General features: G+C 46.8%; 2 protein-coding genes and 1 pseudogene across 2 annotated transcripts; 1 reads left to right on the top strand and 2 right to left on the bottom strand.

Annotated features, from left to right (window-relative positions):
• The first annotated feature begins 52,165 nt into the window (after window positions 1-52,165).
• LOC119433844 (uncharacterized) lies at window positions 52,166-105,258 on the top strand. Its single transcript, XM_049659063.1, has 9 exons — window positions 52,166-52,258; window positions 55,917-56,046; window positions 73,952-74,200; window positions 102,733-102,808; window positions 103,044-103,177; window positions 103,421-103,480; window positions 103,807-103,911; window positions 104,341-104,671; window positions 105,237-105,258. The coding sequence occupies exons 1-9, from the start codon at window positions 52,166-52,168 to the stop codon at window positions 105,256-105,258; spliced, it is 1,200 nt and encodes a 399-aa protein (XP_049515020.1).
• Window positions 105,259-109,264: 4,006 nt separating this feature from the next.
• Window positions 109,265-111,156, bottom strand: LOC119432989 (uncharacterized protein K02A2.6-like; annotated as a pseudogene).
• A 508-nt stretch (window positions 111,157-111,664) lies between these two features.
• Window positions 111,665-113,255, bottom strand: LOC125941552 (uncharacterized). The gene is made up of 3 exons (XM_049659062.1): window positions 113,156-113,255; window positions 111,906-112,222; window positions 111,665-111,721 (listed from the first exon to the last, which is right to left on the bottom strand). The coding sequence occupies exons 1-3, from the start codon at window positions 113,253-113,255 to the stop codon at window positions 111,665-111,667; spliced, it is 474 nt and encodes a 157-aa protein (XP_049515019.1).
• Between the last annotated feature and the right edge of the window lie 30,924 nt (window positions 113,256-144,179).

The following is a 144,179-nucleotide window of genomic DNA, read 5'->3' as shown; positions in this document are numbered from 1 at the left end:
CACCGGCGTAAGTGAAGCAGAAATGAGTTGCACGCACTACTTAAAATGCGTACACATGCCATATATATGCTGTGCGGTGAAATATTCTGTACAATTCTGAATCTGTTGACGTAAAGGCAAATGACGGCTGCACGCTCGCACACAGAGGAAGAGACAGCGGCCCATGCACTTGCCGCAGGAAATGCAACCCTCTCGTATGAGGGAGCAGGGCGACGAAAGCTTCGAAAAAAAAAAGCCTTACGCGTTTTTGCGCGTATTTAAATTTTCTAGCGCAACGAAGCAGCGAACAAGCTATTGCTATGGGAGTATAGGTATATAGCCTGGTCACACGTGCATTTTCACGCGTATAGCCGTCCTTGACTTGTGAAACGCACTTCGCCCCGACGAGGACGACGCCATCTACGCTCAACGGAAATTAACAATTAATGATGTCTTCTCCGATCGCACGGGTCGTCTCAATGATGTGTTTTCGAAGACGGGTCCATTCAGTGGCGCGATGAGAGACCGTTGCTCCAAACGCCCACTGTACCTGTCGTACTTACTGTATTTACTCAGCTTACTTTACTTTTTACTTAATTGCTGCACAAGCACACGCGAGGGGGGGGGGGGGGGGGGGGTTGGTCTCATGTCTTTGATATACATGTATAGGGTCTGCTTAAACTACCGATATTTATTATCGATCACGTGACCTAGAGGAAAGCGGAAGTTTGCCCCCCCCCCCCCCCCCCCCCCGAAAAAAATTTCTGGCTACGCTCCTGAAGCATACGATGGTTCAGTGAGCTTACACAACGAGTGGGCGTCCGTAGTAATTGAATTTCAAGCTCATTTAGCCACCATCCACGCGTTAGCAATCCCAGATGTTGCATGTGACTTTCTCCTGTCTCGCCCTGACATGAAGAAACTCAAGTTATTGGGACGAAAAAGTGCTCGCTGAAGAAGAATGAACAGTGAAGGCAAATTCTGAGATACCTAGACCACTACGAGTGCGAGGAAGACATGAGATCCTGAGCTGGTTTGTGCGGGAAACTACCCGCCAACGATGAAGTCACATGCGGTTCCATTTCAAATTGCTCATAAAAAGGTGCTACGAAAAGCTCCATACAACATGTCAAGAGAAATATGGCTGAAAAGGGAATTGCAAGCAATGTTAGAGGCTAATATTATTCGACCTTCCGTCTCACCGCTTGCTCTCACCCATAACAAGTGCACCCAAAGAAGATGGAACCTTCCGTCTTTGCACTGATTATAGAGCCCTTAACAAGCTCGCGGAACTGATACTTTTCCCAATCCATTATAGACGAAACAGGTGGATGCCACTGGTTTTCTCGCATCAGCCTTTGTAAGGGTTTTTGGAAAATTCCGCTCACTGAGGACACAAAGAAGTACACTGCATTTGTAACGCCTTTTGACTTATTTGAGTATAATCACTTGCCGTTTGGAAGAACTCTCCGGCTTGGTTTCAAAAGATTATGAATGACATATTGAAACCGTACCTAGGTACTTTTTGTAATGTCTACATAGATGACATCATCGCTTTTTCTTAGACTAAAGAACACCAGAATCATCTCTCAAGTCCTGAGTGCCCTCAGCCACGCCCACCTTTAAAGTCAATTCAAGAAAAGCGCATTTTTTCAAGAGAAAATGGTGTTCCTCGGAAGGGGTATTGACGGGTCAACTAAAAGCACGAAGCACGATTCTGTTGAGAGAATTTCAAAGTTGGTGAAACCGTATTCACTCTCTATGGGTGTTTCTAGGTCTTGCTGGACATTTCAGGTCCTTCATCAAAGACTATTCGGTCAAGACTAGGTGTCTTACACGTTTGATGCAAAAGGACGTGCCTTTCCAATGGGATCCGGATTGTGAAAGGGTCTATAGCGAACTAGTCGAACTGATATCGTCAGATCCCATCCTACGCATACCAGAGTTCTTGCCTTTCGTGCTCAATACTGATGCGTCGCACTACGCAAAGGGCGCAGTTCTAATCAGAAGTCACCACGACAATCTGATCATCAAAAGCACTACGTCGTTGGATATTACAGATATACATTGAAGCCCGCTGAAGTCAGTTATACTACCACTGAAAAAGAAGCGCTGGCAGTTTAAATAGCTGTACAGTATTTTAGAACCTATCTAGGAGGCGCGAAATACACCATTTTTACCGATCATCAAGCTTTGACTCATCTCCTAGGCTTGGCACAACCAATGGGTCGAATCTCTAGATGGGTTAATACCTACAACAGTTCTACTTTGACGTATCACATCGGCCTGGTCCACCACTGACAGATGCGGACGCCATGTCTAGATTACTTGTCCACGAGACAAGCGAACACCCCGAATAAATAACTCAAGTCAAGTTGTGGAAAGACACTGAGGAAATGAAGTTTGTGGATGGTGGGTATCACGTGCTATCGACAATGGTTCCCAAGATAATTCAACTATACCGCGACAGTTCAGAGTCGGGGGGACATGACGGCTTCTGGCGAACTTAGAACAAACTGCTGAAAAGGTATACTTGGCCAAGTATGAAGGACGACATCAGAAACTACATTCGCACGTGTAACCTATGCCAAGTGAACAAAGTGAAATTCAAGCATGCGACAGATGTGACGATAGCCCGAAAACATTCACGCATCCCATTTGAAGTGAATCCACTTAGATTTCGTGGAACCTAAAAAGAAGGGAGAAGGCACAAGGAAAACTCAAGCGTTTTTATTCAGTATCGACGTATGCACAAGAATGAATCACGGCCAAGGCAGGAAAAGAAGACGCCAACAGTGTCATTGCTCTTCTTCAAGCTGAGTGCTTCGAAAACACAAAGACGATAGTGTGTGACAATGACCCGGACTTTCGGAGCAAAACGTTAGCCGACTAGACACGAGATCATGGGATGAAAGTAAAATTTTGCTCACCCTACCATCCTGCAGCAAACAGTCTTGCTGAACGGGGACATCAAGCAATACATGAAGATGTACCCGAAATTCCGAGGTGGCTGGAAGTTCTGACTCGAGGCTGCTACAAGACACCACAACCGTTCTAATACGAGCGTTTGCAGTCCTCTCTCCCTGCGGCTTGCGAACTCGGCATCCTGGAGAAGTCAAGAAAAGCGAGAGAAAAGAAGACGCGCATGAAGAGGAACAACAGGCGAAACTGCGACATACCAGAAGTGGAAGACCGCGTGCTAGTCAGCAAAGGAATTGGAAGTACCAACGCCACGTTTCAGGGACCCTTCCCCGCGGTTAACTTGAACAGCATCGATGCACTCTGTATTGAAGACTATTTGGTACCTGGGAGCCACCGGTCAAACATAGTGCGCCTCAATCGGAAACGTGTTCAAATATTACACCAGGAGCTGTAAACAAAAGAAGGCGGGGAGGGTGAAGCGGACTGCTTCTGGAAGCAGAGAAGGTGGAAGAAGAAGACGGGTAGGCGGAGAATAAATGGCAGATAACATCCATCTTACCGAAGTTATGTCTGGTGGTTAGCTATTTAGCCCGGAGCGCTACAATTGTCACGTTTGCTTGGTGGTCCATTCCATGCCTATGTAATTCCAGTATGGGCCCTAAGGGTGAATGAATGAATAAATGAATGAAGTACATCATTAATTTATTGACACAGTTATGTGGGTTGCGGCGTGTGTACCCTAGTTACTTGAACCGCTGTCTCATAAGGCGTAATGTACGATGAACATAAAACTGCCGGAGTAAGGTTAACACCACAATATTTCTAGCGTGTATTACGCATAACGATGCTGTCGATTCGGTTGTACAAAATGTAGAGACGGTAGGCTTGCTGCTGAAAGAGGATACTTTTCAGTTTGAAACGTTGAGCTTCATTATCTATGTATTACACCAAGTGCAAACGAGTTAAAGATCATTTTGGAACGTTAGATAAAACGGTAGCAGTCAGCAGCAAGCATGCACGCATGTGAATATTTATCGTTGATATTCCTATTATGCTATTATGATTCATTAGCGTTTAACTTTTGTGTAAAGGATGCTGTTCTTGCTAGTACAGATTTATTTATTTATTTATTTATTTATTTATTTATTTATTTATTTATTTATTTATTTATTTATTTATTTATTTATTTATTTATTTATTTGTACAAAATACCCCTAAAGGCCCTCGCAAACGAGGGTATTACATAGGGGGGGGGGGGGGTACAAGCAATATAAGAAAAAAAAAACACAAATACAGCGACAAAAGGAACACATCTGACACTATACTAACAAGCTAGAATTTCCTTATACATTCATAACACTATGCAGCACTATACAAATTAATAACAGCTATACAAACAAATGTATTAAAATAAACAACGAGAATCATCATAGAAGTACAAGGAATAAAACAAAACCCCAATACACATATAGATAACAGTTTACACAAGGATTACGGTGTAGTACTGGCAGACAGTAGAATAAAAAATTTATCATGATCTGTAATAAAATTTAAATATATCATTATTTATAATATTCCGTAATATTTCCATAACAAGGGAACCGGGAGATGGTCTTCTAGATTTTGTTTTCAGCCTGTTATATTGTCAGGCTGTAATAACGGTGAAGAACCAGACTGTAGCAAAACTGTTAGTCACAGATTCGACGCTTTATTGGGCGAACTTTTGCCCAGGAAGACAGGTAAGACTCGAAGCACAACGACAACGGTGAGCACGATTGGCTGTCGTCGAAATCTAGTCTGCGGGTCGTCGACTGTAGTTAAGGAGACTCATCGCACGTTCCAGCGTAATCGTGGCTGCTCGCGTATGATGTATTCGCGCCGTGTAGGGTGCAGCCTGATTACAGACACCTGCCCTGTTTGTTTAGTGGCGTTGGCGTGGCGGCCCGAGGCTGCTGAATCAGATTCCGGCCGCGGCGGCCGCATTTAGATGGGGGCAAATTACCGTGCATGGGGTGCACGTTGAAGAATTCCAGGTGTCTTCATTACTGTAAAGGGGTGTACTGAGCAATTCAGAGGATAGCGTCTGTTCGTAACCGAGCAGGCAGGTGACGTAGAGCAGGAACAGCTGGTTGCCCGAACGGCTCACACTCGTGCTAAGCACTGGTGATCCGGCTGGCCCACTGGTTGCACTGGAGACATTAAACAGTCGATCTGGCTGGCCTTGTACTTGTGCTCTGCTTCTTCATTACAATTACCCCCGGTGCAAGAGCGGAGTCATCCTGGCGACTTACGGTGTGGAGACGAGCAGGTCATAGAATGGTTTCAGGCGGTGAACGTGGACAACATCCCGTCCATGGGGGCGCTTGTCGGATGTCGGTGTAAGCGGCTCTATGACATAGTTGACCGGAGAGGTCCGTTCGACGATGCGGTATGGTCCATCATATTTCGAGAGAAGTTTTGTCGAAAGTCCAGGCGTGGTAGAAGGCACGGATAACAAGACGAGTGTGCCGGGAGCGAAGTTCGGATTCGTAGCATCGCCATCGCGATTGGCTTTTTGTCGTTGCTGGTCGTCGGAGGTGAAATGTCGGGCTAATTGACGGAATTCCTCGGCGTATCGGGCGACGGCTGAAACGGGAGCACACTCTGACGCGTATGGTGTATAAGGCAAAACAGTATCGATTGTAAGGGAAGGATCGCGACCGTAGAGGAGGAAGTACGGGGAAAATCCTGTAGTACTTTGGGTAGCCGTATTGTATGCGTGCGTGACAAATGGGAGGATGATTTCCCTGTTTGTATGCTCCGATGAAACGTACATGGCGAGCATATCACCTAGGGTTCGATTGAAATGCTCCGTAAGCCCGTTAGCTTGAGGATGGTACGCCGTGGTGGTCCGGTGAACTATGCGGCATTGAGCAAGCAGAGCTTCAACCACCTGCGACAAAAACACGCAGCCTCTATCGCTCAGCAGTTCCTGAGGTGGGCCATGACGAAGAATGAAACGATGGAGCAGAAAGGATGCAACGTCACTGGCGGTTGCTGCAGGTAGAGCGGCGGTTTCAGCATAGCGTGTAAGGCGATCAACTGCGACAATAATCCATCGTTTGCCAGCAGGTGTTAGCGGTAGCGGCCCGTACAGGTCGATTCCCACACGGTCGAAGGCACGAGCAGGGCACGGAAGCGGTTGTAATAAACCGTGGGCCGGATGAGGCGGAGATTTGCGGCGTTGGTATTGCGGGCACGAGCGGACAAACTTTTGGACAAAAGTAAACATTCCTCGCCAGTAGTAACGTTGCCGCAAGCGCTCATACGTCTTCAAAACGCCGGCGTGTGCACATTGTGGGTCATTATGGAAAGACGCGCACATGTCGGAATGCAAAGACCTGGGGATAACCAGGAGCCACTTGCGACCATCGGGCTGGTAGTTGCGTCGATACAATAGGTTATCCCGGACAGCAAAACGGGCAGGCTGGCGACGCAGGGAGCGGGAGATGGGAGATGCTGGCGAGCCAGAAAGGAGATCCAAAAGAGAGGTCACCCAAGGATCCTTGCGCTGTTCTGATGCGAAGGTGTCGATGTCGACCGACGACACCGTCTCAAAGGTGGAGAGGAAGGCTGGCAGCGGAGGGCGGGACAGAGCATCAGCGTCAGTGTGCTTGCGGCCTAAGCGGTAGTTGACGTGTATGTCGTATTCTTGAATGCGAAGAGCTCAGCGAGCAAGGCGTCCAGACGGGTCTTTTAAAGCGGATAACCAACAAAGGGCGTGATGGTCAGTAACCACATTGAAAGGTCTGCCGTATAAATAAGGGCGAAACTTCCCGAGTGCCCAAACGATGGCCAGGCATTCTTTTTCTGTGACGCTATAATTGCGTTCGGCTTTGGTCAGCGCACAATACCAGGAATCTGGGCCGAACAGCGCCTCTAGCGGCCGCCTCTGAAAACATGCGCATTTTCTATGGGAGAGCGTCGTTTTTCCCAAATAACTAATCATAGAAGCCATTTTTCAAAATATTACCGTGGAAATAGGCTCTAGGAGCTTAGCCCGACATCTCATGCAAGCGGTATCATTACTTACGACAGAAAACCCGTTCCAAATTGGAACGGGTTATGGAAAAAGCCAAATTTTGGAGGCTTTTTTGGCCAGTAAAAAGCAATTTGCGATGAGCCTATTGCATCGATCGACGTATTATTGGGGATTTATCAACTTCAATGACTCGGCTTTCAGCTAGTTGCAGCAGCAACTCTTGAAATGGCAAAAAAGTCGTTCCAAAATCGCAGTTTTCATAACAAGGTCGCAGAATTTATTGTGGTACGTATTTAAACCTAGTTTTTGCCTCCGGCAGCACTCAAACCGATAGCCGAGCGTTCTGCGCGACCACCGATTAGGATTGGCAGTTCGCAGGTTCGAAGCCAGCGGCGCCGCTATTTTTTTTTTATCACTTTGTCGCTGCTTAGTTTGGCCGTTTCCCGCCAGATGGCATATTCCGAAACGCAGGTCATTTAGTTGCGGTTCTTGTTTCGTTTCTTTCTACTGTACCAACGTCTTCCTAAAAAAAAAAAAAATAGCTGGCTGGTTTCGTGAACATGCGAACGTGCTTCCAAACTTCTTTTGCACTTTAGGTGTAATGTATTTTAGACAATAAACCCAACTTTGTGTTTTCAAAGTTGATTTCTTTCTTAAGGCAAACATTTATGAAGACATTACTAAGAAATATTTTGCCTGTTCAGCTATGTCATGGAAAGGCGTGTTTGTGCGACTTTTGTTCAGCCTGAAACGTACCACAAAAATTAATAGCTTCCCGTGAGTGCAATTAAAAGACGCAGAAGTAGAAAACTTGGCTGCAGCCCCAGACGTAGTATTCTTACAAAGGAATACAGAAGCTATTTGACTGATTATATTTGCATTATATCAAAGCAGAATTTTTGCGTACGGGATCTTCGGTGCAAATGAAGGCTGTCCGAATTATTTAACAAGCTTTCTTGCTTAGTACAAACCAATACCTCGAAACATAAACATTCTATCCTCAATATGCAGCGCACGTGTCTTATCATTTGAACCATTCCCATATACCTTCACGAAATTCCCGAAATACTAAAGGTCTTCATATCCTTTTACCACGACGTACGCAAAGGAGTATTGGAAATAATGCGAAAAGACACCGGGGCGTGTTAATGTAGTTTGTCGTGTAAAAATAGAGAACTATTCCAATCACAGACCACACCCTTTTTGAGTTATGCCCACAAAGCGTTGCAAGAAGACATTTTTTTCGGCTAGAATCACCAAAGTTACTATGGCATTCTGCTGTTCTGTTCTTAACTAACTCTATTGCTGAATCAGATTGCAGCACCATGATATACTTACTGGTACAATTCTTCAGTAATTCTGTAAGAATTTTCTCCTACGCTAAATTTAACGTGTTTGGACAATTGAAGAAACATGAGAAAGGACCGTGAGGGCTTGCAGAAATGTTCCCCTACTAGAATCGTTTATGGCCCATATCGGTACGGTGGTATTGTCATGATCACTACAGCGTCCACGGACACCATTTATCACTTTACTGCCTGTAAAAAAATACAAAAGTGTCGTTCCTTGAGCGTGAGTAGCACAGTCGCAGCTGATCCTTTCATATGGGCCCACTAAGCTACACCTTCCCTTTTCTGCCATGGTGCCACAAGAGATGTCAATTTCACCCTTGAATTTCTCCCTTTCAGTTTGCTAGAAAGTATAGGTACGTACACAAGACGAACAGGCGAAGTTTTGAAGTAGTCCTGAGATTTTAGTAAAATTTCATAGGCAATGTTATTATCCTTTATTTGTTTACATATTTATTACACCTGATTGGTGATAATAATGACGTGCTACATAATAGTTCAGTTCTTCTACTTAATAAATCATGTCTGAGTCTGCTGTCCTGAAAATTAACCAGGTGTAAGCACTGCATGACGTTGGCTGGAAGGCCATTCATTAAAAAAATTGTGTGCAGAATAAAGAAAATGCAGGCGTTCAATCGCACAGTCGCCGCCAAAATTTTACGTGGCCGAGGTTCTGCGAATAAGTTCATTTTCAACGCAGCTATCCCGCAGCCAGTGAAACTATGCAAAACTTTTGTTTTGTTTACTCTAGACCAGTATACGCTGTAAATCCGAATACTACGATGCGTGACTAAGGCGTAGAAATATAAATATTTTTTCACCTTCCGGGGTACGAAAGCTTGTGACGCTGACTATACGTTCTGAAGGCGAGGTTGCTTTTTAGCTTATTCGTGATGACAAGCGCCGAGCTCTTGGTGATGGGATATTGGAGCGTAGAATTGTAGAACTTGTGCAAGCTCAGGCGACTTCACGACGCAAACCTAGCGATTGAAGCTCAGAAGGAGGAATAAACATTTATTGTAGAGCCAGCACTTTATGATGGCCGGGCCTAAGCCTCCCATGAGGGGACGTCGAGGGCTTGCCTCGCCGCCGCCTCACGGGCGTGCTGGGTCGCCCAGGTTTGGTCGTCGAGGGCGGAGCTCCGCAGAGCCTCACACAACCTCGACGAGGGGGTCGTGGTGTTAATGTATGTGTACAGTGCTGGGCACTCCCAGAGCACATGCGGAAGCGTAGCCGGGTGAGTGCCACAGCACCGACAGTTGGGTGTACTGTAGACTTCAGGGAATATAAGGTGGAGGCGGGCGAGTGAAGCGTACGTATTTGTTTGTAGCAGACGCAGGGTGGTAGCCTGCGCCCAGCTGAATTTGGGGTGAGGTGGGGGGAAAGATCGGCACAGCATGCGTTTAGTTTATTAACACTGATCATAGATGAATAGTCAGAGTAAATGAATGTTACTGTCTAATTCTGGACAGACTCGAGTGTAATACATACGTTCTAGATCACTGTAGGTTCCATACTAATTCCATACTACGCATTCCTATTCGAATTTTGGCCTGTCTTAAGCCTACCGAGTCTTAAGTAATCAAAATAGGTAGGAAATTGCTTCTTGGGATGTAGCCGAGGCCATGGTAGATGTGATTAGTAATGCGCTATATGTGAGTAGGCTGACTGGGATTATTACATGAAGTGCGCCAACGTACCTACGTAAAGCCATGGTGGAAATTATGGAGCCCTTTATTGTAAATATATTAAAGTCATGTGAGAGTGTCTCTGGTAAAAAGTTCTAAGTTATATGAGGACTTATTAGCCTTCTGTTAAGCCGTTAGGAAAAATGCCATGTACGAAGTGCTATTGTGGTTAAAATTACAACGTTATCAGCGCTTCCAAAAGAAAATGACTGTACAAGTCCATTTTTCTCGGGCGTTCATGTCACCTAGGTATCACCGCCTGACCCAAGACCTTTATGTTTTAAAATCTGCCCCGATGACGTAAGTTACGTTGCGGAAAAAAATACCCTTTCTAAAGAATGAACCATAACAGCTTCCCGACAAAGCGCAGTACGTTGCTGCAAGTCGTCATTTGTGATAACGATAAGAGCGACAGCCCGTCGTTAAAAAAGACTTGTCACTCCCCGGTTTTTCTTTTTTGCTCAAGGATGCAAATGACCCGCACAAGGGTAATCCCTCCCTTCGCATGATGCTTGCGACCTTTCTGGTTCTGGACAAGCACGTTGTTTGTGTATATTTCAGGCGCTTGGCATCGAAAGGCTTAAAACTTTAAACAGCGAAAGGCTGTCACAGTCGCTTCGGTAGCTGCACGGAAAGCGCGGACAATCAGTCTACTTTCAGCACACGCGCTCTCAACCAAGACATATTTGCGAGAAAGGGGCTCCTATATTACCCATAGCGAGAAATGTATCCACAAATTACACCTCATTATCCCGATGTGTTTATGAGCCGCACTCTGGGCCTGTATTCCGTGTTATGACAAAAAATATAGTTTATGCAGTGTCAGTAGCCTAAACATAAAACAGGAAATTGAAGTCATCACATCAACTATCATATATCATAAATTGAAAGAAATAAAACTGAAACTGTACTTCATAATACTCGCACTGCAAACTTTTATGCATGTGATTCATTTCAATTTCCTATCTGTTCCAGGGTAGAAATATGCTGTTCAGTTGGTAAACACAGATTATTTTGCAAAATTTGCTAAGAATTTTTGCCTCCAACATATGTTCCTATTGGTCATGCACATTTCTATCTATCAAATATAGGGTCGAAACATCACAAAGTTGAATTGTGAATCATTTAAAAGTTAAACTGGCTTCTCCACATAGGGGAAATGCCGTAGGAATTTGAGAATGTAATAATACACAATCATTTGGTTGCATAAACTTCCTAGCTATAGGCATGTAATGAAAAGCTCAAATGTATTACACGGCTTTGTCTTTTCGCAGCAATTTCATTCACTGCATTTATAAAGCAATGTACGTTTTTTTTTTTTTTTTTGGCGCGTGAGTCCAAAAACACATAGCAACTTATTTACCAAAGCGATATAAGTTTCAAAAGCTTGTTAATTAGTTTGTCATTTGAGCAAATAAAACGAGAGACTTTCATGCACAGACAAAATAAGCGGCTAAGAGGAACAACTGACTAGTTATTTCAGAAGAATAACTGAGTTTAGCTACGTAGTGTTAAACTATGTAGCTTTAAATAATGCGCATATTTTATACATCGCCGGATAGGGGTCATTGGAGATCGCTGGGCGAGGCGTTCGTCTTGCCATGGACATAAATATAGTCTGATGATGATGATGAAACATTGCCGGAGGTGACCACCTCTCATCCAATAAATATTTTTTACAGTTTAATAATTTATTTATTTGCGCCGTCAGCACTCGAAGGCATTACGGAAGGAAGTGGATTGAGCAGGCTAAACAAATAATGCAATGATTAAAAAGTAAGTTTATAATCATATAATTTTAGCTGGTGGTACGTGGAAAAAAGTTCAGTGCGCACGACGAAGGCAGCTTTACAATTATACCATATTACCTGACCTTACAAAGAATTTAAAAGGAACATAGAAAGTAATTAACAAATTCAGACTACACAACGTACGGTAGTTGATGTTGCATGAAACTTACGTTTATTTGTACTCTTTTTGATTTATTTGGGGAGGCGATACCATTCAAGGGCTGTGTGAGGCCAGAAAGAGCTGAAGGAAGTTAATGTGACTAAATCTGATACGTATTTTGTACAGCTGATCAATACGATGCCATATATAAAGGTGACGGAGATACAGTCGTAGGCGGATATATCAAGCCAACTTATAACGAATTATTCTGTATATCAAACAGCTGTAAAATCCCCTTGAAAATTCCATGCAAATGTATCGGGCTGGTGCACGTGTATAGAGAACGCTCGTTCACCAGCACATTCGATATATCGAACGCGGCGCCACGCAGAAGACCTCATAGTGCAAGTATTTGTACACTTTGAGGTATTCTGGCACCTGGAGGTGGAGAAGAGATAGTGCAGTCAGTTGAGCCCCGTCAGGCTGTTCAGCTAGCCCTCATGCTACCTCGGACGTCAACATTCCTTCTATCCGATTTTGGAGGCGTCGTAGTGTCGGTTGAGTGCCTATTCACGAGTTTATTTTCCGCAAGCGATGGCCGCTACAAGTGTAAAGAAAGAATCAGCTTGGATTTTTCAATGAAGTTGAAAGTGAACCAGCATTTCTTTTTTTGCGGGTAAATAAAGTGTACTTGCTTTAACCCATGTTGCGTGCAGTAAGTTAGCGGCTCTCAGATGCACTAACCGGTAAGCCACCGCTTACCTGAGGGCCTATTATTTTTTATACCGAATTAGCTATATAACGAACTTCTTGTGATCCCCTTCAGATTCGATATATCCGGGTTCGACTGTATCAGTTTACGGGTTACAAATTCAACTTTAGCTTTATTTGGGGTTAGAGTAGCTATTCGATCATAAGTTGAACATATAAAACGAGTGGAGTAAATTTGAGTTCTAATGAGGTAATAAATACAATGGAATTTCACACAGATGTATACTCAAATTTTGTTCCTATTAGTGTTTTCTATAGTAACATGAGAGAGGATGGTGGCATTATAACTGTACAGGAGCCAATAACCCAACGTTCGATCCGCAGTGTTACTAATGTCGATATGCCAGGTAAGATTAGCGGTACTATGAACACGTGAATACTTTTATGAATATACAGGCTGTAATCATACCCGTGTCACACGGGCGTTTGGAAGGCCTTCCAACCGATAGTCAGTTGACTCAAAGGTCAAGTTCGAGCTGCTACACGTGCGGTTTCGAAGGCCGCCGAGTCAATAGTCTATCGAGTCAACGGAGCACCCTACAACTCTATTGAAATCTGGATGGCCTTTGAGCAACGGAAGCGGAAACAGCGCGAACATGCCGTCTCGTTCACAGTGTGCTCGTACTCACGGTTAGAAAGAACAAATCCAACCAAAATGCTCTAAAAATACTATAAATGAGTGTTATTAATTATTCAATAAACTATTTTCGCCACTTCATATGTGCGAACTGCACATACTCTCGACAACAGCGACGTGCTTGTGTTCATTCCTTCCTCCATGTTGTCTAGTACACTCTCCCTCTACTCCATGTGTTGCCGGATTCCGTCATATCGCCGCCATTTCGCAACATAAAATAAATTATAGCGTTTTTAAGTGGTTTTAATGTTCTTTAACTTTTGGTTAAAGGAAAACGATAATAAAGGTCCGCAGCGCTACACAATTTTGCGAGAAACGCCTGAACCACTCAACGGCCTTTCAAAAGTGCCGTGTAGCAGCGCGACAACTCCTTCGAGTCGATAGAGTTGTGGCGTTTCAAAGGCCGTCGACTGGAAGGCCTTCCAAATGTACCCGTGTGACACAGGTATAAAAGTCGAAGAGTTGTTTTGAATGGGAGTTGCTCAGATGATGTTGCTGCTACGTCTGGTGTGCCGCAAGGCTCCGTGTTGGGGCCGATTGCTTTCCACTTTTTTAATGCGAAAGCATTATTCCATTCCATTCCATTTCATTTTCCTTCGTCAAAAAGGAGGGGACGGGACTAAAAGTCGCAGCAGCGACTTGACAGAGGTCCCGACTACCTATTACATGGCAGTACAGCTGTCGCAGAGAACGAACATCGTTCATAGATAAATACTTTGGACACTGATCACAGGCAATATGCACATTGCATAGACAAATAGAAAAAAAAACCTTCATTCAAATAATGCCGTACGAAAACACAGCTATTCTAGGACAGTTTGTCCCGACAAAAACACTTAATGGCTGTAGTAGAGGCGCACAGAGGATCAAAATCCTCCTTGAATAGTTTATTTATTAGTACAGGCACCATGTAACGCAATGATTGTGTATAACCGTATACTCTGGGGGTGGGCACAGCCCATGGATCTTTAAACCTAGTATTCCTCGTACACGGATTTTCTTGCCCCATATATGCCCCATTACGCGAAAACCCGTAGTTGTAGTCGGCGGCGTGACCGAATGACGCTACCAAAAATGGCCGACGGCAAAGAGTAAAAACGCGTAAAAAATGCTTGAATTGACAAATTTAGCAGGCAGGTTCATGTAAACAAAGTAAACTAATCCCTTTGAAAAGAAAAAATAGGTAAATTTTGATCTGGGCGGGAATCAAAACCGGGCCTGCGGGGCGCGGAGGAGACCCGACTTTGTCCCCTACGACCGGATAAACTCATCCTAGCCAACTCATCCTAGCTCGACTCGCAACTCCCGCTCCACCGCTACTCCAAATTCCGTCGCTGCCGAAAATGTATGCAGCCATCTACGCCTCAAGCTCTGGCGAGGAGCTGGCCCCGGCCACCCCAACTCTCTGGCCTACGCCACCCCAAGCTACCCATTAACGATCATAAAATCATCCTCCTCCCCGTGGCGGCCTCAACCTTCGGACCGTGAACGGCGTTGCGCTTCGCGATGGGATTCTGCAAGCAGCCCGCCTCGGACACCAAGAGGCCAAGCCAGACACTGTAATCATCAACACCCTCCAACACGTCGTCCTCATCAACACTCCCGACCCACAACGCCGACACCACTACCTCGAACAAGACTTTTCGAACAAGACTGGGTGCCCAAGCACATCTACTACTCCTCTGTACTATATAGGTGCTACATCTGAAACAGCCTGAAACCGTAGCCATCTCCTGAAACAGCCCTCCAACCGTACCAAGCCTATGGCCTGATCCCACTCCTGGACCGGACTCAGGCAACCCCCAGTTCCAGTACCCCAAAAACCACCTGCACAGGAACCCGGCCGCCACACCAGTGAGGTGAGCTGGGCAGACGTAGTCTGCCAGGACTCCGCCAACCCCCTCTAGAAAATGTTGCATGTCCGCTCACAGCTCACCTCCCTCCACAACACCAACCAACGCCTTCAGTCGCAGCTGCATGCCTTCCTGCAGGTCCTCACCCCTACCCCGGCGACAATGATCTCGGCCGCTCGTAAACTCCCTCCCCTACTACCTTCTCCTCCTACTCGCGAACAGCCGGCCAAGAAGAGGGCTGCAACTCCCACTACCTCCTCGGCCACACCAACATCGGCCGCGGCAACCCCGGCCCTAACCCCACAATTCGAACCACTCGTGGAGGCCAAAATTCAGGCCGTAGTGCAGACGGCCATCCAAGCCTTCACCCAACAATTCTCCAACTCACTATCCGTCCAGATGAATTTGCTCGCAAAATTGACGAGCGATTTAAGGAGCAAGATGCCCTCCACGCGACAGCCTGTGCTGCCGCGCGGCCTAAAAAGAAGGCCAAGCTCCACACCCTCTCTACTTCTCCGCTGCAAACTAGACCCTTTAGCTGTGGCACCAAATGTGTATTTATATAAAAACGTTGTGAGGCGAGAAGGTGGTAAAGACTTCCGACGCTGCTCGACGAGTTTCCCGTTCTGATCTCGTCGAAAACCTCCGAGCCGCCCCCAGAGGCCCTGGCAACAGTCACCAACGCCGCGCGCGTTCGGTGCGAACGCGGGCAAAACGGCGACGGCGTCGACAACAGTTCTGCGCGTTGCGGGTGCTGCTGCATCTCCAAGTTTATACAGCTGATAAAACTACTATCCTTACTCCGTATAGCTCTCTACTAAGTTGCTATCGCCATTGGTGCTTCGCCTTTCGGATGTCTCCTTGCCTGACCCCTTGTATTTATGTTCAATTGAACGCCGCGGAGCGCTCCTTCGAGTTACGAACTCGCGCCGTTAGAACGCAGGGGTGAACTTGCACTGAGGCGGAGCGTGCGGAAAAAACATTTCACCGAAGCAGCGTTGTACACGTTCCTCTAAAATAGGAACGAAAGCTCGTTCCTCGTTCCTTCCCAATCTTGGAACGAGTTCCCGTTACAAGATACTTTAAGGCGAATGGAACGCGTTCCAGTTACATTTCTAACATTGTAACGTGTCGTTACATTAACGTTACCTTTGATTTTTTGAAATTAAAATGTGGTGTCGGATAATATTGCGACGAAATAAAGTGTGCAATTTAAATCTCACATCAAACTAAGTATATTATAAGAATTTGAACATTGCCGGCGGCACATTATCTGGAGATAAAAAGAATCCAAAGCAACGCTCCTAGACGAATTTTTTTCAAGCAGCACCGGACATACTCCAGACATGTTTAACTGCCACTTTGGTGCTCGTCTATTACAAGTGCAACACATACGGCGCTTTCCACTTCGGTCTTCAAATGCGCAGTCAGGATACTGCGCTTCAGATCTGCAAATAGAAAGTTACTCGCATGCACCAATAGAATTGAATGTCTGCGCAAGAAACCGCATCGAAAGGAACAATACTTAGGCGTTTAATGAATGCTGATCCAATATTGCAGTATGAGCGGAAAAAGAAATGTCCAGAATAGATGTTCTTAATTTAGTAAAGACCCTTGTGTGAACTGGGCAAGAGTTACATCTCGATGTTAGTGTCCGACAGGCCGCCATGGCGGAAAGAAACTACAAAAGGGAACGTCACGTGGCAATCTTGAAGCCTAGTCATTAAAAAAATATAATGCAGAACTCGCGTACAAAAATGCACCATAGTCACGTGACAGTCAAGCGGTAGTTCTTTGCGCCTTGCATGATGTGCTGCATACGTGCGTGCGTCGGTGCGCTTGTTTAATGCCGTGGAACGTTCACAGAAGGAACGCCGTTCCCTCTGCCGTCCCTTTGTAAAAATAACGAGTTAACGTTACAGTTCTACCGATGCTTAAAGGAATTGTGGCATTCCTCCGTTCCTCCCAAAAGGAACTAGTTCCTGGAACGCCGTTCCGTACAAAAATGCACCAAAGGGAATATATCGCTTTCGCATAGCCACACGTAAGCAGTTTGAAATGTCTCTGCCGAATTTCTTTTTTTAACAGCGAAGCTGTTTAAGCCCGCCGTAATTTGTGGTGCGTATCGAGAAACTACCAAAAAAAGAAATTAATAAACTTTCTTGCAGAGGTGGGTTTCGAGGCCGCGTACCTCCGGTCCCAAAGCGAGCGTCGGAACCACTAGGCTATAAAGCCACGCTGCCAGAACATGCATTTATGCTAACCATATGATTGCGTTCGAGCGTCGTCGTATTCCTCCACAGCTGGCGCGTTTGTACGCTCGTGCTCTGCGATGATGATAAGTGGTTCTTGAGGGAAAGGGAAAGGTTGGCGCTATCTTCTGCAGCCCTTGAGGGAGCACGGGACCGCTCAAGGGTCATCACTGCCTACAGACAACAGGGTCTACCTGCTGCGACAGCCAGCGACCTCCTGTTCCCGTCGCCTCCCCACCTCCGAGCTCTCCACAGCCTTTTGGAGTTTGTGGAACTGAACGGAATCTCCGCCCATCGCTAAGCGCTCGTCCCTAGCAGGCCATCGCCTCCATCACCAGCCTCCTCCATGATCGGATGAGACTCTTGCTGCTTCTTCTTCTCTTCCCTTCCTTTCAACATCTTTATCTCCTTTTTCCCCTTCCCCTGACGCTGCGCCGTGCTCCCTATTGGGCAGCAGAAATAAGCGTCACTTTCTTCTTCAGTAAAATCACTACTACTACGGCTCAGCGCCAACGGGGAGGGGTAAGTGGGAGCGAAAGAAGGGAATATGCGAGGTGAAGAGGTTTTGCGTGCTATGAGAGCAAGAGAGAGAGAGAGAGAGAGTGACGCATTCACGGAGCGGGTCTCCTGGAACGCGGTGTCGGTGTTGCAAGCTGCGCTGTGCAACGCGCAGTGTCGGCCGTAAGTCCGAGACGCGCGAAAAGAAATTATCGTCTACATGAATAATAAGATGAAAAGTTCGTGCGCACTTCCGGAAAATGCTGGGCTACGATCACACAGCTTCGCTGTTTCAAGCGTTGCGCGGCCGAGTGCAAGGTTTTTTATTAGCAATATGTGTGATATTATTGAACCGGGATACAATTTTTGTGGATGATTGTGTACTGTGTGCAAGGGCATCTAATGAGTCATTGTTTTTATTGGCGGCCGACTTGAAGCGCGTATAAAAATGGCGTGTCACTAATAGCATGGCCCTAAACATAAATAATTATGTAGACATTAGCTTCACTACAAAAATGTTACAAAATCAGATAAAAGTATTTGTAAAGTGGCCAGTTGAAATAAAAAAATAATTCACCTGTGAAATATTTAGGCCTTATGCTGTCAGAGGATGGCTCTTGGTCATAACATCTCAATACCGGGCATGCCCTTCACTTGCAACAAAGTTTAAAACACATAAGTATTAACGTAAAAGAGCAGCGTGAAAAACAAATTTTACGAATGTTCGTGTAGGCATGCCCTATGTTGAATGCGGTTTGTGATGTGCATATCAATGCAGCATTGGGTGAACGTTAAAGAACCCCAGGTGGACTAAAGTAATCCGGAGTCCCCCACAACGGCGTGCCTCATAATCAGATTGTGGTTTTGGCACGTAAAGCCCAACAATAAATTTTTTGAATATTAATGCTCTAGAAAAAGTCCAATTCGTCGCGACACTGTTCGACCTGGGGATATACAACCACTTTCTAAGTGTAAGAGGAAAAAATAACTGGACTGGATCCTTTTGCTTGAACAGGGAAGCAGGTTACGTCTTAAATTGTTTTACTCAATCTTTCATAATCATATTGACACGTATACATGTTTATCTTTCACCGGTGACCACTTTTCACCGGCTAACGAATGTTAAACGTAATCGCTAGACACAGGACGCACCTGCAGGTATCGGAAGTTTCTGGAACGTTATCGATGCTTCTATCCGTTGTCTCTTGTCACCGACGCTCATGTCATCTGATTGTATGAGGAACGCGAATTATCTAGAACTTTCTGGAAGACACGCGGAAACCACGGATTATTCTGGGACCTTCGATGACTCATGTATAAAAGCCGCCGCGTTGCGCCGCTGATCAGATTTCGACGATCGCCGTCTGTGTTCGCCGCTTTCGTTGTGCTTCGAGTGTAGCTTGATTTTGTGGGCCTGCAATGGTTCGCCGTCAGCGCGCCACGTCCACAGCTTGGCGAGCGGTCACGTGACATCGCCGACTACCTCGCCACAGCCCAGTGGCAATCACGACGACCCTCACGCTCGCCGTCACCAGGCTGCTACATCTCGCCCCGGGTTGGGCCGGGTAAGGGCTGTATACGGGCCCAACCCTAGCCTACCCGATCTCCTAGCCCTTACCCGGGAAACTAAAGGCAGCAACCGATGGAGGTGCGGTTGCTGTACGACGCAATGCTGAAGATACTCCGCCGCCGACGAACTAAATTCGCGAATCATCATGACGAGCTATCAGCATAGCGCCTGGCAAGAGCCTTGACGACAACACTTCGCCGCCGAAAGTAGACCTACCAACGCGACGTAGCAGCAGCGCAGCAAGCTGACGCAGCCGTGATCCGACACCACGACTTAACCGTAACGCCAGACGATGGTCTACCGATCTAAACGTGCTATTCGATGGTCATAACGTCACCGCTCTCGTCGACACTGAAGTCGACTATTCCGTCTGCAGTGGCGAGTTCGCCGCCAAGTTGAAGAAGGTGAAAACGGCCTGGCAAGGACCCGATATCCGGAGAGCGGGAGGCCACCTAATAACGCCGGCTGGAATCTGCACAGCGCGAGTCACGGTAAACAACCGCACTTACCCGGCGAGCTTCGTAATCCTGCAGCACGGCTCCAGGGATGTTATCCTAGGCATGGACTTTCTAAACCAACACGGTGCAGTCATCGACTTAAGACGCGTCCAAGTCGATAACGCTTTCAACGCACAACGCGACACCACCGGATCCAAACACCAGTTACATTGCCTTGATTGTGCTAGAAGAACAAGTCACCGTTCCGCCTCGCTCCAGCGTAATGATTTCCGTCGGTACCGAAGTGCCTACAGACATGGAGGGTGTCATCGAGGGCGATCATCACTTACTGCACGACCGTGAAATTTGCGTCGCTAGAGGCATAGATGAGCTACATGAAGGCAAAGCAAGCGTGATGCTTACGAGCTTCAGCCACGAATACAAGCACATTAACAAAGGCACCACGGTCGCCTACATCGACGAAATAGTAAAATCCAGCGGTGCTTTCACCTTCACGGATTCTAGTGCACCTGCAACGATGACTGTAATACCTGAACCAACTTTCGACGTCAATCAGAACCTTCCCAATAATAAGAAAGAATAGCTAAAAGCCCTGCTCCTGCAATACAAGAACTGCTTCTCGTCGTCGTCAAAAGTTCGACAAACCTCTGTCGCCAAGGACCGCATCATAACCGACGAATATGTCCGCCCACTCCGTCAGAGTCCCTACCGAGTTTCGGCGCGCGAACGCGAGGCCATAAGGCAACAAGTCGACGATATGCTACGCGACGACTTCATCCAGCCATCCAAGAGTCCGTGGGCGTCCCCCGTGGTGTTAGTAAAGAAGAAGGATGGAACGCTACGTTTCTGCGTCGATTATCGTCGCCTCAATAAAATCACGAAGAAGGACGTATACCCTCTCCCACGTATTGACGACGCCTTGGATCGACTCTACAACGCAAAGTACTTTTTGTCAATGGACCTCAACACCGGCTACTGGCAAGTCGAAGTCGACGAGAGGGACCGGGAGAAGACTGCCTTTATAACACCAGACGGACTGTTCGAGTTCAAGGTCATGTCGTTTGGTCTTTGCTGGGCACCTGAGACTTTCCAACGCGTCATGGATAATGTAGTGACAGGCTTGAAGTGGCAGACTTGCCTCGTCTATTTGGACGACGTCGTTTGCCTCAAGCTTCGAGGAACACCTCCGGCGCCTTCAAAAGTTCTTCAAGTTATCAAGACCTCCGGACTCACGTTAAAGCCAGAAAAGTGCCGCTTCGCATACGAGGAGCTCTTGTTTTTGGGCCACGTCATCAACAAGTCTAGGAGTTTGCCCTGACCCACAGAAAACTGCGGCCATCGCTGACTTTCCTCCGCCCGCCGACAAGAAGGCAGTCCGTAGATTTCTTGGACTGCGCGCCTATTACAGGCGCTTCGTGAAGGACTTTTCACGGATCGCTGAGCCACTGACGTACCTCACGAAGGCCGACGTCGAGTTCAAGTGGGAGACGCCGCAAGTCGAAGCATTTGAAGAACTGAAGCGACGCCTGCAATCGCCGCCAATACTTGCACATTTCGACGAAAAAGCCGATACCGAAGTGCACACCGACGCAATCAGTGTAGGACTCAGCGCTGTGCTTTTGCAGAGGACTGACGGACTAGAAAGGGTTGTAAGTAACGCTAGCTGGTCGCTGTCGAAGGCGGAAACAAATTATTCCACAACCGAAAAGGAATGCCTCGCCATCATCTGGGCTACATCAAAGTTTCGTCCCTACCTCTATGGCAGGCCCTTCAAAGTTGTCAGCGACCACCACGCCTTGTGTTGGCTAGCTAACTGGAAGGATCCTTCAGGTCGCCTCGCACAATGGAGTCTGACACTTCAAGCATTCGACATCACCGTCGTTTACAAGTCCGGGCGAAAGCACTCTCACGCCGACTGCTTGTCTCGCGCCCCCGTTGAACCGCCGCCACAGGACGACCGGGATGACGACACTTTGTCGGGACCCATCAGTCCTTGTCTGCTTGTCTGGCGCCCCCGTCGAACCGCCGCCACAGGACGACCAGGATGACGACACTTTCTTGGGACCCAACAACAGCGAGCTGACCCGGAACTAATGAGCCTTGTAGACTGCCTGGAAGGCAAGACCGTCATTGTGCCTAAGGTGTTCAGGCGAGGATTGGCGTCGTTTTTCTTGCAAAACAACATTCTCTTAAAGACGAACTTCTCGACTGTTCGAGCCAACTACCTCCTAGTGGTACCCTCAGCATTGCGTCCAGAGGTTCTGCGAGCTCTCCATAGCGACCCAACGGCTGGACACCTCAGTTTTTCCCGCACGCTCGCGAGGATCCAAGAAAAATACTACTGGCCTCGCCTCTCTGCCGACGTCGCCCATTACGTAAGGACATGCCGAGACTCTCAGCGACGCAAAACACCGCCGACAAGGCCAGCCGGACTTCTACAGCCGATAGAGCCACCTCGCCGACTGTTCCAGATGATCGGGATGGTCATACTGGGGCCTTTCCCGACGTCGACGTCCGGGAATAAATGGATCGTCGTAGCTTACGGACTACCTCACGCGCTACGCCGAAACAAAAGCCTTGCCCAAAGGCAGTGCCGCCGATGTAGCCCGATTTTTCGTTGAGAATACCCTCCTGCGTCACGGCGCCGCAGAAGTCCTCGTCAACGACAGAGGTACAGCCTTTACGGCAGAACTAACTCAAGCCATCCTGCGATACAGCCACACAAGCCATCGCCGAACCACCGCCTACCACCCGCAGACGAATGGCCTCACCGAGCACCTAAATAAGACCATCGGCGACATGCTGGCAATGTACGTCGACGTCGAACACAAGACGTGGGATGCCATCCTTCCGCACGTGACCTTCGCATACAACATGGCCGTGCAAGAAACGACGCACGTGGCGCCGTTCAACCTGGTCTGCGGAAGGAACCCGGCAACGACGCTTGATGCCATGCTACCGGACGTCACCGACGAAGAAAATCTCGACGTTGCCAGCTATTTGCAGCGTGCCGAAGAAGGCCGACAGCTCGCCCGCCTGCGCATCAAGAACCAGCAGAGGACCGACAGCCGACACTACAATCTTCGACGACGCTACGTCGAGTACCAGCCCGGCGACCGTGTTTAGGTCTGGACTCCGATACGCCGACGAGGACTTAGCGAGAAACTGTTACGTCGCTATTTCGGACCATATAAGATCATCCGACGTATTGGAACACTGACTATGAGGCTGTGCCAGACGGCATTTCGTAATCACAGCGGCGCCGGGCACGACGTGAAGTCATAGAGTTTCTCACTATAACACCTAGAGGGTAAACTGGCGCCACCGTCTATGCGATTTTCTTAAAGGGCGCCGTGCCCTCATGGGAATGACGGGATATGTGTCTGCGAGGCTTGTGTTGGCTGGTGTTGTACGAGGCTCCCTCTAAAACGTGTCTATATGGCTATACAAATAACGCATTCTTAAAATAAAATCTACATAAAAGGCTTTCATTCACCCATATTACATCTCTCAATAAAGTTTGCTCACCTGCAATGCAGCATCAAGCGAAGAAAAGCAAGAACAGACGACAAGTTGTTCCAAAGCGAGCGAGAATCTTATCGTCTGCCCTCCAACTTTAGCGGCCAGCTGATACTTATTACGTTCCATAGAATTCTGCATTGAATAGTATGTCGTCAAAATTAAACAAAACATGTTTTTGTGTAATAATAAAGCTAAAGCAGTTTTTTACGTGCTGTTTAGCAGGAAATGAATCATTGTGACCGACGGCAACGGTGCTAGCCAGGCGCGTCTTCAAGGCGTTCTGGCTCTCCAAGAACGATGCCAATCCGAAGTCACAATATACCGGCATTCCCATGGATACCACCGCGCAGCAGCGCCAGTTTTCCCTCTAGGTAATATAGTGAGAAACTCTACGCGTGAAGTCATCCACGTGGTGCGTCTTAGCCCTTTCTACGCCCGCTGACGAACTTCGGTACTTTGTTACTTTGTTATTGTTTGTTGTTGTTTTTATTGCGATAGCAATTATATGGACACTTAAACCGGATTTCTGCCGTCGGCGTCGCCGTCGAGGTTCCGTATAGATTCCAAGGGCGATAAAATCGTCGCCGCGCGCCGTATGCGCGAGCGAAAGCGCGAGGGGGGGGGGGGACGCGCGCGCTATCACGGAGAGCGAACGCACGGCCGAAAGCAAACGCGACCGTCGCGCGAAAGGCCGTGGGGGTATGGGAGGGAGGGAGGCGGGGCGACGCTGTGCTCCAGGCACCAAAGGCGTATCTTGCAATCGGGCGTAAGGAGAACTTGCCACTCTATCTCCCACGCGAAAGCAACAAAGCGGTAAGGCAGCGCGGGGAGGGAGGGGGGGGGGGCGCAGCTTCTACTCTGCCAACAACTCCGTTCGTACTTTGCCCGGCTGTGACCGTCGCCCGCACGGTCTCCTATCTCCACATGGCTCTGACCTTTGTATGCGCTGTGCATCCGCCGCTCAGTTTCCTTTGAAGCGATAGACCCCACGAACCTTGCCCGCTGCGGCGGCTGCGATTGCTGCCAACGTTTTGACAGTCGTTGTATGCGGTCATTCAGTGTGATCTATTCATGTTTGCTTGTGCGCGCTGACACCACGCTTGTTAATTCAGTTAGTAAGCGGATGTGTCCAAGTTTATGCAGCCGATAAAACTACTATCCCTACTCCGAATAGCTCTCTACTAATTTGCTATCGCAATTGATGCTTCGCCTTTCGGGCGAAACTGAGACTTTTTTTTCTCTCTCTGTACGCGTGGTTTTGTTTTCGCTTTCTTGTTTGTATCATCGGGACGATGCTTTTTAAGGGGAGGGTATTGACACGTATATATGTTTATCTTTCACCGGTGACCGCTTTTCACCGGCTAAAAATGTTAAACGTTATCGCTAGGCACAGGACGCGCCTGCATGTATGGGAAGTTTTTCGAACGTTATCGATGCTTCTATCCGTTGTCTTTTGTCACCGACGCTCATGTAATCTGATTGTATGAGAGACGCGAATTATCTAGATTTCTGGAAGACACGCGGGTACCACGGATTATTCTGGGACCTTCGATGACTCATGTATAAAAGCCGACGCGTTTCGCCGCTGATCAGATTTCGACGATCGCCGACTGTGTTCACCGCTTTCGTTGTGCTTTGAGTGTAGCTTGCTTTTGTGGGCACATGTTCGCCCAATAAAGAATCAGTTTCGTCATACACAGTTTTACGACTGTTTACTTCAGCGTCACTACTACATGACAGTATGGGAATCTGCTGATCAGACTATCTGAAGTAGAGCACTGCACGGGCCGGTTTTTCAGGTCCGGGCCTGGCCCGAGCCCGAAAGTACCATTCTTTGGCCGGCCCGGTTCTGTTCCACCCATTAGCCCTTTTGCCTTTACGAAGCTAGCTCGCGTTCTCGATTATTGTGAAGATACTGTCATGTGATCAACGGCCGCCGGGCTGTCTTCCAGCCGCATCATAGCAAGTTTTTGCCCTGCATCCCTTCTTTATGGTTACTTGATAATTTAACTGTGAGAGAAATAAACATTTCATTACTAGCCGAACACCCACAGATTATTATGTGAATATTTGGTATGAAAACAAACCATGCAATGGACAGTTAGGAAAATAGGGAGGGATCAGGCTGGCAACAACCACCGGGAGTGGGAGAACCCCGGCTTACATTTAGGGATGAAGTTGTAAAAAAGCACATCGGTTGATCACCATGCTCGTGCTTTAAAGTGTGCGGCAACATACTATAGCGAAGGCATAGGTGAACACTACCATACACGCCGCCGCCCGCCATTTAATCTCACTTTTTAATCTCATATAGTCATTCAGATGTACCTACAGTGATAGAACTCGAGCCACTAATTTTGGCGCGAATGTAAATTTAGATACGCTGGTTACTGGTTTTCAGAAATACGATAATACACGGCCACTAGAAGCTTTTTTTTTCATTAAACAGAAATTGTTGACCCACAAGGCTAACGCTCATCATATTTTCACGCGGAACATGCCATCTTTATTGCTTTATTCGGCTTCATTATAATGATGTCAATTTTTCAATCGACAATTTAGGCACCCTTGTTTAGAAATATATGCAAATTTAGACTCTGTCTAATTGTGTTTCAGTACAGTGCATCTACAACGTAGGCTTTCCTTGTATTTTTTTCTCCGCCAGATTAAAGTATGATCTGCTTGCTTATTCACGTAAATTCGCAGACAACGTACCTAGTGCTACAAAAACATATACAAGGCTGCGAACACGAGGGTCGCGCCACTTAACGAGTGGAAATAGCATTCAAAATAAAAATTTACGAGGCAATAAAGTGCTTTGCATTTCTATTTTGTTTTTCATATTCCCCTCCCCAATGTTGATAAATTTTGCAGCATCCGCGTAGTCTTAAAGCATTTGTCCAAGAACAATATACACTTCAAAGTCTCAGTTTAATTAGTTGGGCTAATTGTGATATAACCTACGGCAGAATATTCAACTCGCTTGAAAATATAACGAAGAAAATTAATGGAAACCAGTAGTAAGTTGCCCTGTGCCTTAGGACACAAAAAAGTTGCAAATTACCTTTTCAGAATTTGTTTGCTACAATTTTATCAATGTACTCTAAGTACTTCTTGAAAACTTATTTAATTTTTGTTTTTCCGTTAAATGATCATGCCGAAAATCTAGATATTCTTGTGCAGCAACAAAATATTGCCGTCGACTCTGCCTCTAGGCACGTCTTCCGCTCTTGAAAAATGTAACGAGCTCTATCGAAACTCATCTCATTGATTCCCGTTAAGGATAGCTCAGATACCTGAGACAGTCTAATGAATGTTTTTGCAGCGAGTCTCGCACCAATCCAATAGTTTTCAATTTCTTTAGCGCGACTGCAATGCATATATATTTCTAACTCTTTGTCAGGTTGATTCGAATCTGTGATGTCTAGCAACTCATGAAGTGTGCCTTTCGCCGCTATTCCCACCCACCCAAATGTGTTTCTCCTGGTCGATAGGCGGCGCCGCTGTCGAAATTATACCGCTACCTCCATCAAACTTCGGGTCGTCCGTCACATGCCTGAGCACGATCACCTCTAGGAATTCGAGGTGTTAATAGGCTGGGAACAATGTGGACAAGAGTTCGTTAGTGTCGCGAAGACGAAAGAATTCCTGCAGAACCCATGTTAAGATGATTATCGAAGTTAATGCGATTAGCATTTACACAATCTAGCGAACAAGAAGCGACACACCGCGTTAGCTAAGACACCTTTATTTAGAATCCGTAGTGTTTCTCCTGATGTTTCAAGTGATTCGGTTATATGCGGCCATACACTGTCTCCCTGATTGACCCGATTTGTTATGACCATCGCTCGCCAATGTTACCTCACGATGGTAGAACAAGGACCGCAGGCCGACAGCGCATTCAGTGACGACGATGGAATTACGAGGTAGGAATGATGTCGATAGAACGACGAAGGTATATAAGGACGACGGCATGACGACGATGAGAGGATTCTGAAGTGACGGTGATAAAGAATTGCGACGGAATACAATGCCATGACACCGGTGTTCTAATCTCGATTGATTGACAATAATAGCACAATACTATCGGAATGAAATAGAAATTATGCTGATGGAACGGAAGGTGGTATGACGACCAACGCATTTAGTAATTTTTAGCCAACCAGACACGCTTCTGAATAACATACCAGCCTGCTCCCTTTCTTTTCTCCTATTCCTTCCCAAGACGCTTTGCAAACATATCCTCTGCCGTTGAGCTCAGTACGCCAGTGCTCTAGCTCATTAGGCCACGATCACACGTTTACAAACGTATCTTGCCAACAAATATATTATTCAAGCTCGAACTTAGGGGGAACATTGAGCTTGGGGGCTCCTATCGAAATACATGGGAAATCGGAAATAGTTTCTCAGAGCAACCAATGCACCAAATTTGATGAGTTATGTTGAATTTAGAAAAAAAAGTTGAAGTGTAGTGATTGCCGAAAGGGATATTTTATTATATAGCTGGTCTACCTTTCTTACGTCAAATTATAAAGAATTGCCAAATTTCGAAAAAGAAAACTTGGCGTATAGAGCTATGTAGCTCAGCAGCTAAAAATGATATCGGAATTCTATAAACTGCACCTAATAATACATCGAAAGCGGATAGCAATCATATATCATACACCATCCTGAAATATACCACTATGTTGTGAATGTTGCATTTGCAAAACCCTTCCAAACATTATAACAAATTCACGTAAGTTTTAAGTTAAAGCAAAAAAAATTGTTCGCTTTTGATGCTACAACGGGTGCGGTTTATAGAAATGCCATATTTGTTTTTAATGGCTGAGTTTCGGATTTGTAAACTTCATGCTTCTATTTTTTTGAAATTTACGAACATCCTGCAATTCTTTGAAAACATTACACTATCTAAACGAAAATGCTATTTGCTGCAGTCTCTGCAATTTAACTTTCCCTCTTAAATGCAACACATTTCATTCAAATCGGTTCAGCGGTTTTCTTATGAAAGCATTCCTGCATTTTACATGTATTAGATAATCCGGCATCGAAGATAGGCCCGAGCTAAAGCTTCCTCTTAAACAATGGATCACGCCAGTTTTATAGGAAACCCATGAAACAGAACCCTGACGTATACGCAAGACCGTGGCCACAGTGGTGTACAAATAAAAAGCCTGCTCAAGGAAAAAAATATATATTCATCGGAAGCTTCACGGGAGCCGTTATCTCGATCAGACTTCTCTCCAGAATGCGGACGAGCTTTCTGGCGAAGTGTCTAGCAAAACCGTCGATTCATTGTCACTAGAGCAAGTAGCTGGCCGTCTTCGAGATAACGCTGATACACAAGCGCGAACATTTCCAAGCACCGAGGTGAAGCCACAGCTTCAGGGTGTGTTTCTTTTTATTGCGCTTTCTTTAGTTGTGCGTCATAGCATACGTCATAGCGGGAATTTCGAATTCTTTAAGGTCGATACGCCACGTGGTGGCGAAAAAAGGAAACTACGAAATGTCCCTAATTCCTGGTATTGCGACTGGCGTAAGCAACGACGTACTCGGAGTAGCCAGGCTTGCGCTGCGCAAGAACAGCGCCAAGGCCAATACCACTGGCATTCGTATGCACTTCAGTTGGGGCGATGGGGTCGTAGTGTCGCAGTATAGGCGGAGACGTCAGGAGACGGCGCAAGGTCACGAACGCGGTGTCGCATGCAGGAGACCAGGAGGATAGGTCGCTGGCGGCACTTAAGAATTGTGTCAGAGGTGATATAATGGAGGCAAAATTGCGAACAAAGCGTCGGAAGTAAGAACAGAGGCCGATGAAGGCGCGGAGTTCATTGAGTGTCTTAGGTTTAGGAAATTCTGCCATAGCGCGAAGTTTTTATGGGTCGGGGCAAATGCCGTCTTGGGATACGACGTGACCTAGAATCATAAGCTTGCGCGCGGCGAACTGGCACTTTTTCCAAGTTCAGTTACAGGCCTGCGTTGGTCAAGGACGTCAACACTTGCCTAAGGCGGAGAAGATGCGTGCTGAAATCAGGGGCGAACACAACGATGTCGTCGAGGTAGCATAAACACGTGCTCCATTTTAGGCCACGCAAGATATTGTCCATCATTCGCTCAAACGTAGCAGGCGCATTGCATAGGGCAAATGGCATCACATTAAATTAGTATAAACCATCTGGAGTAATAAATGCGGTTTTTGGGCGATCAACTGCTGACATCGGGACCTGCCAGTAGCCCGAGCGTAAATCCAACGAAGAGAAGAATTCAGTGCTTTGCAAGCTGTCCAGAGCATCGTCAATGCGTGGTAGAGGGTACACGTCTTTTCGCGTTATCTTATTAAGACGGTGATAATCGACGCAGAACCGAATGGAACCATCTTTTTTTTGCGACGAGAACCACCGGTGATGCCCACAGGCTATGGGAAGGTCGAATGACGCCGCGCTGAAGCATGTCGTCGACGGGCTCACTGATCACCTGACGCTCCTTGGCTGAGACGCGGTACGGGCGCTGCCGCAATGGCGCGTTGGAGCCGGTGTCGATGTGGTGGCTGACGGTTGACGTGCGGCCCAGAGTAGGCTGAGCGACATCAAAAGAAGAACGGAAATGGGCAAGCAGGTGAAGAAGCTGGGAGCGCGGCTCGGAAGTAAGGTCGTCGGCAATGAAAGGTGTGAATAAGTCAGGTGATGGCAGAGCAGAAGTGGAAAGTGCACAGAAGTCAGTGAGCTCTGCATGCGAAGCATCCGGCACGTCGGTAATAAACATGTCATCAAGAGGCTGAACACAGCCAACTGCTTCGCCGCAAAGAGCCTTCAGGGCTGTAGGAAGGGGATTGCAGACAACGATGGAGCTGAAACCGGTTGAAATGTCAAGCATGGCGAAAGGGAGGGGAACATCTTTGCGGGTTATGAAGAGTTCCGAAGGAGTGAAGAGGACAGCGCCTTCAGAGACAGCGCCACAAAAGACAGGAACAACGGCAGACGAGTACGGCGGTATGGCGATGTCTTCCCGGAGGACTAGCTTAGCGGGAAGAGAAGTGGTGTCGACGAGGGGCACGTCACACAGAGGCGATAATTCGACTTCAGCACGCGCACAGTTGAAGGCGTTATTTCGCGAAAGAAAGTCCCACCCAAGTATCACGTCGTGAGAGCATGACTGCAGAACCACAAACTCCACAATATAGAGAACGCCCTGAATAATAACTCTAGCTGTGCATGCTGCTTAAGGCCGAACTGGCTGGGCGCTTGCTGTGCGAAGAGAAAACCCAGAAAGTGGCGTCGTAACTTTTCGTAAAGCGTGAGAGAGGCGTTCGTTTAGGACAGACACGGATTCTCCAGTATCAATTAGCGCAACGGTAGAGACGCCGTCAACAGTAAGGTCGACAACGTTCGCAGGCGACAATGGAGGACTTGCACAGATCGATGGCGACGCAGTTCCTGCCTCCTGAACTGCGGCGCTTAGTTTTCCTCTTTCGTGGGTGAAGGGCGCCGACGCATCGGGGACAACGAGCGGTGACGCGGGGAAGGTGAACTACGTGTAAGGACGGGGCGCTCGGCTGGTGGCCTGTTCGACTGAAGTGTCGAACAAAACAAAAGAAGTGTCGTGGAAAGGTTTCACGTCGGCGTAGGGAGGCGACTGCGCAAAGCCATCAGAATGCAGCATGCGGCGGTGGCATAGTCGTGCAACATGGCCGGGAATACCGCAGGCATAATATATGGGCCTGTTGTGTAAGTTGCGTGCGCCAAGGATTAGCAAAGGCAGGAGCAGGTCGATGAACGGGATGATGAACGGGTGGTAGCGGCCGTGGATGTAGCGCAACGAGTGGTTGACGAGGAGGCTGCGCGGCGACGGATGCGTAAGTGGTGCGGCGACAGGAGACTCAGCTGATGCTGCAATGGTAGAGCCTCAGCAACTTGGTCTTCAATAACCCGCCGGAGCGTCGGGGCGAGCTGTGTAGGAGGCTGTGGCGGCAGCGGCTGCTCTTGGGGTAGCTCAGCGAAGGGAAGCAGAAAAATCTGACGTGCAACTTCCTCCCGCACGAAAGCTTGGATTTGTGAGAGCAGGGGGGAGCGATCAGAGAAGACTGGTAAGGAAGAGAGGGCCTCGTCTGCCATTGAGGGGCGCCTGGTCAAATCGCGCTGCCTCCTCAACTCGTCGTAGCTTTGGCACAAGTTTATGAGCTCTGCTATGGTGCGTGGGCTCTTGGCGATCAACATTTGGAAAATGTCATCGGCGATGCCCTTCAAAATGTGTTTCAGTTTGTCATTTGCGGGCATAGAAGCATCCACACGTTTGTATAGGTCGAGAACCTCTTTGATATAACAGGTGAATGTTTCACCGGGTTGTTGCGCTCGCTCTCGTAACCACTGCTCGGCGCGCAACTTGTGGACGACGGGGCAACCGAAAAATTCAGCGAAACTGGTCTTGAACGCTGACCAGGACTGAAAGTCGGCTTCGTGATTTTTAAACCACAGGTAAGCCACTCCCGCAAGGTAGAAGATGACGGCGTTTAACTTGGCGGTATCGTTCCATCGATTGTGCACGCTCACCCGTTCGTAGGTAGACAACCAGTCATTGACGTCCTGCTCATCCGTACCGCTGAAAACCGCTGGATGGCGGAGCGGGAGAGCGCCAGAGCAGGCAACGGAGGGTGGCGGCGACGTCGGCTTGGGAGAGGCATGATGGGAGGCAGAGACCGAGACCGGAGTTCCAGGGTGTAGATGTTCTTGAATACGCAGCACCTTCCACAAATTGTAAAGGGGTGTACTGAGCAATTCAGAGGGTAGCGTCTGTTTGTAACCGAGCAGGCAGGTGACGCAGAGCAGGAACAGCTGGTTGCCCAAACGGCTCACACTCGTGCTAAGCACTGGCGATCCGGCTGGCCCACTGGTTGCACTGGAGGCATTAAACAGTCGATCTGGCTGGCCTTGTACTTGTACTCTTCTTCTTCATTAGATTACGAAGAAACAGCGAGGTCAATTCACGTGGTCGCGAAGGCGAGGCTGAAATGCGGTTTCAAACCAACAAGCAGCGACATCAATTATGGTCGTGCGATTGAAACGCAACTACATCTCGCGGGGCAATACACCTGCTGATGAAAATTATGCATTCAATATGTCACCAATGAAAACATTTGAAAAAAGGCAGAACCTTTCCACTGTGTGATTCTTTTGTTTAACGGTTTAGACTCTGAGGCAGAGGCTCTGAGAACCCAATTGAGGACAAAGCCGTTTGTTGGAAAACACACACAAACTTTCAATAAAACTAGAACGAACTGCAACCCATAAAACAACACTCAAGGAAATATCATGGCAAAAAACACATCTACATAGAATGGTATCGATAGCAGGCAAGTTCGGGCAGATCACGCGTGTGAATGCGCACAACAGTTTCGACGCGGAGAAGCGGAGATGAGACGATGCAAGGTTGGTCTCACCAAAGGTCGGTGTATTGGACCGTTGAACAGGCGATCAGAGTGCGGCAGCTCTGGCTTGGAGAGCGAAGGCAGGCGGCTTGGCGGCACGGGCAGATGGCGGCGGCGTTCTAGCCGAACAGCTGGGTGTAGAACTCGGGCCCGTAGCCCGACTGCTCACGGTCTGCCCACGGGCGCAGAAGCTCGCCGGCCTCGGGCAGGAGTTGTTTATCGGGTAGAGCGGCGACGCTCGGGAACGTGTTGGCAGGAGGCCCCGGTCGGGTGAAATCCTGGAGGCTCGGGTCCGGAAACCGACGGCTCGTCTTCAAACCTCGGTTCGGTGCCCGACCTTCTGGCGTCGCTTCCAACCCCCCCCCCCCCCCCCCTTCTGTCAGTGCGCCTCGCTTTTCCGCCGCTCTGGCCAATTCGTCTTTTGCTGATTGGCCGCTGAAAGCTCCGTGTTTTCTTCTGATTGGATGCCTTGTCCTTTTATTTTATTTTCTTGCGCCGCGTCTTCACGTTCCGGACGCTCTTCGACGTTGTCGTCTTTCATCCAGCACGGAATTGGCCTCCGCGCGCGCATTCCTTGTCGTCAGCTTCTTGTCTGTCTCCATTCACCGCACCGTGTCGCGCACTCCACAAATCACACACTACTGAAGATGGAAGCCTGCGCAGCTGTGACTATGGTAAATCTGCTGTAGTGAATATTGCCCCCACGATGAGAATGGGTGTATCGTCGTTGGGCATCACCCAACTGAACATGTCTATTGTGAACCTTCCGGTTGAGAAACTCGTGTTGAAACCTGGCCGTCGCACCGGGCAAGTTGGCGTTAGCGTTGGCGAGGCGTGCACCACCAATGTCGGGTTCCTGGAGGGCAAGACGACACTGACGTTTCTCTTCAATATCGCGCTCCCACAACTCGGGTTCGGCGGCTCTTCATTGACGTTTGGCCTCAACATCGCGCTCCCGCAACTCGAGGTCGGCGGCTCTTCATTGACGTTTGGCCTCAACATCGCGCTCCCGCAACTTGGGTTCGGCGGCTCTTCACTGACGTTTGGCCTAAACATCGCGCTCCCGCAGCTCGGGGTCGGTGGCTCTTCGCTGACGTTTCGCCTGGGCTTCGGAAGCCCTCACGCTAGAATTGGCACATCGACGACGAGCCCTTTCCCGAGCGCGTTCGCGGCGGCGTTGCTCAAATGCGTTAGGACACGTCGTCAGTTGCTCCTGAATGGCACATACCCCCTTAAGCAATGGCTCAAACCCCCGTAAACGCGGCCTCCCCATTAGCCACGACAGAAGAGAAGTTCTACGCTGGAATGATTAGCGGCAACGCAGCCAGCTGTGGAAGTGGACGACGACGACGAACGCGGGAGAAGTGGCTTGAAAGCTACCTTGAAAAGCCTGAGTCCTTACTCAAGGTAATTTTTAAGTATAGTCGGTATATCTATTAATCAACTTGGGAAATCTTATTTTTGATGATATTGTCGTGAATCACTTTAAAGTTACCTCATATTTTTTAAGCACGCGCTCGTGCTCGGCACGGCATCCAACGGCACGATTGCAAACCGAGGGGCGCCAACGAGCCAGCTGCGGAAGAAGACGATGCTCGAGCCAATGCTGATGGTGATAGTTTTTCTATGCGCGGACACGATCCCGGGGAACTGGCCCTTAACGGCTTCGCCGTAAAAATCACCGCCCCTTCCACTCCGCGAAGATGGTCGAACAGGGAAGCTGTGTATAGTGCTGCAAGTCAAAGTTGGCAAGCAGTCTATATATATTGTAAATGTTTTGTTTAACCATTCTTTCACCTCATTTTCGCTTTTGCGTGCTTCGTGGGGTGCCCATGCTTTAAAAAAAGGGAGGACGCTTACGCTTTGCCTTTAAGGCAAAACTTACATTACATGGCCACTACATGGCCTGCCCAGCTCCATTTCTTCCGCTTAATGTCAATTAGAATATCGGCTATCCCCGTTTGTTCTCTGATCCACACCGCTCTCTTCCTGTCTGTTAACGTTAGGCCTAACATTTTTCGTTCCATCGCTCTTTGTGCGGTCCTTAACTTGTTCTCGAGCTTCTTTGTTAACCTCCAAATTTCTGCCCCATATGTCAGCACCTGTAGATTGCAATGATTGTACACTTTTCTTTTCAGCGACAGTGGTAAGCTCCCAGTCAGGATTTGGCAATGCCTACCGTATGCACTCCAACCCAATTTTATTCTTCTGTATATTTCTTTCTCATGATCAGGGTCCCCTGTGAGTAATTGACCTAGATAAACGTACTCCTTTACAGACTGTATAGAAGCTGACTGGCGATCTTGAATTATTGCTCCCTTGCCAGGCTATTGAACATTATTCTACATATTTATCTTCAACCCCACTCTTTCACTTTCTCGGTTAAGGTCCTCAATCATTTGCTGCAATTCGTCCCCGTTATTGCTGTCAATCTGCGAACTGAAGGTTGCTGAGGTATTCGCCATTGATCCTCACTCCTAAGCCTTCCCAGTCTAATAGCTTAAATACTTCTACGCTCCCGCTGCAACTTGTGCCAAAAATGCCCTTTTACAGCGAAGCTGTTTCAGCGGACCCTGCACCGTCGTCGTCAGTTCGCTAAAAACCACGTGACCTAGTGGGAGAGGAGAGGAAAAGAAGAGCTCAAGTGAATTTATTGGTCGCAAAACACACACATATACAGAGTGTCCTACCATGCACCAAGATTTTAAAATATGCAAATGCCACATAGCTGGACAGAGCCAAGGCAACGTTGTTTGCCGTCGATAGATTATTTCTTGCATTCCGCCTCATTACATAATAAGTTTGAATCAATTAATCAACCTCTCAAATATTATTAATTAGATGAAATGTGTCCATGAGAAAATTGTAGACCAACATGAAAAACTCCCGATACAGCTTTCTCTTCAGCTCCGTACTTGCTGCATAAATGCGTTTTTCCGAGCGTTAAAGAAGCCCTCGAATGCAAGTTCTCCGAGCGGCCAGTTGCGCGGCAATGTTGCGCGCATTCGGGGGCACGCTCGGAAACTAGTCGCATCGGTAGGTTGATAAGCCAGCAGTAAAAACTAGAGAAGATTACGGTTCGCATGGGCTCAAAAGCCACTAACGGTTGACGTCGCCACATTTCTTAGTATGCCTCTGAAATTTCCCGCGTTCCCTTATCGTGATCCAGCACACATCCTTCTTCAAAGTGAGGCTGACATTTGCAGTGCAACACTTCCTTCTGTTACGTCATTTTTAACGCGACAGCGTTAAGGGCTTCGTGTCGCAGAAAATCCGGCGTTGGCGACGGCGTGCGGCGTCGGCGTGCGATGTCGGCGTCCCTGGCGGAGAAAATCATCCTGAACCACCCCAACCACGCAGGCCTTCCACAAGGTGCAAGGTTTTTGTGAACAAAAATTGAATTTCTCACAGTGAAATCCGTCAGAAAATTGTAAAGTACAACTTCACCACAACCGGCAGACATGATAGCGTCGGATTTTAATTTGAATGTACGGGAAAGCATAATTCTGTTACGAGGAAACTCAAACACAAACCCCTTTTCCAGCATTTCTGCCAGACCTACAGCTGCGCGCTCGGGTAGTTTACTTGCGAAAATGATATCCAGATGGCACTCGCATCCTCGGCAGGTTGCGAGGGCCAAACACGGCAGCAGGACCCGATGAAATCCCAATACAGCTAATCAAAAACCTCGGTCCAAAAAGCAAGGCACTGCTGACTAATGCCATAGAGCAAGTGATTAGAACAAAGAATATTCCCGTTGGATGGCGTGAAAGCAAGATGAATCTCATCTACAAAGGCAAAGGAGATAAGGATAACACGAGCTCGTACAGGCCAGTTACAGTAACGTCGGTGATATATAGAATGGCAATGCAAGCCATAAAATTAGAACTGTCGAAGTGGGTGGAGGAAAACGGTGTATTGGGGGAACTACAGAATGGGTTCAGGCCAGGCAGACGCTTAGAAGACAATATGTTTGTACTAACTCGGTGCATAGAGATTTCAGTAGCTCAGAAATGACCTTTATGGATAGCATTTCTAGATATTAAAGGAGCTTATGACAACGTAGACAGGGAATTGTTGTGGGATATTCTTCAATACGAAGGCATAGATGACGATTTCGTGGAGCTGCTGAGGGAGATATATCGAGACAACCAAGTACAAGTGGCATGGGAAGGCCGAAAAGGAAATGAAATGGTAGGAATTCACCAAGGATTGAAGCAAGGATGCCCTCTGTCACCATTGTTGTTCACGCTTTACGTCAAGGGCATAGAAAGAGGACTGGAAAACAGCGAATTAGGTTTTGATTTATCCTACATGCGTAATGGACAAATGGTGCAACAGAAGGTCCCTGGACTGATGTACGCAGACGACATTGTGCTACTAGCGGACAATAAAAAAGATTTACAGATACTTGCGAATATCTGTGGGAACGCAGCAACAAATCTAGGCCTTAAATTTAGCACAGAGAAATCAGTGATTATGATCTTTAATGAACATACGAGTAACTTCGTGGTGTCAATTCAACAGCAAGTAATACCCATAGTGAAGCAATATAAGTACCTCGGCGTACACATAAACGAAGGAAAGAATTACTCAATCAACCACCAAGATAATCTGAAAATAAAGGGGAACCGGAATGCAGCATTAATGAAACACAGAGCACTGTGGGGCCACAATGAGTATGAGATGGTGCGTGGAATCTGGAAAGGAGTAATGGTGCCAGCGCTAACATTCGCAAATGCCATTATATGCTTAAAATCGGATATATTGGCGGGTTTGGAAGTTAACCAAAGATCAGTAGGCCGGTTGGCTTAGGGAGCACATGGTAATACGACAAATGAGGCAGTGCAGGGTGACAGGGGTTGGGCCTCTTTTGAAGTCAGAGAAGCACAAAGCAAAATTAGTTTTGAAGAAATGCTCAGGAACTTGGATGAAAATAAATGGGCGGCTAAAGTGCACAAGTCTCTCTACATGAAAAGCGTGGACACAGAATGGAGGAAGAGGTCAAGGAAGTTGGCAACCAAGTACAGGATAATCGAAACTGTAAATAGACAACCAGGGGTCATCAGAAAGAAAGTGAGAGAAATAGAGACCGTGAATTGGATGCAAAGAATGGAAACGAAAAGACAATGGAGATTTACAAGAATGAGAAGAAAGAAATTAGAAGGGAAAATCTGTACGATAACACAAAGGGCAGTGCCTTGCTATTTGAGGCTCGAGCCGGTTGCCTAAGGACGAAAACATATCGGAACAAATATTCGGAACTAGATGAGACATGTGTATGCTGCAGTAAAGATCCAGAGACCACTCAGCACATCCTAATGGAATGCGACGGGATCCATCCAGCGAGAACCGTAGGTAACGTGCAACTCCCAGAAGCGCTTGGGTTTAAAGTGGAAGGAAACATAAACAGATCAGCCGTAGAGATCAGCAAGAGACGATTAGAGTACTGGTGGAAAAAAAGCAGGGAAAAGATGGATACGACCTGATCTCTTAAAATCATAGGCAGTGGTACAAGGTAAAATTTTGAAAAAGAATATTAATGAGAGGTATACAAAAATGCTAGATAAAGAACATGTATAGTGTACCTGATTAAATCAAGCAGGCTAGGTGACTATTTGTCGCCGCCCCGTTTCAAAGGGGATGCCAATAAATCATCATCATCATCATCATCATCATCATCAGGTTTAAAGCCCCTTGATGTTAGAAAGTAGCGACACTTTGATCTACGCCGCAACACCCTCGCCGGCGCGGTCAACCTCCTCTTTTTCTCCCCCTCTTTCGCGGAGGCAGCGCATCCGCCACGCTGAATGGCTGCGGCGCTCGAGACTACCCCGTCAGGTGAACCTGACGTCACGAAAACGGCGCGAAACTTGCTTTCGCGCGCCTTTAGTTTCTCCCGCTCGCCATGAGCAGTCCAAGTGGTGGTCGCCCTGCCGCTCCGAACGTGTGTTTCCTAAGTTTTTCCATCCTTTCGTAGGAATCTGAGATTCGTTCTCCGTGAAAATGCCTTGCTGCTGCGCGTTTCAATGCAGCAGCAGGCCAGAGAAAGGGCAAGCCTTATTTTATATCCCCCGAGGTGAACGGAATGTCGTGCGTCGGAAGCAATGGCTCCATAACATCGGGAGAAGGGATTTCGCCCCTTCTAAGCACGCCGTTCTTTGCGAGGTGAATGTTGCAGCTTTCCTCATATTTGTGGATGAAGTTGCATGGAGATTTTAATTCTCTTCGCATAGCCGGACTCTTCGTTCAGTTTAATACAGAGCACCGATAACTGTGCATGTAGTTTTTTTTTAAAGCGAGTTGGCTGAAATTTTCGTTGACTCTTCGAGCCGTGACAAAGCTTTTTGTGTTTTCGCGCGTGCGTTAGTTTTCAAATGTATGTAATTTGTGAGTTCATGCCTGTAACTAATATTTTGTAGTTGTGTGCGTGTGTTTGTGTATGTGCGTGCTTGCGTGCGTGTATGTGTCTGCATGTATGTGTGTGTGCGTGTGATCTTTGCGCCTAATACTTGTGAAGCCAAGGAACTATTTTACTCTTATTGCGTGCTTATTGTATCTTTGCAAAGTTTTAATACTGCGAGCATTTTTTTTTCTTTATGCACTTTATGTTGCGAAGGCATGAACCGCAATAGATAGGTAGATAAGTGGTATTATGTATTATTAGCGCATGCTCATTAAGTACAAGCCACGCGCTTCTGATAATCTCCCTCAATTCTGATAAACTTGACATCTTGAAGTCTGTAAGTTAATTATCAAGTGCCAGTCTTAGCAGTTTCCGTGTAAGCAATCAGCCTTTTTTTTTTTTTTTGAGAGAGAGAGAGACTTAGGTTACTCCCAGAGGTGATGGAATGTAATTTCTCGTCGTTTCATAGTGACGGAATACAGGCGCGTGTGTAACGTTCTATGTTGGCTGTTTCGCAAACACAGCACGTATTTCGCACAGTGGCATTGGTACAAAGGCTTTTGGCCCACTCATTTTGGCGAATTCACTTTAAGTAAACTATCACATTTCTTCTTGGTTACCTTCTCTGAGCCTTTTAAGAGCGAAGATAGTGAACGAAATTCTCGTTTATACTATACGCTGCTTATATTGTATGCACCCAATACACCTCCGCGTTACGGACAACCCAAGTGGCGACGTAGAGGTAAACAGCTCAGCCACTGCTTGGTACTCATTTTTTCGGGGCGGTTCCGCTTGTATTTATCGAAGCGTCCTCAATAAAAAAAATGTCACGACGTTCTATCGTAAACGTACTTTCGTCATGACAGTTTCACAAGGGATAAATTCCCACACAACGCTTCAAAGGGCCGAATAAACAAGCGCGCGCATTGATTCTAATGCGGCTGCAGCGAGCCACTGGAGGGTTCAGCGCCGCGCCGGCCCGGTGAGGGGGAGAAATCCGAGGAGAATTGAGGAGGAAAGCGCGCGCGCGGGGGAGAGTGTCGCTACTTTCTAACATCAAGGGGTTTTACGGCAGGTTAGGGTGCCTCGATACCCAGCGCCGTTTTCAGGGTGGGGACACCGACATTTTTCGGCGCCATCTTGGTTCTTTCCAATACTTAGGCGCTGGTCGTGCGGCGGTTGCAAATAAACCATCGGGCAGAAAGGGCGGCGGGTGTGCTAAGGGCGATACCGACGCGATTTAAATGCAAATTTTCGGCTCGTTTCAAAAGAGGTCCGGCACTTTTCGCGTGTATCGCAATCTGAAGGTGGCACGATTTGTTTGCGAGGTTACCCTCTTTTTTATTTAAGCATTTCACTAGTAATCGTCCCACAAATATTACAGGAATTGTAGATTTGGATGAAATTTTAAGTTTGAAGCTCTTGTAATAGTAATCTTGCTTCTTATGGTTTTCCCGTCATATTTATGAAACAGACAGACACACAAAGAACTTTAATGAAGGTCCTGAGAAGCTCCGTTGCCCCCTCTCAGGGAGGCGACGAAGCCGCTGGCCACACCCACGTCGGGACGGGGAGACCGAGCTCAGCGCCGCATTGTGAGCTCTTTGGACAGCCCAAAATTGGCGTGACTGGTCGAAGCTCCGAAGAGCAAAGCTCCACTCCTCTGCAGTGCATCGATGCGGGCCCCTCTGTAAAGAGGGGCATCCCCAGAGCAGGGGCGTAGCCAGGGGGGAGGGGGGGGGGGCTGATGGAGCTTCAGCCCCCCCCCCCCCACCCCCCGAATTTTTTTTTTGTGCTGGCATGCACCGCCGACCAAAACAACCACCGGCGCCGGAATCGTTCTGGATTTTGTCTACAATGTCTTTTTCACACTCGAGAAGACATTTTGGCACGAACATTGCCAACTCGGACTGGATTTCGTGGCAACGCCCAAGCAACTGGAGTCACATAACGCAAGGAGCCCCAGCCGAGCACAAATTTTCAAGGGCTTTTCGATAGCGAGCGGGCGCGTTTCAACAACTCGCAGCGGCAGCGGAATCTACGGAGCGTATGGATTTCAATTCCGAAACTTCATGGGTATAAAGTTCTCATAAACTTTTGACGCAAAAGGTGCACTGGCATTTCCAAAGACGTGCTTTAGATTTTTAATTCTGGAACTTATAGGTTTAATGTTCTTATAAACTTGGGCCAACATGCGCGCCCTTGTGTCCAAGCCATTCCAGAAATGGAAGCACGTGCTCGCAATCTTCCACACACACGGAAATGCTGAATATCACCGTGGCTGTCAGCTGGCAGCTGATAATTTTCTCCAAACATTTTCAGGAAGCGCGCCCTATGTGATCGATTAGCTGGACTAGGGCAGGCAAAGTAAAATAAAAGAAAACGGAAGAAAGTTAACGGCCTATTATTGAGGCAGTTCTTTTTTCCGGGCGACAAGGTCTGGCTCTCCGTGGCCATGGGGACAGTGGTCCTACGGATTTAAACAAATCCCCCGCTGAAAATAGAGCGCTTCAGAGCGCTTTTTCGCATGCGAGCCGATTGTGGAGATACCTATCTGAAGAACCATTTGGAAAGTTGCCCCAGTAATGCCTCGTATTTAAGCCCAGATGTACAAAACCAAATTATAGAAATTTGTGATGAAATTATCAAAGAAAGCCTATAGATGCAAAAGTACATGCTGCAGGCTGCTTCGCGATACTTGCTGACGAAACGATGGATATTGCTGCAATCGAACAGCTTACTGTTTGTGCAAAGAGGTGTGTTTTTAGTAGCACCGGAATAGATGCCCTCTCTCATTGCGACGGCAGGTTTTATGTAAATGTGTACAAACTGCTGCAGATTCTAGTCACCCTTCCTGCGACCACTGCCGGCGCAGAGAGAACATTTTCAAACATGAGATTACTAAAAAACTACTTGCGCTCTACAATCTCTGAGGAACGCATGGTTAGGCTGGCGCTTCTATACGCCCACAGTGACGTCGGCATCAACGTGTCCGAAGTCATTGACCGCTTCGCTAAACTTCCCCGCCGAGTGAAGTAATTGTCCTTTAGATAGCGAAGCAGCAAAAATCAATGCAAGCAACAAGCTCTGTTCCTGCAGGTTCATAAACTCGTAATTATGAAAAGCTTTTAAAACTGCAGAAATTTTGGCCGTTTATTCTAACAGTTAGCATCTTCATCAAAATTACGAGGACACCAATAACCAATTTTGACCGACCTTGCTCATTGAAAGCCCGGCCCACGCGGCGTTTCCCAACAAACACACTCGGATATTGGGTAGTTCAACTTGCCGCATCATCTGTGGCTTTCGTTTGCCCTTTTTTTTTTTTTTCCTTTTTACCTACCTGCTTTTATTTCTTTTTTGAACCGAAGCAATACCCTCCTTTAATTTTGGGTGCAGAATATTTGTTGCCGCTCTGCAAGCAGTTAAATTACACATTTTCGTACTGATTTCTGCCTTATTCCTCTATTATTCTGCCCATATGGTGCTGTCGCGACCGCCGCATGGCCCAAGTACATATCACGATTTCTGCGATCATAGTTTTGTTCTTGCCTGGATGGTCTGCCTTTCCATGCGTAAAGTTTACTATCTGTGACTGCGCAACGTGTTTGTTTGTCTTGTTTGACGCATTATATACCGTGACGTTTGCTTAAATACGTAGATTTATTGGAGACTTATACGTATATTTAAACATATACATATACGGTATACAAGCAGTGAACTTTGTTACCAGCGGCACTTTTGTGCCCTTTACTACGTTTTATCTTCGCATTTGTATATTCCCTTCTATCTTCGCATTTCTAATGTATATTTTGCAGATCTCCTGCTTTCTATTTGTACTCACTGTTGCGACTATAATTTCGGTGCAATTACTCACAATACACGACCGGTAACAGCTGCTACTGCGCAATCCATTGCAACGAAGGACAGTGTCATTGAGGTTTTTTTTTTGTTTTCTCTGGCCGTTGCACGTGTAGAAACATGTAAACAAGGTTCTTGAATGACAAAGATTCATCAAAGTAATTGTCCTCAACATTTTCTTTTCATGGCCTTTACGTTTTTCATATCAGCTGCATGCACTGCTTTGCTGGTTTCGAACTGATATAGTTCTAAAGTTCGTGTGATATTTTCTTTACTTAATAAATAGACAAAAAAATGCGGAAGCATTGATATCAATTGTTTCTGCCGCAATTTTTGGGACAAATGAATATATTCTATTATGAAAAAATACATATTTTGCTTGACAGTGCGTTGCGTTTAATAATTAGTTTGCAGCATCTAATATACAATGGCATTGTCAATGCAGTTATTATTCATGTATTTGATCCCTCGACAAATTCGGGGTGGGGGGGGGGAGGAGGCTCACTGCAAGGTGAGCCCCCCCCCCCCCCCCCCCGAACAAAATTTCTGGCTACGCCACTGCCCCAGAGCATGTGGTCTAAAGTACTACGTTGTCCGCAGCTAGGGCAGTCTGGACTAAAGCAGTCTGGATTGATGTAGTGAAATAAATTCAGGTTGGGATATGATCACGTCTGAAGCATGCGTAGTGTGACAGCTTGAGGTCTGGTTAGTGTGCTGTGTGGGGGAGGGTATAGTCTCCTACCGAGGTAGTAGTGTTTTGTAACCTCGTTAAAGGTGGAGAGAGTGTCACGGAACTCGACGAGCCTAGAATCGACGGAGCCTCGACTCGCAGTGGCGTCAGCGCGGAGGGTTAGTTCGCGCGCTCGGACGTGTGCGATGTCATTGAGGTTGGGGAGGGAGTCGAGTTGGGATTCGAGATGTGCCGGGAACTAGGTGATTGTATGTGGCTGGATGACTTTGCCTTCCTCGGCTTCCTCGGCGATGGTACCAGAGGCAAATGCCCGAACCGCCGCCCTCGAGTCAGTAAATATTTCCGCTCTCTCATCGTCGAGAAGTGCCAGAGCGATCGCAGCTTGCTCTGCCCTAGCCGGGGTGCTGTCTCTGATGGAGGCCGCACAAGTCGTGATTAACTGCCGTTGCGACGAAATCCGATGTGTGTCCGTACTGGGCCGCGTCAACGAAAGTGACCGTGTGAGGCGAGGCATTTATCCTCTGGAGCAATGCCACAGCCCTAGCTTTGCGCCTGCTCGCATTGTGTTGTGGATGAACGTTTTTGGGAAAAGGAGCAACCATAATGTTGTCCCGTAGGTGATCCGACATTTCACATGTACGTTCCATCACTACAGTGGAGCCGATTCCTAAGACCGCGATTCTTAAGACCTCCCCGCAGGGGTGCTAGAGAGTCGTGATACTTGAGCAGTTTCCTGAGCTTCGATGATTTCGTTGAGTGTATTATGTACACCTAGTTGAAGAAGGCGGTCCGTGCTGGTGTTTTTTGGTACTCCTATCACTTTTTTGATTCTTTTACGGATAAGCGTGTCCAGCTTGTGCCTTTCAGAAGCGTACCACTTGTGCATTGCAGCCACGTAAACTATGTGTCTCATTAAGAATGCGTGGAATAGCCGTAGGAGATTGTGTTCCTTTAGACCGCTCCTCTTGTTGGAGATTCTATTGATTAATCCAATCATGCACTCCATCTTGGTCGTGATTTTTCTGAGCGTCGTGATGTTGCCTCCAGTAGACTCGATGAACATCCCCAGCACCTTTAGGGTGTCAACCCTAGGAATGCTCGCCCCGCTTTTGGTGTCCAGGGGCTTCCAACCCCTGGGTTTAGGACCTTTGCGGACCGGTCTGTAGAGAAGTAGCTCAGACTTGGTTGTCGAGCATCGTAGGCCTGTGCCATCGAGGAAGGTTTCAATACGGTCGACTGCTTCTTGTAGGCTCGATTCCACTTCCCCTTCGCTGCCGCCGGTGCACCAGATGGTGATGTCATCGGCGTATATCGTGTGGTCAACTCTTTCGATTCCCGACAGGGATACCGACAGTTGTCTGAGGGCTAGGTTGAACAACAAGGGCGATAGCACTGCCCCCTGAGGCGTACCTTTGGGTCCGAGTGAATACCCTTCTGATTTGTGGTCTCCAAGCTTTAACGTGGCTTTGCGGTTCTCCAGGAATGATCTTACGTAACCGTGAAAGGCTTGTCCCTAAGTTAAGATCCGAGATGGATTCCAGAATATGTCGGTGTGATATGTTGTCGAAGGCCCTCTCTAGGTCAAGCCCGAGAATGCCCCGCACGTCTCTCGTTTCTTGGTCTATGATTTGAGACTTGATTAATTTAATTGCATCTTGTGTCGAGAGGCCTGGTCTGAAACCCACCATGTTGTAGGGCAGGAGACCGCTCCGTTCGACGTGCTTAGTAATGCGACTGTGAATTACGTGTTCCGCTACCTTTCCTACGCAGGATGTGAGGGAAATTGGTCTGAGGTTGGACAGGTTTGGAGCTTTGCCGGGCTTCGGAATGAGGATTACCAAAGCCTCTTTCCAACCTCGTGGGACTATGAAACTAGGATAAAAATTAGGCAACGCCGCGTGAGTAGGCCTGCAGCAGTTCAGGTGCCTACTCAAGAAGAAAAATGCTCTGAGAACAGTTTTCAACAGTAAAAACTATTTACTTAAGTAAGCACTAATTAATTCACTCTATAAGCTCTCAGCGAGGTTATCTGGTTAAAATGTGGTTGCCCTACTGCACGCTCGTACCTGCTACAGTCTTGCTAGCATAACACTCAGATGCCTTTTCAGGAGTGTTCCCAGCTAGCACAAAAGCGATAGAAAACTGCTTCCATACCGATTCGCCAAGACTAAATGAACGTCTGAAAGACGCACTAAAAAATCCGTGCAGTCCGTTTAGAAGGTGATAAACGGTCGTATATCGTTGCTAATGTCCGGCGGATATGACTATTGCAAGAAGTTCTAGAATCCTGCTTAAAGTAGTTTCGAAAAATCCTGTCTTGAAATGGGATTTTGTAAGACCATTAGAAGCATTTAAAAAATACAGATTGAATCCTGCTACAATCAGGATTTTGACATCCGTTTTCTTTCACCCTCCCCTCTAGCGCCCCCTCGTCTCCCTCTCCTTCCCTCTCCCCATGCCCCTGCGGCGTTTCGCCGGCCGGCGGCATGCAGGTTTGCGCTTGTGCAATACACGAAACACATACAGCAATAACATTTTTTATTGCAAAAAGTAAACACGACTAGACAAGCTAGCAATCAACATTAAATATGAGTGCCTCCGAGTAACGTCCATTACAGGTATCCACCTTGATAAACCTGGTTTCGAACAGGCTGCTGGGCTGTAGCTCCTTAATTCAGCAGGTCTTCTTACTGCAAAAACATTAGGCATGTGTAAAACGTATGTTAATTGAAGCACACTTTTCTTAGTGAACGTTTAGTTTTTCAATGCATTGGCAATAAGCACTGCAATGTATCTTGGCAATGGGCAGCACTACAATATATTGGTCCAAGCACACAGTTTTCGAGCATTCCACCTTGATTATCATGGTTCTAACATTAACCGATCACAAGTGAAATTCCCTTCTGTTGCCTTGAAGACATACTTTACATCGAACTGAAGGTGTTGCATGTACAATCGCCAACCGGTGTAAGTGTCGGCTATTTTGCTAGCTTTCAGGAGACTGTTGCCTTGACTAGTTGGCGACTGGTAGATGACAGCAGCCTCCTAAACATGTGCGAAGTAGGTGCCCATTAGCATTCAAAGAAAGGAATAGATAATGCATTTCTGATAATGTTGTACGAGAAAAGAGGTAAGTGCGTCTCTGCAAAGGCACAGCTTCAGTGTGACAGCATTGTTACACCACCCCAATTTTATTTGCCACAGATCACATAGCCAATTCAGAAATGGCGCAGGCTTGAGCATATACCTAAACACCAGTCTATCAAACACATCCCATACTTCAAATTGAGCAAATATATTGCGATTCCTTAAAAAATAAAAGACAGCAGACGAGTGCAACCTTGAGTAACAGCGACTATTTGCAGCACGGCTGCTTCAAGCATATACAGTAAGAACTTCAGTTGCTGAAGTTCCATTAAACCATTAAAATGTTGCACGCCTATGACTTGCCTGTTTGAAAACCTCCACACAATAACATTGCCAAGCACTTGTAAAGAATTTTTTTACAAAAACAGTGAGTCATCGACACACAAGGTGGGAACATAAGCCGTAATTTTCCACCCAGTTTCACTAACTTTGACCTTGGTGACTTTTATATTACGCAATGGGTTAAAGGTTAAGCTCGTGCAGTTTATAAATCAATTATTATCTAGAGTGATTGCATATGCAATTTATTGCTTACACCGAAATGAGCCCACACACTAAAACCCACACATGGCGGGCGGCGACGATTTCATCGCCGTTGCACTTTATACGGAATATCACGGCGACGACGACGGCGGCAAAAATGCGCTTATAGTGCCCATACAATTTCTATCGCAATAAAAGAAAAAGAACCGCGGCGTAAATTTCTCTCTCTCAAATGGCAAGGTCGCCGTTACGTCGTCGCGCCGTAAACACGCGTGTTCGAGTCGATGTCTCAACGCTGCGGCTGCGACGCAGAGGGAAGCAACGACGGAGGCCCAGTACGGCCAACGAAACTGCTCACAACCGGCCAACGCTCGCTTCAACGGCAGGAAAAGAAAGGGAGAGGGTTAAGCTGGCGCCGGGCCGGCGGCGGGCGCGCACGGAGACAGTCGAACTTGGGGGAGCTACGAGGGAGTTGAGGAGAGTGAGGGGAGCCAGGGAAGCGACGGGTCACCTCTGCTGCAGCCAAATCCGCTTCCCTGACGCCCTCCTCCCTCACCTTCGACGTGTCCGCGCGCGCCCGGCGCCGCCGTGCTGGCGCCGCCCGCTCCCTACAGCATCGTTTTCTGCGAGCGTTGGCCGACGTGGGCAGTCTCGTGGCCCCTACTCGCCATCTGCTTGCGCGCCGTGATATATAACGACTCCGTTAGTACGTCGTGCAGTGGTGCACGAATACTTCAGAAATAAGTCCTTTTAATTCGAACAAACTTTCGGGCTCCTTCGAGTTCGAATTATCGAGATACGACTGTATATGTGTCACGCTGAAAATTTCATTCGTACGACTTTAGTATGAAATAACAGTTACCTGGGTTCTTAAAGTTCAGGAGTTTCGTGGTGGCCCTTTGGGCGGCGGCGTTTTCGTCTGCCCCTTTCGGCACCTGTAGAGGGTACATGATCGGTGTCTTCACCCTCACGCGCCTTTTCTCTTGCACGTAGGTATGTGCCTGCATAGTAAGTTACAAAAAAACTCTTTATTGTTATGCTGATAAACTCGGAGTATCTACGTTTATAATGTAACAGCAGTGCCTATTACAACTGTATATTGGAATTTTTCTTTTTTTAACAGAATTTTGTTACTGCACAGACTTGCAAAAACAAAACGCCAGTGCGACCTCAAAATTTATTGGTTGCATGACTGAAGCCAAAAAATGTTAGGTATCCTAAAAAAAGATGCTGTAAATAGCTACACTGTCGGCTTATGTTAAAAAAAAAACAAGTCAACAGTGCACTACATACAGGGTGTTTCATTTAACTTTAGCCAAACTTTTAAAATATGCAAGTGCCACGTACCAGGCCAGAACCAAGGTAATGTTGGAGATTCTCAGATTACTTTTTTGCATTCCGCCTAGTTAGATAATTAGTTCTAATTAATTAACTTCTCAATTACTATAGTTAGATGAAAAGTGTCAATGAGAAGATTGTAAAGCAACATGAGAATCCCCTGATACCGCTTTCTGTTTCTCAATATGAGCTACATAAAGTGTTTTTCCAAGTGTGAAAGATGCCTGCCAATACACGCAAACTGCCTCGAGCGGCCAGTCATTCGGCAGTTTTGCGTGTATTCGCGGGCATCTTTCACGCTCGGAAAAACTAACGAGTGATCTCGCACATGAGCGTTGACGGAAGAATTCTGTGGCTACGCGAAGATCGTAGCACGTCTCATCGTTCTGCGCCAAACGGGAATGTCACCGTCATCCTAACAATCAATCGTCAACGAAACGTCACAGAGGTAATTTTAGACAGCTTTGGCAAACCTGAATACGCACACAATAAAAAACGTGCGCTCACGTAAACATGCCTCTTAAACAATCTTAGAGATTCCAGTTAAAATCAAGGCGCTTTCATTGCAAAACTTCATTACCGCCTAAAACTTCCACCTAAAACTCCCGCCTGAAAACCGTAAATAATTAAACACGTCAGGTATCAAAGTGGCAGTGACTACTTACGTGAGCAAAGAAAATGTGGAAGGCAGTCTGGCGCTCCGCAGTTCATGAACGAATACGCGTCAGGAACTTAACGGCTGGTCCTGACAAAAATAACGGTGAATGTAACGGCGGGTTCAAAAGTTACGCAATCTGGAGGGAAGCTGCGCGGGGTCTCAGTCCGCTCGGCTGCTCAGACTGCGTCGGCGCAAGCGATGACGCCGATGAGCCGTCGCGCCACTCCTCGCTTTGTCAGGTAGCCGCTAAGATACGTCGCGGCGCTGCATCCTCTTGCGACACACGCTGCTGCAATGCAGAAAAATACTCAGTGTGGCTTCGTACTCGGTACCTGAAGCACAGAAATGCTAGCTAATTTAAATAGAAAATACAAAATGCGGCTGCTACCATAATGCTAGCGCCACCTTACAAAAATAATTTGATATAACAAAAGTCGAACTTTTAATGCCTCATTCTTGGCACTTTGCGGTAGGTAGGTAGGTTCCTAACTCGCTTTATATTACAAAAAAGTGATGTGCAACCTATAATGGAATCGAACCTCTGCCGTGGGGCACAGCAGCCGGTTCTCTAGCAACTAGACTACGGTCTCTTTTTTTTTCCTTTCGGTCAAAGTAAAACAGGTTAACCAAACAGACAAAACGAAAACTGCGACAAACAATATCAAAACATTTTACAGTTTGAACCGTCAGTCCAACTTGGCTGACATTGTTATTTAAAATTCTCTGAGCGTTGTCAAGGGATCTACCCTCGACAGCCGCTCGCGAACACAGCAATCACGCGTTCTAAATTTTCCTTCAAAGAAACATGGGAATATTCGCCAGGAGGGACATATCGCGTTGAAGTGTATCGAGGACTGTTCAACAATGTCCTCGCGTCGATGACAAAATCAACGTCGAAAGTGGTGCTTATAGTTTCCGGAGAAGTTCAGAAACTGCGACAAGCGGAATTCGGTGACTTGTAACCCATGATGCAAGCCATCCTTGAAATTCCACACATTTACGTGGACAAAGACTTGCCTGATTTTCTGCACATGATGATGCATAGTCCGAAGAACCTCCATTTTCGATGCCCCCGCTCATAGGAGGGTCGTTTTGTGGAACAAAATATTCTCTAGAAATGTCTTGCGTATGTGCTTCAACATTTTCTCCTTTCAAGACAAGGTCACTTTCGTGAAAACTGTCCTTGGATTGAGCACCCTCATGTGGCGAGGATACTTCACTAGAAGCATGGTTACTACTTTCATTAACCTACCATGATACTTATTGGACGGTTCTCGTGGCAACAGGACTGGCAGATATCAGTTCGTCATTAACTCTACGCCTCTTTTGACGGTCTGAAAGGTCAGCGTAACTTTTCTTCTTTATTGTGGACTTCATTATGAGCATAAAGAGCAAGTGGCTGCCCCTTCAGTGCTCACTCACCACAATGCAAACACCCTCGCCTGGGTTGATTGCACTCTCTTCTAACAGGGCAAAGCAAAAACAAAAACCAACGTCCGTTTTTCCCGCCAAAAAGCAGAACAAAGAAAACAACAACAAAAAAATCAATAATTGTAGGCTGCTAGAACAAGCGATTTTAAACGTCTTCTAAAATCCGCCTTATAGCAAGATTTTTCCATCCCAATTGAATCTTTCTCGAAGTTGACTTCTTCAATCTAGATTTTTGACGGTCAAAGCGAAATATCCATGAATAAGAATGATTATATCTCTTTTGTGCTAGCTGGGTTAAGCCATCGAAGATAGATGCGGACATGTGTGGACACAAATCGCTCAAGAATTAGTTTTCCAATCACATCTTTGTGCTGATAACAAGGGTTTTCTGGCAAGGTTACATTACTTCCAATAATTTCCTTCAGTGCTTTCAATGGTTCAGACAGCTCAGATCTTGAGCTTCAGCAAAAGACTTCTAGCACTCTGACATTAAAAACAAAGTCCAGAATTAGTCTGCTTGCATAAATTAAAATTTTCCGCCTTGGACATATTCATTTAGTTGAGTAAGGTTGTGTTCCTGTCCAGGTTCTTCAGCCGCTAGCATGAACATGCACACAGGGCAGTGTTCCACAGCGCGGATAATCGGCTTTAACAAAAAGCCTGCCAAGTTGGCGAGCACATTTTCCTCAAGAGAAGAAACTTCCTTCAAGTCGAGAATGAAGTCGCTTCTCTCATCACTCTCTTCCGACTGTGTGATGCTTTGTGCTTGTTTAATTATTGCTGAGAAAAAAATCGACCATCCATCGCGTATCCAGGAAATGAGTTTACAAGTGCCCCAATACTTCTAGCTACAAAAGAAAATGTGAATTCACAAACGTCTAGAATAAACCTACGCCATTGCAACAAGTCAAACACGGCGATCACACCATACTGCAGCCTTATAATCACTAAAAAGGCACGCCAACATATACAAGCAACTTCTCTGTGAAAATGAAAAGGATTATAAAGGGACATTATTCTTAGCAAAATCATGATCCTCACTCGCATATCTTCGTTGCGCCCGTCGGTACTCAGATGTCACGTTTTCTTGCGCTGCCCTTTTCTTCCTTCGTTCAACGTCGCAGGGGTAACAAAATACACGCGGCTCTTTTGCGGTCGATCCAGTGTATAGAGCGACACAACAGCCCATCATGTTTCGTTAACAAGCACGAACATCACAAGGAACTACACAAAACACTAGCTCTCGCACCGCAACGCCACAAAGATAGCAAATGGAGCGCGCGTCCATTCAGCTCGACAGCCAGCGCGAAAGAACCAACATGGCGCCGAAAAGCCAGAGCGGCGGCGCCGGACGGTTCAAAGGCAGTCCCCACCCTGAAAAGCGGCGCTGGCATCGAGGCACCCTACGGCAGGTGAAATTGTGACTTCGCTTGCCTAATGCGCTTGGGACAGGCGCGCGCGTCGGGGCAATAGCAGACAATTAATAAAATAAAAAAGGTGCTAGGGCCTTCACATTTTAATATAACACGACTTATATTGCCCCTGAAAAAACGTCGTCCCAGCAATGTATTTCTGTTTAAAAGTGAAGCCGACTTTAAGGGGATCGGTGTAAGCTTGGTCTGTGTGAGCTGGCTTTCCCACGCTCTGTGTTGTAGTGGGAAAGCCAGCGTACAACGGGGCCCGATAACGCTATCGCGTTCCACTCTTAAAGGCGAAGCTTAAGCGTCCTCCAATTTTTTTCTTCCCCTAGCCTCTTGTTTATACAAGCGCCCTGTTCGCCCTCTGTAGCTGCGGCCGCATGTTAATGATCGCATGTTAATAGCCGCAGTCCCCGCAGCAATTTACAAATTTCGTTTCATGTTTAACTGGGCACGTCCAGCTGTTTTTATTTGGTGTCCCGCTATGGCGTTCTTCCCTCATCCTGCAAATACGTTCGAGCTTGCATGGGACTGATAAGATTACCTCGACACCGTATCGCGACCCGGTTTGTTTCAGCCCATGAGAGATGTGCAAGTATGGGATAACTCCTGCTCTTTTCTTTTTTCTTTGCCCTTCTGTTTTTTTTTCGCTTTTTTACTGCACGTTAAAGAATCCCAGGTGCTCAAAATTAATCCGTAGCCCTCCACTACGCCGTGCCTCATACTCAGAACTGGTTTTGGCACGTAAAACCCCAGAAAGAAGAAGAAGATACGCAACAACTTTTCGCGAACTGATAAAGTGGCAAACCTTGGGAATCCCGTTGAAAGAAGCCTGTCTAACTGTAATTTTACGCTGTTCGCCACCATGTGTGAATAAGACTTAGTTAAAGCTGCGCTAATGGCGGACGAAGCAGTCGCTCTCTTTACCAGTTTGGAGTGACTAGAAGCGTAATTAAAAACGGGCTTGACTCTGCGCGGTTGGTATTTGCAGAATTTGCAAATACTCGCAATTGCAGAATATTAATAACTAAGAAACGCAACAAGTTACCCTCAGAAAATTTCGGAGACAAATTTCAGAGGCGTATTATATTAAGAAATATGGCGACAGATGCGTCAGTCAACCATCATAAGGAGTTTGAGCCCATGCCAACCCCAATCGTGTCTGGTTTTTACTGCTGGCCTACCAATGCGACTAGTGTCTCTGACTTCGATAACCATCTCATCTCGTGTGTGTTTTGTCAACACTAAATTCCGTTGCTAGTCGGTGCTCGTGTTTGTACTTCTCTTCCTTCGTCCTTTCTTTCCCCACTTGAGTGCTTCGCGCTGCAGGTATTCCACCATGAACTTAAACCAACTCGCCCACATCGCTATTCTTATTGAGCGGAAAGTAGTTTTTTTCTTGATAAAATAGCTTGTAATAATGCGGCCGGGATTAGAATAGAATAGAACTTTATTCCAAGTGCATACACTCCAGGAAGGAGGCCAAAAAGCACAATTCCTGACCAGGGCCCTCCCCCCCCCCCCCCCCCCATGGTACGCATGTCGCACTCAGAGGGACAAACAAAAATAAATACATAAGCAACGTAGCATTTGCGTCAACACTTGTTGGCATGATAACAAAACAAAACGAGAATCAATCCATGGTCACAAAAAAGAAAGGCTGCAAGTCATGTCAGGCATCTGAGGGAGAACAAGAACACCTGACATAGAAGTACCGCAGGTAATTACTCCATCTGAAGCAAAAAACTGAAGAACGGCATTACAGAGGCACTAACTAAAACTTTGGGTAGAAAAACACAGGGTATAAAAATACAAGGTGGGCATAAACAAAATAAGCAGCCTTCTTGATATAGCACATGTGCCCTTCTTAAATACGTCAGGCCACACGAAATACCAAGGGACAAGCCCAATCATGTCATAAATAGTCCTGTCACTTTTCTCTTGAAGATTTTCTGATTGTTGCAGTCATAGCTGAGATGTTTAAACATAATATTTTCATTCAGAAAGGCAACCATAATGGTATAAGGGTTTTGAAGCAATAAATTGTCCTTGCTTTTGGTGCTTTTATTGCGATGTATCGAAGGTTATATGGGCTTTCGGGAGTCTCTGTGGGTGGAAGAAAATGAGGTTCATGATATGTCTCGAGTGCAAGCGGCAAAGTTTAAACTTAAATTATAGAACTAACCTCAAATAATTCCAGTACTGGCCTGTACTTTCTAAGTAGCCTAGGTTAGCAATTCCTCTAATACCTTTCTTTTGCAGGAGAAGCAATGAATTTAAATTTTTCAGTGTTGTGTCGCACCATATCAACAAACAGTTGTAAGGATGAGATTGTATTAGAGTGAAGTACAGTTGTTTTTTAAGCCGTGCTGCTAATAAAAGTCTAAATTTATTTAAGACACACTGATCGCGAAACTTTCTTTCTTACGTGGTCAAGTCCACAACAAGTTCTCATTAAATATAACTCCAAGGCAGCATATCGACTGAGCGCGTTGAATGGTGCTTGCGTTATAAGATATTGTTGGCTCATATATTACTTTATTTTTAGCTTTGAATATTACGTACTTCATCTCCTTAACGTTTATTGCTGCCACGCAGCCACAATTTATCCAACCAATAATTTGCTGTATTTGTTGGTCGAACCGTTATGGCAAAGCAACTTGTCATACAGCTTTTGCATTTCTGGTGGCACAAACTTAAATACTTCCAGTGAGTCGCTTTTGCAGCTTGGACTCTTTTATTGCGATAGCAATTGTATGGGCACTCCAGGTGCATTTTTGCCGTCGTCGTCGCCGTTACGTTCCGTATGAAGTCCAAGGCCATCATCGCCGCGCGCCGCTTGCTGTATATATGTCGAGTGAAAGCGTGCGAGGGGAGCCGATGATCGCGGCTCAATCTCGCCCGCGCAAGGGAGGAAAGCGCGGAGGAAGCGCGCCGTCTTCCGTCGCGCGCCAAGCACCGGGGGCAGGGGAGGGAGGATGGGCGGCATCTTCGTGTTGTGCTGTCGCGCGGAATTTATCTTAAAAGCGAGCTGCGTTATGTGGCAGAGTCTAGGTGCGCCGACGGCTCATACCTCTGTGCGTGCTGTGTTCTCCCCGCTCAGTTTTGCGTTGAAGCGATAGACAGCACGAAGGTCTCTTCGTTCGCTGCTGCCACCGCGCTTCCTCATGCCAGCGTTTTTGACAGCGAGTGTCCGGGGTCATCAAGTGTGATGAGTACATGTTTGCCTGTGCGCGCTGACATCGCCCTTATTAATTTAGTTAGTAAGCGAAAGTTTGCAAGTTTATACGGCCGACAAAATTACCATTCTTACTTGGTATAGCTGTCTATCGCAATCGATGCTTTGCCTTTCAGGCGAGACTGCAACTTTTTCGTTGGGTTCCGGCTCACCTTGGTATAGGTCATTTAGTGGCTTGTAATCGTGTTTCTTTCCTCTTTACTTCCCACTTCGCTGTTTGTCCTCCCTAAAGAGTAGGCAAGCGTTGTGCCCCTCTCAGTGCCAGCAGAAGCAAGATAAGCACGTTCTGCGCAGGTGTTCCGGCCTCGTCCACAGCATCGCCGCTACACACGCTGAAAGCTCGCAGTCAACTCGACGTCACAGAGCCGAACCGACCACGTCAGGGTGGTACGTTCACTCACGCAACTCCAGCAGCGTGACGACGACTTGGATCGCAGAGCCGGCCAGGTGAAGCTGCCGCCGCAGGCCTGGACAGCACGGCACAGCGCTCAAGTGCGGGTCGACCGCGGTGGTGACAACGAGAGCATTCTGCACAGCTTCTCCCGTAAGTAGATCTTTGCCATTAATGCGATTTTTTCGGACACTTGAAACACTTTTAGTTGTGCCGGTATCTGTCTAACCTCTTTCACGGCGCCTACTGATCACCAGCAGAATCTTGGTTTGAGCTAGTCTTCGCCGCAGGAAACGCAAGCTAAACGTGGACACAAGCGTGGAATCTGTCCGCGTTTAGCTTGCGCTGCCGGATTTCCTCGGCCGCACTTGACACGGCGCGGCGTTCATTGCGCCACTGATAACGCGGGCTTTTCCAGCTAACACAAAAATGCAATGTTAGCGCCTCAAATATATACCACCTGTGCGTCGTAGTTCATTTGGAGATACCTTAAATCTGCAGCACCAGCCGCACAAAAACGGCTGCGCTTTGGAGGCGGCGTTTTGCGAAGCTTTCTTTGCGGCGTCCGAAGATGACGTTGTGACGTGTGGGTGTATTAGTGGGATTTCAGCCTACATCCTCCGCTACACGTTGGAAATGAAGTTGTCTTCAGCAGTGTCCCTGTACAATGGTCATCGCATTAGCGTCGACAGTTATCATGACCTGGGTTCGGTCGTGATGCTTGTTTTCGACAGCCCCAGTCCACGTCAATTAGGCAATTGGCCAATAAATCATCAAGGCTGCCAGGGACTCGACCCCACGTGCAACGAGTGGGAGAGACTCCGGGGAAGCGTTGTCCGCTTCCTCGGGGTTTGGAATGGCTGGATCGATTTCTCGCCCGTCAGCACGATGAAGCTGTCGCTCAAGTAAAAATTGACAGTGTTAAGTATTTACTTATTTATTTATTTAGGTATATGTGTATATTTTATTTGAAATACTTCCAAGCATTACCGAAAGGAGTGGTTATTAGATACAATAGTGGACAGAAAATACAACTTTAAGGCATTTTTTGGAGCTTTGAAGTTAGTGTCGGTAATGAAAGTGACGGAGGCAGGGAGGTGGTTCTATTCAGAGCTGTTTTTAGGGATGAAAGAGTCATTATGCAAGTTCATAGGAAGCGAACAGACACCAAGGATAACATAGGGGCAAAAAACTTGTACTCACTAATTGAAATAAAGAAATGAAAAATAATGGAAATTAAAGTGGATGAAAAAACAACTTGCTGCAGGTCGGGAACGATCCCACGTCTCCGCATTACGCGTGCGATGCTCTTACCATTGAGCTACCGCGCGCTCTTTTCCATCCACTTTCTGCGGTATTTATGTTTTACTGCTAGAACCCAGGGGAGTGTTAGTCAGCACCACCACTCACAAACCTTGGCGGCGGGTGTGGAAACATCCTTTCTGCCGCAGGCGTCACGAGTACGTGATCTTATTGGGTGATGGCAACTGGTCAATAAACCGAAAAAGGCTAGTACGACAAGATAGGACACCAATCTTAAGTTTGTCATCCATACGCGATGTATGTGATTAAATGTTTGTGAAGAAAGGTAGAGGTGAGTTTTGAAAAGTAACAGCGCTAAATGGACAAGGAATTAGCCAAAGAAGAGCACGACACTGGCGCTGACTCACAATTGAAGTCTATATCGAGGAAATTCACAATTATAAACACAGGCCGACAACCTAAGCGACTGCACATGCGCAGCAGGAGCCATCCTGGTGACGTGTCGAACCGCACGTGGAATAAACCAGTGCGTCTAACAAAAGCCAAAAACAATAAGACAATACAAGACTTTCCTTATCAAACTTAACAATCTACCATGATACACTTTCATGTAAATATCTCAACTATTTTTTGCTAAGAGCGACAGACGACTTGCTAACACATCTTTCCCTTTCCTATCAATATGAAGGCATCCATAAGCTCCCTTGTGGTTTGATCCTTATGCCACAACAAACAATAATTTTTTTTTCGCTATCGGTCGGCACCCACACTCTCTACAATGCAAAGACAAGTGCAAAACCCCCGTACGTTATAATGGTGACAAGTGCTTCCTTTAATCTAATGTTCACACAGCGACCGGTCTGGCCCACATAAACCTTCCCGCGTGACAGTGGTATCTGTACACGACAGCAGATCTGCATCGCACATATTTATTTCTTAAATTCTCGGAACAAAAACTACATTCCCTACCATGGTCCGACAATTTTTATGCAAACGGGAACACATCGTGGCCAGTTTGTTGGGGGCGGACAAGACCACATACCTACTAGCCACGCATTCTTCAAACAATGCGAAAACTTGTGCAAATATGGCATCACAACCCTCTTTTCTCATTGCACGCGGGATCTTTGATTTATTCTTTACCCGCTTAATCAATTATTACAGGGCCTCAGGATCCGGTAACCCGCGTTCGTAATCTCTGAATCAGGCTAAGGAAGCTCTCTCTCAACGAATGATTGCATGTCTTCTGTAGCACCGCGCGCAGCGCAGCGTAAATAATAGCAGTTTTTACTGTTTTAGAGTGACCTGAGGAAAAGTTTAAAAGCGCCTCACAGAACGAGGCTTATGTAACCGACACAAATGGCCCTCCCGAAACCTCATATACATGATTTGAAGCTCACGTTCGGCAGGCAACTCAAAGGCGAATTTTAAACCTTTACCGCATTCCTTGAAAATATTTAAAATATCGGCTACCTTACTATTTAGATTATTTCTTTCCGTGATGATCAAGAAATCATCAACGTACCTAAAGACACTAAAGACGAAACTTGCTAAATTTCTAGCAATACAATTATCAACTCGACTAAGAAAAATATGGCTTAAGGCTGGGGCCACCCTCGACCCTATGCAAATTCCCGACTTCCGTAACAACGTGCTCCCTTTTCATTCATCAAACATAGAGCGCATAAAATGACAATTCAAAAAATCGAAGCATATAAGTTGGGGAAAAATTGTCCATTAATCATTAGCGCATTTGGCAGTCCTCATCTGTGGCGATGTCTGGGCACTTGAAACCAGGGAGTCTAGAGTCACTTCATCTTTGCAAGAAATGTTCATTCATAGCTTCATGTCGGGTCTTGACAGTATAAAGAAGAACTCGACATCACGAATAACCAGCGCTTCTAGTGCGAAGTCCTTCCCCAGCCAAGTGAATATTAACTCTTGTTCATCTGTGCAGTGTTCGAGACGATCCATCGTAGCTCTTAACCATAACCACTTTACCTTGTCGCATGTCATCTGCCTTCACCGTGGTTCGATTAGTCAGACTCACTGAAGCTCCTGTGTCGATTAGGGCACTTACTTCTTTTCCGTTAATAAGCAGTGCCGTTTGCAAAACGTTTGATCGAATCAATTGAGTAGACGTTTTGGTTGCACGGGTGGGACTGTGCACCCACCTTTATTCGTTTCTTGCCTCCTTGACGTTGCTAGGGGAATATTCGATGTCAGTGGATGCTGTCCTCGCTGTCGCTGTATTATCCGGATGAACTCTGGCTGGATGGATCCAATTATGCTGTGCAACGGGACCAGGGGCTTCATGAAAAACGTCCTTAAGGCACCCCAGTGGGTCTTCAACTGTCTTGGGCGACCTTATTTGCACTTGCCTTTGGCATTCCTTTGTCATACCGCGGATGACTAACGGCACAATGGACGACTCAGACAAATTATAGATATGCTAACAGTAACAGCCATCTCCTCTCGTAGAAATAGTCAATTAGTGAACTTGAGCGTTGTTTGAAAAATATAGCTTTGTCCCATCGGTCGACCGGATTTTGATCAAAAGCCTAGATAAATCTCCAGTGATCCCAGGCGTCGTCCTGTTGGTCTGTTATACGGAGCTCATACCATTTCTTGGCATTGTGTAAAGAAACACCCTCATATTTGTCACTTTATCCTGTGACGTCACCCAGTAGTTCTTTTCACAAGCGTATTCAGAGAACTTCAGCCAAGTGGTTGCCGACTCGGTCGTCCCATCGAACATGTCCGGCTTCACTAATTCAGCTTTGAGACCATTGTTAGCACGCAGTCTCTCAGTTAGCATAGCAAGCAATTGTTGCTCAATTTGAGACGCCTGCACTTTGAACATCTCCTCCATAAGCATAGCAATGTCCTGGCTATTGTCATTTCGAAAGGCCCTGCTACATGATAACTGTCTGAAGTGCTTTTCAGTAGTCGCACATTTTGATATTGATCTTCCACATACCTCGGCTGACGAGATCCGCCTCGGTGACTTTAGCCTTGCTTGCGATGAACTGGAGCAGGCTCGGTGACGTCACTGTCTCCTGGACTTCGACTTGTTCTTCGTCTTCGGCTTGGTATGACGTGACGTACGGTTTGTCCCGCTGTAATATTACCAACTAGTACTCTATCCACTCTGTCGGCCATATGTAAAATAAAGGATCCGAGATTGATCAACTTTTTACTCTTTTCATTCGATTTTCTTCTTCTTCGTCTCTCTCTTCACTTCCCCTCTTCTTTTGACCGGGACACTTTGGATTTTAGAGGCATGCGTAAATGATTTCATAACGTTATCGCACAGAAGGATGAAGATGATTTACCGTAATTAGTAGAACCTTATGTGGAAAAAAATATTGTTTGCAGCAAACCTGGTACAATCAATGAAATTACTAGTAAGTTGATTTGTTATTTGTTTATACAACAAAATTAGACTAAACCGAAACAAGTTATTAATATTCAAGATGTTGCTGCAGCGAAGAAGGGCAGTGGCGCTGCCATCGCGAGACCAATGAAAAATAATCCGAATAACTTTATTTTGTAAACTCTAAAGAGATGAAAGATAATACAAATAAGTATTCCCGCATGATACGATGTCATAACTGATATCTAAGTATGCATGAAAGCTACGGAAAAAATTCAGAGCCCTTCCACTACTGTGAAGACGGGGTCCAGCGATGCTGTGACTATGGTGGGTCTGCTGCAGTAAATATTGCTATAGTGAATCTATATATATCATTATTGATTACAGTGAGCATGTCCGTCAAATAGCAAGGACGCCGGCGTCTTGTTTTTCCTCGGCACGATGGACAAGAAAGCGTTTGTTGCGCCAAGTCCGCCCCATCGTCATAGACTAGCATATGAGCCACAGCGTTCATAGCCGCGGCACACTGCACGGCAGCGTCAGGATTCTTCGATATCTCTCCCGCTCCTGCTCTCGGTGGCTCATACCCACACATCCAACGCGGGTATAAGCCAAACCTGATTTCTTTCTTACCTTCCTTCTTCCTTTCTTTCTCTAGCAGCTCTTCCTTTCTATATTTCTTTCCTTCATTCCTTCCATCCTTCTTTCTTTCTTGTCCCCGGATCACACCCGCATATCCAATGCGAGTATGCACCACACGTGATTTTATTATCATTAATTGTTACGTAACTGACAAGCATGTGATGTTATTATTGTCATGACCTATCAGTCATGTTAGTCATCCATTTTGAGACCTGTGCTAAGGCACAACTGGCGGCAAACCACCGTGCACATGGAGCCGAAATGATGATGATAGTTTTTTTCTACACGCGGACACGATCCTGGGTAAACTAGCCCTTAACAGCTTCGCTGTAAAAGGGTAGGATGAGAAAAATATGAGCGCGCTTTAAGCAATGAACGAATGCCGAATGCTGCCATCTTTATGTGAGCAGCATTACTAATGAGACTAGCATTGAGGTGAACGCCAAGAATGATGCACTATTGCTGACGCTAATGAAATGCGAGTCAGTTGTTATGCCTGGTAATGAAGTTAACTTACGTTGAGGTGATCTATATACCAGAAATTTTGAGATTTATTTGGATTAATAAGTAAATAATTTTCGCGGCGCCACTTGGACACGCTACAAAGAACATTTAATTTAGTAGTGACAGCATTAATAGATGTGTCAGCAAAGGAAAGAGTCTTATCGTCGGCCTATAAAACGCAGTGAGCCATGCGATAGCCATGAGCCATGTGCCTGACAGTATTGTCAGGCAGATCATTGATGCAAAGTAAAAAAAAAAAGGGAATGGACCAAGTAATGAGCCTTCAGGCACCTCTTGGTTAATTGTTTAGTAGCGGAGAAAGCCTGACTGTGTGCTTTCTGTTCAGCAGGTAACCTTTTAAAAACTTCAGGGCTGGACCTGAAATACCATATTCTTCGAGTTTGTTACACAAGACGAGATGATGAATGGCGTCAAATGGTTTCATGAAGTAAAAAAAAAAACGAACTTGAATCAATAGAGCGTTTGACATGGTCATTTAGGGAGAGCATAGCAAGGTTAGTGGAACTTTCCGCTCGAAATCCAAATTGGCATGGCTTCAGTAAATTAAATTTTAGCAAGTATTTGTTTAGGTGTTTAATATATAGAGTTTAACGCATCTCTGATATGGTTTGAAAAGATGCTTTGCGAACAAATATTAAAAAGCACGCGGGCCAGCCCTTATTAAAATGCATTGGACAATGCTGAAAAGTAGTGAAATCTTTTGGTGGTATAGAGTAACTACTCTCTGCGCAAATGATTATGGCAAGGAAACAAGGACACGTGCACCTTGCATCCTGGGTCATGATTTCCCCGACAGTTGGGAACACTTGTTAGGCATGGCACTTGTTAGGCACACCATTATTGAAATTCGGGCACTTTTTAAATCATGTTGCGAGACGGGAAGGGACGCGATTTTGTAAAGCATGATAAATGGCACAAACTTGATCCACCTTCACGCGGCAAGCTACTGCAGGCACGTTGCATGTTCCAACGCGCACAGCATTCAACAAAAACTACACTGTGCGCCGTGTTTGACGAGTCACGACAATTTAGCCGAGATCGCGATAATACGCAAACACATTACTCGCGTGCCCCCAGTACCATGAACAAGCATGACGGCAAAGAGAGATGCGTTCCTTTGATCACCTCCAGTTGATATGTAGGGTCGCCTTGTATCTGCACAAAATGCGTAATATGAGAAATTAAGACATCCAAACGTTATTAGAGAGTAAATGTAGATGATTGGTAGCTTTACGAGCGATAAGGAACAATTGAACAAAAAAAAGCAATCACGCCCCATTCCACTGCTGCGAAGGTGGATTACCAACGAAGCGGCTCAGTACACAAGTGACACAGAGCTTCGATCAAAGGTATGAGCAAATGTTAACCCTAGGATGCTCGCCCCGCTTTTGGGTGTCCGAGGCTTCAACCCCTGGGTTTAGGACCTTTGCGGACCGGTCTGTAGAGAAGTAGCTCAGACTTGGTTGTCGAGCATCGTAGGCCTGTGCCATCGAGGAAGGTTTCAATACGGTCGACTGCTTCTTGTAGGCTCGATTCCACTTCCCCTTCGCTGCCGCCGGTGCACCATGTGATGTCATCGGCGTATATCGTGTGGTGAACTCTTTCGATTCCCGACAGGGATACCGACAGTTGTCTGAGGGCTAGGTTGAACAACAAGGGCGATAGCACTGCCCCTGAGGCGTACCTTTGGGTCCGAGTGAATACCTTTCTGATTTGTGGTCTCCAAGCTTTAACGTGGCTTTGCGGTTCTCCAGGAATGATCTTACGTAACCGTGAAAGGCTTGTCCCTAAGTTAAGATCCGAGATGGATTCCAGAATATGTCGGTGTGATATGTTGTCGAAGGCCCTCTCTAGGTCAAGCCCGAGAATGCCCCGCACGTCTCTCGTTTCTTGGTCTATGATTTGAGACTTGATTAATTTAATTGCATCTTGTGTCGAGAGGCCTGGTCTGAAACCCACCATGTTGTAGGGCAGGAGACCGCTCCGTTCGACGTGCTTAGTAATGCGACTGTGAATTACGTGTTCCGCTACCTTTCCTACGCAGGATGTGAGGGAAATTGGTCTGAGGTTGGACAGGTTTGGAGCTTTGCCGGGCTCGGAATGAGGATTACCAAAGCCTCTTTCCAACCTCGTGGGACTATGAAACTAGGATAAAAATTAGGCAACGCCGCGTGAGTAGGCCTGCAGCAGTTCAGGTGCCTACTCAAGAAGAAAAATGCTCTGAGAACAGTTTTCAACAGTAAAATCTATTTACTTAAGTAAGCACTAATTAATTCACTCTATAAGCTCTCAGCGAGGTTATCTGGTTAAAATGTGGTTGCCCTACTGCACGCTCGTACCTGCTACAGTCTTGCTAGCATAACACTCAGATGCCTTTTCAGGAGTGTTCCCAGCTAGCACAAAAGCGATAGAAAACTGCTTCCATACCGATTCGCCAAGACTAAATGAACGTCTGAAAGACGCACTAAAAAATCCGTGCAGTCCGTTTAGAAGGTGATAAACGGTCGTATATCGTTGCTAATGTCCGGCGGATATGACTATTGCAAGAAGTTCTAGAATCCTGCTTAAAGTAGTTTCGAAAAATCCTGTCTTGAAATGGGATTTTGTAAGACCATTAGAAGCATTTAAAAAATACAGATTGAATCCTGCTACAATCAGGATTTTGACATCCGTTTTCTTTCACCCTCCCCTCTAGCGCCCCCCTCGTCTCCCTCTCCTTCCCTCTCCCCATGCCCCTGCGGCGTTTCGCCGGCCGGCGGCATGCAGGTTTGCGCTTGTGCAATACACGAAACACATACAGCAATAACATTTTTTATTGCAAAAAGTAAACACGACTAGACAAGCTAGCAATCAACATTAAATATGAGTGCCTCCGAGTAACGTCCATTACAGGTATCCACCTTGATAAACCTGGTTTCGAACAGGCTGCTGGGCTGTAGCTCCTTAATTCAGCAGGTCTTCTTACTGCAAAAACATTAGGCATGTGTAAAACGTATGTTAATTGAAGCACACTTTTCTTAGTGAACGTTTAGTTTTTCAATGCATTGGCAATAAGCACTGCAATGTATCTTGGCAATGGGCAGCACTACAATATATTGGTCCAAGCACACAGTTTTCGAGCATTCCACCTTGATTATCATGGTTCTAACATTAACCGATCACAAGTGAAATTCCCTTCTGTTGCCTTGAAGACATACTTTACATCGAACTGAAGGTGTTGCATGTACAATCGCCAACCGGTGTAAGTGTCGGCTATTTTGCTAGCTTTCAGGAGACTGTTGCCTTGACTAGTTGGCGACTGGTAGATGACAGCAGCCTCCTAAACATGTGCGAAGTAGGTGCCCATTAGCATTCAAAGAAAGGAATAGATAATGCATTTCTGATAATGTTGTACGAGAAAAGAGGTAAGTGCGTCTCTGCAAAGGCACAGCTTCAGTGTGACAGCATTGTTACACCACCCCAATTTTATTTGCCACAGATCACATAGCCAATTCAGAAATGGCGCAGGCTTGACCATATACCTAAACACCAGTCTATCAAACACATCCCATACTTCAAATTGAGCAAATATATTGCGATTCCTTAAAAATAAAAGACAGCAGACGAGTGCAACCTTGAGTAAAAGCGACTATTTGCAGCACGGCTGCTTCAAGCATATACAGTAAGAACTTCAGTTGCTGAAGTTCCATTAAACCATTAAAATGTTGCACGCCTATGACTTGCCTGTTTGAAAACCTCCACACAATAACATTGCCAAGCACTTGTAAAGAATTTTTTTACAAAAACAGTGAGTCATCGACACACAAGGTGGGAACATAAGCCGTAATTTTCCACCCAGTTTCACTAACTTTGACCTTGGTGACTTTTATATTACGCAATGGGTTAAAGGTTAAGCTCGTGCAGTTTATAAATCAATTATTATCTAGAGTGATTGCATATGCAATTTATTGCTTACACCGAAATGAGCCCACACACTAAAACCCACACATGGCGGGCGGCGACGATTTCATCGCCGTTGCACTTTATACGGAATATCACGGCGACGACGACGGCGGCAAAAATGCGCTTATAGTGCCCATACAATTTCTATCGCAATAAAAGAAAAAGAACCGCGGCGTAAATTTCTCTCTCTCAAATGGCAAGGTCGCCGTTACGTCGTCGCGCCGTAAACACGCGTGTTCGAGTCGATGTCTCAACGCTGCGGCTGCGACGCAGAGGGAAGCAACGACGGAGGCCCAGTACGGCCAACGAAACTGCTCACAACCGGCCAACGCTCGCTTCAACGGCAGGAAAAGAAAGGGAGAGGGTTAAGCTGGCGCCGGGCCGGCGGCGGGCGCGCACGGAGACAGTCGAACTTGGGGGAGCTACGAGGGAGTTGAGGAGAGTGAGGGGAGCCAGGGAAGCGACGGGTCACCTCTGCTGCAGCCAAATCCGCTTCCCTGACGCCCTCCTCCCTCACCTTCGACGTGTCCGCGCGCGCCCGGCGCCGCCGTGCTGGCGCCGCCCGCTCCCTACAGCATCGTTTTCTGCGAGCGTTGGCCGACGTGGGCAGTCTCGTGGCCCCTACTCGCCATCTGCTTGCGCGCCGTGATATATAACGACTCCGTTAGTACGTCGTGCTGTGGTGCACGAATACTTCAGAAATAAGTCCTTCTTTTAATTCGAACAAACTTTCGGGCTCCTTCGAGTTCGAATTATCGAGATACGACTGTATATGTGTCACGCTGAAAATTTCATTCGTACGACTTTAGTATGAAATAACAGTTACCTGGGTTCTTAAAGTTCAGGAGTTTCGTGGTGGCCCTTTGGGCGGCGGCGTTTTCGTCTGCCCCTTTCGGCACCTGTAGAGGGTACATGATCGGTGTCTTCACCCTCACGCGCCTTTTCTCTTGCACGTAGGTATGTGCCTGCATAGTAAGTTACAAAAAAACTCTTTATTGTTATGCTGATAAACTCGGAGTATCTACGTTTATAATGTAACAGCAGTGCCTATTACAACTGTATATTGGAATTTTTCTTTTTTTAACAGAATTTTGTTACTGCACAGACTTGCAAAAACAAAACGCCAGTGCGACCTCAAAATTTATTGGTTGCATGACTGAAGCCAAAAAATGTTAGGTATCCTAAAAAAAAGATGCTGTAAATAGCTACACTGTCCGCTTATGTTAAAAAAAAAGTCAACAGTGCACTACATACAAGGTGTTTCATTTAACTTTAGCCAAACTTTTAAAATATGCAAGTGCCACGTACCAGGCCAGAACCAAGGTAATGTTGGAGATTCTCAGATTACTTTTTGCATTCCGCCTAGTTAGATAATTAGTTCTAATTAATTAACTTCTCAATTACTATAGTTAGATGAAAAGTGTCAATGAGAAGATTGTAAAGCAACATGAGAATCCCCTGATACCGCTTTCTGTTTCTCAATATGAGCTACATAAAGTGTTTTTCCAAGTGTGAAAGATGCCTGCCAATACACGCAAACTGCCTCGAGCGGCCAGTCGTTCGGCAGTTTTGCGTGTATTCGCGGGCATCTTTCACGCTCGGAAAAACTAACGAGTGATCTCGCACATGAGCGTTGACGGAAGAATTCTGTGGCTACGCGAAGATCGTAGCACGTCTCATCGTTCTGCGCCAAACGGGAATGTCACCGTCATCCTAACAATCAATCGTCAACGAAACGTCACAGAGGTAATTTTAGACAGCTTTGGCAAACCTGAATACGCACACAATAAAAAACGTGCGCTCACGTAAACATGCCTCTTAAACAATCTTAGAGATTCCAGTTAAAATCAAGGCGCTTTCATTGCAAAACTTCATTACCGCCTAAAACTTCCACCTAAAACTCCCGCCTGAAAACCGTAAATAATTAAACACGTCAGGTATCAAAGTGGCAGTGACTACTTACGTGAGCAAAGAAAATGTGGAAGGCAGTCTGGCGCTCCGCAGTTCATGAACGAATACGCGTCAGGAACTTAACGGCTGGTCCTGACAAAAATAACGGTGAATGTAACGGCGGGTTCAAAAGTTACGCAATCTGGAGGGAAGCTGCGCGGGGTCTCAGTCCGCTCGGCTGCTCAGACTGCGTCGGCGCAAGCGATGACGCCGATGAGCCGTCGCGCCACTCCTCGCTTTGTCAGGTAGCCGCTAAGATACGTCGCGGCGCTGCATCCTCTTGCGACACACGCTGCTGCAATGCAGAAAAATACTCAGTGTGGCTTCGTACTCGGTACCTGAAGCACAGAAATGCTAGCTAATTTAAATAGAAAATACAAAATGCGGCTGCTACCATAATGCTAGCGCCACCTTACAAAAATAATTTGAAATAACAAAAGTCGAACTTTTTAATGCCTCATTCTTGGCACTTTGCGGTAGGTAGGTAGGTTCCTAACTCGCTTTATATTACAAAAAAGTGATGTGCAACCTATAATGGAATCGAACCTCTGCCGTGGGGCACAGCAGCCGGTTCTCTAGCAACTAGACTACGGTCTCTTTTTTTTCCTTTCGGTCAAAGTAAAACAGGTTAACCAAACAGACAAAACGAAAACTGCGACAAACAATATCAAAACATTTTACAGTTTGAACCGTCAGTCCAACTTGGCTGACATTGTCATATAAAATTCTCTGAGCGTTGTCAAGGGATCTACCCTCGACAGCCGCTCGCGAACACAGCAATCACGCGTTCTAAATTTTCCTTCAAAGAAACATGGGAATATTCGCCAGGAGGGACATATCGCGTTGAAGTGTATCGAGGACTGTTCAACAATGTCCTCGCGTCGATGACAAAATCAACGTCGAAAGTGGTGCTTATAGTTTCCGGAGAAGTTCAGAAACTGCGACAAGCGGAATTCGGTGACTTGTAACCCATGATGCAAGCCATCCTTGAAATTCCACACATTTACGTGGACAAAGACTTGCCTGATTTTCTGCACATGATGATGCATAGTCCGAAGAACCTCCATTTTCGATGCCCCCGCTCATAGGAGGGTCGTTTTGTGGAACAAAATATTCTCTAGAAATGTCTTGCGTATGTGCTTCAACATTTTCTCCTTTCAAGACAAGGTCACTTTCGTGAAAACTGTCCTTGGATTGAGCACCCTCATGTGGCGAGGATACTTCACTAGAAGCATGGTTACTACTTTCATTAACCTACCATGATACTTATTGGACGGTTCTCGTGGCAACAGGACTGGCAGATATCAGTTCGTCATTAACTCTACGCCTCTTTTGACGGTCTGAAAGGTCAGCGTAACTTTTCTTCTTTATTGTGGACTTCATTATGAGCATAAAGAGCAAGTGGCTGCCCCTTCAGTGCTCACTCACCACAATGCAAACACCCTCGCCTGGGTTGATTGCACTCTCTTCTAACAGGGCAAAGCAAAAACAAAAACCAACGTCCGTTTTTCCCGCCAAAAAGCAGAACAAAGAAAACAACAACAAAAAAATCAATAATTGTAGGCTGCTAGAACAAGCGATTTTAAACGTCTTCTAAAATCCGCCTTATAGCAAGATTTTTCCATCCCAATTGAATCTTTCTCGAAGTTGACTTCTTCAATCTAGATTTTTGACGGTCAAAGCGAAATATCCATGAATAAGAATGATTATATCTCTTTTGTGCTAGCTGGGTTAAGCCATCGAAGATAGATGCGGACATGTGTGGACACAAATCGCTCAAGAATTAGTTTTCCAATCACATCTTTGTGCTGATAACAAGGGTTTTCTGGCAAGGTTACATTACTTCCAATAATTTCCTTCAGTGCTTTCAATGGTTCAGACAGCTCAGATCTTGAGCTTCAGCAAAAGACTTCTAGCACTCTGACATTAAAAACAAAGTCCAGAATTAGTCTGCTTGCATAAATTAAAATTTTCCGCCTTGGACATATTCATTTAGTTGAGTAAGGTTGTGTTCCTGTCCAGGTTCTTCAGCCGCTAGCATGAACATGCACACAGGGCAGTGTTCCACAGCGCGGATAATCGGCTTTAACAAAAAGCCTGCCAAGTTGGCGAGCACATTTTCCTCAAGAGAAGAAACTTCCTTCAAGTCGAGAATGAAGTCGCTTCTCTCATCACTCTCTTCCGACTGTGTGATGCTTTGTGCTTGTTTAATTATTGCTGAGAAAAAAATCGACCATCCATCGCGTATCCAGGAAATGAGTTTACAAGTGCCCCAATACTTCTAGCTACAAAAGAAAATGTGAATTCACAAACGTCTAGAATAAACCTACGCCATTGCAACAAGTCAAACACGGCGATCACACCATACTGCAGCCTTATAATCACTAAAAAGGCACGCCAACATATACAAGCAACTTCTCTGTGAAAATGAAAAGGATTATAAAGGGACATTATTCTTAGCAAAATCATGATCCTCACTCGCATATCTTCGTTGCGCCCGTCGGTACTCAGATGTCACGTTTTCTTGCGCTGCCCTTTTCTTCCTTCGTTCAACGTCGCAGGGGTAACAAAATACACGCGGCTCTTTTGCGGTCGATCCAGTGTATAGAGCGACACAACAGCCCATCATGTTTCGTTAACAAGCACGAACATCACAAGGAACTACACAAAACACTAGCTCTCGCACCGCAACGCCACAAAGATAGCAAATGGAGCGCGCGTCCATTCAGCTCGACAGCCAGCGCGAAAGAACCAACATGGCGCCGAAAAGCCAGAGCGGCGGCGCCGGACGGTTCAAAGGCAGTCCCCACCCTGAAAAGCGGCGCTGGCATCGAGGCACCCTACGGCAGGTGAAATTGTGACTTCGCTTGCCTAATGCGCTTGGGACAGGCGCGCGCGTCGGGGCAATAGCAGACAATTAATAAAATAAAAAAGGTGCTAGGGCCTTCACATTTTAATATAACACGACTTATATTGCCCCTGAAAAAACGTCGTCCCAGCAATGTATTTCTGTTTAAAAGTGAAGCCGACTTTAAGGGGATCGGTGTAAGCTTGGTCTGTGTGAGCTGGCTTTCCCACGCTCTGTGTTGTAGTGGGAAAGCCAGCGTACAACGGGGCCCGATAACGCTATCGCGTTCCACTCTTAAAGGCGAAGCTTAAGCGTCCTCCAATTTTTTTCTTCCCCTAGCCTCTTGTTTATACAAGCGCCCTGTTCGCCCTCTGTAGCTGCGGCCGCATGTTAATGATCGCATGTTAATAGCCGCAGTCCCCGCAGCAATTTACAAATTTCGTTTCATGTTTAACTGGGCACGTCCAGCTGTTTTTATTTGGTGTCCCGCTATGGCGTTCTTCCCTCATCCTGCAAATACGTTCGAGCTTGCATGGGACTGATAAGATTACCTCGACACCGTATCGCGACCCGGTTTGTTTCAGCCCATGAGAGATGTGCAAGTATGGGATAACTCCTGCTCTTTTCTTTTTTCTTTGCCCTTCTGTTTTTTTTTTCGCTTTTTTACTGCACGTTAAAGAATCCCAGGTGCTCAAAATTAATCCGTAGCCCTCCACTACGCCGTGCCTCATACTCAGAACTGGTTTTGGCACGTAAAACCCCAGAAAGAAGAAGAAGATACGCAACAACTTTTCGCGAACTGATAAAGTGGCAAACCTTGGGAATCCCGTTGAAAGAAGCCTGTCTAACTGTAATTTTACGCTGTTCGCCACCATGTGTGAATAAGACTTAGTTAAAGCTGCGCTAACGGCGGACGAAGCAGTCGCTCTCTTTACCAGTTTGGAGTGACTAGAAGCGTAATTAAAAACGGGCTTGACTCTGCGCGGTTGGTATTTGCAGAATTTGCAAATACTCGCAATTGCAGAATATTAATAACTAAGAAACGCAACAAGTTACCCTCAGAAAATTTCGGAGACAAATTTCAGAGGCGTATTATATTAAGAAATATGGCGACAGATGCGTCAGTCAACCATCATAAGGAGTTTGAGCCCATGCCAACCCCAATCGTGTCTGGTTTTTACTGCTGGCCTACCAATGCGACTAGTGTCTCTGACTTCGATAACCATCTCATCTCGTGTGTGTTTTGTCAACACTAAATTCCGTTGCTAGTCGGTGCTCGTGTTTGTACTTCTCTTCCTTCGTCCTTTCTTTCCCCACTTGAGTGCTTCGCGCTGCAGGTATTCCACCATGAACTTAAACCAACTCGCCCACATCGCTATTCTTATTGAGCGGAAAGTAGTTTTTTTCTTGATAAAATAGCTTGTAATAATGCGGCCGGGATTAGAATAGAATAGAACTTTATTCCAAGTGCATACACTCCAGGAAGGAGGCCAAAAAGCACAATTCCTGACCAGGGCCTCCCCCCCCATGGTACGCATGTCGCACTCAGAGGGACAAACAAAAATAAATACATAAGCAACGTAGCATTTGCGTCAACACTTGTTGGTATGATAACAAAACAAAACGAGAATCAATCCATGGTCACAAAAAAGAAAGGCTGCAAGTCATGTCAGGCATCTGAGGGAGAACAAGAACACCTGACATAGAAGTACCGCAGGTAATTACTCCATCTGAAGCAAAAAACTGAAGAACGGCATTACAGAGGCACTAACTAAAACTTTGGGTAGAAAAACACAGGGTATAAAAATACAAGGTGGGCATAAACAAAATAAGCAGCCTTCTTGATATAGCACATGTGCCCTTCTTAAATACGTCAGGCCACACGAAATACCAAGGGACAAGCCCAATCATGTCATAAATAGTCCTGTCACTTTTCTCTTGAAGATTTTCCGATTGTTGCAGTCATAGCTGAGATGTTTAAACATAATATTTTCATTCAGAAAGGCAACCATAATGGTATAAGGGTTTTGAAGCAATAAATTGTCCTTGCTTTTGGTGCTTTTATTGCGATGTATCGAAGGTTATATGGGCTTTGGGGAGTCTCTGTGGGTGGAAGAAAATGAGGTTCATGATATGTCTCGAGTGCAAGCGGCAAAGTTTAAACTTAAATTATAGAACTAACCTCAAATAATTCCAGTACTGGCCTGTACTTTCTAAGTAGCCTAGGTTAGCAATTCCTCTAATACCTTTCTTTTGCAGGAGAAGCAATGAATTTAAATTTTTCAGTGTTGTGTCGCACCATATCAACAAACAGTTGTAAGGATGAGATTGTATTAGAGTGAAGTACAGTTGTTTTTTAAGCCGTGCTGCTAATAAAAGTCTAAATTTATTTAAGACACACTGATCGCGAAACTTTCTTTCTTACGTGGTCAAGTCCACAACAAGTTCTCATTAAATATAACTCCAAGGCAGCATATCGACTGAGCGCGTTGAATGGTGCTTGCGTTATAAGATATTGTTGGCTCATATATTACTTTATTTTTAGCTTTGAATATTACGTACTTCATCTCCTTAACGTTTATTGCTGCCACGCAGCCACAATTTATCCAACCAATAATTTGCTGTATTTGTTGGTCGAACCGTTATGGCAAAGCAACTTGTCATACAGCTTTTGCATTTCTGGTGGCACAAACTTAAATACTTCCGTGAGTCGCTTTTGCAGCTTGGACTCTTTTATTGCGATAGCAATTGTATGGGCACTCCAGGTGCATTTTTGCCGTCGTCGTCGCCGTTACGTTCCGTATGAAGTCCGCGCGCCGCTTGCTGTATATATGTCCGAGTGAAAGCGTGCGAGGGGAGCCGATGATCGCGGCTCAATCTCGCCCGCGCAAGGGAGGAAAGCGCGGAGGAAGCGCGCCGTCTTCCGTCGCGCGCCAAGCACCGGGGGCAGGGGAGGGAGGATGGGCGGCATCTTCGTGTTGTGCTGTCGCGCGGAATTTATCTTAAAAGCGAGCTGCGTTATGTGGCAGAGTCTAGGTGCGCCGACGGCTCATACCTCTGTGCGTGCTGTGTTCTCCCCGCTCAGTTTGCGTTGAAGCGATAGACAGCACGAAGGTCTCTTCGTTCGCTGCTGCCACCGCGCTTCCTCATGCCAGCGTTTTGACAGCGAGTGTCCGGGGTCATCAAGTGTGATGAGTACATGTTTGCCTGTGCGCGCTGACATCGCCCTTATTAATTTAGTTAGTAAGCGAAAGTTTGCAAGTTTATACGGCCGACAAAATTACCATTCTTACTTGGTATAGCTGTCTATCGCAATCGATGCTTTGCCTTTCAGGCGAGACTGCAACTTTTTCGTTGGGTTCCGGCTCACCTTGGTATAGGTCATTTAGTGGCTTGTAATCGTGTTTCTTTCCTCTTTACTTCCCACTTCGCTGTTTGTCCTCCCTAAAGAGTAGGCAAGCGTTGTGCCCCTCTCAGTGCCAGCAGAAGCAAGATAAGCACGTTCTGCGCAGGTGTTCCGGCCTCGTCCACAGCATCGCCGCTACACACGCTGAAAGCTCGCAGTCAACTCGACGTCACAGAGCCGAACCGACCACGTCAGGGTGGTACGTTCACCACGCAACTCCAGCAGCGTGACGACGACTTGGATCGCAGAGCCGGCCAGGTGAAGCTGCCGCCGCAGGCCTGGACAGCACGGCACAGCGCTCAAGTGCGGGTCGACCGCGGTGGTGACAACGAGAGCATTCTGCACAGCTTCTCCCGTAAGTAGATCTTTGCCATTAATGCGATTTTTCGGACACTTGAAACACTTTTAGTTGTGCCGGTATCTGTCTAACCTCTTTCACGGCGCCTACTGATCACCAGCAGAATCTTGGTTTGAGCTAGTCTTCGCCGCAGGAAACGCAAGCTAAACGTGGACACAAGCGTGGAATCTGTCCGCGTTTAGCTTGCGCTGCCGGATTTCCTCGGCCGCACTTGACACGGCGCGGCGTTCATTGCGCCACTGATAACGCGGGCTTTTCCAGCTAACAACAAAATCAATGTTACGCCTCAAATATATACCACCTGTGCGTCGTAGTTCATTTGGAGATACCTTAAATCTGCAGCACCAGCCGCACAAAAACGGCTGCGCTTTGGAGGCGGCGTTTTGCGAAGCTTTCTTTGCGGCGTCCGAAGATGACGTTGTGACGTGTGGGTGTATTAGTGGGATTTCAGCCTACATCCTCCGCTACACGTTGGAAATGAAGTTGTCTTCAGCAGTGTCCCTGTACAATGGTCATCGCATTAGCGTCGACAGTTATCATGACCTGGGTTCGGTCGTGATGCTTGTTTTCGACAGCCCCAGTCACGTCAATTAGGCAATTGGCCAATAAATCATCAAGGCTGCCAGGGACTCGACCCCACGTGCAACGAGTGGGAGAGACTCCGGGGAAGCGTTGTCCGCTTCCTCGGGGTTTGGAATGGCTGGATCGATTTCTCGCCCGTCAGCACGATGAAGCTGTCGCTCAAGTAAAAAATTGACAGTGTTAAGTATTTACTTATTTATTTATTTAGGTATATGTGTATATTTTATTTGAAATACTTCCAAGCATTACCGAAAGGAGTGGTTATTAGATACAATAGTGGACAGAAAATACAACTTTAAGGCATTTTTTGGAGCTTTGAAGTTAGTGTCGGTAATGAAAGTGACGGAGGCAGGGAGGTGGTTCTATTCAGAGCTGTTTTTAGGGATGAAAGAGTCATTATGCAAGTTCATAGGAAGCGAACAGACACCAAGGATAACATAGGGGCAAAAACTTGTACTCACTAATTGAAATAAAGAAATGAAAAATAATGGAAATTAAAGTGGATGAAAAAACAACTTGCTGCAGGTCGGGAACGATCCCACGTCTCCGCATTACGCGTGCGATGCTCTTACCATTGAGCTACCGCGCGCTCTTTTCCCATCCACTTTCTGCGGTATTTATGTTTTACTGCTAGAACCCAGGGAGTGTTAGTCAGCACCACCACTCACAAACCTTGGCGGCGGGTGTGGAACATCCTTTCTGCCGCAGGCGTCACGAGTACGTGCATCTTATTGGGTGATGGCAACTGGTCAATAAACCGAAAAAGGCTAGTACGACAAGATAGGACACCAATCTTAAGTTTGTCATCCATACGCGATGTATGTGATTAAAATGTTTGTGAAGAAAGGTAGAGGTGAGTTTTGAAAAGTAACAGCGCTAAATGGACAAGGAATTAGCCAAAGAAGAGCACGACACTGGCGCTGACTCACAATTGAAGTCTATATCGAGGAAATTCACAATTATAAACACAGGCCGACAACTAAGCGACTGCACATGCGCAGCAGGAGCCATCCTGGTGACGTGTCGAACCGCACGTGGAATAAACCAGTGCGTCCTAACAAAAGCCAAAAACAAATAAGACAATACAAGACTTTCCTTATCAAACTTAACAATCTACCATGATACACTTTCATGTAAATATCTCAACTATTTTTTGCTAAGAGCGACAGACGACTTGCTAACACATCTTTCCCCTTTCCTATCAATATGAAAGGCATCCATAAGCTCCCTTGTGGTTTGATCCTTATGCCACAACAAACAATAATTTTTTTTTCGCTATCGGTCGGCACCCACACTCTCTACAATGCAAAGACAAGTGCAAAACCCCCGTACGTTATAATGGTGACAAGTGCTTCCTTTAATCTAATGTTCACACAGCGACCGGTCTGGCCCACATAAACCTTCCCGCGTGACAGTGGTATCTGTACACGACAGCAGATCTGCATCGCACATATTTATTTCTTAAATTCTCGGAACAAAAACTACATTCCCTACCATGGTCCGACAATTTTTTATGCAAACGGGAACACATCGTGGCCAGTTTGTTGGGGGCGGACAAGACCACATACCTACTAGCCACGCATTCTTCAAACAATGCGAAAACTTGTGCAAATATGGCATCACAACCCGTCTTTTCTCATTGCACGCGGGATCTTTTGATTTATTCTTTACCCGCTTAATCAGATTATTACAGGGCCTCAGGATCCGGGTAACCCGCGTTCTGTAATCTCTGAATCAGGCTAAGGAAGCTCTCTCTCAACGAATGATTGCATGTCTTCTGTAGCACCGCGCGCAGCGCAGCGTAAATAATAGCAGTTTTTACTGTTTTAGAGTGACCTGAGGAAAAGTTTAAAAGCGCCCTCACAGAACGAGGCTTATGTAACCGACACAAATGGCCCTCCCGAAACCTCATATACATGATTTGAAGCTCACGTTCGGCAGGCAACTCAAAGGCGAATTTTAAACCTTTACCGCATTCCTTGAAAATATTTAAAATATCGGCTACCTTACTATTTAGATTATTTCTTTCCGTGATGATCAAGAAATCATCAACGTACCTAAAGACACTAAAGACGAAACTTGCTAAATTTCTAGCAATACAATTATCAACTCGACTAAGAAAAATATGGCTTAAGGCTGGGGCCACCCTCGACCCTATGCAAATTCCCGACTTCCGTAACAACGTGCTCCCTTTTCATTCATCAAACATAGAGCGCATATAAAATGACAATTCAAAAAATCGAAGCATATAAGTTGGGGAAAAATTGTCCATTAATCATTAGCGCATTTGGCAGTCCTCATCTGTGGCGATGTCTGGGCACTTGAAACCAGGGAGTCTAGAGTCACTTCATCTTTGCAAGAAATGTTCATTCATAGCTTCATGTCGGGTCTTGACAGTATAAAGAAGAACTCGACATCACGAATAACCAGCGCTTCTAGTGCGAAGTCCTTCCCCAGCCAAGTGAATATTAACTCTTGTTCATCTGTGCAGTGTTCGAGACGATCCATCGTAGCTCTTAACCATAACCACTTTACCTTGTCGCATGTCATCTGCCTTCACCGTGGTTCGATTAGTCAGACTCACTGAAGCTCCTGTGTCGATTAGGGCACTTACTTCTTTTCCGTTAATAAGCAGTGCCGTTTGCAAAACGTTTGATCGAATCAATTGAGTAGACGTTTTGGTTGCACGGGTGGGACTGTGCACCCACCTTTATTCGTTTCTTGCCTCCTTGACGTTGCTAGGGGAATATTCGATGTCAGTGGATGCTGTCCTCGCTGTCGCTGTATTATCCGGATGAACTCTGGCTGGATGGATCCAATTATGCTGTGCAACGGGACCAGGGGCTTCATGAAAAACGTCCTTAAGGCACCCCAGTGGGTCTTCAACTGTCTTGGGCGACCTTATTTGCACTTGCCTTTGGCATTCCTTTGTCATACCGCGGATGACTAACGGCACAATGGACGACTCAGACAAATTATAGATATGCTAACAGTAACAGCCATCTCCTCTCGTAGAAATAGTCAATTAGTGAACTTGAGCGTTGTTTGAAAAATATAGCTTTGTCCCATCGGTCGACCGGATTTTGATCAAAAGCCTAGATAAATCTCCAGTGATCCCAGGCGTCGTCCTGTTGGTCTGTTATACGGAGCTCATACCATTTCTTGGCATTGTGTAAAGAAACACCCTCATATTTGTCACTTTATCCTGTGACGTCACCCAGTAGTTCTTTTCACAAGCGTATTCAGAGAACTTCAGCCAAGTGGTTGCCGACTCGGTCGTCCCATCGAACATGTCCGGCTTCACTAATTCAGCTTTGAGACCATTGTTAGCACGCAGTCTCTCAGTTAGCATAGCAAGCAATTGTTGCTCAATTTGAGACGCCTGCACTTTGAACATCTCCTCCATAAGCATAGCAATGTCCTGGCTATTGTCATTTCGAAAGGCCCTGCTACATGATAACTGTCTGAAGTGCTTTTCATAGTCGCACATTTTGATATTGATCTTCCACATACCTCGGCTGACGAGATCCGCCTCGGTGACTTTAGCCTTGCTTGCGATGAACTGGAGCAGGCTCGGTGACGTCACTGTCTCCTGGACTTCGACTTGTTCTTCGTCTTCGGCTTGGTATGACGTGACGTACGGTTGTCCCGCTGTAATAGTACCAACTCGTACTTCTATCCACATCCTGTCGCCATATGTAAAATAAAGGATCCGAGATTGATCAACTTTTTACTCTTTTCATTCGATTTTCTTCTTCTTCGTCTCTCTCTTCACTTCCCCTCTTCTTTTGACCGGGACACTTTGGATTTTAGAGGCATGCGTAAATGATTTCATAACGTTATCGCACAGAAGGATGAAGATGATTTACCGTAATTAGTAGAACCTTATGTGGAAAAAAATATTGTTTGCAGCAAACCTGGTACAATCAATGAAATTACTAGTAAGTTGATTTGTTATTTGTTTATACAACAAAATTAGACTAAACCGAAACAAGTTATTAATATTCAAGATGTTGCTGCAGCGAAGAAGGGCAGTGGCGCTGCCATCGCGAGACCAATGAAAAATAATCCGAATAACTTTATTTTGTAAACTCTAAAGAGATGAAAGATAATACAAATAAGTATTCCCGCATGATACGATGTCATAACTGATATCTAAGTATGCATGAAAGCTACGGACAAAATTCAGAGCCCTTCCACTACTGTGAAGACGGGGTCCAGCGATGCTGTGACTATGGTGGGTCTGCTGCAGTAAATATTGCTATAGTGAATCTATATATTATCATTATTGATTACAGTGAGCATGTCCGTCAAATAGCAAGGACGCCGGCGTCTTGTTTTTCCTCGGCACGATGGACAAGAAAGCGTTTGTTGCGCCAAGTCCGCCCCATCGTCATAGACTAGCATATGAGCCACAGCGTTCATAGCCGCGGCACACTGCACGGCAGCGTCAGGATTCTTCGATATCTCTCCCGCTCCTGCTCTCGGTGGCTCATACCCACACATCCAACGCGGGTATAAGCCAAACCTGATTTCTTTCTTACCTTCCTTCTTCCTTTCTTTCTCTAGCAGCTCTTCCTTTCTATATTTCTTTCCTTCATTCCTTCCTTCCTTCTTTCTTTCTTGTCCCCGGATCACACCCGCATATCCAATGCGAGTATGCACCACACGTGATTTTATTATCATTAATTGTTACGTAACTGACAAGCATGTGATGTTATTATTGTCATGACCTATCAGTCATGTTAGTCATCCATTTTGAGACCTGTGCTCAGGCACAACTGGCGGCAAACCACCGTGCACATGGAGCCGAAATGATGATGATAGTTTTTTTTCTACACGCGGACACGATCCTGGGTAAACTAGCCCTTAACAGCTTCGCTGTAAAAGGGTAGGATGAGAAAAATATGAGCGCGCTTTAAGCAATGAACGAATGCCGAATGCTGCCATCTTTATGTGAGCAGCATTACTAATGAGACTAGCATTGAGGTGAACGCCAAGAATGATGCACTATTGCTGACGCTAATGAAATGCGAGTCAGTTGTTATGCCTGGTAATGAAGTTAACTTACGTTGAGGTGATCTATATACCAGAAATTTTGAGATTTATTTGGATTAATAAGTAAATAATTTTCGCGGCGCCACTTGGACACGCTACAAAGAACATTTAATTTAGTAGTGACAGCATTAATAGATGTGTCAGCAAAGGAAAGAGTCTTATCGTCGGCCTATAAAACGCAGTGAGCCATGCGATAGCCATGAGCCATGTGCCTGACAGTATTGTCAGGCAGATCATTGATGCAAAGTAAAAAAAAAAAAGGGAATGGACCAAGTAATGAGCCTTCAGGCACCTCTTGGTTAATTGTTTTAGTAGCGGAGAAAGCCTGACTGTGTGCTTTCTGTTCAGCAGGTAACCTTTTAAAAACTTCAGGGCTGGACCTGAAATACCATATTCTTCGAGTTTGTTACACAAGACGAGATGATGAATGGCGTCAAATGGTTTCATGAAGTAAAAAAAAAACGAACTTGAATCAATAGAGCGTTTGATATGGTCATTTAGGGAGAGCATAGCAAGGTTAGTGGAACTTTCCGCTCGAAATCCAAATTGGCATGGCTTCAGTAAATTAAATTTTAGCAAGTATTTGTTTAGGTGTTTAATATTATAGAGTTTAACGCATCTCTGATATGGTTTGAAAAGATGCTTTGCGAACAAATATTAAAAAGCACGCGGGCCAGCCCTTATTAGAATGCATTGGACAATGCTGAAAAGTAGTGAAATCTTTTGGTGGTATAGAGTAACTACTCTCTGCGCAAATGATTATGGCAAGGAAACAAGGACACGTGCACCTTGCATCCTGGGTCATGATTTCCCCGACAGTTGGGAACACTTGTTAGGCATGGCACTTGTTAGGCACACCATTATTGAAATTCGGGCACTTTTTAAATCATGTTGCGAGACGGGAAGGGACGCGATTTTGTAAAGCATGATAAATGGCACACAACTTGATCCACCTTCACGCGGCAAGCTACTGCAGGCACGTTGCATGTTCCAACGCGCACAGCATTCAACAAAAACTACACTGTGCGCCGTGTTTGACGAGTCACGACAATTTAGCCGAGATCGCGATAATACGCAAACACATTACTCGCGTGCCCCCAGTACCATGAACAAGCATGACGGCAAAGAGAGATGCGTTCCTTTGATCACCTCCAGTTGATATGTAGGGTCGCCTTGTATCTGCACAAAATGCGTAATATGAGAAATTAAGACATCCAAACGTTATTAGAGAGTAAATGTAGATGATTGGTAGCTTTACGAGCGATAAGGAACAATTGAACAAAAAAAAAAGCAATCACGCCCCATTCCACTGCTGCGAAGGTGGATTACCAACGAAGCGGCTCAGTACACAAGTGACACAGAGCTTCGATCAAAGGTATGAGCAAATGTTATGTCTCTTGAGCGGTGACTGCGGTCATCCCGAAGAAAGACACACGCACACACACTTTTATATTGATCGGCGGTCTTGATCGGCAGCATACATTCGCGAGGCACGCATGCGCTTTGAACGACGACAAAGAGAGGACGGTGCGAGTGTACATATGGCCGACGCGGTTCGCACAGCGCAAATCTTTGAGAAACCCTTACTATCTACCTGAGAGTCTACTGATCTTGAAAATGGTGCCTATTCATAACTAATCTACTGAAAATGCATATCCAAGTGTAGGACGTATAGGCTTTTGCATAGAATGAAGCGATTTTGCATAAAATTCCGGAACTGAGTTTTTGCACACGCAGATTTGTTAACGGACACGAAAAATGAATAGAACCCTAGCCATAGACAGCTTCGCTGTAAAAAAAAAAAAAAAAAAAAAAAAAAAAATCGGCCAGCTTGACACTAGCGCTGCCAAGTCTGAAGAAACAGCGGAGCAGGACGACGTTCCTTAGCAACTACGTGATGTAGGCTTAACGTGGCTTAAACTTGGCTTTTCTATGCAAGGTTGGGCTATAAGGCAAGGCTTGGCTAGGGTAGCTAGCTTGGCGTTGACGCTTTGCTTGACTCTCGCGTTCTCGGTATTCCGGATCGGCTCGGCGACGTCGCATATCGGCGGCTTTGTTGGCGAGGTAGGCGGGATCGGCACGAAGACGGCGATTCCTTTCCCGCGTGGCTTGAAGGCGCTTTTCTCGTCGGGCGGCCTCTTCCGGCGTCAAGGTGCGCTTAGGTTAGAGTGACCTAGAATATGGGAGAGTGTCCAAAGCGCCGCGCGAATGCATGGGAGGAGCGAGTACCTTTTTGTGTGAACTCCCGCGCCGCGGCGCTGCTGTACCGGACCCGTGGGCTTTCTCCGCTGCGGAAGCCGCGCCAAGGCGGCGGGCGTCTGCTACGAGCCTGATATTTTGGCTGCTATTAGCCAAAATCGCGATAATTTGGGATATATTAGGTACCACGTCACCGAAAGGTAATACCGCAGTGACTCACCGCATAGATAACGCGTTTGCCGGCTGTGAATACGGGTATTTTGTCTATTTCCTTCTAGCTCACTTGGTCCGCGCATACGCCGCTGTTTGAGTAACGCATTCCGCGCGCTCACTTCATTTGGTTATGCGTGGAATGAGCAACGTGAACGTGCTGCAGAATAAAATAAGCTGGAGACCGCGATAATAACCAAGAGAACGTAGCAGATATGGCTAGCTCATGCTAACGCTTTTTACACTCTATCGTTTCCTTTCTTTTATTTCATGCATTCGATTTGCTTTGCAAGCCTCCATCCAGCGCTCTGTTGTTTCTTTATTAAAGCGAAATCGTTAACTGGGCTCTTGGGAAGCGGAATGTGTCTGTTGGCCGATGCCGCGGTACCAAAAATAAATACAAACCGCGTAACTCTCGCGGCTCGTTCACTTGGTATGTATACTAAAGTACAGTGTGGAAAGGCACAAATGTGTGACTAAGATGACTGATGGGTCATGACATTAGTAACTTGACATACTTGCGCTCACGTCACGATTAACGATAGCAATATGACGGGTGGTCATAAGACGACGGCCAGAAATCCCTCTGATACGATGGGTGTGACGATAAAAACGTGTTGAATGCCAATCTCGATCTCAACGTGTCGAACTTACCCATATATCATGAAGCACTGAGAGCACAGGTAAAGGGTAATAATAGTAATGATAATTTCTGGGGTTTAGCACCCAAAAATCACAATATGGCTATGAGAGACGCCGCAGTGGAGGGCTCCGTTAATTTCAGCCACCTGGGGTTATTTAACGTTCACCTAAATCTATGTACACGGGTGTTTTATGCATTTCGCCTCCATATAAATGTAAGCCGTCGTGGCCTAGAATCGAACCCGCGTCCTCGAGTTTAGCAGTACAACCTACCAAAGCCACTAAGCTATAGCACGGCGTGTATAGGTAAAGGGTACTCGAGAAATATACGCGGCAAAAAAAAAAAAAAAAGAAAAACAAGACAAACCAAAATAAATGGAACGCTAACTGTGCAACATTGTATACGTATGCCTCATTTCATAATTACGAGCAAACGTCAGAAAACGAACATGATGGATTACGTATGTGCAACTCGTCTTTCGCCTTCTTGTGTCGCACGAGTGCAAACACTAAGCCAATTTTAACATGGAAGTGACTTTAGGAAAATTTATTGCGTATGCTCTCTGGTTCGTACACAGCAAATATACTTACTGATCAATAACTACGTACTTGTAGTTACGTAATGAAAGAGGCAACAAATCACCAGAACAAACTTTTCATTGTTTGCTATTATTGAAGGTAACTATTTTAGAGATATGTAGAATCAATAGCGATATTTGTAGTGCATCAAAGAGAGTAATTTTTAGGACGATTTTCCACTCAATATAATGCAAGCACAAACATCGTCACGCGCCATGAATGCTTGTTAGTTTACGTAAAAAAATCACACGTTACGCAATAACTATGATATAATGAGAAGTTACATGGTGGTAATTTCAGAGAGGATTCACGGATTATTAAAACAAGACTATTGCAGTAATAACTTTTTTTACTAACATAATAACTAATAATAATTTACTAACAAATTAGTAAATGGCTAGGCCAGTAGTAGCTACCTATTCATTTCAATGTAGAAAAAAATCTTTGTTTAGCTATTGGCTGGATCGAATGGCTTTTCTTTCGAATGTGTGAATTGGAAAAAAGCTTCGCTCGCGGTGAACCTTAAGGTAGATCATGCGCGAAGTTTGTATTGAAGAGATAGCGTACAGCAAGAATTGTTCGTGTACGTAATCTCTGAAACGAAATAAGACAACTCTATTTCGGCGTTAGGGCCGTCTTTGCTCTTTCTCTTGCTTCCCTTACACCTTCTCTCTCATCTCTGTTCATAATAAAATATTGTCGTGGCTAAAAAATATTCGAATAAATACATATGCATCTGGCTGTAAACCACTACTGGCCGTGAGTGAAACGCGCGTAGTGGTAAGCGAAGCGGTCACTGCACGCACGGAAGTATTTCACTTGACTGCGCGAGTAATTTACTTTTATTGCGATAGCAATTATATGGACACTTCAACCGGATTGCTGCCGTCGTCGTCGCCGTGAGGTTCCCTATAGATAAAATCTTCGCCGCGCGCCATATGCCCGAGCGGAAGCGTGCGGGGACGCGCGCTATCACTGAGAGCGAACGCACTCAATCTCCCACGCGCAAGCAAGGAAGCGGGAAGCCAGCGCCGGAGGGAGCGGGGGGGGGGGGGGGGGGGGGCGCACTTCTACTCTGCCAACAACCGCGCTCGTCGCTCGCTCGCACCGTCGCTAATCTCCACACGGCTCTGACCTTTATGCGCCGTGCATTCGCCGCTCAGTTTCCGTTGAAGCGATAGACCGCACGTACCTTCGCCCGTTGGTGCGGCGTATGCGCTTGCTCCCAGCGTTTTGACAGTCGTTGTCTGCAGTCATTCAGTGTGATCTATTCATGTTTGTTTGTGCGCGCTCACACCACGCTTGTTCAATCAGTTAGTAATAGTCGGGCCACATTTTCCAACGCACGCTACACATGCAATGCTGCCCGGGTCGGCAGTGCAGCGCTACAGGTGTGTCCCTTCGCACGCGCTGCCCACGGGAAGCGCTTCTCATCAACACCACCGTTTCACACGCGCCTTCTCGTGGTCATCGAGTCTCTCTTCATGTCGGTCTACTTACGCCGCAGCACACCTGCTTACTTACTTAATCAGCTCATGTTTACTACAATTCATATTGCTACCAAAGCCGCTCACCTTACTTCGTATGACATTGCTGTGTTGCTATCGCATTCATTGCCCTTAGGGCGAAACTGTGACATTTTTTTTTCGTTACTCTTATTCTTGCAAGCATGGTGCTACTGCCCGCGTAGCCATGCGAATAACGTTTCTTTTTTTACGTTCTTTCCTTGCGCGGGCTCATTTAGCGCGTTTCTACGCACGCACAGTTAGCGTAATACCGTTCCCGAACTCTATCACCGGAGCTAGGCCGCGCTGATGAGTTTGATACGTTAGTTTTTGCATTATCTTGCTGGCCAAACACAAAGAAACGCTCAAAAATGGGTAGGCTCCATGCAGCATCACACTGTTGAAGTTAAATAGAGTTTAAGTGCTTTGCGTGGAAAATGAACGCAAAAAACTACAGCGCGTAGCAGACGACCCTCGCTTCCCGCGCACTTCGCCAGCGCGAAAAGCCCACGGGTCCGGAGCAGCAGCGGCGCCGCGCGGCAGTTCACAGAAAAAGGCCCTCGCTGGAGCCGGCGCTTTAGGCACTCTCCCATATTCTAGGTCACTCTACTTAGGTCGAGCCATGTCTCGGTAGAGCTCAGGCGCGTAGCCAGGTCAGCCCCCCCCCCCCCCCCCCCCCCCGAAATTTTTTCGTGCTGGCATGCACCGCCGACCAAAACTACCACCAACGCCGGCAATCATTCTGGATTTTGTGTACAATGTCCTTTTCACGCTCGAAAAGACATTTCGGCACGAGCATTGCGAACTCGGGCTGGATTTCGTGACAACGCCCTTGCACCTGGAGTCACGTAACGCAAGGAGCCCCATCCGAGCACAAACTTTCAACGGCTTTTCGATAGCGAGCGGGCGCGTTGCGGCATCTCGCAGCGGCCGCGGAATATACGGAGCGCATGGATTTCAATTACGAAACTTTATGGGTGTACAGTTCTCATAAACTTTTGACGCGAAAGGTGCGCTGAAATTTCCAAAGGCATGCTTTAAAAGATTTTCAATTCTAGAACTTTATGGGCTTAATGTTCTTATAAACTTGGGCCAACATGCGCGCACTGGAACGCTCGTGTCCAAGCCGTTCCATAAATGGAAGCGCGCGCTCGCAATCTCCCACACACACGAAAATACTAAATATCACCGTGACTGTCAGCTAGCAGCTGATAATTTTCTACAAATATTTTCAGGAAGCGTGACCAATGTGATTTATCAGCCGGACCAGGGAAGGCAAAGTAAAATACGAGAAAACAGAAGAAAGTGAACGGCCTATTATTGAGGATTTTTTTTTTTTTTTTTTTTTTTTTTGCGGGCGACAAGGTCTGGCTCTCCGTGGCCACAGGGACAAGGGCCCTATGGATTTAAGCAATGCCCCTGCTGAAAATACCGGCATTTTCAGAGTGCTTCTTCGCATGCGAGCTGATTATGGAGATACATACCTGAAGAACCATTTGGAAAGTTGCCCCAGTATTGCCTCGTATTTAAGCCCAGACGCACAAAACCAAATTATAGAAATTTGTGGTGACATTATCAAAGAAAGCTTAGATTCAAAAGCAGGCTACTTCTCCATACTTCCTGACGAAACGACGGACATCGCTGGAATCGAACAGCCTACTGTTTCTGCAAGGTACCTAAACAAGTGTGCCAACGACATCAAGGGAGTGTTTTAGGTTTTAGCACCAGAATAGATGCCCATCTCTCACTGCATACGACAGCAGGTTCTATGTAAATGTGTAATTACTGCTGCAGCTTCTAGTCACCCTTCCAGTGACCACTGCCAGCGCAGAGAGAATATTTTTTTAACAAGAGTTTACTAAAAAACTACTTGCGCTCTACAATGTCTGTGGAACGCACGGTTAGGCTGGCGCTTCTATATACCCACAGAGACGTCAGCATCAACGTGACCGCTTCGCTCAACTTTCCCGCCGAGAGAAGTTTGTCCTTTAGATAGCGAAGCAGCAAAAATCAATACAAGTAAAAAGCACTGTTTCTTCAGGTCCATAAGTTCTTAATTATGAAAACGTATGACCGCTCATTAGCTATTAAAACCGCAGAATTTTTCGCCGTTTATTCTAGCAGTTAGCATCATGATCACAATTATCACGCGAATAAAAAAATTACGAGGATGCCAATAACCAATTTTGACCGACATTGCTCATTGAAAGCCCGGCCCACGCGGCATTCGCCAAAAACACTCAGATGTTGGTTAGTTCAACTTACCGCATCATCTGTGGGCTTCGTTTGTCCTTTTCTTGCCTTTTCAGCTACCTGCTTTTATTTCTTTTTTGAAACGAAGGAATACCCTCCTTTAATTTTGGGTGCAGAATAATTGTTGGCGTGTGCAGGCAGTTAAATTACACATTTTCGTACTGATTTATGCATTATTCCTCTATTATTCTACCCACATGGCACTGTCGCGACCGCTGCATGGCCCAAGTACATATCACGATTTCTGCGACCATAGTTATGTTCTTGCCAGGATCATCTGTCTTTCTGTGCTCAAAGTTTACTATCTGTGACTGAGCAACATGTTTATTAGTCGTATTTGACGCATTATATACACTGACGTTTGCTTAAATACGTAGATTTGTTGGAGACTCATACGTATTTTTAAATATCTTACTGCGAGGTTTTGTGTATACAAGCAGTGAACTTTGTTTCCAGCGACTCTTTTATTGCCCTTTAGCGAGTTGTATCTTCGCATTTCTAATATATACTTTGCAGAACTCCCACTTTTTATTTGTACTCACTGCTGCGAGTATTGCTCGGTGTAATTACAATATACGACGAGTTACAACTGCTCCTGCGCAATCGATTGCAACGAGGGATAGCGCCATTGAGGTTTCTTCCTGGCCGTTGCATATATAGAAAAATGTAAACAAGGTTCTTGAACGACAAAGATTCATCAAAATATTTGTCCTCAACTTATTCATTTCATGGCCTTTACGTTTTTCATATAAGCTGCATGCACTGCTTTGCTGGTTTCGAACTGATATTGACCCTTTTCGCGGCAATCCCGTGGGCGCTGCCATATTTGATCACGTGGTGACGCGCCCATTGCTTGCCTCAACTGCCTCCGTTGCCTCCTTGTTTACAATGGAAGTGTATGACGCCGGCGCGGCCTAGAAAACCTCTGTTTTCGGAGATATCGTAGGCGGTGACTAGGTGGACGACACGGAGCTTTGATCACAGCTTGAGAGAACATGCAAAAGCTCTTTCGGAGCTGATTGAGCTATGTCCAAATGGCGCAGGCAGTTTATATGGTGCTTCTTCTAAAAGCGGGGCTAAATATGCATTCCAAGCTTTGCGATTATGAATTCAGTCAGGATTAGTGTGTTTTGCTCTTTGTTCTTTATGCGACAAATATTTTGAAGCAGTGGCTTGTCAGTTTCTGACTCAGTGAAGTTCCTCAGTGCGGCCACTATATGATTATTTTCTGCCTAGTCGCTCGCGGGTGTGCTCAGTTCCGAATCCGATAGATTTGTTCTTGCTGCGCACAAGGCTTGAAACGTAGCTGTTTTGTACATTGTAATACCTTGTAGCAAATATATATTACAGCTAGTAACTTGCTTACTCTTGTGGACCGTCACGAAACATTCAGCTTCGACCATTGGTGCGCCATAGGTGTAGTCCGTCATTTATTGTGTGTATACAGAGCGCATATATTCAAGTGTGCGTCGATTCACTTATTCTTGATACGTCGGCGATAGAGTGGGCGTAAGTTTTCCTGCCATTTGGACAGATGTGTATAGATAACGTGTGCTATAGATAAGCTTACTATGACAGGAAGCGGCGCTACTCCTTTTGTCATTGTTTAACGAGTGGTACCCACTGTTGCCGACGTTCTGGGGATGAAGCCCTTTCTTTGAAGGTTAGTGATACAAGGCTGGCGGATGAGCAAATTTCTGTATCCTCTAGGAAAGCCGTACATCACGAAGTGCCGGTAACACGTTCGGACAGTTGCAGCAGCGGTCCGCGAACTTCGCCACACAGATTCATTCTATTCCTTAACATGTCAGTCACTATTTTTGCAGCCAACTACTGCACACGTCTTCAATCCACATTATTCAATCTAGCATGATTGGAGCACAGTGTGTTACCGAAAACTCAGTTGCATTTCCGACAGCTGATCGCACAGAAGCAAGGTAGAATCGGTAATGGTTTCGTATGCGTGCGCGGTCGCTGAGGAGAGGTATGGCAGCGCCGCCGTGAGCGCCATCTCGTTTCTCTAAAACAAAATGCTCCGCGAAAAGGGTCAATAGTTCTAAAGTTCATGTGATGTTTTCTTTACTTATTATTTAGACAAAAACAAAAAAACACGGAAGCATTGATATCAGTTATTTCTGCCACAACTTTTGGGGCATACGAATATATTCTGTTGTGAAACGATACATATTTTAATGGACAGTGCATAGCGTTCAATAATTCGTTTGCAGCATCTAATATACAATGAAATTGGCAATGCAGTTATTCTTCATGCATTTGATCCCTCGACAAATTCTATAAGGAGGAGGCCGCACTGCAACCTGAGCCCCCCCCCGAACAAAATGTCTGGCTACGCCACTGGTAGAGCTATGGTGGCTAGAAGGGGGAGGAGAGAGCAACGGCCGCGGCGAAGTGAAGCATGCAATCATGACAGCAGCGGCGGCGCTGCAGTCGCCAGCAAGATCGCTCCCCGGGCGCGGAGGCACACGGCAGTAGGTGCCGCCGGTTTCAAAGCGGGCGTTTTTGTTCGCAATTAGCGATCGCATATTTGACATAACTAGCGTTATGCTAATTCATATCGTACCTTGTTAGAAGAGGAGACAATAAATGACTAGCAGCTATCCTCTGATGAGTGGTTAAGTGTTAAAGATGCATTCGCTTCGGGCACGTCACGGCCGGCACAAAGATTTTTCGCAGGTGTCGGCCGCACGCGTTCTACGTGCTTTCACGAATCGTCGGGAGGGGAAAATATGATTTCAGCTAATGCGAAGAATATTATGCTAATGGTGCGGGTAAAGAAAGGTGCACCAATTTCTAGGCTCCTTAGGTCATATTACTGCGACTCACTGCATCCTGCTCGTCATATTGGTTAATACCAATTATGATGCTTTCGAAATCATTCCACATAAGAGTTAAGTAAACAAACTTAGTTTAGTCGCCAATGTGATGAACTAGAATGGTGGGGACCATGAAGAATACTCAAAAAGACGACAGACAGCATTTCATTATATGATTCGATATACAGGGTGTGTCAATTAACTATCATGCACCAAGATTTTTAAAATATGCAAATGCCACGTAGCTGGACAGAACCAAGGTAATATTGCTTGCCGTTGCTTCGAGATGTTGCGATAATTTTTTGAATTCCGCCTAATTACATAATTAGTCTTAATTAATCAACTTTTCAAATATTTTAATTACATATGAAAAGTGTCAATGAGAAAATTGTAGAGCAACATGAAAAACTACCGATACAGCTTTCTGTTGCTCAACACGTGCTACATAAAAGCGTTTTTCTGAGCGTGAAAGAAGCCCGCCAATACACGCAATGTGCCTCGAGCGGGAGGTCGCGCGGCAATTTTGCGTGTATTTAAGGGCTTCTTTCACGCTCGGAAAAACGCTTTTACGTAGCTCGTGTTCAGCAACAGAGCATCGGGAGTTTTTCATGTTGCTCTACAATTTTTCATTGACGCTTTTCATCTAATTATAATAATTGAGAAGTTGATTAATCAATTTTGACTAATTTTGTAATTAGGCGGAATGCAAAAAAATAATCTCAGCCACGGCAAGCAACATTACCTTGGTTCTGTCCCGCTGCCACGCATTAAGTGCTTCATCGTCATCAGGCACCGCAAAAAGGTTTTTTTTTTTTTTCTGCTATTCTAGCAGAAACATAGCCTGTTGTGCAGCCGGGTGCATAACAGTGCGTCTATCGTTTCGTGCGACTTGCTCCTGACGGCTTGGCAACGCGTAACAATATTGTCACCACAAGGAGGCACAACTGCACAGCGTGAATGCGAGCAGAAACGAGCATGGATCATAAAGAACCGAACAGAACCATGCCAACCAAGCACACTCGCTAGTTCTGGCAGCAGCCAAACTACAGTGGAGGCATCTATGATTGATGATGATGAGTTATTGGCATCCCCTTTGAAACGGGGCGGCGACAAATAGTCACCTAGCCTGCTTGATTTAATCAGGTATACTATACATGTTCTTTATCAAGCATTTTTGTATACCTCTCATTATTTTTATTTTTCAGAAATTTACCTTGTACCGCTACCTATGATTTTAAGAGATCAGGTCGTATCCATCTTTTCCCTGCTTTTTTTCCACCAGTACTCTAATCGTCTCTTGCTTATCTCTACGACTGATCTGTTGATGTTTCCTTCCACTTTAAACCCAAGCGCTTCAGGGAGTTGCACGTTACCTACGGTTCTCGCTGGGTGGATCCCGTCGCATTCCATTAGGATGTGCTTAGTGGTCTCTGGATATTTACTGCAGCATACACATGGCTCCTCTAGTTCCGAATATTTGCTCCGGTATGTTTTGGTCCTTAGGCAACCGGGTCGAGCTTCGAATCACTGCCCTTTGTGTGAAACGAGATGGCGCTCACGGCGGCGCTCCACACCGCTCCTCAGCGACCGCGCACGAATACGAAACCATTACCGCTTCTACCTTGCTTCTGTGCGATCCGCTGTCAGAAATGCAACTGAGTTTTCGCTAACACACTGTGCTCCAATCATGCTAGGTTGAATCATGTGGATTGAAGACGTGTGCAATAGTTGGCTGCAAAAATAGTGACTGGCACATTAAGGAATGTAATGCATCTGTTGGGCCAAGTTCGCGGACCGCTGCTGCAACTGTCCGAACGTGTTACCGGCACTTCGTGATGTACGGTTTTCCTCGAGGATACAGAAATTTGCTCATCCGCCAGCCTTGTATCGCTAACCTTCAAAGAAAGGGCTTCATCCCCAGAACGTCGGCAAGAGTGAGCACCACTTGTTAAACAATGACAAAGGGAGTAGCGCCGCTTCCTGTCATAGTAAGTTTCGCGCACGTTATCTATACACATCTGTCCCAAATGGCAGGAAAACTTACGCCCACTCTATCGCCGACGTATCAAGAATAAGTGAATGGGCGCACACTTGATTATATGCGCACTGTATACGCACAGCAAATGACGGACTCCACTTATGGCGCACGAATGGTCGAAGCCGAATGTTTCGTGACGGTCCACAAGAGTAAGCGAGTTACTAGCTGTAATATATATTTGCTACAAGGTATCACAATGTACAAAAAAAGCTACGTTTCAAGCCTTGTACGCAGCAAGAACAAATCTATCGGAACTGAGCACACCCGCGAGCGATTAGGCAGCAAATAATCAGATAGTGGCCGCACCGAGGAACTTCACTGAGTTAGAAACTGACAAGCCATGGCTTCAAAATATTTGCCGAATAAAGAACAAAGAGCAAGACACACTAATCCTGACTGAATTCATAATCGGAAAGCTTGGATAGCTTGGAATACATATTTAGCCCCGCTTTTAGAACAAGCACCATATACGCTGCTTGCGCCGTTTGGACATAGGTTAATCAGCTCAGAAAGCGCTTTTGCATGTTATCTGAAGCTCTGATCAAAGCTTCGAGTCGTCTACCTGGTCACCGTCTACGATACCTCTGAAAACAGAGGTTTTCTAAGCCGCGCCGGTGTCATACACTTCCATTGTAAACAAGGAGGCAACGGAGGCAGTTGAGGCAAGCAATGGACGCGTCACCACGTGATCAAACATGGCAGCGCCCACGGGATCGCCGCGAAAAGGGTCAATAAACATTATTTCTCTGGTTCTTTCAAATTGAAAAACGTGAAAACACGGAATTTACGCAATATAGAAAAGTTTATTATTCCTCGCGTGTGCACTCATTACGGAGAGAGAACCCGCAACTTTTATGTACCTTCAAACTTTAACAAATTCCGCGTCAACGCAGAGCACGTTGTAACACAAGCAGACGAGTGCTTGAGTGTAGGGATAGGTCCTTGTGCATTCTCTTTCTGTTGCCTATTTTTATAGTAACAAATTTACCAACATTCCAATATTACGAACAACATTTGTTCACCATGACATTAAAAAACTTATCGATGACGGGACCTGGGTAGCCAATTGGATAGCTCGCCCGCCTGACGTCAGTTGGGCCAAACGCGTCAGTTGGGATGAGGTGTCTGAAAACTCAGGGGAGCGGCGCCGTTGCGAGTGGTAGCAATGCACATTTGTTATAAATTACATGCTTTAAGCGCAGCGCTTAAATCTGTCACTTGATGAGAAGGGCCTACCGTAACGACTCAGTACGCTTTTACAAAGTCATCAAAAATTGTTTCAGGGTCCCTTTAATCTTCATTAGAATACGAACTCATCCGTGAAAAGTGCAAGAAGTCGCAGAAGCTTTGTAATGTTCAGCCAATGTTATTTTTCGTAAGTTACAGTTTTCTTTAAACTTGGAGGACGCTGAAGCTTCGCCTTTAAGAGTGGAACATGATAGCCTTGCGCGAGCTGATTCCAAGTTTAGCGTGCAAATTACCTCATGTGATCACCCCACCTAACTTTCTGCCGTCGTCGACTGTGCTTCCCTATCCTTGGTATTTATTCTGTAACTCCAATCGTCCACCGGTTATCTGCTCTACGCCTACCCAGCTCCATTTATTTTTACAGCGCAGCTGCCTATGACTAGGATTTCTTTGTGGCGCCGACAGAAAGCAATGGTGGGCCGATCCCGGCGGCGTGCAGGGCAGAGGCTACAAGCAGTGACTCGTCGCTAGCAAAATGGGGTTTATGTGTTAAGAATTATCTTTTCTCGTATATTCAAATGACAATCCAACGCTATCATGTAGGTAGTGTGCAAGTTTACAAATTTTCTGACGCATTTTACTTTGATAAATTCAATTAGTTCAGTAACGCCTATGCGTCACGCCTGCGTGGGTGTGGTCCGGGATGATTTTTTCTGATGGACAACGCCGCCCGACACCAAATATATTTTCTTTCCTACATGGGGCCCTTAACGCTATCGCGTTAAATGCCACATGCCAACACAAATGCCAGCACCACCCAAAAGCGAAAAAACAATTGGCATGCTATGCCAATTGTTTTTTTCAGCCCCGCGTAAGCTCGCTGGGCTCTGCCCGAGGATTTGTGCTGCTAAGAAGAAGAATCCTGGAGGATGCGGCAAAAAGCACGAGCCGCCCTACGTAAAATGCGTGGTTGGCGTTGTGTACGAAATTCCGCTATCATGTGGAAAGACGTACGTAGGGCAAACTGGCCGGTGCGTCAACGTTCGTGCAAGGGAACATGACCTGTCGATTAAAAATAATGAGAATGCGCATTTGCCTGCGCACGTCCGGCATTGCATGTGTGTACCAAATTTCCGAGGCATCAAAACTTTGGGCAAATCCGTGATACTACTGCCCGTGAACTATTGGAAGCATTTCATATTTCGTCAAAAGGAGATGGCTGTATAAGTGATACATCAATTTCTTTAGAAGAAACTGAAATGATGTTCTTGCGCGGCACGTTGTAATCTTTGAAGTGTGTCATCTGATCACCACTGTTGTACATACGTCACTGAGAGTATATATCGACAACGCAGGAAAAAACAAAGTCAGTAGAAAGTTTGCGCTCGTCCGCGTCTATTACTGTGTCCGTGTTTTGTTTGCGCATAACCATTGCAAACTTAACCGGAAGGAGAACAAAGAAAATAATGGCCGCTAGAGCGTCCGTCCTGTCGCTGGTGTCGCTTCATCCTATTTGGCGCTCGTAAAGATCTTCCGATCGTACTCATCTGTACTGCTTCGCACGCATAGTAGATGCACCATCTCATCTTTCATGTAAAGGACGATGAAATGTGTCGATTTGCGATAATATAAACCGCTGAAAGCGAAGCTACATAGTTGAGCTGCTGCCGCCGGATAGACTCGTTGGACCAAATCTGGCAACAACAGCACTGTGTTACCTGCACGCGCTCCGGCGGTTGCGGTATACTTTCCAGTAGAGAGTACTAGAATATGGTTGAGTGGGACGAGCGGCTGGTGGCGGCGCATGCTTTGCAATGAGGCGCCCGACGTGGAAGAATACTGTGGCGGCGCTGCGATCGACGTGGATTGGACCGCATGAAGGTCGCGCCGTTGGAAACTGCTGGCCATACTGTTCGACAGAGTCATTCGTACTACTTCGTTCATATGCGGAAAGTTTTCATTTTTCCGGGGAAAGCCAGACCAGCTTTCGGAAACCTACTCATGTATATATATATATATATATATATATATATATATATATATATATATATACGCTTTGCACACAATTTTCTATCCCTCGCTTTCTGGCGAAAGCAATTCCGTATTAAATCCAAAAGCCACAAGAGCGACCCATTGTCTATGCCACTTTGTCTATGTCTGCTTCTCGATTTTTCCTACTTTCAAGTTTGCTGGAATTCTCCAAGTATAACCATGTTCCAACTAGCCCAACAAGCCACTCTCATGAATTGTGGGTGCACTGATGAAGGGCGAGCAGGGATGGCTGCTAACTTCATGCGCGCTGTCTTCCTTGCCGGGCTGTCATTCCGCGCCCTTAGTGTTGCAGAGTTAAGAGACAGAGGTCATCGCAGATCACTCACAGAGGCCGTCAGTAGTGGACATAAAAATAGGCAGATAATGATGATGAATCTAATTTTCGGAGTTGCGGTGAATTGCGCGGCTATACGAACCGTTCGCCTCCGCTGCCGGCGTTCTTCACAATGCTTGCGTTGTGAAAGCGAGTGCCCGAGGTCATCCAGTGAGGTATTTACAGGTTTACATGGTCCGTGTATTACACTATGCTTGCTATTTTAATTTTGGGTGAACAATTACTATAATTTCTATGGCCACTATAACTAACGTATATACTAACATATAGTAAGGGCCGCGCTTTTCTGTCGCGATTTTGACAGGCCTTTCATAGGACCGGGCCATTTGACCTCATTTTTCCAACTACGAGCCGTAAACCTCCGTGATCGCCTCCCCTCGACATTCAGTAGCGATGCGCGAAAGTACGCTGCGCGTGACAATTCACTGTTGAGCCCGATCAGAATCAGCGCACGTAACGCGATTGCTTCTCGGTTGGATGTCTTTTTTTTTTAATATTGGCTGTCAAGTTGGGGGTGCAGCCCTTACACGGGTGTGATCCCTACACGGATTTACACGTTAAGAATCTTCCTTCGTGTAATTGTCTTCTACTTTGCTATCACTAATACTGCTTCGCCTTCCCGGCCAAACTGCACTCTTTTTTTTTTTACTACTTTGAGTCCGAGTATAAGCGCTGCTGCGCATCACTTCTAGACTTCTATTTATTCTGATTTCGAGTGAATCCGGCTTGGTATCATTTCGGTTACTGCGTGAATTCTATATAAAAGGTGTTTCAGCGAACACTTTCCAAAATATGTAAAGGTTGCCTGGGGCAGATAGCACAATTCTAGTTCATAAGCTCGTCTACTCGAAGAGGCAGACATTACTTGCACAAAAAATTGAAATGCATAATTGTCTAATTAACAAAATTAACCAATTAAGTTTTTAGCTAATTACCTTATGGCCCATGTTGCAATTTGCAAATTCTAGCTGTGGAGTTCAGATCCACTTGGGACTAATTGTCGGGCTGACACCAGTGTCGAGATATTAATTCTCTAACTTTTCGGAGAAATGTAGTGGCGTGCCAGTCACTTTCTGAACATAACGTCGTTGTACGCAACGAAGCACAAAAGTATGAATAGATATATAAATTATGGGGGTTTACGTGCCAAAACCACGATCTGATTAAGAGGCACGCCGCAGTGGAGGACTCTGGAATAATTTAGACCACCTGGGGTTCTTTAACATGCACCTAAATCTAAGTATACGGGTGTTCTAGCATTTCGCCCCCATCGAAATGCAGCCGCCGTGGCCGTGATTTGATCCTGCGAACTGATGCTTAGCAGTCCAACAGCATAGCCACTAAACAACCACGGCGGGTGAGGGCAAAAGTAACTGGAACGCCAATGCATTTCTCCCCAATGTTCGGGAATTAATATCTCGAAACTGGTGCCATCCTGAGAATTACTTCCTAGTGCATCCGCCTTGCGAACTCCACGGCTAGGAGGAGGAGAAGGAGGAGAAAAAGAGAAGGCAGGGATGTTGACCAGAAATGCGTCTGGTTGGCTACTCTACTCTGGGGGACGGGAAAGAGGGAATAGAAAGATGAGATAGAGAGAGGACACAGTGAGCTCGCACACGCGCGCGGAGGGCATGAGCAATTCAAAGGCGTTCAATTAGGCCAGTCGTCCTCAAGAAAGACAACAGTGCCTTCACCGTTTTGTGGGCCGACGAGCGATGGGGACGGTCTTCAAGGAGCACCTGCACGGACAACGGTCGATCGTCAAGTCGTCGCAATGCGTTCGATAAAGTTTGTCTTTCCGACTGAAATCGATCGCAGTGATCGGTTCCGGTCTACGTTCTGGGACAATGTGTCGTCGTCCTCTTTTGCGGACAACAGTACCGGCAGACCTGACGAGAAGCGAGGCCGGCATGGTCCGCTACAGTCAGTTGCTACTGGTTCCAGCCATGTGGCAAGCACGACAATTCGGAGTGGCTGTGCCCTCTAGTCATTCAGGGCATCGCCATCCATTCACAACCTATCCAGCTGTTCCTGTGATGGTCCTCGAAGGTCTGAGAAGAGGCGGGGAGGACTGGTCGCGGTCGCACCACCCATAGTGGTCAGCGGAACATCCTTGGAGGGAATCTCCTGCACGGCTAGTATTTGTAAATTGCAACATGTGCCATAAGTTAATATGTTAAAAGCCTAATTGGTGAATTTTTGTTAATTAGTCGATTATGCATTTCAATTTATTGTGCAAGTAATGTCCGCCTCTTCGCGTAGACCAGCTCATGAACTAGAATTGTGCTATCTGCCACAGGCAACCTTTAAAATTTTTTGTAAGTGTTTGCTGAAACACCCCGTATTTATGGCCTCTGCATACAAGAGGAAATGTTTCCATCCCTAATGCGTAAATGTTGTAAATAATTAGAAGAGCCTTTTCTCTCTCTCTCTCTCTTTTTTGTCGCCAGTCGTTAGCATTGTATACTGGAAAGAGAATAAATATTGAGACACATATCACTGACATGCTTTTCACACGCCGTTGATAGAAGACTCAGCCGAAACGATCACTAAAGTCTGCAGATTTTTTTCAGGGTCAAAAAAGCACGCAAAGTAATTTGAAATGAGAGGAACATACATCAACATATTCATTCTATAGGCATAGGCTATCGATTCAGTTGGCTACCTCCTTGTCTTTAAAAAAATAATAAACTTTGTCCTGTGTATAAATTTAAATATATTGTGTCTGTGCATGGTGTTCTCAGCAGAAATTTTAAAAAATGTTGAAGTGACGAAATACGGATGAGGTATATACTGCCTCTTGTGCTTCTAATGCGCTTGTTTTCCTAATGTCAGGATTTGCCGAAGTAAAGCTAAATTATAAATTAAAAGCCGTGCACATCCGTGCCAACAATGATGCCGTAAGCTTGTAGTCACCACAAAGGTGAAAACGTAGAGGCAACGCAAAGGAATCCTCAAATTATTTTATTTAGTAATAATGCAGGTCAATACTTAGGCCCAAGCAGGAGGGGCATTACAGCAAGCAAAAAGGAAAATACAGACCGGCGTAAATAATGTTGCATTACATCAAGCAAAAAAGAAAATACAGACAGGTGTAAATAACGTTGCATAAAATGAACATTATGCATAAAAAGAAGCGGGGATCACACTACGACATCACTAAAATTCACAAAAATGCTTTTCCAATGCAGCCATGAAATCATCTGACTCAAATACACCAATGGGAAGTGAATTCTACTCGCTCACCGTTCGGGGGAAAAACCGTACTTGTAGGCGTTTGTTCTAGTGAAAATTGGCGCGAGAAAATATTCGTGACCGTGTCGTGTTCTTCTCGTAGTAGGCCGACATACAGAAGCGGGTAACGCCATATTATTTTTTCCAGAAAGAGTATTGTGTAGTAGTACAAGGCGATTCATTTTTCTGCGTGTTTGTAGTGTCTGTATTCTGTTTTGTAACATTAATCAGGACGGGGAATCTGTCCTGGCATATTTTTCGTATATAAATCTCACAGCTTTTCTCTGAACTCGCTCCAGTTCTATGATGTCCTTTTTAGTATGCGGGTCCCAGACTGCTGCAGCATATTCTAATTTGGATCTCACTATTGCATTGTAGGCTAACATTTTAGTTCTTATAGGCGCGTGTTTAAGCTTTCTCTTTACAAACCACAGTTTCTTTAATGCCGCTGAGCAGATATCCGATATATGTGTTCACCATGTGAGTTTATTGGTGAGAGTAACGCCAAGATAATTATATTTTTCCACTTCGGTGACAGCTCTGTTTTCAAGCTGGTAATTAAATTTGCTGGGAAATTTCTTTCTTGTTACGCGTAAAAGTACGGTTTTTTCCGCATTGACCTGCATTCCCCAGTTCGGACACCAGTCAGAGATTGCTACAAGGCATCTCTGCAACACATCATGATCATCATGGGACACAATTTCCTTGAAAATAACACTGTCATCAGCGTATAAACGAATAGACACATTAGCAGGAATAACATTAATCATATCATTGACATAAATTAAAAATAACAAAGGCCCTACCTTGTGGAACTCCTGAGGTGACCTGACGGGCACTAGAACTACAATTTCTAACTTCAACAAACTGTTCCCTATCTTTCAGGTACACGCAAATCCACTGTACAATAACAAAAGGAAGTCCAATTTTTTCTAATTTATATATTAACTTACTATGGGGAACCCTATCAAATGCTTTGCTAAAGTCCAGAAAAAGCACATCTATTTGTCCGGATAAATCAAGTATTTGGGAACGTTCATGTACGGTTGTTACTAGTTGAGTCACCGTGGAGAGTCCTTTTCTGAAACCGTGCTGAAAAGGTGATAGTATGTTATGATCTTTCAAGAACCCTTGTATGAAACCAGCGACAATATGTTCCAATAGCTTGCAACTCGTGCTAGTAATAGATACAGGCCGGTAGTTTGAAACTGCGAGATAGTCTCCCTTCTTGTGTACCGGCACAGCCCGTTCTCGTTCTTCAAGCAGCATGTATCTCTCGTGTGTATGCACTGAAACTCAGCCGCAATGTGGCGCTGCGGTGACCCGAGCCGCAATAATGGACGGTAAAGCCCCCGACGGGTGGAGCATGATATATAAGGGAAAGGGGGACAAAGCCGACATAAACAACTCTCGTCCCTTAACAGTGACGTCAGTGGTTTACAGGGTGGTGATGCAGATTATAAAGGACAGACTGCAGGCATGGGTGGAGAGCGAGGAGGTGCTGGGGGAACTACAAAATGGGTTCCGAAAACAAAGAAGGTTCTATTCTAGAAGGCTATTCTACAAGGTTCTAAACAAATACAATCTGTTCTCATTGACGCAGCGTATTGAAATAGCAGAAAAGGAACACAGGCCCCTATGGCTCGCATTTCTGGATGTCAAGGGAGCGTATGACAGTGTAATCCAAAATGATTTGTGGGACATACTGGGCACTCTAGATGTGGAAGATGGAGTAAGTAATCTTTTAAAAGATATCTATAAAAGTAACAAGGTGCTTATAAAATGGGAAAACAAGGTATCTGGGCCTATAGAGATACAGCAGGGGCTTAGGCAGGGGTGCCCTCTGTCACCTCTGTTGTTCATGCTGTATTTACAAGGATTAGAGAAAAAATTAGAGAGGAGCGGACTTGGATTCAACCTTTCCTTTTTCAAGCAAGGAGAATGGATTAAACAGTCATTACCAGGACTGATGTACGCGAATGACATTGTACTTATGGCTGACAGCAAGGAAGACTTGCAGAGATTAATGGACATCGCTGGTAAGGAGGGAGATAGCTTAGGTATAAAGTTTCGTAAAGAAAAAATTGACAGTCATGATTTTTAATGATAATCAGGGCAGCGAGCATAGGATACAGGAGGTTACGCTGGAGGTGGTGTATAAGTACAAATATCTTGGAGTGTGGATAAACAATGGGGCTGAGTACCTAACGGAACATGAAAAATATGTGACGGCTAAAGGTAGCAGAAATGCAGCTGTGATGAAAAATAGGGCACTGTGGAAATACAATAGGTACGAAGTGGTGAGAGGGATTTGGAAAGGGGTAATGGTCCCTATAGTTTGACTTTCGGCAATGCGGTCCTGTGCATGAGATCAGAGGTTCGAGCAAGGTTGGAAGTTAAGCAGCGAGGGGTAGGTAGACTGGCTCTGGGAGCACACGGAAACACACCAAATCAGGGGGTACAGGGTGACATGGGATGGACGTCATTCGAGGGCAGGGAAGCCAGCAGCAAGACCGAATTTGAGGAGCGATTGAGAGAAATGGCAGAAAAGCGGTGGGCAAGGAGAGTTTTCAGTTATTTGTACATGAGGAATGTTGAAACAAAATGGAGGAAGCTGACCAGAAAACTGTCAATCAAATATTTGGACTGCAGGAGGGGTGCAAACCAGGAAACAGGGGTTAAGAAAAGGTTAAGGAAACAGAGAGGGGTCTGTGGAAAACAGGGATGTAGACGAAATCAGCACTGGGAACATGCCGAACTTTCAAGCAAGAAATTGCCAAAGAAAATATCTATGATAATTCTAGGGGAAGCTCTTTGTTGTTTGAAGCCAGGACGGGAGTATTGCGGACTAAGATGTACCGAGTCAAGTACCGAGGTATAGACACGTTGTGCTGTGCGTGTTGAGAAGAGGAAACGGCTGAACACCTCATACTTTTCTGTAAAGGGCTTAACCCTACAGTGCAAAGCAACGGGGCTGATTTTTTCAAAACATTGGGGTTTAGGGACAGTGAAGGTAAAATAGACTTTAAGCGGGTAGAAATAAGCAAACAGACGTTATCTGATTGGTGGATAAAATCAAGGCAGGGTTGAAATTTCACCCACCACAGAGTACAAAATATGTTCATAGTCGTGGCTAGGTGGCGTATGGCACCGCCCGATTTAAAGGGTTCAGCCTCATCCATCCATCCATCCATCCATCCATCCATCCATCCATCCATCCATCCATCCATCCATCCATCCATCCATCCATCCATCCAGGAACCATATCTGTGGTTATGCCGCAGCAGACGATGCATGCTTGTCGCTGTGTTTCGAAGGTGTTTTGCGGTGTGCCCTAGCCTTCTGGTTCTTCGTGTGTTGCATGTTGTGTTGTTTGTTTGCAATACTGGTGCGCTGGAAGTTTTATCTACGAATACGCGCTGTATAGACTTGGACAAGTGCCCGCCTGAGCACGTTGTAGCGTGTCGAGCCGGTATAGTCAACTGCGCGGTCTACGGTTGCTGCAACCGGTCAAAAAACATGCCCAACGATGAGAACTTTCAACCAATAGGCTTCTATGTCGTGCCTAGAGTCAAACTAGGTCAGCGTCTTAAGACAGCGGATCTATCGTCAAGGCGCAGAGCTATCTGGCTAAGCAGAATTCCTCGGAAAGACCTGGACGAATCGGCGACGCATTACCGTGTTTGCGGGGCGCATTTCATCACAGGTAAGCACGGCACCGGCATTAAAGCTTAGTCGTCTTAGCGCCATTCTATGCGTGCAGTGCTGTAACTAAAAATGGACTATATTTTTCAGGACGACCAGCTTATTTGATGGATGAGGCAAATCCCGACTGGGTGCCGAACCTAATCTCGGCTACAAGTCAACAACGCATGCTGGAAGAAGCGCAAGCGACAGGTGCGAATAACTGCAGTAGGGTTTTCACTTGGGTTTGTTGGTTTTCCATTAAGACCGTGTATCATTGCGCGCGAAACGACATGGACAAAAGAGGAACACGTATAACACACACGAAGCGCATCGTGTGTGTTATACGTGTTCCTCTTTTGTCCATGTCGTTTTGCGCGCAAAGATACAAGGTGCGAATAAATTTTGTACGCCGTTAAACAAGTCATTATGAACCAATTTGTTCCAGGTACACGCGACTCAAGCAACGGAAGCGCGCGAGTTCTGCAGCCAGCGCATTTCCATTAAAGCAACGACCGGGGAGCGCGAGCACAAACGCGGCGCCCATCGCTACAGGTACGGCAGCAGAGGAAAGTTTTTTCGGTATGACGGCGTTACTTCACGCTCATATCTTTTTACTTCGTTCATTCGCATTTTGCACTGGACGTTTTGCTTTATTAAACTGTGTGTACTGCGTCCGTGTAGTTTAAATACACGAGCCAGCATGCATTACTTCAGTGCGCAACGTTAAAAAAAAGGGGGGGGGGGGAGGGGGCAGCAGTGCTGGGGGCACTGTTCAGTTTGTCTTCTTGCTTTCTCATAAATTGGTTTCCATTTCTTGTACAGGTGACGAAGAAAGCCCCTCTTCAGAACAACCGGCAGTGCAACACCTCGCAGGTCATGAAAGTAAGCTATGCAAAAATTTAGTCATTCGTACTTAAGCGAGTATGGAGCTATGCTGGAGCATTGCATTTTCCCATTTATGCTTCAGTGTTATGTGCTCAAGGACGTTTGAACTTCGCCCATGAATTCTCCCAGCTGATCCCATACCGCATTTGACGCTGTTTACAGTAAAGGTGCAACATCTACAAAATGATTTGCAAATGTAGAAAACATTTAGCGATGCCGTTCAGACCTTCACATGCAAGCAAAGCTTTTTGTTGCATCAGTTCCACTGAAGACTGATTTTTTTCAACTAGTTTGTTTCTCTTCTGCACGTTCTCATTTTGCAGCTCCCGAGGAGCCTTCATGCTTGGAATGTTCAGCACTACAAGACAATGCAGCCACAGTTCAGTGCCACCTGCAAGTGGATCTGCAAAATAACCAAGCTTCTGCATGTGAGCATCGCACAGTTTTGTTTCTGGGGCTTGCAAATTCCATTTTCCTCCATGTCTTTCTGATTTGGACCCAAGTGGTATGAACAGATGTAAGGGCATTAATGTACTTGTTTAAAACACAGTCCCTTAATGTGGAAATGAGTTAAAATATATAAAGAGAGATCACATTGTTGGTGTGGGTGTGACATCTACAGTACATGTAATATGACCATTATGGGTGCAAAAAAAAAATAGGGACGCATTTTCGCTTGCAGTGCCAGCTAATTGTACAACAAACAATTCAGTCTGAAGGACACATTCAAGGCACTTCATTAGAATCATAAAATAATCATGTAAAGGTGCTGAAATAAGCAACAGCATTATACATTCAGTGTTGACACCAGTGCTTTCCCTTTCATGCAGACATCACACATTCAATTTATTGTGCAGGCATGACAGACAAAGAGGTGACAGCTGACCTGCTGTCAGCCCACATCTCTTCACTGGAGGAAGAAAACCGCCGCCTTCAGCATGACCTGGCTAGTGCACACAGCCGCCTGGCAAAGGCAGTCCCTGGAGACAGGAATGTGTTCCGCAGCAACCCAGACATTGTTCTGTTTTACACAGGGCTGCCAAATTATGCAGTTTTAGAGGCTGTTTACAGCCTAGTTGAGCCTCATGTAAGGCATACATTACGAAACCGCCTGAACAAATTCGAGGAAATGGTCGTTTTCCTAATGAGGTTGCGGCTTAACCTCCCGTTGCAAGATCTTGCATACAGGTATTTGATTTGGGGCAACAGCCATACCTATATTCATTTGTATTAACCTTGGTGCGCCATGCAGAAGTGCACACTTGAGTATGCAATAACTATGTTGTGCTGGTGAACTTTATTGCATTAGCTCAGATAAAACTTACTGAGGCATATAACAACTTGGCAGTTTTATCTTACAGGTTTGGCATTCACCAGTCCACAGTAACGAGGACAGTAAAAAGGTGGCTTGATGCTGCTTACATTAGGCTCAACAGTCTGATCAAATGGCCAGAACGTGAAGATCTTCAAAGAACAATGCCAATGGTGTTTCAAGAAACATTTGGCAAGAAAGGAGCAGTCATTCTTGATTGTTTTGAAATATTTGTGGACAGACCTTCATCCATGGAACCAAGATCATTAACATGGTCTACGTACAAGCATGGGAACACCGTGAATTACTTAATTGGCATCGCCCCACAAGGTGTAATTACATACATATCAAGAGGGTGGGGCGGACGCACAAGTGACAAAATGCTGACAGAATCGTGCGGCATTCTTGACAATCTGCTACCTGGCGACTCTGTGCTGGCAGACAGAGGTTTCTTGATCTCTGATGCTGTGGGAATGTGTGGAGCGAAGCTGGAAATCCCAGCCTTCACCAGAGGGAAGCCACAACTTACAGCATACTCTGTTGAGGCCACTCGTAGGCTAGCAAATGTTAGAGTTCATGTAGAAAGAGTTATTGGGTTAGTCAGGAACAAGTACTCCATTCTAAAAGCACTCTTCCCACTGAATTTTTGGAAGCGAAGGTGTTTGACGGCAAAAAAATCAGCGGACTTGACAAGGTTGTATTTGTGTGTGCTGCGCTTACCAACCTGTGCGACTCTGTTGTACCATTTGACTGACATGTGTCCTTAGTGCAAAGCATCTAATAAATGTGCAATACCATTTTTCACTGCTTCTTGCAGTCATTACAAAACCATTTCCGTGATTTTGGTGCCCTCTTCAAATTAACACACTGGAAATGAAACCATTGTCGTGTGCAATGCTTCCCATCACACCTAATCATGTCACCATACTCTGGCTGTTGACAGTAGCAATATTTATCGTTCTGACTGCCTGCACTTTGCTCCACTACTGCTTCTTCAGCAGTAGTGCAATAACAGAAACAAAGTTCAGGCAGGAGAGCTCGCTCAAAGTACAATGCACATTTATCCACGATTTTGTTGCATAACTCCTGATCAAACATTACTCTTTCAATAAAAACATCTTTTTGTGTCCATACTACAAAATCGCAGTAGCTTCTTTTACAGAGAAACATCTGCATCATTACTTGCTTGAAGTAATGATGGTTTCTGAGCAGCTTTGCATCATTGCCATCAACTACAAGGTACGATCGTTGCCGCTCTGGAATTTCGTGAACAAGTGCATCTTTTGCAGAGCATGGACATTTTATCTCCACAAGGCCATCTCCACAACAATCGCAATGTACGAGGCCATCAGGAGTTGCAGCCAAAAATGGGCGTTCTATGCTTATATGGAGGCCAGATACTTAAAGCCGAGATGGTGCACGTAAGCTGCCCTCCCAGCAGCTTTCCCCATTCAGTTGCTGCGTTCTGTAATTTGCAGTCCTCCGGCTAGCAGAGTCTTTTCAGCAGGCTCCTTGATGGCACAGTCAATGATGTAGCAAACACCGCTCCTGCATTTGAAGCTGTGATGCGTCCAGTCCGAAACTGATGCCACTTCTCGGACGCAGACTGGGCCTTCGTCTGCTTCTCGATCAAAGCACACACCTGCAGGAAATTGCAATTTAGGTGCAAACAAGCACATGAATTTTTATCTTTTGGATTGCTTTGTAGTTCTGCTGTAATGCCTTAAAGATGCTGTAGATTCATGACAAAATTGCATCCTATTTGAAAAGTGCCCAGCCAGCATGTGCAGGTTTAGCATAAATTAATTATCATTGTGAACAGATGTTTACACAGGGCTGCATGGCACATCACAACAATAACCTGCACAATTAGTTTTTCTGAGCAAAATTTTGCTTTATGCAAGCTACAAAGAGAGAGAGAAACAATGAAGCTTACATCGGGCTCAATTGAGAGCTCCTCCAAGACATCACGGCACTCTGCCTGTACATCCTCCCAGGAACTTGGGCACTGCTTCCTTCGCAGATTGCAGAGGAGCAGCTTGGGATACTTCAAGCCCAAGGGAATGTAGGGGTCAGCAAATTTTTGGGTAAGCGAGAGCTGGCCTGCCCTCAGATTTACTCAATGACGAGTAAAACTTTAACATCTCGTCCTCTCTGGGCTTGGGCATTTTAACACTTGGTGGGTCACGGGGGCCAGCCTCAGTGTCGTCCAGGTGGCGTTTTTTCATCGCGGAAGACGCGAAGTCCATCTCTGCCACCGGTCGGCATTCCAGACTGATGAGATAAGGGGGTAGCTATGCATTTTCTCCATCTGTGCACGATCGACCATCCCTGCGTGTCACAGCTGTCTCCAAATAAAACAGCACTGTTCCAACGTGTGAGCACACCTCGCCGAGGCCGGCCATGCACGTACAGTGCGCGCACAAAACTTCTCCGTCAGCCTTAATCAATAGCCACGGCATCAGCGGCTTATCTTTGAACGCCTGAGAGTGGCGGACCTGCACAGTGAGAATAATATAAATCAGTGTTTAGCTTACGCGATTAGACACTGAACACGATTTCACGCTTATCAAACAGGAGCGACATGTGAGCGACTTCACTGGCGATCTAGCGAGAGCGGCAATCAAGTACGACGGGCTGGGCGCCAGATCGATTGCTTGCGCCATCGCTATCTTTCTGAACGAGTAGAAAATGCCCACAAGCCGCTGACATGCGATATATTATGTACAACCTACCTTTCCAATGACGATGACGTTGCCATCGCGAACTTTCACTTTTGGTGGCTCCACGAGACCGCTGGTGACGTAATTATGAGCCTCCATGTGATTTATAGCTCTTTAACTGCTCCCGCGTCATGAAGCTCGTCCCATGAACCAGATAGTCTCTGATGTCCGCACGGTCTACACTTGGATAAAAACCAACATCGTTCGTGAAGTGGTCGTCGGACAGCGCCAATGGGTCATTGCCGCCGAATTTGGTCATTTTGATTTCACCTGCTGCGCTCGAGGTCAGACAGCGACTTTGCGTAGTCGCTGAATTGCATCTTACACTGAAATCACGCCGAATGGGTCGTACACGGCAGCTTGTCACGAAAGGATCGTTGAAACTGTCAAATAACATGCACGTTTGCACAGTCAAGCCGGCCAAGTCCAACCACAAACATGGTACATGGATGGATGGATGGATGAGCCCTATAAATCGGGCGGTGGCATACGCCACCTAGCCGTGACTATAACATATTTTGTACTTTGTGGTGGGTGAAATTGCACCCCTGCCTTGATTTTAGCCACCAATCAGATAACCTCCATTTGGTTGTTTCTACCCGCTTAAAATCTATTTTGCCTCCACTGTCCCTAAACCCCAATGCTTTGAAAAAATCGGCCCCGTTGTTTTGCACTGTAGGGTTAAGCCCTTTACAGAAAAGCCGTTTCCACGTTTCAGCCGTTTCCTCTTCCTCTCCACATGCACCGCACAACGTGTCTATACCTTGGTACTTGACTCGGTACATCTTAGTCTGCAATACTCCCGTCCAGGCTTCAAACAACAAAGAGCTTCCCCTAGAATTATCATAGATATTTTCTTTGGCAATTTCGTGCTTGAAAGTTCTGTATGTTTCCAGTGCTGATTACGTCTGCAACCCTGTTTTCCATAGACCCCTCTCTGTTTCCTTAACCTTTTCTTAACCCCTGTTTCCTGGTTTGCACCCCTCCTGCAGTCCAAATATTTGATTGACAATTTTCTGGTCCGCTTCCTCCATTTTGTGTCAGCATTCCTCATGTACAATTAACTGAAAACTCTCCTTGCCCACCGCTTTTCTGCCATTTCTCTCAATCGCTCCTCAAATTCTATTTTGCTGCTAGCTTCCCTGCCCTCGAAAGGCGTCCATCCCATGTCACCCTGTACCCCCTGATTTGGTGTATTTCCGTGTGCTCCCAGAGCCAGTCTACCTACCCCTCGCTGCTTAACTTCCAACCTTGCTCGAACCTCTGATCTCATGCACAGGACCGCATTGCCGAAAGTCAAACTAGGAACCATCACCCCTTTCCAAATCCCTCTCACCACTTCGTACCTATTGTAATTCTACAGTTCCCCATTTTTCATCACAGCTGCATTCCTGCTACCTTTAGTCGATACATAATTTTCATGTTCCGTTAGGTACTCAGTCCCATTCTTTATCCACACCCCAAGATATTTGTACTTATCCACTACCTCCAGTGTTATCGCCTGTATCCTATGCTCACTGCCCTGATTATCATTAAAAATCATGACTGCCGATTTTTCTTTACTAAACTTCAAACCTAAGCTATCTCCCTCTTTACCACAGATGTCCATTAATCCCTGCAAGTCTTCCTTCCTGTCAGCCATTAGTAAAATGGCATCCGCGCACATCAGTCCTGGTAATGACTGTTTAATCCATTCTCCTTGCTGCAAATAGGAAAGGTTGAAGCCAAGTCCGCTCCTCTCTGTAAGCGGGCCGGCAGTCGGGTGACGAACAACGTTTATTGCGGTTGGAACGAAGTACATATAGGAAAGAATTGTGACGTAACAGGTCACGTGATTTTAACAAAATGGCTGTTGACGTCAGAGTGACTCAGCCATGCTACATCTTCCCTTTCTTAGGGAAGCAAATAATTACAATGGTCTTTCTGGTTGGGGGTAGCGGCAAGGCTCCCGGCGTGGCCTTGTGCTTCTACGTAGCTCTTGGGCGGGCTGGGCGTCGTCTAGTCGTTCGGACCCGGCACAAGGATTCTCTTCGGGATGTCAAGGCGCGTCTCGCAGATGTTCACGAGTGCGCCTAATTTCCTGGCCCTCTTCAGTCTTCAGCACCACGGAGCGCGGCGTCTCAGCTGGCCTCAGAAAGACCGCAGGTGCCCAGGTCTTCTCATGGGTATCGTATGCAGTCACTCTCTGGCCAGGAGACAGGGGTGGCAGGTTCCTGGAGTGGCGGTTGTAGTAGATCCTCTGGCGTTGGCGGATTTCCTGGAGACGGTTATGGACGGTTCGGTTGGGCACAATCTCCGGCACCAGGTGGCTTGCGGGTACAGGCAGCAGGGTCCTCGTCTGCCTTCCCATCAGTCTCTGCACAGGGGACTTCAAAACAGCATCGCGTGGAGTATTACGCCATTCAAGCAGAGCCATGTGGAAATCTGGCGTTCTAAGAGAACACTTCTTTAGTAGTTTTTTGGCTTCTTGCACGGCCCTCTCCGTCATACCATTGGACCGTGGATGATATGGGCTTGACGTTACGTGGTTAATGCCGAGCCCATATAAAAAGTCTTTGAATTCTGTGCTGTTGAATGGCGGCCCGTTATCGCTGCACAGCTTAAGCGGTAATCCATGAACCGAAAAAAGTTCGGCGCACCAAGACTTCAGCTGGTTAGCAGTGGTGTGGCGAAATTCCTTTATTTCAAAAAAGAAGGAATAGAAGTCGACAATAATGGCAAACTGTCGGCCCCCGTAAAAGAATAGGTCCATTCCTACAGCTTCCCAGGGCAAGTTTAGAACTTCATGGCTCAAAAGCGGCATCTTTGCGTTTCGTGGCTGATGCTTCTGGCACATTTTGCAGTTTCGGCAAAATTGCTCTATGTCGCTTGCCATGCAGGGCCAGAACATGACGCTTCGTGCCCGTGCCTTCATCTTATCGGCACCGGGGTGTGCGACGTGCAAAAGAGCCAATATTTCTGCTTTTATCGAACTTGGTATGATCACCTTGTTGCTGCGAAATAGAAGACCATCCTGTGCGTGTATCTCCTCCTGATAAGGCCAGTAGGGGCGGATTACTTCTGGAACCTCGTGCTTGTTGTCAGGCCAACTGGTCAGCGCATATTCCCGCAGCTGGGAGAGAACGGTATCGTTGTTTGTTGCTGCGAGAATACTTTTTAGACGCGCTTCTGAGGCTGAAACAAATTCCAGCACATTGACTTGAAACTGATCAGTTTCCTCGCACATGCTCACTTTGCTCGGAAAACGCGATAAAGCATCCGCAAGAAAAAGTTCTTTGCCTGGCTTATACACCAGTTTGATCGGATAGCGCTGCAAGGTCAGCCTTATGCGTTGCAACCGGAGGGGGCACTGATGCAGCGGCTTGCTAAGTATCGGTACCAAAGGCCTGTGGTCGGTCTCTACAATCACTTCTGCCTGACCAAAAACGTAGTCGTGAAACTTCGTGCAACCATGCACTATCGCCAGCATTTCCTTCTCGATTTGTGCATAGTTTTGCTGCGCCTCTGTGAGGGACCGGGACGAAAAAGCGATGGGGCGGCCGTCTTGCATTAGAACTGCGCCGACTCCTAATTGGCTTGCGTCGACCGAGAGAACGAAAGGCTTTTTAGGGTTGAAGAAAGCCAAAACGGGTGCTTTAGTCAAGAATTGGCGCAAGGTGTCAAAACTCTTTTGTTGCGCCTCCGTCCAAACCCATGCAATATCTTTACACAACAGTGTTCGAAGCGGCGCGGTTACTACCGACATGTTGGGAATGAATCGCTGCACGAAATTCATCGTACCAAGAAATACTTGCAGTTCTTTCTTGTTCGACGGTTCAGGCATTCCAAGTATGTCTTGTACCCTCTCCGGATCCAAGCGTAGGCCTTCTGTAGTGAGGGTGTGTCCCAGGTACCGGACCTCCGGCTGCAGAAACGCACTCTTCTTTGGGTTAAGTCGAAGGTTGTGCTGTTGACAAAGGGACAACACAAGTTTTAAGCTGTAGTCGGGTTCGTCTTTAGTTCTGCCCCATACTAATACGTCATCCATCACAACCGCCACACAGGACAAGCCTTCTAAAACACGGTGCATTGCTGCTTGGAAAACTTCTGGGGCCGAAGCTATTCCAAACGGCATGCGAAGAAACCGATAGCGACCATACGGAGTGCTCATGGTGCAAAGTTTGGAGCTCGACTCGCTAAGCCGAATTTGCCAAAACCCTGAAGCTGCATCAAGCGTGGAAAAGAATTTTGCTCCGGCAAGCCTAGGAGCGACATCCTCTAACGTTGGCATGGGATAGTTTTCACGGAGTATGGCTTGATTGAGCGCCGTTGGATCCAGGAAAATTCGAACTTTGTCTCCTTTAACAACGGTAACCATGTGGCTGGACCATTCTGTAGGCTCAGTTACCTTTGTTATGACGCCTTGATCTTCCATACGCTGAAGTTCCGCTCTAGTCTTGCCTTCCAGGGCCATGGGGATTCTCCGAGCCGGTACGATGACACCCACGGCGCCAGGCTTGAGTTTTATTTCGTACTCGTAGCCCTTGAGCTCACCCAGTCCCGAGAATACTTCTGCAAAATGTTGTGCGGGCGGGTAAAGTTCATCGACCTCGATGTGCTGTATCCGGCAGATAAATCCAAGGCGTTCGGCCACTGAACCGCTCAGAGTCACTGGTACATTTTGCTCTATGATGTAAAATGTTTCGGGGACCACCCTCTCATTGGCTGAAAGCCGCAGGCGCACTTTTGCTTGGGCGGTTGACTTGTGGCCGAAAAATGCTGTTAGCGCAACCCGGCAAGCTTGCTCTGGTAGATCCGGTAGCTTTGCGACGTCCCTCCTTGAAATGACGCAGCAGTTTGCCCCCGTGTCTAATTTGCATGTCATTGGTCGGCCTTCAATTTCTACCGTCGCGCTCCAGTGGTCTGTGTTAACCGCGCTCACCGTTAATGTTTGCAGAAAAAAATCGTCGTCTGCGCATAGTTCCCGTAATTCTTTCTTCTTATGGGGAAAGCTTCGCGAAGGCGGTGCCGTTTTGCATGCTCGGGCGAAGTGGTTAAACCCTCCGCACTTATTGCATCTTCTACCGGTGGCGGGGCATTTGTCGCCGCGGTGTGCGCGATAGCCGCAGCTACCGCAGGCATCGCCTTTCTTTGCGACTACGTTAACTGCATTGTCCTGCTCTGTCTCCGCGGCTTCACTGATTTCACGAAACTGCTGTTTCCCTTGCTCTTGTGTCCGACAAATATCGATAGTCTTCTTGTAAGAAGGGTTTTCCGCAATCAGTTTCTGTTGCAGGCTCTTGTCTCGAATACCCAGAATAATACGGCTGCGCAGCATCCGGTCTTCCATTAGCCCAAATTCGCAGTTTGTGGCTAACATTCGTAGCTCCGTCAGCCACTCATTGAAAGGTTCGCCTTCCCTTTGGTTTCTGGACCCAAATAGAAATTCATGATAGGTCAAGTTCGTTTCCGGCTTGTAGAACTCTTCAAACTTAGCAATTAAGACGTCTACGTTATTTTTGTCCTCTTCTGCCTCAAACGTGAAGGTGCTGTATACCTTCCTTGCCTCTTCGCCAATAATCACTAGCAACGTGGCTGCTTGCACTTCTTTTGCTTGTTTTGTCAACTGGGTAGCAGTGGAAAATAGCGTGAACTCACTCTTCCAAGTTTTCCATCCAAGCCAGGCGTTGCCCGATGTGTCCAGGGGCTTCGGCGGCGGCAAAATCGTTGACGGCAAAAGGGCTGGCGGCGTGGCCATTTCGGCTAGGCACCGCTGCCACCATGTAAGCGGGCCGGCAGTCGGGTGACGAACAACGTTTATTGCGGTTGGAACGAAGTACATATAGGAAAGAATTGTGACGTAACAGGTCACGTGATTTAAACAAAATGGCTGTTGACGTCAGAGTGACTCAGCCATGCTACACTCTCTAATTTTTTCTCTAATCCTTGTAAATACAGCATGAACAACAGAGGTGACAGAGGGCACCCCTTCCTAAGCCCCTGCTGTATCTCTATAGGCCCAGATACCTTGTTTTCCCATTTTATAAGCACCTTGTTACTTTTATAGATGTCTTTTAAAAGATTACTTACTCCATCTTCCACATCTAGATTGCCCAGTATGTCCCACAAATCCTTTTGGATTACAATCTCATAGGCTCCCTTGATATCCAGAAATGCAAGCCATAGGGGCCTGTGTTCCTTTTCTGCTATTTCCATACACTGTGTCAATGAGAACAAATTATCTTCTAACCTTCTTTGTTTTCGGAACCCATTTTGTACTTCCCCCAGCACCTCCTCGCTCTCCACCCATGCCTGCAGTCTGTCCTTTATAATCTGCATCACCACCCTGTAAACCACTGACGTCACTGTTATGGGACGGTAGTTGTTTACATCGGCTTTGTCTCCCTTTCCCTTGTATATCCTGCTCATCCTGCTCAGTCTCCACCCGTCGGGGGCTTTACCGTCCATTATCATTTTGCTCACTGCCTCTCTTAATGCTTTCTTAGATTTTGGGCCCAATGTCTTTATCAACATAATTGGGATGCCATCAGGACCTGTCGACGTGCTACTAGGAACCCTCTTCTCTGCCCTTTCCCACTCGCTTTGCGCCAGTGGAGCCACGGCACTAACCAGTCTATCGTCACCAGATTGAGCACATGCTACGTCTCTTTCTTTAAATTTTTCTGTCATCACTGTTCTTATATGTTTCATTGCCACATCTCCTTCTAGCCGAACACCTTGAGCTGTAACTATAGACCTCTGCTCTAGGCTAGTCTTATTACTCAAGGAGTTGAGATGTTTCCAAAATTTCTTCGCTGCTTTTCTATCCTTTTTGCTTACTTCTGACAACCCTTTCTTCTAATCTTCTCATTGATCAAATGGGATGCTTCCCTTCTACAGTTTAAGAAGTTATTCAATTTTCTGCCTACGTCAGCTTCTGGTTCACCCCTCCGCTTTGAATATCTGTGTTCCCTGGATGCTTCCTGACGTTTCTCTATGGCCTACTTAACCTCCTCATCCCACCAGCTCTTGGGTTTACGTCTTCTGTTCTCTTTTGTCCTGACTCGTACCTTAGTAAGCTCTAGCTCAAATAGTTCTGTTAAATTTGCATATGTCCATTCTGTTTTTGTATCCTCTGAAATTACTTCCTCATTTTGCTGGGTTGCTATTTCAAGCTGCTTTTCCGAGTAAAATATCCCCCCTGGTTGTTCATCTTGCTTTCATTTCCCTTCTAAAACTCCCCTTAATACGTTTGTGATCACTACCTAGACTTCTGGAGCCATATTCATCTATGCTCATTACATTTAGCCTATCGTGCATCCTATGTGACATTAGTGCATAATCTATCGTCGACTGCAGGCTCCCTACCTCCCATGTTATGTGCCCTTCACACTTCTCAGTACTGTTGCATACAACTAAGTCATGCATTTCACACATATCCAGCATCATGTTGCCTGTTGAGTATGTGTACCCGTCCATGTCTTCTATGTGTGCGTTCATATCTCCTAGTATAATAATCTCGCACCCTTCTCCTAGCTCATTAATGTCACTTGATATGCATTCCAGCATTTTTTTGTTTTCCTCTTTGGCATTTGCTCCTGTCCACAGGTATACAAAGCCAAGGAGTGTCTGCTCTCCTGCAACTTTCCCTTTTAGTCATAAATGCTCCTTGCATTCCTGTTTGACCCTTTGCCAGTTCATACTTTTATGAATGAATGCACCAATTCCACCCCCTTTTCGGCTGCCCTCTGTTCTATTGCAATATTCCCATGCATAGTCAGGATCACAGGGTGGTTGCTCCATGTCCTTAAGATGTGTCTCCACAAACTCGTATAGCATCAGCTTTTCCTGCCTTAATTGATCGTATATCTCCTCCCACTTCAGCCTATTCCTGCCACCTTGCATGTTAATGTACCCTATGTCCGAATGGCCTTGCCCCTGGTGCTTACGTCTATTTCTTCTCCTACCGATTCTACGTTTCTTGAACCTTGGGGCCTCTCTGGGTCCGTCTTCGTCTACACTGGTGGTCTTAGGGCTCTGGGTCCCCCCAAAAAAGCCGTAGCTTGGCGCCCTATCCTACTACTTACGCTCCCGCCCGTGGCACCACTGTAGTGAATGCCATCCTGTGCAAAAGGGTGGGAGCCAGACTCGTACACTTCCTGGTTTACCTCCATTATGCCGTACCCAAGTGGTCGGCTCAGACCCCTAATGACCCGGTTAGCCTCAAGCACACTCCGTTCCATCCCGCTAGCCTGGCCCTGGACCTCTGGGATTGTGCATATGGTCACATGCACATTCGCAGAGGCTTCTCCGAGCTTACGCTACCCAACCGCTAACTGTCTGTTTAGGTTCTGGCTCCTTCCCTTCAGCACATCGTTGAGACCAGCATAGATAACCACCAGATTTTCGTGCTCCATGTTGTCCCATACCACCCTCTGAGCTTTTGCCATTGCATCAACCATGCACTTCCCTGACTGGGCATCCACCCTCACCCGCCCGTCTGCCTTCACTTTTGTAAGGACGCCCTCTTCAACCCTAGCCACGTTGGAGTCCACCACCACTAGGACACTTCGCTCTACACGTTTGCCTCCCGCCTGCGATTGTCGTCCTCCAGTTCGCGCTAGCTGGTTCTCCACCCGCCGTGCGCCACTGACACGTGATGATGTGCTCCCTGCCGTTCGTCCCTTCCCACCCGAAGCCTGCCGCACTACCTCGCTGTAGAGTTGTGGAACCGCCGTGTTGCCGCCGGCTCTCGCCTGCTGTTCTATGGCCCCTAGGCGTCCCTCCCTGTTCTCACAGCATGCCTCTACCTGAGTCTCCGAGCTGTCCCCGCCGCCCGCCTGACGCAGCTCCGGCCCGGGATTACGCACCGCCTGTGCCAAGAGCTCCTCAACCCTCTATTCCAGCACTGCCGCTTTTCCCGCTCTTCTTGTAGCTCGCCAGCTATTCGCTCTACCAGGATGGCCTCGGCCCCCTGCCTGTCAAGCAACTAGCCGACCCGAGTTTCGAGCTCTATCCTCCGCTCTCGCTCCACCGTCAGCTCCCCTTTGAGCTCTTCCACACTAGCTACCCATTCCCATTCCATCCGCCGCACAGCCCCCTTAAATCCTTCACACAGCCTGCACGCGAAGCTAGCCTCCTCAGCGTCGGCTAAACTGGCGAAGTGCGTCTCGTCCAAATAACACCAACGTTTGCACTCCTCGCACTGCACCAGCTCGCCATCACCCCTGTCCTTCCTAGCCTGCCGCACCATTGTCCATCCGACCACCTAACGAGAAAGCCCGCCAAAATACCTGAACTAAGGCCCACGGTAAGCCCTACGGCAATCTCGCTATCCGGCTACCTCCGCTAGCTTCCCTTAACACGGTTTAAAAGTGCCGCCCCACACTGATTTCACAATGCTACACGTGCGCCGCGACCCGCTTCCAAAAAATACTAGTTACCTACTAATATCCAACCAAAATAACCGTAAAACTAAAAAAAAGCATGAAAAAACAATATATATAGATAGCTCGGATAACCCAACACTTCTATCAACCAAATAAAAATAAACAAAATTTGAACTTAATCTATGGTATGCTGCTCCTGCTTCGCTGAGATCCACTCGGCCACGTCCATCCTGTTCGGCTTCACTCGGGAGAGCGACTCGGGGCACCGCAGCGCCACATTGCGGCTGAGTTTCAGTGCATACTCCCTATAGTTTTCCATCAGTAGGTCTTGCGAAACGCAGACGAAGAAACATGTGTAACCTTCCTGCTTGCCACTTCAAACAAGTAAAGCATATCGGCCCCATCCGACGCCTTGTACTCTTATTTATGGGAAGCATTCTTATAGATTAAAAAAAATGCAGCTCCACTAACGTGAAACCTGGGGAGGTGCGTAGCATGCAGGCTCATAACCGCGTAAACGCGGCCTCCCCATTATGACGACAGAAGAGAAGTGAAATTCTATGCTGGAATTTTGAGCAGCAACGCAGCCAGCTGTGGAAGACGACGACGAACGCGGGAGCAGTGGCACGAGCGCGTGCCGAGCGCGAGCACGAACCGCTTGCTTCAACGCAGCCAGCTGTGGACGACGAAGATGATTACGACAGGAGACGCCGACAGCCCGGGCGGCGCATAAGGTGCTTCGCACCTAAAAGAGTAAACTGCAGCGCAACATTACATTCAAGTTTCCGCCTTCCTCGCGTAACAGAATACGGAGTAATTGGTACGGGGTCAGTTATTGCGGTCGGACCTCGAGCGCCGAAAACGGTTTTAGTTAGTCATTCTATATGATGATCTTTGGCCGTAAGCCGTACGTGGAATTTTTTTTCCAGTCGATACTTCAAAAAAGAAAACAAGAAAGAAAAGAAAAGCCTGCGCGATAGCCTAATTAGTGGCTATATACGGCGTTGCGCTGCTAAACTGCAGCTCGCGGGTTCAATCCAGGTAGCGTAATTCGATTCGAGCGAAATGGCAAGAGTCAAAGAGTCTCGTGCACTTCTATTTAGGTGCACATTAAAGAACCCCAGGTGGAGAAAACGAAACCGGGTGCCTCATAATCATAGTGACACGTGTACTCATGCGGGACACGTGTGCTCGTGTACTGTTGCGAGTGAGAAAAGGCTCGTCACTTCTCACAGACCACGCCGACCACGCTGCGAGCTGGCCGCAGCCTAGTTTAACGAAAACGGACTCTCCGTGTGCCGTGGGACGTAATGCTGGAAGCAGAAGGAATCGGTGACGCCGATCCGGAGAGCTAGCTCAGCCTCGAAAAAGCGTCACCGTCGTTAGTGCTGCGTCTTGAGTTGCCACGAGCAAGAAGGCCTGAATCCCAGCATCAGATTCTACCGCTTTCCTTCAAGGCCTCACGAAGCGGAGCGTCGGGCGCGCTGGATAACTTCACTACCCTACTACGAGCAGCACAGGTTTGAGAGTTAAGTGTACTCATCCTTGACCTCAAGCCAGCACGTTGAGGCAGCACCAGCAAGGCAGTATTGATTACAGCACATCCATGTTCGAGCGCTGTCATTAAAAGCTACATCAAGCGAGCAGCGCATGAGCTCGCACGTAGTACGTTACTGCGAGAGAATATGCATTGCATCAGTTATTTATCAGTTGCTAAAGGGTCAGACACACAGCTACTACAGCGCAGGCATAACTACTTGTCTAGCGGCATGTAGTCAACAAAGATTACAGGAGGCGGCCGCCGTTTCGCGGCATGCTGAGAGACCGCTGCCGTCGCGGCACGTACCGTCGTGCGATCGAATAGTTCCGTACACATGACGTCGGCTTATCGCTGCTGTGAATTCATTTATAACAAGCATTTCCTCGCGTTTGTGCGCCTGAATCTAGCAGCGTGCAAACCTTACCTGAAGTTCAACTTCGTACGCGACTCGCTGAATTCACATGCGATTGACACCGCGCTAAAACTTCGCCGCTAGCTTATTCATTGAACGGCGTACACGTATTCGGCGTTGCATAATTTCTTGCCTTTACGCAGCGTGCCACCCCTGAAAAAATCTTCGGCACCCGATATTCGCTGCAAGCCGTGGTACAACACAACCGAAAGTGGCGGGTCCATATTGTGAACGTGCTTTCCGAAGCAGACGACCGAGCTTAGTACTACCCAGTTCAGGACAGAGGGCGCTCTTTAGCACCATGCACTTTTAGCACCAAGAGATTTCAGTAGCTCAGAAAAGACCTTTATGGGTAGCATTTCTAGATATTAAAGGAGCTTATGACAACGTAGACAGGGAATTGTTGTGGGATATTCTTCAATACGAAGGCATAGATGACGATTTCGTGGAGCTGATGAGGGAGATATATCGAGACAACCAAGTACAAGTGGCATGGGAAGGCCGCAAAGGAAATGAAAGGGTGGGAATTCACCAAGGATTGAAGCAAGGATGCCCTCTGTCACCATTGTTGTTCACGCTTTACGTCAAGGGCATAGAAAGACGACTGGAAAACAGCGAATTAGGTTTTGATTTATCCTACATGCGTAATGGACAAATGGTGCAACAGAAGGTCCCTGGATTGATGTACGCAGACGACATTGTGCTACTAGCGGACAATAAAAAAGATTTACAGATACTTGCGAATATCTGTGGGAACGCAGCGACAAATCTAGGCCTTAAGTTTAGCACAGAGAAATCAGGGATTATGATCTTTAATGAACACACGAGTAACTTCGTGGTGTCAATTCAACAGCAAGTAATACCCATAGTGAAGCAATATAAGTACCTCGGCGTACACATAAACGAAGGAAAGAATTACTCAAGCAACCACCAAGATAATCTGAAAATAAAGTGGAAGCGGAATGCAGCATTAATGAAACACAGAGCACTGTGGGGCCACAATGAGTATGAGGTGGTGCGTGGAATCTGGAAAGGAGTAATGGTGCCAGCGCTAACATTCGCAAATGCCATTATATGCTTAAAATCGGATATATTGGCGGGTTTGGAAGTTAACCAAAGATCAGTAGGCCGGTTGGCTTTGGGAGCACACGGTAATACGACAAATGAGGCAGTGCATGGAGACATGGGTTGGGCCTCTTTTGAAGTCAGAGAAGCACAACGCAAAATTAGTTTTGAAGAAAGGCTCAGGATCATGGATGAAAATAAATGGGCGGCTAAAGTGCACAATTATCTCTACATGAGAAGCGTGGACACAGAATGGAGGAAGAGGTCAAGGAAGTTGGCAACTAAGTACAGGATAATCGAAACTGCAAATAGACAACCAGGAGTCATCAGAAAGAAAGTGAGAGAAATAGAGACCGTGAATTGGATCCAAAGAATGGAAACGAACAGGACAAGAATGAGAAGAAAGAAATTAGAAGGGAAAATCTGTACGATAACACAAAGGGCAGTGCCTTGCTATTTGAGGCTCGAGCCGGTTGCCTAAGGACGAAAACATATCGGAACAAATATTCGGAACTAGATGAGACATGTGTATGCTGCAGTAAAGATCCAGAGACCACTCAGCACATCCTAATGGAATGCGACGGGATCCACCCAGCGAGAACCGTAGGTAACGTGCAACTCCCAGAAGCGCTTGGGTTTAAAGTGGAAGGAAACATAAACAGATCAGCCGTAGAGATCAGCAAGAGACGATTAGAGTACTGGTGGAAAAAAAGCAGGGAAAAGATGGATACGACCTGATCTCTTAAAATCATAGGCAGCGGTACAAGGTAAATTTTTGAAAAAGAAAAATAATGAGAGGGGGTATACAAAAATGCTAGATAAAGAACAAGTGTAGTATACCTGATTAAATCAAGCAGGCTAGGTGACTATTTGTCGCCACCCCGTTTCAAAGGGGATGCCAATAAATCATCATCATCATCACTTTCGTTCAACCGGTGCCCATAGCTGGCGCTTTTATAACCTGTTCGTTATATATAGCGTACTATTATGGCGTTACTATTAACAAAATATGTTAATAGTCATGGCTAGGTGGCGTATGCCACCGCAAGGTTCAGCCTCATCCATCCATCCATCCGTCTAGTACACTCTAGCAGAACAGGACGGTCGTGGCCGAGTGGAGCTCAGCGCAGCAGGAGCAGTGAATAAGTTCAATTTTTGTTTATTTTTATTTGGTTGATAGAAGTGTTAGGGTACCCGAGCTATCTATATATATTGTTTTTCATGCTTTTTTAGTTTCTTGGTTAGTTTGGTAGGACGTTAGTAGGTAGCAAATAGTTCTATTCTTTTTTATTTATTTATTTTTTTTTTTTTTGGAAGCGGGTTGTGGCGCACGTGTTGCATGGTGAAAGCAGTGTAAAGCGGCAGTTTTAAACCGCGTTAGGGAAGCTAGCGGAAGTAGCCGGATAGCGAGTTTGCCGTACGGCTTACCGTGGGGCTTTGTTCAGGTATTTTGGTGGGCTTTCTCGTTAGGTGGTCGGGTGGACAATGGTGCGGCAGGCTAGGAAGGACAGGGGTGATGACGAGCTGGTGCAGTGCGAGGAGTGCAAACGTTGGTGTTATTTGGACGAGACGCACTTCGCCAGTTTAGCCGACGCTGAGGAGGCTAGCTTCGCGTGCAGGTCGTGTGAAGGATTTAAGGGGGCTGTGCGGCGGATGGAAGGGGAATGGGCAGCCAGTGTGGAAGAGCTCAAAGGGGAGCTGAAGGTGGAGCGAGAGCGGCGAATTGAGCTCGAAACTCGGATCGGCGAGTTGCTTCACAGGGAGGGGGCCGAGGCCGTCCTGGTAAAGCGAATAGCTGGCGAGCTACAAGAAGAACGGGAAAAGCGGGCCGTGCTGGAAGAGCGGGTGTAGGCGCTAATGGTACAGGCGGCGCGTAATCCCGGGTCAGCTCAAGCGGGCGGCGGGGACAGCGCGGAGACTCAGGCAGAGGCAGGCCATGAGAGCAGGGAGGGACGCCTAGGGGCCGTTGAACAGCAGGCGAGAGCCGGCGGCAACACGGCGGTTCCACAACTCTACAGCGAGGTAGTGCGGCAGGCTTCGGGTGGGAAGGGACGAACGGCAGGGAGCACATCGTCACGTGTCAGTGGCGCACGGCGGGTGGAGAACCAGCTAGCGCGAACTGGAGGACGACAATCGCAGGCGGGAGGCAAACGTGTAGAGCGAAGGGTCCTAGTGGTGGGGGACTCCAACGTAGCAAGGGTTAAGGAGGGCGTCCTTACAACAGTGAAGGCAGACAGGCGGGTGAGGGTGGAGGCCCAGTCACGGAAGTGCATGGTTGACGCAATGGCAAAAGCTCAGAGGGTGGTATGGGACAACATGGAGCACGAAAATCTGGTGGTTATCTATGCTGGTCTCAACGATGTGCTGAAGGGAAGGAGCCAGAACCTAAACAGACAGTTAGCGGTTGGGTAGCGTAAGCTCGGAGAAGCCTCTGCGAATGTGCATGTGACCATATGCACAATCCCAGAGGTCCAGGGCCAGGCTAGCGGGATGGAACGGAGTGTGCTTGTGGCTAACCGGGTCATTAGGGGTCTGAGCCGACCACTTGGGTACGGCATAATGGAGGTAAACCAGGAAGTGTACGAGTCTGGCTCCCACCCTTTTGCACAGGATGGCATTCACTACAGTGGTGCCACGGGCGGGAGCGTAAGTAGTAGGATAGGGCGCCAAGCTACGGCTTTTTTGGGGGGACCCAGAGCCCTAAGACCACCAGTGTAGACGAAGACGGACCCAGAGAGGCCCCAAGGTTCAAGAAACGTAGAATCGGTAGGAGAAGAAATAGACGTAAGCACCAGGGGCAAGGCCATTCGGACATAGGGTACATTAACATGCAAGGTGGCAGGAATAGGCTGAAGTGGGAGGAGATATACGATCAATTAAGGCAGGAAAAGCTGATGCTATACGGGTTTGTGGAGACACATCTTAAGGACATGGAGCAACCACCCTGTGATCCTGACTATGCATGGGAATATTGCAATAGAACAGAGGGCAGCCGAAAAGGGGGTGGAATTGGTGCATTCATTCATAAAAGTATGAACTGGCAAAGGGTCAAACAGGAATGCAAGGAGCATTTATGACTAAAAGGGAAAGTTGCAGGAGAGCAGACACTCCTTGGCTTTGTATACCTGTGGACAGGAGCAAATGCCAAAGAGGAAAACAAAAAAAATGCTGGAATGCATATCAAGTGACATTAATGAGCTAGGAGAAGGGTGCGAGATTATTATACTAGGAGATATGAACGCACACATAGAAGACATGGACGGGTACACAGATTCAACAGGCAACATGATGCTGGATATGTGTGAAATGCATGACTTAGTTGTATGCAACAGTACTGAGAAGTGTGAAGGGCACATAACATGGGAGGTAGGGAGCCTGCAGTCGACGATAGATTATGCACTAATGTCACATAGGATGCACGATAGGCTAAATGTAATGAGCATAGATGAATATGGCTCCAGAAGTCTAGGTAGTGATCACAAACGTATTAAGGTGAGTTTTAGAAGGGAAATGAAAGCAAGATGAACAACCAGGGGGGATATTTTACTCGGAAAAGCAGCTTGAAATAGCAACCCAGCAAAATGAGGAAGTAATTTCAGAGGATACAAAAACAGAATGGACATATGCAAATTTAACAGGACTATTTGAGCTAGAGCTTACTAAGGTACGAGTCAGGACAAAAGAGAACAGAAGACGTAAACCCAAGAGCTGGTGGGATGAGGAGGTTAAGAAGACCATAGAGAAACGTCAGGAAGCATCCAAGGAACACAGATATTCAAAGCGGAGGGGTGAACCAGAAGCTGATGTAGGCAGAAAATGTAATAACTTCTTAAACTGTAGAAGGGAAGCATCCCAGTTGATCAATGAGAAGATTAGAAGAAAGGGGACTCAATGGTTGTCAGAAGTAAACAAAAAGAACAGAGAAGCAGTGAAGAAATTTTGGAAACATCTCAACTCCTTGAGTAATAAGACTAGCCTAGAGCAGAGGTTTATAGTTACAGCTCAAGATGTTCGGCTAGAAGGAGATGAGGCAATGGAACATATAAGAACAATGATGACAGAAAATTTTAAAGAACGAAACATAGCATGTGCTCAATCAGGTGAGGATGGACTAGTCAGTGCAGTGGCTCCACTGGCACAAAGCGAGTGGGAAAGGGCAGAGAAGAGGGTTCCTAGTAGCACGTCGACAGGTCCTGATGGCATCCCAATTATGTTGATAAAGACATTGGGCCCAAAATCTAAGAAAGCATTAAGAGAGGCAGTGAGCAAAATGATAATGGACGGTAAAGCCCCCGACGGGTGGAGACTGAGCAGGATGAGCAGGATATATAAGGGAAAGGGTGACAAAGCCGACATAAACAACTACCGTCCCATAACAGTGACGTCAGTGGTTTACAGGGTGGTGATGCAGATTATAAAGGACAGACTGCAGGCATGGGTGGAGAGCGAGGAGGTGCTGGGGGAAGTACAAAATGGGTTCCGAAAACAAAGAAGGTTAGAAGATAATCTGTTCTCATTGACACAGTGTATTGAAATAGGAGAAAAGGAACACAGGCCCCTATGGCTTGCATTTCTGGATATCAAGGGAGCCTATGACAGTGTAATCCAAAAGGATTTGTGGGACATACTGGGCACTCTAGATATGGAAGATGGAGTAAGAAATCTTTTAAAAGATATCTATAAAAGTAACAAGGTGCTTATAAAATGGGAAAACAGGGTATCTGGGCCTATAGAGATACAGCAGGGGCTTAGGCAGGGGTGCCCTCTGTCACCTCTGTTGTTCATGCGGTATTTACAAGGATTAGAGAAAAAATTAGAGAGGAGCGGACTTGGCTTCAACCTTTACTATTTCAAGCAAGGAGAATGGATTAAACAGTCATTACCAGGACTGATGTATGCGGATGACATTGTACTTATGGCTGACAGCAAGGAAGACTTGTAGATATTAATGGACATCTGTGGTAAAGAGGGAGATAGCTTAGGTTTGAAGTTTAGTAAAGAAAAATCGGCAGTCATGACTTTTAATGATAATCAGGGCAGCGAGCATAGGATACAGGAGGTTACGCTGGAGGTGGTGGATAAGTACAATTATCTTGGAGTGTGGATAAACAATGGGGCTGAGCACCTAACGGAACATGAAAAATATGTGACGGCTAAAGGTAGCAGAAATGCAGCTGTGATGAAAAATAGGGCACTGTGGAATTACAATAGGTACGAAGTGGTGAGAGGGATTTGGAAAGGGGTGATGGTCCCTAGTTTGACTTTCGGCAATGCGGTCCTGTGCATGAGATCAGAGGTTCGAGCAAGGTTGGAAGTTAAGCAGCGAGGGGTAGGTAGACTGGCTCTGGGAGCACACGGAAATACACCAAATCAGGGGGTACAGGGTGACATGGGATGGATGTCATTCGAGGGCAGGGAAGCCAGCAGCAAGATAGAATTTGAGGAGCGATTGAGAGAAATGGCAGAAAAGCGGTGGGCAAGGAGAGTTTTCATGAGGAATGTTGATACAAAATGGAGGAAGCTGACCAGAAAACTGTCAATCAAATATTTGGGCTGCAGGAGGGGTGCAAACCAGGAAACAGCGGTTAAGAAAAAGGTTAAAGAAACAGAGAGGGGTCTGTGGAAAACGGGGATGCAGACGAAATCAGCACTGGGAACATACCGAACTTTCAAGCAAGAAATTGCCAAAGAAAATATCTACAATAATTCTAGGGGAAGCTCTTTGTTGTTTGAAGCCAGGACGGGAGTATTGCGGACTAAGATGTACCGAGTCAAGTACCAAGGTATAGACACGTTGTGCTGTGCGTGTGGAGAAGAAGAGGAAACGGCTGAACACCTCATGCTTTTCTGTAAAGGGCTTAACCCTACAGTGCAAGGCAATGGGGCTGATTTTTTCAAAGCATTGGGGTTTAGGGACAGTGAAGGTAAAATAGACTTTAAGCGGGTAGAAATAACCAAACAGAGATTATCTGATTGGTGGATAAAATCAAGGCAGGGGTGAAATGTCACCCACCACAAAGTACGAAATAGGTTAATAGTCATGGCTAGGTGGCGTATGCCACCGCCCGGTTTAAAGGGTTCAGCCTCATCCATCCATCCATCCATCCATCCATCCATCCATCCATCCATCCATCCATCCATCCAGGAGCCTCATTAGAGTGTACTAGAATACGGTCGAGTGGGACGAGCGGCTCGGGCGGCGCATGTGGAAAATACTGTGGCGGCGCTGCGATCGAAGTGGATTGGGCCGCATCAAGGTCGCGCCGTTGGAAACTGCTGGCGATACTGCTCCGCAGGGTCATTCGTACTACTTCGCACGCTGATATTTGCGTTCAGACCGGTCAAATGGTGTTCATAATTGCATATGACATGTATTTATGCCTTAAGAATTTCTTGCTTTCTCTTCTTTATTTTATATTATTTTTTTTAATGCCGCTCGGTGATGCGCGTGCATTGCGGCCGCAGTGTCGGCTTTCATTCTACTATGTTATTGTACGATTCCCTTTGGAGAACAAATATTTTTCTCGTTCTTCAAGCAGCATGTATCTCTCGTGTGTACTGTTGCGCGTATAGTTTTCCATCAGTAGGTCTTGCGTAATGCAGACGTAGAAACACATGTAACCTTCCTGCTTGCCGCTTCAAACAAGTATACAGTATATCTGCCCCATCCGTCGCCTTGTACTCAGATTTACAGGAAGCATTGTTATAGATAAAAAAAGAGTAAACTGCAGCGCAACATTCCATTCAAGTTTCCGCCTTCCTCGCGTAACAGAATGCGGAGTAATTGGTACGGGGTCATTTATTGCGGTATAGGACCTCGAGCGCCGAAAACAGTTTTAGTTAGTCATTCTATATGCTAATCTTTGACCGTATAAGCCGTACGTAGAATTTTTTCCCGGTCAATACTTCAAAAAAAAAAAGAAAAAAAGAAGGAAAGAAAATAAAGCTAGCGCTGGTAGCCTCATTAGTGGCTCTATAGTGCATACGGCGTTGGGCTGCTAAACTTCATGGAACTCGCGGGTTCAATCCAGGTCGCGTAATTCCACGGGAGCGAAATGGAAAAACAATTGTGTACTTCTATTTAGGTGCGCGTTAAAGAAGCCTAGGTGGTGAAAACTAAACCTCATAATCATATCGCGATCCCACCCTGCAGGACCGAGTCCTGAGGTGGGCTGAGGAGGTAGCGGAGGCCCACCACGACTGGTAGGCGGACGTCTGGCAGCAGAAGGTGCTAAGACTGGAGCACACAGGCCTCCCTCTCTCCCCCCGGCCCCTCCCCTTTCATAAAAAGGGAAATAAAAGTTCATTCATTCATTCATTCATTCATCGCGGTTTTGCCACATAGACCCAAGAATTTAATTAAATTAAAAAAGAGAGAGAAAAGCATGTGGCTGCGTTCTTTGGCTTTTTTCTAGGGGTGTACACAAAATAGTTAATTATTCTCGAGTCTGATTTCCGAGAAAAACTTGTTACACTTATTCTATATTTCATACATAAATGTAATGCCGTTCCCAAATGTATGACCGCTCAACTCAGCAGCCTGTATATTATAAAAGGCTGCTTTCAGTTATCTGGTGAACTATCATAACGACCATAATAAAACAATTAAAGGAACGGCATACCTCACATACATGCAGAGACATGTGCAGGTCTGTTGCGTTCGTTTAAGTATGGTACAACATGGGGCATGCACCCAGTTTTAAGGGGTTGCAAACATGTTGAGACTGTCAAAAACGTTTTCCTTGCCTGAATCAAGTTAGCAGATTTACAGGCTACCCCCAAACGGGGGCGTTTATATCGAATGACAGCTAGGAACTTGTTAAGCAGGACTTATTAACACCCCTGCGTTAATTCTCTCAGGAACTGCGCCTCTGCGCAACAGCCACGGCTCACCGCGGTAGCATAATCATTCGGAATAACAGTCCTAATGGTTATATATATATATATATATATATATATATATATATATATATATATATATATATATAAGATGGTTTTGCCTGCTATGGATATTATTTCTGCAAATGAGAATTTTATATGCAGTATTAATGAATATGAGTGTGTTTGTTACTGCAAACACGTGCGCTCAATCCGGTCGGGAGTTCTCACTTTTTCAATTAGTACATTTAGAATATTTGTTATTTTTTCCCTTACACATATATCGTGAATATATAAGTCTATGTACCCTTTGATTTAATTGCCTAGAAATACATTCGCCATTCTTCGCGCCAAGCCGTTAATAAACCTAGTTTATTTCACTCTAATGTAATCCCTCATGTAATACCCCACACCGGGGCCTTTGAGGTAATAACAAATAAATAATACTGTTTTCTTCGATCATTGTCCCTGATCAATATCCACCAACAAGAAGCGCCCGTAAAATGACACGATATCAATAATAAAATGTTCTTACGTAGCTTCATGTTGCAGAGATACCAGTTACTTTTAGAAGACAGTGAAAAAAACAGCAGTTCACTTGGCTAAAACTACATTTGGTACCGGCCGTCAAGAGTCATGGACGCACCAAAGCAACTAAAACATAAAAAAATGTACTGCACAGACATTCTGCGAGAAAAACTGGGCGTCCGCCACTGCCCGTGTAGTGAACGCGCGCTCGCTAGCAGACGACGCGCTTGACAACGACAGCAATATTGAAGACGTCGCGTTGTATAATCCATGCCTCAAGTATATATGTTTGGCAAAATAGTGTAAACATAATTTTGCAGTTGAAATAAAGCACTATTTTAAGAGCGTACTATGCGCAATCGGCCTCGGCGCCCGCAGCGAAAGTACGTTGAATATGCCGCGGAGCGCGCCCCAATCCAGTTCGCTCGCAACGCCCTCGCATAATTTTTCCACACGCCTCAGCGGGAGAGCGCCGTTCGGCCCACTCGACCAGCCGAGCAAGCCACGGCACGAGAGACGCCGTCCGTTTTGCGCTGCGGAACGTTGGTTGAGGTGCAAAGCGTAATCGAAAGAACATGATTTCGTTGCACTCACAAACGATCGTACGCACAGTTATCATTAATACGCTACACGATACCAGGTGCTGTTTCATCGAAAAATACAAATAAATAAATATGTGGTTTCCGAGGAAGAAGTATAACTTTTTTCAAAGTAAACTATTATATGCGACACATTTCCACAAATGCGAAATTTAATTACCATAAATTTACTAATGATCTGTTTATCACCTAGCGGCACTTATTGCGACTGACGCTAATTAAACAGGGCAACTTTTCATGGGCGACTGTAATTTTGAACGAGCGCTCAATGTAGCAATTATTAAAGCGTTTCTCACAAACGACAGCCGCGGGAGTTGGTCTTCGATCTGCCCTCTTTATATTCTTCTCCCACTCGGCTTCTGGGTCAGCAGGCGCGCTGAAAAATGAGACCCGCTCGATGTTTGAGCGGTTTCCACTCGTACAATAGGGGACAAAACAGGGGCTGTCTTTACGCCTCGTTTTCTGCGTCGACATCACCGTTCCGTCCGTGAGCAGACACAAGTGTGAACCATGCGCACGGAAAAGAAAGCCAGCAATGACATGCGGAGGCACCCCACCTGCTCGAAAGCACCGCAACCGATTGCGCTGGCGAACGCGCGTCTCAAGCGCTTGATCAAGGCGCCGCCACAGAACACCCATACAAACTTGCGCCGCTCGGTTAGCACCATAGAGTTTCTCACTGAATATAGTGAGAAACTATATGGTTAGCACGGTCCCAAAGAGTGTCGCCGTCTGGTGGCCTCCGGCAGAAGGCATCACCGGCGGTGCCAGCGTCTCCCATTGGAAACGCTCGGCGGTCGGCACACTAGTAAGTATATTCTAGGCACTGTACGCTTTCATCGAGCACAGCCGCTCGATGAAAGCGACCAGAGGCGTACCAACTATTTCTCGAGTGGGGGGCAAACCGCAGATCTGACTCTCGCTCTCTCTCTCTCTTAACCAGGACTACAGGCGACGCCCAGGGACTATTAGAAGGTTGAACCACTCCACGCTCAAGCATTTCGCTTACTTGGTTTTCAATAACGTGGCGCTCCGCGGGTGATACACGATAAGGCCTCTGGCGCAGTGGTGCGTGGGTGCCGGTGTCGATCTCGTGACGTCGATGTGTGGCCTAATGACAGTCGAACGTAGATTGGTATTTCCGTAGAAGGCTGAGAAGCTGCGAACGCTGCGTAGGGCTCAAAAGGGCATCTACTGAACTATGGAAGACGTCGTGCGTTGACTGGGAACAAGGCAGGCTATAAGTCAACGAGTTCACCTCTGAACAGGTGTCGTCAAGAGGCGCGTCAAATGTGGTTACTGAGTCGGCACTCGCCAAGACGTAAGACGAGGGGCGTAACCTTAGCGTTGGAAACGAGCAGTCTCGTGCAGCCACCACTGACAGCGAAGGGAAGGGACCATTGTCGGCGAACAAAAATGTCCGATGGGACAAACAGGGCAGTAGTGCCAGTGGTCTCTGGCACTCACCCGCTCGTAGATCGAGAGCCAATCTTCGACGTCGTATTCGTCGGAGCCGCTGAAGATGGGAGGATCGCGTTGACGCATTGAGCCAGGACAAATCAATGTTGGCGATGCCGGAGCTAGGTGTTGTTTGGCTGGCGTCGTCAGGCATGATGGCCGGCAGTGTCCGATTGCGTAGTTCCAGGGTTGGGGAAGTAGAACCCAACACCTCCACCAAATATGTAATGCGGTTTATTGACGACTCAGAAACGCGACCGTCTCAGTCGAGCGTCCAGTCTTCTTCGCTACAATATATATATATATATATATATATATATATATATATATATATATATATATATATATATATATATATGTGTGTGTGTGTGTGTGTGTGTGGTGTGTGTGTGTTTGGTGTGTGTGTGTGTGGGTTAACTACTATTATATTAAGTCACAAAGCGTGGAAATGCATCTGTCATGTATTTTTATTTGTAACAATAGTCCTATTTCTCAATAACACATGGTGAACCATCGAGGCCAGAAAAATTATTTGAATTTGCATTTATTTCTTGTCGCTATAAAATCTATATGTGAAACAGGCACAAATGGCATTGAGTGCCCAGAGGTCCCTGATCCAACCCAGTAGCAGCAGTGCAGCTCACACACACAAAAAAAAAAGAAAATGCACATTTGTTGCAGTCAATTTTACTAATTAAACAAAGAATTTTACTTGGTGTTTAAATCTACAGCATACATGTATCTCTAGTTAAGGTAATAGTACTGTCGAGGTTATACAGAACGAAGTGCAATCAACATAAGTTACTCTCAATACTAAAAAGAAAAATACGGCAGAGGTGTGCGAACTTGGTGAATTACAACCCGATTTTTAGTGAAGCTGTTTTTTTTTTTTTCGGACAGTTGCACTAAATGATTCAGTTTCCTGTAATTACATCGCATACTTTGAAAAGTTACCCGTATATTAGTGTTCCGTTTTAAACCTTGTCCCCATGTAATGCTTTGAAGCACTTCTTGCTGGAAATTTTAAAAAGCAGACATTCATCAATACACATCTTACTTCGCCAGAAAATTTCATTATCCCCAGATATAAACAAGATGCCTTGTCTAGCTCACCGAGGACACCGGAGAAGCAGCCTATACGCATCCCGTATGGTGCACGGGAACAAATGGGAAAACAAGGGTTTAGTAATTATCTGGAACACTTGGATTTAAAGCAGAAAAGTGAGATTTTCGCCACGCATTGTGCTTAAAATTATCCCTATTTTCATGAAATTTCAAGTCCATATCTCATGCAATTGATTTAGGAGTCTGGGAAAGCGGTGGTATGGCACCCTGGAACACTTCAATATGTAACTTTCTACAAAGGCTTGCAATGAACCTACACAGAAAAAAAAAACCATTTATCGCTCGTCACTCAGGATATTGTTTCGTACTTCGAATAAATATTAACACAGTGCCCCGCATAGTTTACTGAGGATACCGGGATCAACAACTAAATGCCGTGTATAAAGCATAAAAACTGGGGGAGAGCGAGTATTCAGTATCGGTTTTTCGAGTACGTAAGCAACCACCGCAGTTCAAATTTTCGGGACACGTCACAATAAGGTGGTCTTCATTTCTTCAATATATAAAATATCTGCTGTTCTTGCTCCTGCCGGCAAACAAGTAGTAGGGTAGCCCTTATTCAGAAACAGCCTGAAAATGAAATCGATAAAAGCAGAAGTGACACAGGCCTTTAGAAAAGATTCAGTTAAGTGTTCTATTGGCACTGAAATGGCTCTGCACGTTCGACCGAGGTCAATTTCACGAACATATCACCTCGCAGACCCTCACGTAATGTCCCGTTCTGGGACCTTTGAGGTATAACCATGAATAAATGAACTTGCATATAAAACCCTAATCCGTTCTGAACTGGAACATGCCAGTCCTATCTATGACAACCACCAGGTTAATATGATTAATTCCCTTGAATCGGTTCAGAACCATGCTGCCAGGTTCATTCTCTCTGACTACTCCTATAATACAAGTGTCTCAGCCTTAAAATCCCGGTTGTGTCTTCCCTCGCTCACCTCCCGCCGCAAAAGTGCTCGTCTTTTTTTTTTCTTTTTTAGGTTCTTTCATTCGCTGCCCACGGGTAACCAAATCATCATTCCAGCGCATCGTTTCTCCCGCCATACGCATCCCAATGCTGTGTATCTACCACGCGCCCATTCCACCACGTATCGGCGTTCTTTTTTTTCTGCACACAGCCTGAGAATGGAATCCCCTTCCTTCTGACATCGCCCTCATCACCGACATTTCCCGTTTCAAAACTGATATTGAAGACCATTTTTTAAGTCATGCCACCTAACGTGTCCCGCCATTTTTCTACGTGCCCACTCCTCATGTAATGTCCCGTTCAGAGACCTTTGAGGTATCATGAATAAATGAATAAATAAATGTACGATAAGTCGTGATTACACAAAGAAATTCGGCAGTTAGACCTGTAAGTGCTTTGATTAGATTTTTGATGGTGATAATAAGATATATATTTATACTGCAACGCTACGTAGACTATCTCCGAACGGAGATTCAGTAGTTTCAGCATTTGATAATCCAACCCTTTCATGCAGTAAGGCACACCCATCGTTGGGAGCGGCTGATTAAAATACTTTATCCAGACCTCTCCCCTCACCTGAAGGTTAAATATATCAAGCCGATTGTTTTGTTTTTTGAAGTATGGTTAGGCGGTAATTTGTAACTGCGGGAACTGTCCAGCACCAGGACTTCTGCGCAATGCAAGCGTGTATGGCAAATCTCGCGCGTCGCCCGCTACAGCGCGTCACGAGAAGGCACAATACTCGCTGCCCAAACCGGGGATACGTAATATTGTCACGTAGTAGTGACGCTGAAGAAAACAGTCGTAAAACTGTGTACAACGAAACTGGTTGTTTATTGGGCGAACCTGTGCCCACAAAAGGAAGGTACACTCAAAGCACAACGATAGCGGCGAACACAGTCGGCGATCGTCGAAAATCTGATCAGCGGCGAAGCGCGTCGGCTTTTATACCTGAGTCATCGAAGGTTCCAGATTAATCCCTGATGCCCGCGTGTCTTCCAGAAAGTTCTAGACAATTCGCGCCGGTCATACAATCAGATAACATAAGCGTCGGTGAAAACAGGCAACGGAAAGAAGCATCGATAACGTTCTAGAAACTTCCGATACAGGCGCGTCCTGCGCCGAGCGATAACGTTTAACATTTGTTAGCCGGTGGAAAGTGGCCACCGGTGAAAGATAAACATGTATACGTGTCAATACCCTCCCCTTAAAAAGCATCGTCCCGATGCTACAAACACGAAAGCGAAAACAAAGCCATGCGTGATAAACAAAAAAAAAAAAATAACAAAGTAACAAAGTACCTAACGTCGTCAGCGGGTGTAGAAAGGTTTAAGACGCACCACATGGATGACTTCAGGTCGTGCCCGACGCCGCTGTGATTGCGAAATGCCGTCTGGCACGACCTCATAGTCCAGTGCGCCAATACGTCGGATTATCTTATAGGGTCCGAAATAGCGACGCAACAGTTTCTCGCTAAGTCCTCGTCGGCGTATCGGAGTCCAGACCCAAACACGGTCGCCGGGCTGGTACTCGACGTAGCGTCGTCGTAGATTGTAGTGTCGGCTGTCGGTCTGTGATGTGTGGTGCGCGACGGTGATATTTGTGGTGTGCGACAAGGTGCGGTGCATTTCAAACAAGCAGACGACAAGGAGAGCGCGCGCCGCTCTACCGCGCCGCGCCGAAAACGACGACGCCGAAGACCGTCCGGCGCGTGAACACGCGGCGCACGAAAAGAAATCAAAAGAAAAAAGCCAATCCAATCACAGAGGAACACGGAGCCTCGAGCAGCCAATGAGAAGTCGACGAATCGACCAGAGCAGCAGAAAAAGGAGCCGCGCTGGCAGTAGGGGGGAGGAGTTCCAGAAGCGACACCAGGACAAGGTCGGCCACCGGATCGGGAGCTGAAGACGGCCGTCGGGTTCCGGACCCGAGCCACCAGGACTTCACCCGGCCGGGGCCTCCTGCCAACCCGTTCCTGGGAGTCGCCACTCTTCCTGATCGTAAACAGCTGCCCGAGGCCGGCAAGCGACTGTGCCCGTGGGCAGGACGAGAGCTGTCGGGCTACGGGCCCGAGCTCCACGACCAGCTGCCCGGCCAGGACGCCGCCGCCGTCAACCCCTGCTGCCAAGCCGCCTGCCTTCCCGGGCATCGCCACCCTGCCCGATTGTCAACTGCTGCTGCCCGAGGTCGGTGAGCGTCTGCGTCTACGAGCCCGAGTGCCACGATCGGCTGCCCGACCAGAACGCCACCATCGTCGGCTCGTGCTGCCGAGCCGCCTGTCTACTCCCACCGAGCCAGAGCTGCCACACTCTGGTAGCCGGTGCGATACAGCGACCTTTGGTGAGACCAACAACGCTTCTCTCGTCGTCTCGTCTCCGCTTCGCCGCATCGAGACTGTAATGCATACGCACACCCGCAGCCTGCCCGAACTTGCCTCATATAATTAGCGTTCTAGCTACGTGTTTTCGTGGTATCTTTGTGTGTTTGTTTTTATGGGTTAATTTTCGTTTCTAGTTTCATTAAAAGTTTGTGTGTGTGTTTCTCGACAAACGGCTTTGTCCCCGATTGGGCTTTTGCCCTTAATGGGGTTGTTCCCCAATTGAAGAACCGTCTGCAGTCACGCTGCATCACAGTCCTCTGCTGGTTCTTGATGCGCAGGCGGGCGAGCTGTCGACCTTCTTCAGCACGCTGCAAATAGGTGGCAACGTCTAGATTTTCCTCATCGGTGACGTCCGGTAGCATGGCGTCAAGCGTCGTTGCCGGGTTCCTTCCGTAGACCAGGTTGAACGGCACCATGTGCGTCGTTTCTTGCACGGCCGTGTTGTATGCGAAGGTCACGTACGGAAGGATGGCATCCCACGTCTTGTGCAGGTCGTCGGCGCCTAGAGCTTGAGCTTCGGCGTAGTTTGTCAGCGCACGGCGGTTGTATTGTCACGTAGTAGTGACGGTGAAGAAAACAGTCGTAAAACTGTGTGTGACGAAACTGATTCTTTATTGGGCGAACCTGTGCCCACAAAAGAAAGCTACACTCGAAGCACAACGATAGCGGCGAACACAGTCGGCGATCGTCGAAAATCTGATCAGCGGCGAAACGCGTCGGCTTTTATACCTGAGTCATCGAAGGTTCCAGATTAATCCCTGATGCCCGCGTATCTTCCAGAAAGTTCTAGACAATTCGCGTCGGTCATACAATCAGATAACATAAGCGTCAGTGAAGACAGGCAACGGAAAGAAGCATCGATAACGTTCTAGAAACTTCCGATACAGGCGCGTCCTGCGCCGAGCGATCACGTTTAACGTTTGTGAGCCGGTGAAGAGCGGTCACCGGTAAAAGATAAAGAAGTACACGTGGCATTACCCTCCCCTTAAAAAAACATCGTCCCGATGCTACTAACATAACATAAACATAAACCACGTGTAATAAAGACAATAAAAAATAACAAAGCAACGAAGTACCCAAGTTCGTCAACGGGCGTAGAAAGGCTTAAGACGCACCACGTGGATGACTTCGGGTCGTGCACGGCGCCGCTGTGATTGCGAAATGCCGTCTGGCACGACCTCGTAGTCCAGTGCGCCAATCCGTCGGATAATCTTGTAGGGTCCGAAATAGCGTCGTAATAGTTTCTCGCTAAGTCCTCGCCGGCGTATCGGAGTCCAGACCCAAACACGGTCGCCGGGCTGGTACTCGACGTAGCGTCGTCGAAGATTGTAGTGTCGGCTGTCGGTTCTCTGCTGGTTCTTGATGCGCAGCCGGGCGAGCTGTCGACCTTCTTCGGCACGCTGCAAATAGGTGGCAACGTCGAGATTTTCTTCGTCGGTGACGTCCGGTAGCATGGCGTCAAGCGTCGTTGCTGGGCTCCTTCCGTAGACCAGGTTGAACGGCGCCATGTGCGTCGTTTCTTGCACGGCCGTGTTGTATGCGAAGGTCACGTACGGAAGGATGGCATCCCACGTCTTGTGTTCGACGTCGACGTACATTGCCAGCATGTCGGCGATGGTCTTATTTAGCCGCTCGGTGAGGCCATTCGTCTGCGGGTGGTAGGCGGTGGTCCGGCGATGGCTTGTCTGGCTGTATCGCAGGATGGCTTGAGTTAGTTCTGCCGTAAAGGCCGTGCCTCTGTCGGTGATGAGGACTTCTGGAGCACCGTGACGCAGGAGAATGTTCTCAACGAAGAATCGGGCTACCTCGGCGGCACTGCCTTTGGGCAAGGCTTTTGTTTCGGCGTAGCGGGTGAGGTAGTCAGTAGCTACGACAATCCATTTATTCCCGGACGTCGATGTCGGAAAAGGCCCCAGTAAGTCCATCCCGATCTGCTGGAACGGTCGGCGAGGTGGTTCGATCGGCTGTAGAAGTCCGGCTGGCCTTGTCGGCGGTGTTTTGCGTCGTTGACAGTCTCGGCATGTCCTTACGTAATGGGCGACGTCGGCAGAGAGGTGAGGCCAGTAGTATTTTTCTTGTATCCTCGAGAGCGTGCGGGAAAAACCGAGGTGTCCAGCCGTTGGGTCGTCATGGAGAGCTTGCAGAACCTCTGGACGCAATGCTGAGGGTACAACGAGGAGGTAGTTGGCTCGGAGAGGCGAAAAGTTCTTCTTTAGGAGAATGTCGTTTTGCAAGAAAAACGACGCCAATCCTCGCCTGAACACCTTCGGCACAGTGATGGTCTTGCCTTCCAGGTAGTCTACAAGGCTCCTTAGTTCCGGGTCGGCTCGCTGTTGTTCGGCGAAATCGTCGGCACTGATGGGTCCCAAGAAAGTGTCGTCATCCTGGTCGTCCTGTGGCGGCGGTTCGACGGGGGCGCGAGACAAGCAGTCGGCGTCAGAGTGCTTTCGGCCGGACTTGTAAACGACGGTGATGTCGAATGCTTGAAGTCTCAGACTCCATCGTGCGAGGCGACCTGAAGGATCCTTCAAGTTAGCTAGCCAACACAAGGCGTGGTGGTCGCTGACGACTTTGAAGGGCCTGCCATAGAGGTAGGGGCGAAACTTTGATGTAGCCCAGATGATGGCGAGGCACTCCTTTTCTGTTGTGGAATAATTTGCTTCCGCCTTCGATAGCGACCGGCTAGCGTAACTTACAACCCTTTCTAGTCCGTCAGTCCTCTGCACAAGCACGGCGCCGAGTCCTACGCTGCTTGCGTCGGTGTGGACTTCGGTATCGGCGTTTTCGTCGAAATGCGCAAGTATTGGCGGCGATTGCAGGCGTCGCTTCAGTTCTTCGAATGCTTCGACTTGCGGCGTCTCCCACTTGAACTCGACGTCGGCCTTCGTGAGATACGTCAGTGGCTCAGCGATCCGTGAAAAATTCTTGACGAAGCGCCTGTAATAGGCGCACAGTCCAAGAAATCTACGCACTGCCTTCTTGTCAGCGGGCGGAGGAAAGTTGGAGATGGCCGCAGTTTTCTGAGGGTCGGGGCGCACTCCAGACTTGTTGATGACGTGGCCCAAAAACAAGAGCTCCTCATATGCGAAGCGGCACTTTTCGGGCTTTAACGTGAGTCCGGAGGTTTTGATTGCTTGAAGAACATTTTCAAGGCGCCGCAGGTGTTCTTCGAAGCTTGAGGAAAACACAACGACGTCGTCCAAATACACGAGGCAAGTCTGCCACTTCAAGCCTGCCAGTACTGTATCCATGACGCGTTGGAAAGTCGCAGGTGCCGAGCAAAGACCAAACGGCATGACCTTGAACTCGAACAGTCCGTCTGGTGTTATAAAGGCAGTCTTCTCCCGGTCTCTCTCGTCGACTTCGATTTGCCAGTAGCCGGTTTTGAGGTCCATCGACGAAAAATACTTTGCGTTGTAGAGTCGATCCAAGGCGTCGTCAATCCGTGGGAGGGGGTATACGTCCTTCTTCGTGATCTTGTTGAGGCGACGATAATCGACGCAGAAACGTAGGGTTCCATCCTTCTTCTTCACTAACACCACGGGAGACGCCCACGGACTCTTTGACGGCTGGATGATGTCGTCGCGTAGCATTTCGTCGACTTGTTGCTTTATGGCCTCGCGTTCGCGCGCCGAAACTCGGTACGGGCTCTGACGAAGTGGGCGGACATATTCGTCGGTTATGATGCGGTGCTTGGCGACAGGGGTTTGTCGAACTTTTGACGACGACGAGAAGCAGTCCTTGTACTGCAGGAGCAGAGCTTTTAGCTGTTCTTTCTTATGATTGGGAAGGTTCTGATTGACGTCGAAAGTCGGTTCAGGCACCACAGCCACCGCCGAAGGCACACCAGAATCCGTGAATGCGAAAGCACTGCTGGCTTGTACTATTTCGTCGATGTGGGCGACCGTGGTTCCTTTGTTAATGTGCTTATATTCGTGGCTGAAGTTCGTAAGCATCACTCTTGCTTTTCCTTCACATAGTTCAGCTATGCCTCTAGCGACGCAAATTTCACGGTCGAGCAGTAAGTGATGATCGCCCTCGATGACGCCCTCCATGTTTGCAGGCACTTCGGTACCGACGGAAATCATTACGCTGGAGCGAGGCGGAACAGTGACTTGTTCTTCAAGCACATTTAAGGCATGGTAACCGATGTTTGTATCCGGTGGTATCGCTTTGTGCGTTGAAAGCGTTATCGACTTGGACCTTAAGTCGATGACTGCACCGTGTTGGCTTAGAAAGTCCATGCCTAGAATGACATCCCTGGAGCATTGCTGCAGGATTACGAAGCTCGCGGGGTAAGTGCGGTTGTTAACCGTGACTCGTGCTGTGCAGATTCCAGCCGGCGTTATTACGTGGCCTCCCGCTGTCCGGATATCGGGTCCTTGCCAGGCAGTCTTCACTTTCTTCAACTTGGCGGCGAACGCGCCACTGAAGACGGAATAGTCGGCTCCAGTGTCGACGAGAGCGGTGACGTTATGGCCATCGATTAGTATGTCTAGGTCGGTAGACCGTCGTCTGGCGTTACGGTTAAGTCGTGGCGTCGGATCACGACTGCGTCGGCTTACTCTGCTGCTGCTACGTCGCGTCGGAAGGTCTTCTTTCAGCGGCGAAGTGTTGTCAAGGCTGTTGCTGGGCGGCGTACTGATATGTCGTCGTGATGATTCGCGAATCTTCTTCGTCGGCGGCGGAGGATCTTCGGAATTGCGTCGTACAGCAACCGCACCTCCATCAGTTGCTGTCTTTAGTTTCCCGGATAGGGGCTCACAGACCGGCCCCGGGCTGGGCCAGTGTATGGTCGGCGCTGCGGCGACAGGTAACGTCCTGGTGACGGTGAGCGTGAGGGTCGTCGTGGCTGCCACTGGGCTCCGGCGAGGTAGTCAGCGATGTCGCGTGGTCGCTCGCCAACCTGTGGACGTGGCGCGTTGACGGCGAACCCTCGTAGGCCCATCTCGCGGTATGGGCATCGGCGGTAGACATGGCCGGCTTCCCCGCAGTGATAGCAGAGCGGGCGGTGGTCGGGGGCGCGCCAAATGTCCGTCTTCCTCTGGTAGCTGCGCTGGGCGACGGGCGGGCGTGCTGGCGGCGGCGGCGGTGGACGACGGAACTGCGGCGTTACGGGGCCCTGGCGCGAGCGCGGAGGGGGGCCTTGACGACGGGCGACGGCGGCGTAGGTCATCGCTTGCGGCTGCGGTTGAGGCGATGCCGGAACTTCTGGCACTTCCAGTGACCGCTGAATCTCTTCTTTAACTATGTCAGCGATCGAAGTCACCTGAGGCTGCGACCTTGGGAATAATTTCTGCAGCTCTTCCCGTACAACCGCTCTGATCGTCTCGCGCAGGTCGTCGGCGCCTAGCGCTTGAGCTTCGGCGTAGTTTGTCAGTGCACGGCGGTTGTATTGCCTGGCTCGCATTTCAAGCGTCTTTTCGATCGTTGTGGCCTCCGAAACAAATTCTGCCACACTCTTGGGCGGGTTGCGCATCAATCCGGTGAATAGATGCTCTTTGACGCCCCGCATCAAGAACCGAACCTTCTTTTCTTCAGACATTTCGGGGTCGGCGTGGCGGAAGAGGCGAGTCATCTCCTCCGTGAAGATCGCGATGTTCTCGTTCGGCAATTGTACTCTGGTTTGCAAGAGAACCTCGGCCCTTTCCTTTCGTACGACACTCGTGAAGGTCCTCACGAAGTTCTCACGAAATAGGTCCCAAGTCACTAGAGTGCTCTCTCTGTTCTCAAACCAGGTCCGAGCAGCGTCATCCAAAGAAAAATAGACATGACGTAGCTTGTCGTCGTCGCTCCATTTGTTGAACGTCGCGGTCCTCTCGTATGTCTCAAGCCAGGTTTCCGGGTCTTCAGCCGATGATCCACGGAAGGTCGGTGGCTCCCGAGGTTGTTGCAGCAGGATGGGGGACGCTGGGGCTGCCATTGGGGTCGTTGACTTGGCCTTGATCGCTGTGGTCTTCTCGGGAAGAAGTCCGTACTCCGGCAGAAGTCCTTGCTGCCTGCGGCTAGCTCGCTGGTCCTTGGCGACGCTGGTGTTGTCCTCCGGTTTCGGGCTTGGATCGCGGCTTTGTGGGGGCGTTCGCTGCATGAACGCAATAGCACCTCCACCAGATGTCACGTAGTAGTGACGGTGAAGAAAACAGTCGTAAAACTGTGTGTGACGAAACTGATTCTTTATTGGGCGAACCTGTGCCCACAAAAGAAAGCTACACTCGAAGCACAACGATAGCGGCGAACACAGTCGGCGATCGTCGAAAATCTGATCAGCGGCGAAACGCGTCGGCTTTTATACCTGAGTCATCGAAGGTTCCAGATTAATCCCTGATGCCCGCGTATCTTCCAGAAAGTTCTAGACAATTCGCGTCGGTCATACAATCAGATAACATAAGCGTCAGTGAAGACAGGCAACGGAAAGAAGCATCGATAACGTTCTAGAAACTTCCGATACAGGCGCGTCCTGCGCCGAGCGATCACGTTTAACGTTTGTGAGCCGGTGAAGAGCGGTCACCGGTAAAAGATAAAGAAGTACACGTGGCAGTATTGTCTGGCTCGCATTTCAAGTGTCTTCTCGATCGTTGTCGCCTCCGAAACAAATTCTGCCACAGTCTTGGGCGGGTTGCGCATCAATCCAGTGAATAGATGCTCTTTGACGCCCCGCATCAAGAACCTAACTTTCTTTTCTTCAGACATGTCGGGGTCGGCGTGGCGGAAGAGGCGAGTCATCTCCTCCGTGAAGATCGCGATGCTCTCGTTCGGCAATTGAACTCTGGTTTCCAGGAGAACTTCAGCCCTTTCTTTTCGTACGACACTCGTGAAGGTCGTCACGAAGTTCTCGCGAAATAAGTCCCAAGTCACCAGGGTGGTCTCCCTGTTCTCAAACCATGTCCGAGCAGCGTCATCCAACGAAAAATAGACATGGCGCAGCTTGTCATCGTCGCTCCATTTGTTGAATGTCGCGGTCCTCTCGTACGTCTCCAGCCATGTTTCAGGGTCTTCAGCTGATGATCCACGGAAGGTCGGTGGCTCCCGAGGTTGCTGCAGCAGGATGGGGGACGCTGGGGCTGCCATTGAGGTCGTTGACTTGGCCTTGATCGCTGTGGTCTTCTCGGGAAGAAGTCCGTATTCTGGCAAAAGACCTTGCTGCCTACGGCTAGCTCGCTGGTCCTTGGCGACGTTGGTCTCGTCCTCCGGTTTCGGGCTTGGGTCGCGGCTTTGCGGGGGCGTCCGCTGCATGGACACAAAAGCACCTCCACCAGATGTCACGTAGTAGTGACGCTGAAGAAAACAGTCGTAAAACTGTGTACAACGAAACTGGTTGTTTATTGGGCGAACCTGTGCCCACAAAAGGAAGGTACACTCAAAGCACAACGATAGCGGCGAACACAGTCGGCGATCGTCGAAAATCTGATCAGCGGCGAAGCGCGTCGGCTTTTATACCTGAGTCATCGAAGGTTCCAGATTAATTCCTGATGCCCGCGTGTCTTCCAGAAAGTTCTAGACAATTCGCGCCGGTCATACAATCAGATAACATAAGCGTCGGTGAAAACAGGCAACGGAAAGAAGCATCGATAACGTTCTAGAAACTTCCGATACAGGCGCGTCCTGCGCCGAGCGATAACGTTTAACATTTGTTAGCCGGTGGAAAGCGGCCACCGGTGAAAGATAAACATGTATACGTGTCAATATACAGTATTATGACCCGTATGTCCAACGTTGAGGCCCAAGTATCTCGGGGGATCACGGTTGGCGCGGCCACAAGCCACTCGGGTAACATCTCCAGAATTCAAGACAAAGTGGACGACTTGGAGAATCGCTCACGAAGATGCAACTTATTGTTTTTTGGAATTTCTGATACCGATAAAAATGAGAAAAGGGAAACTTCCGAGCAACTTGTGTTGGATTTCTGCAGTAGCAAATTAGGCATAACCGTTTCTTCGGTTGCTAGGGCTCATTGGTTAGGGCGTTTTTCTTCGGGAAAAACCCGTCCTTTAATCGCAAAATTTTTCAACGACAAGGAAATCGAGGTAGTGCTAGGTCATGGATACAAATTGAAAAACACTGCTGTCAGTGTTTCACGTGACTTTTCCGAAGCAGTGCGAGTGAAATGGCGTAAGCTCTTGCAGTTTTCCAAAACAGTAAGAAAAGAAGGCGATAGGATCCGTCTGGTATTCAACAAGCTTTTCATCAACAGTGAAACTTACGAGTGGGACTCGGAGGCCGATCGCGCAACACGTGTAACACGGTCCGATAGCGATTGATGCACACGCAATGCAAAGTCATTCTCTCGTTTCACTCGGACTACATCATCTCAAGACAAAAATACACGTGATAGTGACATTACCTTCTTATTTACCAATATCAGAAGTGTGCTCCCCAAATCTATTGCTTTATCATCCATCATTGATTCATGCTCAGCGTCTTTAGTCGTACTTACTGAAACTTGGCTTGACGAAACAGTGTCCGACGCACATATTTTTAACAGTTGGTCCTCGTTTGTGATTTTTCGCTGTGATCGTAAGCACAACAAAGGCGGTGGCGTTCTGTTAGCAGTTAAAAAAGAGTTCATGTCAGGAAATGTTCCAATAGACACATTTTTTAGAATGCGTATGGGTCACTGTGAAATGCGACTTCAGCCAGTTGTTGATTGGTGTATTTTATCGACCGCCTAACATGAGTCCCACTTTCTCTGAAGAATTTCAAAGAATTCTCTGTGTTCTTGTTAATCGCTTTCCAAACTATATTTTGCTGATTTTCGGTGACTTTAACTTTCCTTGTATTAACTGGCCAATCTTATCCGCTGCCGCTACCCTAACAGAGGAGCACTGTTTTCTTCAAACCTGTCTTGACTTTTCGTTAACACAGCTCATCACTAATCCCACGCGTAAGGCTGCTTCGTCTGCTAATATTCTCGACCTTTTTCTAACTAATCATCCTGCAATTTGCCTTGACTTGTCCCACATGGATGGTTTGTCCGATCACGACATTATAATCGGCAACCTTTCAGTCTTACCTAAGAAAGATCATGTTACTAACAAGTATATTCGATGTTACAAGAAAGCTAACTTCGATATAATCAATTCAGAGTTATTAGCTTTTTCTAATGAATTCCTAGCCGTTTGCTCAAGGCCAGGGGCGGATCCAGGTTTTTTCTGAGGGGGGAGGGGGGGGGGGGTCAGCTTCTGTCAATGATGATGATGATAGTAGCCTTTCTTATTTACCGAAATTTACCGTTTTTCCTCACGATAAACCCGCGTTTTATACGGCTAAAGCAACACCTGTGGCCCTCTGTGGTGGCTCAGTCAGCTCAGGCGTTGAGCACGAGATCGCGGTATCAA

The sequence above is a fragment of the Dermacentor silvarum genome, chromosome 11 (genome assembly GCF_013339745.2).
Source record: "Dermacentor silvarum isolate Dsil-2018 chromosome 11, BIME_Dsil_1.4, whole genome shotgun sequence".
NCBI lineage: Eukaryota > Metazoa > Arthropoda > Arachnida > Ixodida > Ixodidae > Dermacentor > Dermacentor silvarum.
Note: the sequence above shows the minus strand (reverse complement) of the source record. Positions and strands in the feature narration are given on the sequence as shown.

Excerpts from the sequence above, each read along its gene's own strand:
- LOC125941552 (XM_049659062.1), bottom strand. The coding sequence starts at position 113,255 with ATGGCCACGCCGCCAGCCCTTTTGCCGTCAACGATTTTGCCGCCGCCG. Across the intron at positions 112,223-113,155 it reads TGGATGGAAAACTTGGAAGA|CCAATGAGAGGGTGGTCCCC; the intron begins GTGAGTTCACGC and ends TGCGGCTTTCAG. Across the intron at positions 111,722-111,905 it reads ATCAAGGCGTCATAACAAAG|CTTCAGGGTTTTGGCAAATT; the intron begins GTAACTGAGCCT and ends CGCTTGATGCAG.
- LOC119433844 (XM_049659063.1), top strand. The coding sequence starts at position 52,166 with ATGGCGCCGAAAAGCCAGAGCGGCGGCGCCGGACGGTTCAAAGGCAGT. Across the intron at positions 56,047-73,951 it reads CATTCTGCACAGCTTCTCCC|GTGTTCCGGCCTCGTCCACA; the intron begins GTAAGTAGATCT and ends CGTTCTGCGCAG. Across the intron at positions 103,481-103,806 it reads ACACCTCGCAGGTCATGAAA|CTCCCGAGGAGCCTTCATGC; the intron begins GTAAGCTATGCA and ends CTCATTTTGCAG.